Below are 110,145 nucleotides of genomic sequence, written 5' to 3' on the forward strand. Positions count from 1 at the left end.
GCACATTGCAGGATCTAGCACCACTGTATTGAAGTCTGCTGTACTGAAGTCTGCTAGTGTAGAATACTGCTGCTCATCTTTTGACAGGGGTTGGAAAATAGGAACATTCATGCAGGGGACTCGCAAGGACTTGTGGGGGGCACATCTAATTTACCCCTCCCACAATGTTTCCTCTTCCCTGAATGGTCCCATATCCTGTCTCCTTCTCCTGCTTCCTTCTCCCCATCCCATCTACCACCCAACCTACCTTTATCTGCCCACCCCTGTCTTCAGGTTTCCATCCTTCCCTCCCTCTGGCAGCCTCCACACACGAAAAATATGGCCCATTTGCCCGGTGCCATCTGCTGTGCTTGGCCTAGTTGTGTGGAGAGGAACTTACAAGGACTTGTGGAGGGCACCTCATTTCTTCTTCTTCTTCTTCTTCTTCTTCTTCTTCTTCTTCTTCTTCTTCTTCTTCTTCTTCTCCCCCCCCCTAGTAGGTACATGTCTACATCAGCAGACAGTACCCAACAGAGTAGCATATAGTCCTTGTCCCTACCAATGCATCCCTATGAGATACTTCTCACAATACTGCCTTATAATGAGTAGAAAACCCTCCTGAACAATTCAATTTTATATGGATTGTGGAAAGCCAGGAGAGTGGGAGCTTTCCCAACATCCTCAGGCTGGCTATTCCAAAAGGTGGGGACTTCCACTGAGAAAGCATGTATGCCACCTGAGCAACCCACATATCTTCACCTTTCCCTACTTCCTTCTCTCCTTCCCATCTACCAATCAACCTACCTTTTATCTAACCCGCATCCTCAGCCATATTTATTATTTATTTATTCACTTATAGTCCATCTTGCTCCACAGTAGGGCCCCACAATGGGCCCCCATCTTGCTCATCAACAAGGCTTACATAATTCTCCTCTCCACCATATCCATGTTAGGTCCAAGGTCAACCAGTGAGCTTTTATGGTAGAGTGGGGGTTTGGACCTGGCTCTCCCAGAATCTCATCTGAAATTCTAAGCATTACACCACACCGACTTTTGTAGGGTGGCTGTTCTTTTTTTTTTTTTTTTTTAGTTTTAAAAAATTTTTTATTGAAAGTGTAACAAGTAACAAGATCAACAGTAAATGCGTAGAAAAAAGGTGACATCATACGTAACAATGTTCAGATACAACAATACATAAACATCAAAACACTAACAGTTGGCAATAATCAAGTGTGCAAATATTATACATAATCAACAGGAGTCTAATACAGTGTTAAGCAAGCTAATTATAACAGCATCGGGAGAATCATGTACAGGCACATCCATTATGTCGCAGAGTAAATCCATAGTTCAAATTTCGGGGTTTCTAATCGCGTAGTGAGGTAGCTTAGAGATCAGCCATTCATTCTGAGATAAAAATTCCAGGAAAGGGTACCATTGTGCGTAAAATTGTGTAGGTTTGGAGGGGTTATGCAATGCTCGAATTCTGTCTGTTATCTTTTCCATCATAAGGTGGTCCCACACCACTCTATACCATATGTCAAGAGTGGGAGGGAATCGCGATTTCCACCTGAGTGCAATTGCGGTCTTTGCAGCTGCTAGGAGAGTTCTGACTAGGGATGTGCGTTTCGGCATTCAGAATGCCGAAAGAATGCCGAAACAAAAGTGTTTCAGCTTCTTTCGGGGAATGCCGAAACGTTTCAGGGAATGCCGAAACGTTTCGGGTAGCCGAAAGAAAAAAGCCGAAACGTTTCGGAATTCTTTCGGCTTTCTTTCGGCTTTTCAATGGGAAAATGCCTCCGTCTTCCCGGATGTCTGGGGGAGGCATTTTCCCACCGAATAAGCCCAACATTGGTGGGGACCTTCCTCTAACCCTTCGCTAACAACCACCCAAGTTTCAGACAGATTGGACTTTGGGGGGCCATGTTATGGCCCCCCAAAGCAGGTCCCCCCATCCTCCCATAAGAAAGCGAAGGAGCAGCATATTGTTAGCATGCTGCTACTCATCTTCTTCATTATTTCCTATGGGGAAAAAATGAAGAAGCAGGCTTCCTTTGCCAGGGGTGGCATTTTGCATGCAAAATGCCCCCTCACCCTCAGGGGCCCTTCTCCCACCCCTCCTCCCACCCCCCACCAAGGCTCAGCCTGCTCCCACTTGGGGGGGCCATTTCATGGCCTCCCCAAGTAGGTGCTCTAATCTCTACCACTGACAGCTGGGGGAGGCTTGTGTTGCCAGGGGTGGCATTTTGCATGCAAAATGCCCCCAAGCCCTCAGGGGCCCTTCTCCCACCCTTCCCCCCACCCCCCACCCAGGCTCAGACTGCTCCCACTTGGGGGGGCCATTTCATGGCCTCCCCAAGTAGGTGCTCTTTTCTCTACCACTGACAGCTGGGGAAGGCTTGTGTTGCCAGGGGTGGCATTTTGCATGCAAAATGCCCCCCAGCCCTCTGGGGCCCTTCTCCCACCCTTCCTCCTACCCCCCACCAAGGCTCAGACTGCTCCCACTTGGGGGGGCATTTCATGGCCTCCCCAAGTAGGTCCTCTCAGCCCCTAAAGTCCACCCCTTACAGCCCCACACAAACCCAATTCCCCCCCAGCTGCCACACACAGACCCAAATCCCCACATTAGCCCCTCACAGACCCAAATCCACCCCCACCTGCCCCACACCCATAACCCCAGGAACAGGCTGGCAAAGGCCAGCCCTCTCCCTTTGTTCCCTATGCTGGGAACTTCTAAACTCTCTTTCCCTGGGCAATTCTGCACAGCCCAGGGGTGCCACAATGGTGGGCACACTTCTGAGTGCCAGCTGGTCCCTGTGAAAGAGCACCTGAACCACAGACACCCTCCCTCATATTCCCCCACCACCTACAGAGATGGCTGGCCAGCCAGCCCCATTGTTCCCTATGATGGGAACCAACTACACAACAAAGAATAAAACAAGAACAACACAAAATAAAGTTTTAAATTTTTTTTTCTCCCTTCCAAAGTACAAGTAGGCAAAGCATTATGACACATTGCACCAGCAGTCCCCCACACAGAAAAATAACACAACTCACTTAACATCAGAGAATCACAAAGCATGATTCCTGTCAAAAACACTTTATTTCTTGAACAGCTTTAGGTTACACAGCAGGGGGGAACACCAAAGGGCATGGCAGCACTATCTTACACAAAAATAACACAACTCACTTAACATCAGAGAATCACAAAGCACAATTCCTGTCAAAAACACTTTATTTCTTGAACAGCTTTAGGTTACACAGCAGGGGGGAACACCAAAGGGCATGGCAGCACTATCTTACACAAAAATAACACAACTCACTTAACATCAGAGAATCACAAAAACACAATTCCTGGCAAAAACACTTTATTTCTTGAACAGCTTTAGGTTACACAGTAGGAGGGCACAACAGGGCATGATAGCAATGTACTACAAAAAATAATACAACCCACTTCACCGTTTTTGACAGCAATTGTGTTTGTGTGATTCTCTGATGTGAAGTGAGTTGTGTTATTTTTGTGTAGTACACTGCTTTCCTGCTCTGTGGTGCCTTCCTACTGTGTAACCTAAAGCAGTTACAGAAATAAAGTGCTTTTGACAGCAATTTTTTGGGTGATTCTTTAATGTGAAGTGAGTTGTGTTATTTTTGTGTAAGATACTGCTTCCATGACCTTTGGTGTTCCCCCCTGCTGTGTAGCCTAAAGCTGTTCAAGAAATAAAGTGTTTTTGACAGGAATTGTGCTTTTGTGATTCTCTGATGTTAAGTGAATTGTGTTATTTTTGTGTAAGATAGTGCTGCCATGCCCTTTGGTGTTCCCCCCTGCTGTGTAACCTAAAGCTGTTCAAGAAATAGTGTTTTTGACAGGAATCGTGTTTTGTGATTCTCTGATGTTAAGTGAGTTTTCTTTTAATTTTTCTGTGTGGGGGACTGCTGGTGTAATGTGTCATAATGCTTTGCCTACTTGTACTTTGGAAGGGAGAAAATAATTTTTTAAAAACTTTATTTTGTGTTGTTCTTGTTTTATTCTTTGTTGTGCAGTTGGTTCCCATCATAGGGAACAATGGGGCTGGCAGGCCAGCCATCTCTGTAGGTGGTGGGGGAATTTGAGGGAGGGTGTCTGTGGTTCAGGTGCTCTTTCACAGGGACCAGCTGGCACTCAGAAGTGTGCCCACCATTGTGGCAACCCTGGGCTGTGCAGAATTGCCCAGGGAAAGAGAGTTTAGAAGTTCCCAGCATAGGGAACAAAGGGAGAGGGCTGGCCTTTGCCAGCCTGTTCCTGGGGTTATGGGTGTGGGGCAGGTGGGGGTGGATTTGGGTCTGTGAGGGGCTAATGTGGGGATTTGGGTCTGTGTGTGGCAGCTGGGGGGGAATTGGGTTTGTGTGGGGCTGTAAGGGGTGGACTTTAGGGGCTGATAGGACCTACTTGGGGAGGCCATGAAATGGCCCCCCCAAGTGGGAGCAGTCTGAGCCTTGGTGGGGGGTGGGAGGAAGGGTGGGAGAAGGGCCCCAGAGGGCTGGGGAGCATTTTGCATGCAAAATGCCACCCCTGGCAACACAAGCCTCCCCCAGCTGTCAGTGGTAGAGATGAGAGCAGAGCACCTACTTGGGGAGGCCATGAAATGCCCCCCCAAGTGGGAGCAGGCTGAGCCTTGGTGGGGGGTGGGAGGAGGGGTGGGAGAAGGGCCCCAGAGGGTTGGGGGGCATTTTGCATGCAAAATGCCACCCCTGGCAACACAAGCCTCCCCCAGCTGTCAGTGGTAGAGATTAGAGCACCTACTTGGGGAGGCCATGAAATGGCCCCCCCAAGTGGGAGCAGGCTGAGCCTTGGTGGGGGGTGGGAGGAGGGGTGGGAGAAGGGCCCCTGAGGGTAAGGGGGCATTTTGCATGCAAAATGCCACCCCTGGCAAAGGAAGCCTGCTTCTTCATTTTTTCCCCATAGGAAATAATGAAGAAGATGAGTAGCAGCATGCTAACAATATGCTGCTCCTTCGCTTTCTTATGGGAGGATGGGGGGACCTGCTTTGGGGGGCCATAACATGGCCCCCCAAAGTCCAATCTGTCTGAAACTTGGGTGGTTGTTAGAGAAGGGTTAGAGGAAGGTCCCCACCAAGTTTGGGCTTATTCGGTGGGAAAATGCCTCCTCCAGGCGTCCTGGAAGACGGAGGCATTTTCCCATAGAAAAAAGCCGAAAGAATGCCGAAATAATGCCGAAAGAATCCCGAAAGCCGAAAGCCGAAAGAGATTCTTGTTTCGGCTTTCGGCTTTAACGATAGAGAATCTTCTTTCGGCTTTCTACTTTCGGCTATAGCCGAAAATGTTTGGCTTGCACACCCCTAGTTCTGACCAATGCCTTCCGCAGATGAGGAATATCTAGATCTCCCCAAAGGTCCAAGAAAACAAGTCCCGGGCTTGGGGGTATCACATAAGTCGTGATACGGGAAATTTCCTGGAGAACCGCCTTCCAGAAAGCAGCAACACTTTTACACTCCCACCAGCAGTGCAGGAACGTACCCTGCTCCCCGCATTTTTTCCAGCAGAGTGGAGATCTGCTGGGATATATTTTTGCCAGCTTTTGGGGAGTGAGGTACCACCTGTGGATAATCTTATAGGTTTGGAGGCGCACATTGGTGACAGGGGAGTTAAGCAATGCAGATATCCAAACATGCTCTCTATCTTCTCGTGTGAGTTCTATCCCACAGTCCTGCTGCCATCTATTGAGCAGCGCTTCAGTGTTTAGTGGTTTGGTATCAAGCAGGACGAGGTATAGTCTTGACAGGAGACCTTTACGGTTAAATGAGTGGGAGTCCAGAAGTGCTTCAAATTTAGTTGTTGGTTTAGTCATTACGCTTTTTATATTCAATTCGTTCAGAAGATATCGCAGTTGCAGGTAGAAAAACCAGGGGACTTCCCTGCCTAGGTTGTTGTTCAAGTCTACTGTGCTTATAATACCATCCTTGGTGGCTATGTCCAACAACCTCAAGTCCCTCAGGTCATCCCAGGAGCGCAGTGCGGTTATATTATGCTGGCGAGGCATGCCCTTATACGATGTGAGCACTGAAAAGCGGGATATGGCCGGAAGAAGGGATCGCTTATGTCTGTCCCAAAGCTTTAGCAGTGCAGCAAGGAACATATTTTGATATATGGAGGAAGGACGCAAACTTGGGGTAGACCAGAAAGTTTCTCGCAATGTTTTTGGCTGGGAAAAGGTGCCCACTATGTTTATCCAATCAGAGTGTCCAGAGGGGAGTAATATCTGGAGGATGTCTGACAATCTGGCTGCATCAGAATAGAGCCCTATATTTGGGTAGTTAAAGCCCCCTGCTGTTTTAGGGGCGCACAAAACTTTGAAGGCAATCCTAGGGCGCTTATTCTGCCACAAGAATCGGTTTAATGTCGCCTGCCATTGGCTCAGAATTTTGCTAGGGATTTCAATCGGAATTGTTCTATACAAAAATGTCAATTTTGGGAGGACGAAGGATTTTATCAAATGGTATCTTTCATACCATGCCAGGTTTTGCTTGTTCCATGTGAGCAGGAGGTGTTTAATTTCTTTCATCTTTTGGACGTGGTTTACCTGGAGTAGCTGGGCTGGGTTGGGAGGGATATTTATGCCCAGATATCGGAGGTGTGATTTGGCCCACTGGTATTCAAATTGCCGTTTTATGTCGCTACACGTCTCCTCTGGGAGATTCACTGATAGGATGGTGGATTTGGCTTGGTTTATCCTCAACCCCGATATACACCCAAAGTGAGCAAGAACAATTGCCAGAGCCTTTAGGGAAACAAGTGGGCACGTAAGAAACAGCAAGATGTCATCAGCGAATAAGCATATTTTGTAAGTACGTTTGTCTATTTCAATGCCTCGAATCCTTTCATTGGTTCTTATCTCCTCTGCTAAGGGCTCTATCGCGAGGGCGAAAAGGATAGGGGAAAGGGGACATCCTTGGCGCGTGCCTCGGTGTAGAGTGAAGGGATCGGACGCTAAGTCATTAAGTTTGATTCTTGCCTTGGGGCCTGCGTATATCGCTTTAATTGTTTGTAGGAAGTTGGGGCCGAATTTCATGTGGGAAAGGAGCATCTGCAGGTACGGGACCTCCAGGGTGTCGAAAGCTTTTTCGACATCCAAGGAGAGGAATGTGGTTTGTAATTTGTTGTGTCTACTGAATGTCAAAATGTTCAATGCCTTATAAATGTTGTCGGAGATGTCCCTATTGGGGATAAAGCCTATCTGATCTGTACAAATATAATTTCCAATGAAAGAATTGAAGCGTCGTGCATATATTGAGGTAAAGATTTTATAATCGACATTCAGCAAAGAAATCGGTCTATACGAACCGGGGTTAGAGGGGTCTTTGCCTTCCTTGGGGATCATGGTGATGACTGCCTCGGCCCAGGTTCCAGGTAAGGTCCCCAATTTATGTACCTCATTACAGGCCAATAACAGGGGCGGGGTTAACACCAAAGCAAATTTTTTATAGAATTCGGACGGATAGCCATCCGGCCCAGATGCCTTATTGCTCTTTAATTTCTTAATGGATTCCAGCAGTTCTGTGGCGGTGATTGGGGTATCCATTAATTGGCTGTGTTCCGCTGCCAGTTTTTTAATGTTCTTATGGGTTGATAGATAGTTCCTAATTGACACTTTATCTGGCCTGGATGAAGTATATAAATTTGTGTAAAATTTTGTAAATACATTCAATATTTCGGGAGATTTAGTGAACATTTGTCCTTTGTCGTTTTTTATGAGGCTGACGTGCCTATTTATTCTCTTCTCCTTGACCTTCCAGGACAGATAACGTAGGGTCCTAGGAGAGTGGTTCCAATACTTTTGTTTTAAATATAAGATGTTCTTTTGAATTTGGGACGTTTCAAGTGACTCCAGAGCTTTGCGCTCATGGAGCAGCTGTTTATAGGTTTTTTTGCTGCCTCTATCCTTGTGTAAGCGTTCCAATTGGTGGATTTTATCCATTATGAGTTGCTTTTGGAGTTTTTTCTTCTTATTTAGAGAGGCAGAGAGAGCGATCAGTTGTCCCCTTAGTACCGCCTTAAGAGCGTCCCACACCGTTTGGGAAGATGTCGTGCCTGTTTGGTTATCTTTGAGATATTGGGCGATATCTCGTTCAATTTGTAGGACATTGTTCTCAATGACATTGTTCTCAAGTATGAGGTTTTTCTGAAACGTCCAATGCCTCTCCCTTTCGTAGGGCCTATCTAGGGACAATTTGCACGTTACCCAAGCATGATCCGAATAGCTTATGTCCCCTATGCTGGAGAGTAGCACTCTGTCTCTCAGATCTGGGGACACCAGGATATAGTCGATCCTGGTGTATACGTCATGGCGTGGGGAGTAGTATGTGTAATCTTTGGCCAGTTTGTTCATCTCCCTCCATATGTCCACTAAGTGGAACCGAGTAAATAGCATGAGCATCTGTGTGTCACGATTAGGGTTCTTAGGTCTTCTTGGCGCTCGAGGTGCATTGTTGAGGGGAAATGAGGATTTATCTAGGTCATAGTGTGCTACATAATTGAAGTCCCCTCCCACAATTACTGATCCCTCCTGGAATGCTTCCAATTTTCGGAGAATTTCTTCCGTGAACTCCAGTTGCTGCGTGTTGGGCGCATAGACAGATGCCAGTGTAAGCAACTGTCCATTGAAGTGCCCCTTTATAAATAAGAACCTGCCTCTAGGGTCCTGTAGGGTGGCTTTGTGTTCAAATTGGACCCTGTTTGCTAGTAAGATTGCCACCCCGCGGGATTTGGAGGAGCCTTTTGCGTGGAATTGCAATTTTATCCATGGGGCCTTAAGCTCCGCCTCATAGGATGCATGGAGGTGTGTTTCTTGGATCAGGGCTACATCTACATTCAGTTTCGCCAGGCTGGTCAGAACTCTCCTTCTCTTCACCAGGTTGTTTAAAACCCTCACATTTTGCGAGACAATATGGACATGTGGTTGTGAGGCCATTATAGAATGGGTAAAAGTAGAGTACCAGAATTGGCCTTTGAAGTGGAATGTAATAGTATTGCAGAGCCAAAAGTGCAAGTATAGAAACCGCTAGCAGGCGTGTAAAGGCTCTTGCTTCAGTAGTTTATAATAGATATGAATGAGATGGCTGAAATGATCTAAGCACCAAAGGAAGGGTCAGTACGCAAGTGCAATAAGATTCAGGTAAATAAATCACTGTCTGATGTTAATTAATTAAGCAATCAAATTTCATCACTTTGAAGGCAATCATGCAACAAATTCATTAGAAAGGAAAGAGAAATCGTATCACAAAACACAAATGCAATGAAATGTATAGCAAGCGTAAGTTAATCTACTATGTTGGTAATTTTCAATAAATAATTAATCGACTTTCGCCCTTACCCTTTCAAAGTATGGTGAGAAGCAAGCAGACTGTCAGTGGGTAAAACTGATAGTTGTGATAAGCTTGTAGTCTGCTATGCTACCTCCCCTCTCCGATTATGGATGGATCAAACAGCAATTAATTCCAGGTATATAATAAGCCAATCAAGTAAGTACTAATTAATTAAGATTTCTTATTATTACCGTATGTAGGAGTAGACCAAATTAATAGATGTACCTCTTAACCCTAAATCACTAAGTTGCTTGTAGTCTGCTATGTTACCTTCTCTCTCTGATTATGGATGGATCAAACTGCAATTAATTCCAAGTGTACAATTTGCTAATCAATCAAGAACCAATTAATTAAGATGTCTGTTTGTTACCTTATGGAGGAGTAGATTGAATTGATGGATGCACCTCTTAGCACTAAATCACTAATTTGCCTAACTACCTTAACAAAGTTATATACAATAAGCACGCAGCACTTTAATATTGTTTTTGGTAAAAGCTTGAAAGTGTAAATATATTCAATTAACTCACTACTTATACTCCTTTAAACCAACTGTCCCCAGATTTGTAATAAGTGATTAATTAATTCCTGCCCTTACCTCTGCAAAATGCAGTAAGGAGCAAGCAGATAGTCAATGGGTAAAACTGCAAGTTGTAATTGTCGTATAGATTGCTTCGTTACCTCCCCCCCCCCTTACTAACGTCGGATCAAGCTGCAATGAGTTCCGAGTATATGATATGCCAATCAAGAAGGTATTAATTAATTAAGATTTCTCTTTATTACTTTATGTAGAAGTGGATCAAATCAAGGGGCGCACCTCTTAATATTAAATCACTAACTTGCCTTAACTACCGTAACTAAACTATATACAACGAGCACTCAGCGTCTTGTTACTTATTTTCCAGGAAAAACTCGAAGAGTGTATTTATATAATTATCACAAGATCTAATATTTCTCTAAAGCAACCGTCTCCAATAGAGAAATAGAAACTAAGGTGCTACACAGTCCTCAGCAGCCTCGCGAGAAATCTCTGCAACGAGGTTGCTGTAAATAAACAGAACGGAGGACTGTTTGTGTAAGGGGCTAATAAAGAAGCAATCCCTTCAATCCCACCCCAACCACCCCTACCCGCGAGTAAATTAAGTAAGATTGGGACGTTCCAACACAACATATTCTGGTCATAAGTCCTACCAATCAGAGCTTCAAGTGTCCCGGACCGGTATTTTATTATTTTTCTGAGGAGACATGGGCAGTGGTCGTTTTCTTTTCTGAGAGCTGGCCTCCGTCTCCATGGCGACCTCTATGCCTAGCTCACATAGAAACCGGAGGCCTTCCTCGGGAGCAGAGATCAGGTGTTGTATACCCTTCAACGAGACTCTCAATGCAGAATACCGGGTCCAGCTGTATTCTATTTGGGCATTTCTGAGTTCCTCAGTTATCTGCCGGAGTTGTTGTCGTCGCTCCAAAATCTCGGCCGGTAGGTCTGTATAGACGCTGATTCGCGCTCCATTGTAGGAGAGGAATTTTCGCGCCCTCGCCACCTCAAGCGTTTTTTTCCTCAGCCTCCAGTCGGCAAAGACGGCCACCACATCTCTAGGTCCCCGCCTCTTATCTGGATTTCTGGGGCCCACTCGATAAGCCTTGAATATAGTCAATGCATGGGTTTCCTCCAGCTTTAGCTCCGTCATCAGCCAGCCCGCCAAAAAAACAGCAAGGTCTGCATCCACGGCCACATTTTCCTCTATCCCCCTAAACTTCAAATTAGCACCCCGCAGCTGAATCTCCATGTCCAAGATCTTATAGTGGACACGATCTTGTTCTGATTGTAGGGAGTGGACGTCCTCCCTTAAAGCCGCAGTCTGGGTAAGAGCCTGATCCGACTTAGCGACCACAGAGTCCATCACTATCTTAAGATCAGTTAATTGTTGTGATAGTGGTTCCATTAAATGGGAGATTTTGTTAGAAAAGCTCGATTCAAGGTCTAGCAGTAGGGCTTTCAGTGCTGGGTCATAGGAAACCGTCTGAGTTTTTCGCGCCTCAGCATTTACCATCGCGGCCGCCATGTTTGCACTCGTTCCCTCTATCTCCCCCTCCGTGCCTTCTGCTTGTGAAGCTGGGAAATAGCTCTGCAAATTTTTCACCGCCTTAGAGTTGGGCTTCTTTGAAGTAAGATCTTGCTTACCCTTCATACTAAGTTGTGTAGAACGTTTTTGATGTGCTTATCGGGGTTTAGGGGTGGAATTGAACCGGAGCTCTGGCTTTAGGCGTCCATTCCTCTCGGTGCCGACGCCACGCCCCCCCGGGTGGCTGTTCTTAAACAATAGCAAGCAGGCAATCCTGGGTAAGTCATGCAAGTCACTTTAATGGTTGCTGCCAGTCCTGGCCCTCATAAGTCCTCCCTTAAAGGATAAAACAGCCCTGGAAAGGGCCCTGTCCTCTCTCCCTGCCTTTACTGACAGACACCAAGGATTGAAAGCTAGTGATACTGTTGTGGTTGCTTAGTAACTCCCATGATGTCCACAGCAGAGGTCTGCAATATCTGGATTTAAATATCCACAGATTTGGTCATGTCAGAATTAGCTATGTTAATGTTAACTGCACTGGCTGCCAGTGAGCTTCTGGATCCAATACAAGGTACTGGCTTAGGCCTATAAAGCCCTTCACAATCTAGAACCCACACATTTAAGGAACCATATCTTCCTGGATCAACCCTTGTGCCAATTGTGGTTGACAGGTTGGGCCCCGCTCCAAGGGGCATCCCTGCAAGTAGGAACACCCCCTATGTTATGGAACACTCTGCCAGAAGTCATGTGGTGCTTTTCTCTCCCTGCAAAACTTTTCTTTCTTTTTAATGTTTCAGATTTTTCTTTTTCCAGATTGTAAGTACAGAACTAATTACTCAGGAGGATTGAACTTCCATGAGTCACAGCTCACTTCTTCAGATACAGGCATCTGATTTTTGTTAGTTTTATAGGTGCTACTGGACTCTTGCTCTTTTCTACTGCAACAGACAGACTAACACAGCTACCCATCTTGATCTACTCAGGATTGATTAACGTTGTGATGAACGAATGACAATTATTTTAGGTTAATTAATCATGATGGGAAAAGTTTGAATTTTGTGAATGAAGAGTATTGTAAGAAAAGAAATGTAGACTCTGTTCCGTATCTGTCTGTGTTTTCATGGCTGTAACAGACAAAACTGAATAGCAATACAATTGAAGTTTTGCTTGCTTGTCTCAGACTAGCAGTGTGTGTGCATTTCTCACTCACCCCGCTCCCCAATTCCCAGTCATTCATTATGTCTACCTTCGGGCAAAGCTCTTATCTTTTGGCTTCAGTTTCTGCTGCTGAAAATGGGAGTATTCTTAGTCTTATTAAGCCTATTGCAAGAAATTGTACTTATGATTGAGATTTATCAATTGTAGAAAACCATAGTTTGTAATATTGAAAAATAAAGTGGTGTAGTGTAGTGTAGTGGTTAGAGTGTAAGACTAGATTCAGGATAAAAGGTAAAGGTGCAAGCACTGAGTCATTACTGACCCATGGGGGGACATCGCATCACGACCTTTTCTTGGCAGACTTTTTGTTATGGGGTGGTTTGCAATTGCCTTCCCCAGTCATCTACACTTTACCCCCAGGAAACTGGGTACTTGTTTTAGCAACCTCAGAAGGATGGAAAGCTGAGTCAACCTTGAGCCGGCTACCTGAACCCAGCTTCCACCAGGATTGAACTCAGGTCATGAGCAGAGCTTGGGCTGCAGTACTGCAGCTTACCACTCTGCACCACTGGGCTCTTCAGGTTCAGGTTAAATTGGTTAAAATCCCTAGTTGGTGATGCGGTACAGAGGCTTTGGGCCAGTACCAATCTCTCAGCCTACCCTACCTCACAGGATAGCTGTGAATATAAAATTGAGGGGGGACTAATTATAGCACCATGAGTTCCTTGGAGAAGGGGCAAAATTTATAATAATGGAATGGAATGATTATTTGGAACATGCATGACAATTGATCTGACCAATTCCTGCAACATGTACTACTTGTAGTCTTCAGAAATTGTCTACAAAAGAAAAGATTTTGTATCCTCAAAGGGTACATTTGCAGATTTTCTTGCAAAATATTGTTTTAATTTTAGTATGACCACCTTTGATTTATACTGAGGACAGCATTAACATACACTCTATACTGGGTGCAGACCCCCCCACCCCCAATTTGGTGGCCCTCTGTATAGTCTTAATTGCCCTGTTGGTTGAAGATCACATAAAAGGATAGATTAAGTGATTGTGTTACATTACCAGAATCTGCATTTGAGGCCTAAAGTCCTTGTAAGTTAACATCCTTTCAGTGTTGTACCCTGCAGGATGCAAGGCTAACCCATTTTCAGTATGGCAAAGCATTAGTCTATAACCTTGCTTTCCCATTAAGAAGGCTCACCATCTTAAGGATGTTATATAATACTAGTGGGACAAACTAAACTGGAACCCAGTGTGTATAATTAATAACACAATATCCCCAGTACGGAGGAGATATTTTTAAGAGTTCTTAATTAAGTAGTGGTCTAACTTGGATGAGAATGTGGATTTAAGTAGGGAAGGCTTTAATTACAATCTGGTTGAAAACTGGATTGTTCAACTGAAAGAACTGGAAGAGCTTCTGAGCTGTCAAGAAAGTTTCAAAGATTAAAAAAAATCTGGAGTGGATTTATTAGCCTATCAGATGTCATTCCTCTGCATGTGAACTATTTTGATGTGCCATTCCTTTTCCAGAGACGCAAAGATGCATAAAATCAGAACAGGTACTCATTGTAAAGGCCCTGCCAGACAATTCCCATTAGATGAAACAATATCAGATTTCCTAATTTGACAAAGATAGGGATGGAGAAATTCATTAGCACATGCTTCATGCAGATTTCATGATTAACCACAGTTTAAACTATAGTTTATTTATGGTACAAATAACAATTAGTGCAACAGACAACTAAAACTAACCACAATTTGCTCAAAAAGAGCCAACTGCAGTAGGAACATTGTAGCACCACGAAAATGAAATTATCACTGCCTGCATCCAGGTGACATCAGAAATCGTCCGAAGAAACCACCAGTGTTCCGTGAGTGAGCGATATTTTTAAGACATAGGGAAATGGCCATAGTTTTCTTTTCCTCCATTTTATTCTCACAACAACAACTTTGTGAGGTAGATCAGGATGAGAGAGAGTGCAAGTGGCCCAAGGTCACCCAGTGAACTTCCATGGCAGAGTGGGAAAATGCACTCTGCTATACCACACTGGCTCTCAGAATTACTACCAACCTGGATTGACAAACTATGAAGTAGCTGATTAAGAACCCAAGTTTGTGACCCTTCTCCTCCTCAAGATAAGTGGGTAGCCAACATTTAGATAGGGTTTAATTGCAGCCATTATATTGTCATGGAGCTATACTAATATTTGAATTAAACTGTTGCTGAACTTTAAGAAATAAAACTACTCCCTCATATTAGTGCTTTATTTCCCCTCTGCAATGGTGAAATAAGGAACACAAAGGTCCATGTTTTGAATAAGCTTCATAATGCTAGTTCCCTCCTTAAAACATTTTTCTGCATTTTACCAGAGATGATTTGATTTGTAAATACCATTCCTCTCACTAGTACTATGGGGAAAACTTGAACTAGATGATATACACTGCAAATAATTTGTTAAAGACAAATAAGAAAGACTATTGGGATTTTTGCTAATAGTTTCTAGAATGCTTATTTCCCTTGATATTTTTAATAATGCATGTGAATCATATATATTCAGCATGCTGTTCAACCTAAACAGACAAGAATCCCTAGAGATACCTAAAAAGATTGGGAAGTAGGGGGAGGGGGTCCAAGATGTAAATTTGTTTTGATAAGTTGATGAGAACAAAAGAAGTCTAACAGTTCAGCACTATGGCTGTTTACTCCCTTCACATCAGTGGGGCTTACTCACAAGGGGAACCTGCAGCATAATACTGTTTTTGTCAAGTATTCTCAACAAGGTAAATATTCTGCAGATGACTCTGCTGCTGAATTGACCCATCACAACCCCCCTGGTTGGTCATAGGAATAAATCTAGGAAGTTGGGCTTACTGTAAGCAGTCGGCCCGGTCTCCGCCATCTTTAATAGCCATTTTAACATGGCTACCTGTGATATTAAAGATCACAAGGCCCCTGGATCTAAAATGGCAGTTTGAATTGCTACCAGAGAAAAAGTCCAGCTAATAGTTGCTGAGTCGTACCTGGGAGACCCAGGCATAAATGGAATGCTGCATAGGAATGTGGAGTGATCAGTGGTGATTGGATTTGCAGTCTTCCCAGCTCCTAAAGGAATCCAGCACAACAAAGGTCTCGCAGAGTCACTCCCACTTAACACATTCCTTTCCCTCCTTCCATGATGAGATCTCCTGTCCTTGATTGAGGAGCTGATCAACTAGCATTCATAAGCATTTATAATTCATTCCTGGGAAGGTATATTTCCCAACTAAATTCATTAGCTCTGGTGGACTTTATTAACAAACTGCCCTTTTGTGCAGTGCCAGAACAAGTTTTGTATTTTTTTTTCACATGGCCCGGCAGCTACCCATCAAGGCAACCAAACCTTTTGTTAACCCCAGGAACTGACCATTGGAGTCTTTGTTCTAACAGCTAGGTGGGCCATCCCACCTGAGGGCACATTTTACTCTATAAGAGTAGTGCCCTGGCCCATTCAAATGGTGCATGCCTCCTGGCTGCTCCCTTAGGGTCGCTTCCCTAAGCCTCTCTCTCTCCAAGCATGTGCACTGGACCCTAAGCGCTGTTCCCTTGAGGTTACCCCAAGCCTCTTGATCTCTCTTGGTTGAGGATGCTGGACATTTGAAGCTACTCTCTTCTCCCGTGGACTGGACTACTCTTCAGGATAGGTAGATATACTTATTCCCCCCTCTCTCCCAATTTCTGGCTAGCTTTCTAGGACTCTGTGTGTGTGTGTGTGACCATTTCCCCCCGCATTTCTGTGTGTATGTGCATGCATTTTTTCCTTCTAATAAAAGATTGTTATTTGAACTTAAGCATCAGCCTTGTTTGCTATTTTGGGAAGGGACTTTGTAAAAATTAGTGGAAAAGATCCTGTAGTTACCGGCCTCTCGCATAGCTGTCTTCCTTGCTTACTAATCCCCCCCCACAAATTCTCTTACTCACAAGGAGACCAATTCAGGTAACATTATGTACTCTCCTCAACTGTCTTTCTTCTCCTGATGAACTGCTCAAACATTAACACTTCCCGGCTCATCAAATCATAGGTCGTTGTAATATCAAAACTGATGATACAACAAATTGAATCTTATTCTGTTATCTATAAACCAGGGCCCTTTTCGCACTTAGTTTAAACCACCATTTATGAACACTTGCCCCAATAGCAATGGCTTCAGCATGGCACGCCCCCGTTCCACACTGTCCAAGGCAGTTTCAATTTGGCATCTGGTTTTTCATTTTAGATGGACTTTGAAACCTCAGTGCAGTTTCGGCTTTTTAGGACTTTGCAATTCACGTCACACTTTTTAAAAACTTTTATCATGCTTAACATTGCAATGTTGGAACCCATCTCCCCTGTCTTTGCTGATTGGGCTGTTCCATGCCCATTGGAGAGGCAATTGTTCCTGTTTGGGATCCATGGAGGTCTAACGCAGCTCCACTTGCGGAGCTGACCGGACTGCCGTTTTAACCGGCCGGCGGGGTGAAAATAGCCCGCGGCCGACTGCTCTCAGGTGGGGAGCAGGCAAAGAACGCTCAAGACCCTAGGGTGAGCTAGATCTCGGACGAGGGGGGGCTCTACACAACGAGTCTCCCCCTGATCCTTGAGGTCCCACCTTGCGACGGGTCGGCTATAATCTCTGCGGCAGTTTTGGGGCCAATTCGGCTGGCATAAGACCTACATACCCAAGCATCGATTGGGGGAAGAAGCTGAGAGGAGAACTTAAAATCGAAACAGCGATTACAACCCGAGAAAAGTGAAGAGAAGGTAAAGATCATTATCTTCTGAGACGGGACAGATTGATAAAAACAGAGAGGAAAAAAAGTAGATTTTTAAACTGCAACAGACTAGTGAAAAGGAGGGGAAGACTCGGCAGGAATCGAATTTAAAAAGAGACTAAGTTTAAAGAAGTTATTAAAGAAATGGGACTATTGTTTTGAATACCTGTGGCTTTGGAGCTGTGAGAAAAAGACACCATCGCGAGATCTGCTGTGGGAAGACGGGAGACAGGAAGTGCGTAATAACAATAGAGTGGCTGGAGAGAAGCGGCCCTTGCTGGAGGGCAGGAAGTAGGGAATCGCCATTTTTGAAAGGGGAAGGGTCGTGGCTTCAGCGGAAGAGGAAGTAGGCCATCTTGGATTACAAAATCATAGAGAAACCATAGAGAAAAGACGCCCGACATTTTGGACTCTTTAAAATTTAATTTTTATAAGAAGACCGGGACATTTAAAATAGAAAAACGTTAAATTTTACGCCACGGAGTTAAGGAAGAGAGCGGATTCGTGGGAGCGAGCTAAAGCAAGCCCCACGATGTCAAAAAAAGAGTGGCAATCGGCAATAGAAAACCTGGATAAAAACCTGGACAAAAAACTTTTAGATATGATTAAAGAACTTAAGGACACGAAATTGGAGCTGATAAAAGAGGTTAAAGAGGTTACACAGACAGTAAAATCGGAGCTGTCAGAAGTGAAAAAAGGTATGGAAACAATACGAAGTGAATTACAAGGAACGCAGCAGAGAGTTAAAACAGTAGAAGACGCGATGGAGAATTTAGCAGACATGCAACAAACAGAGATGAGATTGGTGAAGGGGAGAATGTCAGTTGCAGAAACTAAACATATGGAGAAGCAGCTACGTTTTCGTGGCTTGCCAGAAGTGGAAGGAAAGTCAGCGCAAGAACAGATGACTGAGGTGTTGGCTGAGTACCTGGGGAAGGAGGAGGAGGAAGTTGTGGCTATCCTAGATGTGGCATACTGTGTGAATTCGAGAATAGCAACCCAGAGGAAACTACCAAGAGATGTGATTGTGCAGTTTACAACACGAAATATGAAAGAGAGGATTGTGACAAAACAGTTTCAAGATCCATTGGAGATTGATGGCAAGACGATTATTATAATGAAGGAACTGCCCAGATCAGTGTTACTGGACCGGAAAAAATATAAAGTGCTAATTCAGATTTTGAAGGACATGAAAATCAGGTACAGATGGGAGTTACCGGAAGGAGTGTCCTTTGAGTTTGGAGGGGCCAAAAAACGCATCAGATCTGAGCGAGAGATGGAGCGATTTATTAAGGACAATGAAAAAGACTTACCAACAAGATCATGAGTATGGAGTGTAAAGTATTATCTTGGAATGTAAATGGACTAAACTCACCGAATAAGAGGAAAAATACTTTTCACTGGCTACTAAAACAAAAATGTGACATTGTTTGTTTGCAAGAGACCCATATCAGAAAGCAGGATGTAAAATATTTAAAATCTGGAAAATTGGGCAAAGAATATGTAGCGGCCTCCAACAAGAAAAAAAGAGGAGTGGTGTTGTACATAAAAGAGGAGCTACAGCCAAAATTTGTTATGAGAGATGTGGAAGCTAGATTTGTAGCAGTGGAATGTATTTGGAATTTAAAGAGAGTGTTGGTAGTCGGACTTTATGCACCTAACGGTGCAAAAGAAAGCTTCTTTGAGGATTTAAGGAAGCATTTAGACGATCTTGCATACGACCAGATAATTCTTGCTGGAGACTTCAATGGAGTGACAGACTTGGAACTAGACAAAAAGACTACAACGGCACAAAAGAAAAGAGGACTATTACCAAAGCTTTTTTTTGAGTTGATTCAACAAGAGACTCTTGAAGATGTATGGAGGAGAGAATATCCTAAAAGCAGACAGTTTACTTTTTATTCTGCAAGGCATTCTACATTATCAAGAATTGATATGATCTGGGCCTCAAAAGACTTAGCATTATGGACTAAGGAGGTAGAAATAATGCCTATGGTAGGCTCAGATCACAACCCAATTATGTGGAAATTTGGAAAAAAGAGAAAAAGGAAAGCATGGAGAATAAATGAGGACTTGTTACAGGAAAGAGAGAATATGGAAATACTGAGAAGAGAGACAAAGTTTTTTATACAATACAACGTGAATAAAGAAGTACCAACCAATAAAGTTTGGGATGCTTACAAGGCGGTTGTAAGGGGCATACTAATGGACTTAAATGGTAGAGCAAGAAAGAAGAAAGAGGAGAAAAGACAAGAGATTGAGGAGAAAATAAAAGCCAAAGAAATACAGCTAAAAAAGAGACCAGGGAAAAAGAAGGTATACCAGGAAATTAAAATACTTCAAGAACAGCTAACAGCAATGAGCAATAAAGAATTGGAGTGGAATCTCAAAAGACTGAATCAAAAAGCGTTTGAGGGTGCTAATAAACCTGGGAAGTACCTGGCATGGCAATTGAAGAAGAAAAGGGAAAAGAAGATAATAAATAAAATTTGCGAAGATAACAAAACGTATTTGGAGCAGGCTACCATTAGTAGAGCCTTTTATAAATTTTACGCTAAGCTGTATAATAAAAAAGAAGTAAACAAAGAATCAATAGCGTCATATTTGGAGAAAACCAAACTTCCAGAAATCTCGGAAGCTTGGAGAAATAAGTTGAATAGTGAAGTAACTGACGAGGAAATAAGTAAGGCAATACAATCTGCAAATCTAGGAAAGGCGCCAGGGCCAGATGGACTTACGGCTAAATTCTATAAGACAATGGCTAATGAACTGGCACCATTCCTAAAAGAGGTGATGAATGGGGTTTTAAGGGATCAAAGGATTCCAGAAACTTGGAGTGAAGCGAATATATCATTGATCCCAAAAGAGGGCCAAGACCTGACTAATGTGAAAAATTATAGACCTATATCGCTACTCAACAATGACTATAAAATTTTTGCGAAGATATTGGCGGAGAGATTGAAGGGGTGGCTCTCGGAAGTCATAGAGGAGGAACAAGCAGGCTTTTTGCCAGACAGACAAATAAGAGACAACTTAAGGACAGTGATCAATGCTATTGAATATTATGACAAGCGTTGTGACAAAGAGGTTGGTTTCTTCTTTGTTGACGCTGAAAAAGCGTTTGACAATTTAAACTGGGACTTTATGTTTGCCACTATGGAAAAGCTACAATTGGGAGAAAGATTCATCAGAGCAATTAAGGAAATTTATAGAGACCAGACTGCAGCAATTGTGGTGAATGATGAATTGACCAAGAAATTGACGATAAGTAAAGGAACAAGACAAGGTTGCCCGTTATCTCCATTGTTGTTTATTTTAGTATTGGAGATTCTGATGATACAAATACGTCAAGATGATGAAATTCGTGGAATAAAAATAAAGGACTATTCATATAAGGTCAGAGCATTTGCGGATGACATAATGTTAATTGTAGAGGACCCATTGGAGAACATGCCAAGAGTGATAGATAAGATCAAGGAGTTTGGAGACTTGGCAGGTTTCTTCATTAACAAAAAGAAGTCAAAGATATTATGCAAAAATATGACTAAGCAGAAACAACAATTGTTAATGGAAACAACGGATTGTGAAGTAACAAGTAAAGTGAAATATTTGGGAGTCGAATTAACTGCAAAGAACATAGATCTATTCAAAAACAATTATGAAAAACTATGGACTCAGATAGAGAGAGACTTGATTAAATGGAATAGATTGAATTTGTCATGGTTGGGCAGGATTGCAGCAGTTAATATGAATGTGTTACCAAGAGTAATGTTTTTGCTACAGACAATACCAATCATCAGAGACTCCAAACAATTTGAAAAATGGCAGAGGAAAATATCAGATTTTGTTTGGGCAGGCAAGAAGCCTCGAGTGAAAGTGAAAGTTTTACAAGATGCAAAGGAAAGAGGCGGAATGCAACTGCCCAATCTGAGACTTTATCATGATGCAATCTGCCTAGTTTGGTTGAAAGAATGGATGACATTAAAGAACAAGAAACTATTAGCCCTAGAGGGATATAAAAAAATATTTGGATGGCACGCATATTTATGGCATGACAAAGTAAAGGTCAACTCGATGTTCCTGCATCACTTTGTTCGGAGAAGTCTATACACAATCTGGAAGAAGTACAGAATTTATCTACAAGAAGGAACCCCTTTGTGGGTGGTTCCATATGAGGTGATAGACCCGAGAGCTGTTGATAATGAACAACAATGTTTAACGTATAAAGAAATAACTAAAATTGAAGCATCCAAACTTAGAATAAAGACACAAGAGGAACTATCACCTAACTACGATTGGTTCCAGTATAGACAGATCAGAGACTTATATAATTCGGACTCTGTAAAGGGAGGTATACGAATAGAGAATTCGGAACTAGAGCAGACCCTTCTTAAAGAAGATAAGAAAAGAATATCCAAGGTATACCAAGTACTGTTGAAGTGGTATACCGAGGATGAGATAGTTAAAACACAAATGGTGAAATGGGCTATAAACTTTAATAAAGAAATAACAATGGAGGCATGGGAATACTTGTGGAAAACTACAATGAAGACAACGACATGTATTAATATCAAAGAGAACATTTATAAAATGATCTATCGTTGGTACATGACACCAAAGAAGATTGCGCTAGGGAATTTGAATACTTCTAATAAATGCTGGAAATGTAAGAAGCATGAGGGCTCCCTCTATCATATGTGGTGGTCGTGTGAGGTAGCCAGGCAGTACTGGGGGGAAATAATAAGAGAAATGAGTGAAATTTTACAATTTCAAATTAATAAGAACCCAGAACTCCTGCTACTGAACTTGGGAATGGAGGGAACTCCAGCCCAACACAGGACGTTGATATTTTATATGACAGCAGCAGCTAGACTTTTGTATGCGCAAAAATGGAAAGTACAAGAAGTGCCAACTATTGAAGATTGGACTTACAAATTGCTGTATATGGCTGAAATGGACAAGATGACAAGAAAATTGAGAGATCTGGACTCAGGGCAGTTCAACACAGACTGGGAGAAGCTGAAACAATACCTGGAGAAGAAATGGGAGGTGGGAGGAAAACTGTGGCAGTTTGAGAACTACTGAAGTATTGAAGTAGAGGGGGGAGACTTTACCGGGGGGAGAAGAGATAAATGTGAATTAATAAGCAGTCAGATTAATAGATTGACATATATATAGATATATATAGGTTAACAAACAGAACATAGAGAAAATAATTAATTATAAGGACTAAATATAAGGAGCGATTAACTAACAATATTTTCTTTTTTTTCTGACAAGTTTTGTACCAAACTGAATGTCTGAAGATATAGATGGGTCAAATTGATTGATTACGTGAGGAGAGATATATAGAACTATTATAAAAAGATAGAATGAGTAATATATATAGAGAATAAGTCAAATTGTTTGATATAAACGAATGTATGATCTATATGGTTTATGATATATAGAAATACCTGAAATTGAAAAATTGGGATAAATTGTTTATCTAAGATGGAAACAAAGGCTTACAGTTTGGGCATATAATGTTAAAAATAGTTAAGGATGTACTGCTTAGAATAATGGAGAATATATATTTGTTTTAGATAGAGGAAGCTAATAAAAGTAAGGGAAAGGGGACAAAGGGTTGGAAAGCTGTTGGAAGTCAACAAAAAGGGGGGGGGAAAGGGAGGGGGTTAGAGATGAAAAAATTGGGGAAAATTGAATGTAAATGTGGAAATAATGGATTCTAACCCAATAAAAATTTTTCAAAAAAAAAAAAAGCAATTGTTGGTGGAGTTTGGGGGAAAACGTGTACTTTTCCAGCTTGCCCCACTATCATTAATTTTTTTAAAGCCAAGCCAGGAAAGGGTTAAAATGCTGCTGCTTCATCCCCCCCTGGCAGCTTCCCTGCTGCTTTGCTTTGCAAATGGCTGAGCAAAACACTTGTGGGGTTTTTTTGACATTAGCAGAAGACACTGGAGGGAAAAGCAGTCATTTAACCATTCCCTGGCTTTTAAAGCCAGGAGGAAATGGCAGTAACATTACAACACAGCAACATTATAACTCATTCCTGGCTTTGAAAAAAAAGAGAGAGTGTGCGCATACCCTTGAGGGAGGAAGGAAAAAGCAGCCATTTAACCCTTTCCTGGCTTTTAAAGTCAGCAAGGAATAAGCAGCAATGTTAAGAATAGTTCCTGGCTTTGAAAAAAAATAAGAGAGTGCCTGCATACCTGGGAGGAAGGAAGCCAATGGAGAAGCAAACTTATGACCCTTACCTCCCTTTACTGCTAAAAATGGCTGAAAAGAAGTTCAGAGAGCTGAGGAGGGTGGGAGTGGTTAATTCCACACAGACCAATCAGCTCCTGGGGAAAAGGAGAGGGGGGAGAAGAGAAGCAGAAGGGGAGTATAGAGTTCACACTGACATTAATTGGCCAGACATGACTCTGCAGTGGCAGAGGAAATCATGGTATGTCTGCAGGAGGAAAAATTGGGGATTCCGTGAAAAAACATCGGTACTCCGTCCTATGACTGCCTTGCAAGTGTGAAACATCTAATCCACCATCCTATCTCACACTGTGGCCAACAAATTAAGCATAGAGGCCAAGACTTTCCCTTGATGTTGCCTCCTGGGAAAAGAAGTTTGTGCAAATAGATCACCCCTCAATTCCTCTTCCCCCCAGAAAGCCCCTAAAAGCCTCCATGGGGGGTAAGGAGATCTTCACGAAAAAATACATGTCATAGGGAAGTGAAAATCAAGACAAACCACTCCTGTTGCATCAGTAGAGCAAAACTTAAACACATGGATTGTCCACAATGATGTCCTGACCCTTAGGATATGTGAGGCTGCACAGGAATGAGGAAGTACGGAATATCCATTTGCAGAAGCTTCTTGGTAGGATCCAGCCCATAATTTGATGTTTTGTCTGATTTGAAGATCACAGCAAACTGCAATTTATTGTAAAACAGAAAATGTTCGCTATCTGAGCCATGTGCAAGGGGAAGAGGAAGGGGGAGAGAGGAATCTCTTGACCTAAGGACTTCAAAGGCTTGTTCCCATAATGACAACACATCCATCCAACGGAACTTATATGTTAACATCCATCTGTGGGAAACATACCTGGATTGCAAAGGGTAGTTAGAATAACCAAAATAGGATCCTAACTAAAAATTATCTGTTAAACAAAATCAACAAAGGAATTTGTGTCACATCAGCTGAATAGATCTTTTTTTCATGATGATTGTCAGAAACTAAGGTCCACTCAAACATGGGTATTAGTAGCTATTATATATATGGGGTGAGGGCTAGCATTATTCTCATATAACGATCAGGTCTTTTCTACACATCCACAAGACCAAGACAGACATTGGCTGTTAAGAGTGCTGAGGTGGTAGAATGGAGTGGACCATTTCAGACATTTCAGGTGGAGGGACCACATTTTGCATTCTTCTTCTATATAATAAAATGCTCTGCAAGCAGAAAGGTGACACTGTAGTGTTGCTAACTCCAGACTGGACAATTCCTGGAGACTTGGAGGTGGAGCCTGAGGAGGGCAATTTTTAGGGAGAAGAGGGACTCCAGCAAGGTATAAATACTGTAGAGACCATCCACAAGAGCATCCATTTTTTTCTGATCTCTGTGGAGATTAGTTGTAATTTTTGGGAAATCTCCAGGCCCCGCTGGAGGTTGCCAAGCATAGGGCATAAGCGGAGATAAAACTGTTGTCCCTTGTGTGCTACTTTTTACCTGCAGAATTTGAGGGGTTTTTTACACAAGGGAGTATTCAGAAATGCAAGACCCCAACCTGCAACCTGAAATGGTACAGGCTACTCTTCTACCTCAGGATTCTACCATGTAATTCTGCTGCATGAGTTAACTGGGCCACAGAGGATTAATCTGGGGACAGCAGGAAATCCTTTCTTAGGTCTCTTTTCCTAAACTTTTCCTCTTGTCAAATGGAAAACCTCAGTTAACTATTGATTGCACTACTGCCTCTATGTATGTAGTGTGAGACAAGTCCCTGACAGACTCACTATCTAATTTACAAATCGATGAAACCAAGGCAGTGTTTGTCTTTGTCAAATCCCTAACCATCCGTTCAGCAGCACTAAGCCTCAACAAACTCAGTAGAAGTCATTCTACTGATATGGTTGGTATTAAAGTGTCAAACTACTTAAATGCACTCCTTCAGATTTTGCTGGTTTGTGGATTTGATGTCTATCACAACTGTCCATTGTCAAATTGGGGTGCTGAATCTATTGTATTAATATTCATGTTAATAAAAATAGAAGCACATAAAAATCTGTTCTGTGCAGCATATTGGATGTGATATCATTGTTCAAACAGCCAAAATATATTATAGGTATGTAGTGTCCTAATTTCAAATTGAAGAGTGCAACAAAAAGAAAAAGGTGCACATGGATTCCACAGGATAGAAGGGCATATAACGCTCACTGTGAATGATCTGAGGGGGGAGTACTCTTTCTGTCCTCAGATTTGACCCCTAACAAAAAGGCATTTAAAGAATTTTAATTCCCCTCCCCCTTTCCTACACTACTTCTAAAGAGAGCTTCTAGAATTTTTTTTAAGCAAAGGGATATTTCTTTTGTCCCCTTAAACAGCAGAGGTGTCCATCTGTGTCACTCTGTAAGTGTTCAGAGAAGTAAGGTTTAATAGCATGGGAAGAAAAAAATGAAACCCCTGTATAGCTGGATTCCAGCATAAGAAAAACGATGCATTGAACTTTTAGTGCGGTAGGAAAAGGCTTTAATGCTAAAAATGGACAGCGTAATTTCAGACTATAGTGTGTTTGTGTTGGGGGGGGCTGTCCCCATTATTTAATGTTCCTCTGTGTTAAAAACTTCCTGCAAACAGAAAAACAATGCAACAGGCAAATGAGACTTTTCTCTCTGGTTTGTTTTTGTTTTCAGGTTGCTTCTCTGGCAGTCTGAAGTAGACTATTTACCTGAAAGGAAGTCCCCCCCCCACACCACATATGCTATCAAGAAATGGAAAGGGCATATTAAATTAAGTTAGAGTTATTTATAGTAGTAATGAAAACTTGTTGTATGACCTTTTTTTAAGGAGAAGACATCTTACAATCATAGTTGTCTTCCTTTTAGGTGATTAGGGGCAAGTTCATTCTGCTACTGAGACCCAGCCACTATCACCTCATTTACAGCCCATTCTGCTGTCTACACAAGCAACATAAGGAAGGAATAGCAAACTGAGGGAGTGGAATGGCCCATTTGAAGCTGAACAGTCACAGATCCACATTTTGGATGCTCCCATAGGATTAAAAAAACATCCCAACTTCCAACATTAAAAATCTGATCTCCCTTTTGCTGTCTGAGATGATTCAGTCCAGTGTAACTTCTAATGATTCTATTACTTCATTCTTCTTGAATTTTACACTACATTCAGCTAACAGTTATCATGGAGAGCCATTATATGATATAAACTAAGCACACTTGAAAATATCCTCCGATCTTGTCAGATCTAGCCTGATTTTGCCAGTTTTAGCTGCTAAGCAGGTTTGGCGCTGCTTATTACTTGGATGGGAAACCACCAAGGAAGCCTAGTGTTGTTACATAGGTGCAGGCAATGGTTAACCACCTCTGAATGTCTCTTGTCTTGAAAATTCTACAGGGTTACCATAAGTAGGTTGTGACTTGATGAAACGTTCCACACCAAATGTGTTTTTGCTTCAGATGTTTGCCTAGATTTTTAAAAAACTCATTTTAGAAAGACATTTCTTGTACTGTTGAAAGTATCCAAAGAGCTGCTGTAGCATAGTGGTTAAGCAGCTGGGCTGTGACTATGCTAGTTTGGCTCCCATTACTGCCATGAACTCTGCAGGTGGCCTTGAGTAAGCCACTCCTCTAAGTCCCATCTCCCCACCTGCATTGTGAGGATAATAACAACACTGACCTTGTTCACCATTCTGAGTGGGGCACTAATCTATCTAGAAGAGCGGTATATAAGCACACTGTGGTGGTGGTGGTGGTGGTGGTAATATTCATATTGCACAAATTACCAAAACGAATGCAGGGACCTTTGCATTTTGGGAGGCAGAGAATTGTGACATTTTAATGGTCCTTTCAATAAGGCAAGAACTTCCTTTGACAAGATGGTACATAGGAGGGGAATCACTAGAATTTATGCTCTTGTGTGGCAGAGTAATGCAGCCTGACAACCAAGAAAGAGTAAGAAGGGAACTGTTGTGTTTTCATGATAGAGCTGTAAATCATAAAAGAGCAACATGAATAGCAAAGGAGTAGATTGCATGAACAATCTGATCCCAAATATAATTCCTTAAAACAAAGTTGCATTGATTTCAGCAGCACTTACAGTCAAGGAAGTATGCTTATGATGGCACCTCAAGGCTGCATTTTGGGTCTAGTTAGTTTCTTTGAATCCCCTTCGCTTCTGTAGGTGTAGGGCTGCAGCCCAAAGCAGCTGCATAATTACACGGCATGACTCCAAATGAGATTATTGCCTAGCACATATCTAGCTGAGCAATACAATGGCAGAGAGGTGATGGACTGATTTTGGTGTGTCTTGCTAGTTAGCATATTCCTGTGGAACTACCCAGCTACCATTTCTTTACTTAGTTTTTTTTAGCAACCAAGTGTTGCTCTTGGTGAAAAAACAAATAGTGAACATAAGCACAACTGGACTCTCTTTGGGACCAGATTTCCCCCTCAGAATCCAAAAGCAGTATATAAATTTCCATAATGCATTTGTGCGGAAAAGCTCCTTGGCTTCAAAATCAAAATTCACACCAATGAATACAGTGCCTATTGCTGTCCTATATGCCTATAGAAAAAGTATTGTATCCTTACATCTGAAAAGAGATTCTTAGGGGATCTGGGGATGGAGTATTTGGAGGTGTTAAGTGAAATTTACACCCATGAGTGGGAGTCAATCACTGGGCTAATCCCTTCGAGTTCAAGTGACAGACAAAGGGACTGCTGGGATCCATGTGAGTGGTGTAGTTTGAACAAGGCATGTTGCCTAAAGTGCTAGAAATGTCTTTAATATTTTTGTTCCAAGCAGAAGGATAAGATATTGCTGCCCTGGATACACCTAAAAGGTCTTAAAGGTATGTGCCTGTGCCCTGGATCCTGAAAACAAGGGAAGTGTAATGTAATACCTTACATACGAATAGCCAAGTGGTGATCTGAGGATACTTAAATCTAGAGACTGGAGCCATGAACAGACAAGACAGATCTTCCTACACACCTACACACAGATTTTTGCAGAAAAATCTGAAGCCTAAAAAAATGCATTGGGGTTAAAAAAATCCCCCAAAATGATAAAAGGAGAGCCTGTAGCTTTAACCAGATGTCTTCAGTGGATGTTGATAGGCAACCAAGTTACAGGTCAGTATTCCAGGCTTGGTTCTGTCTGTAAAAGACAAGGAGAGGGGGCATGGCCCTCATTAGGACCAGGCTCAGAAACAACCACTGGATGACTTGATAACACATGACTTGCATGACTCACCAAGACCCGACTGCTTGCTACAGTTCAACAGCAGCCCCCCCCCCCACCCACCAAGCCAATGTGGTGTGGCATTTTGAGTTTCAGAGTAGGATCTGGGAGACTGAGGTCTGAATCACCACTATGCCTTGGAAGCTCACTGGGTGACTTTGAGCCAGTCACACGCTCTCAGTCTAACCTACTTCTCAGGCTTGTTGTGAGGATAATATGGAGGTAAGAATCACGATGTAAACTGCTTTCGGTTCACACTGTGGAGAAAGGCAGTAAATAAATGAAGTAAATATAGATGAAGATGGGGGACTGATAAAAGATGTTGTTTAATGGGTTTGAAGGAGAAAAGGACATAGAGAAAGGTGAGGCTGCCAGGAGGGAAAGAGGAAATTGTGTGAGGAAGGAGATACAGGGGAGAGTGAAGGCCCCCCCCCCACAAACAAATCCTTATAGGTTCCCCACCATGCAACTGAGCCTGGCTCAGGCCTCACCATGCAACTGGAGAGGCTGCCTGGGTGGAAGCTGGAAAGGTGAACGCAGGGACAGACAAAGGCAGGTGGGAAGGAGAGAAACAAGCAGAAAAGTGGGGGGAGGCTATGGGGGACAAGGAATGGAAAGAGGACATGGTGTAAGAGGAGAACATGAGATGTCCCCCACAAGTCCTTGTGAGTCCCTACTTGTAATACAGAATTCTGGTATCTCTCCTGACCATTATGCTCAAACTCTGTGAGCCATCAGATCAATAGAGTGTGCAGATCATACACCAATACTGCTGCATTGGGTGTATTGTGCCAGCATTGAGAACTGTCCTAAGATGAGGCCCACTGACAGCAACCAATGACCAATATGGCAGAACATGAAACCATTATGTATACTGAAGTGGCTAGAAAGGGAAGTGGAATGTGGACAGATAGCATCAAGGCAGTGGCCAAAAGGGACCAGCCTACTACCAGCTGCTCATCCTCATCCTGAAGCATAAAACCAGCACTAGATTAAGAGATCTCACAGCCTCATGTACTGAAACATCCACGACTTTCTAAGCTATCACTCCCTCTTCTGCTTCTGTGCCCAAAGATGCACTGTTTGAGATATACAGACACCAGAGCTGTGCCCCACAATGATATGGTCTTAAATCTGCTACACAGTAATAGTAATAACATTAGAATAACATTCAGTTTATATACTGCCCTTCAGGATGACTTAACACCCACTCAGAGCAGTTTACAAAGTATGTTATTATTATCCCCACAAGAAGAAACACCCTGTGAGGTGAGTGGGGCTGAGAGAGCTCCTAGAAGCTGTGACTGACCCAAGGTCACCCAGCTGGCTTCAAGAGGAGGAATGGGGAATCAAACCCAGCTCTCCAGATTAGAGTCCCACGCTCTTAACCACTACACCAAACAAGAGCTCATGATTGTACTGTTTCTTTGGGTGAACAAAGTACTGGTACGGACATGGCTTTTTCTTTTCTATTATTTGATAAAGCCACGTTCTGAATGGTGAGGGGTTTGATAGCATGGTTCCAGAATATCCAGAATTACGGCTCCCGTGATATAAACCCTTACATTTTGAGTTGCCACTATTATGTTGGTAAGATTTGTATGGGTACACTTTCTCAAAGGTTGTTTTGGTCATTCCAAATTATTTGCTCAACAAGGGCTATCTCTGAACAGTTTGATGAGTCTTAGAACAAGATTGAAGGCATATTTTGTGGGTAAGGGAGAAATGTTTTAATTTCTGCTAGTCTGTATATCACATTATTTTTGTCTAGTTAGATTGTATTTATTGGTATGTTATTTATATTACTGTTTCTGTTTATTTCTAATGTATATTTGTTAAGTATGAAAGACATTGAGATCTATAATTCAAGTAAAACCAATGCTAACACATTGTTATCACCATTTTATAAGTAAACAGGAAAATATGAAAATGTGCTGTTGTTGAACTCATACCCCAGTATGCGTGGTCTCACTTGTACAACATAATTAGCAACAATATTATTTATATATTTAACTTCATTTATACCCTGCCTTTCTCCCCAATGAGGAATTCTGTTACAAGAAGACTTAATACAATTGGGGTGAGTAAAAAGTGTGATTAACGCTATCTGTTTAGAAATATTTTCTTTTACTTTCTGGGAAGCAAGGAGAAAGATTTGAGCGGTATTGTTTTTATTAGCACTCCGAAACTCTTATCTAAATTAAAGCAAGCTCCAATTGTTTGTTCAGAGGTGAGGGAGATGTGCTAATGTTTATTGAATAGGGGTTGTGCCTGAGAGATCTAAATCTTTCTTAGCTCACACTGCCTCTCAAAGTGATGGTTCTAAGTAAACCCTGGGCAGTTGGTAGGGGTGTGTGAGTACATATTACATGAAAGAAGTCGAGCATTATCTTTTTTAAAGAGAGGCATAGTCTTGAGTTATATTTCACACTTAATATAGACATTTTGATATTTCCAATGCAACCACAGTAAAGTGGATCTCATCTTTCTTTCATTTGCAACCTTTTCCCTCATCTAAAGTAATTTTAATGAGACACAATGCTGAAAAGTCAAGGGGTTGAATCCAATGGATCTGATCACAGAAACGGATTTTCTCTGCCCTCCTCTTCTTTATGCAGACCCTGTGACCCCACCAAAGGTATTGTTAATTTGAGGGATCCTCATAGACTAAAAATCGTATGGCATGCCATGGGAGATTGCAGAGAAGCAATGGGAAATGGGGAGGAGCAGTGGCTGAATGGTAGCAGCGCTCTGCATGTAGAAAGGTCCTGAATTCAATCTCCAATTAGTAGGTGATGTGAAAAACCTCAGACTGATACCTTGGAGACCCAATGCTAGTATAAATAGACAATACTGACCTTGATAGACCAATAGTCCAACATCAGATAATTGGTCCATCAAGATATCTTCACATCTTCAAGCCTGCCCACCACCAGCAGAAGCTCTTGTGCCAGCTGTGCCATGTGGCTTTTTGTCCATGAGGTGCTTCCTCCACCACCACTGCCAATACTTCTCATGGGTCAAAGGGGGGAACTGGGAGAAAAGGAGAAGCTGTCTGGGCAAATGCTTAGTGCTCATGATTCATAGGATCCAACACAGTGTTTCTTGTTTTCTCTTAGTAGGATTTCTTATTGTCACAAAACTCCAACCTCCCTTCTTCTGAAATACCAAATCAACACACTTTGATTAAAATTCTGATTCACGCTTCAGTCACGAAACTGATTTGTTCATGTCAATGTTTCTTGATCTTCAGGACAGAAACAAGCAGCCATATCCTGTGCAAGTTTATGTAGAGGTACATTGCATTGAGTAAAATGGGATTTACTCCCAGAGAATTATGCATAGGATTGCAGTATAAATTCAAAATATCATAATCAGAGTGATGCATAATACGTACAATAGAAAGGCACTATTGAGACAATTACTAAAGGGAGACCAACTTTCAGATTCCAAGTGTGTGCTTGTGAGAGTCAACACTCATGTGGATTTCTGCAAAAGGAAAAGCAATGGAGAGGCAGCAGGCAGGAAAAGAATTCAGCAATTTTCCTCTAACCTGGGCCTTTTTTCTGGTGGTATGTGCTATTACACAGTACCAGCAGCTGTTCTGGCTAATGGGTTTGAGCCCCCAAGGAAGTAAATATCATGAGTACCGGGACCTCTTTTTTAAAAAAGAAAAAAACCCTCTGCCTCCAGCCATTACTCTGCTCATAAACCACCTCCCGCCCCTGAAAAAATAAGTTATTTGGCTTCCATTACATATAACATGCCCTGGCCTGGATAGCCCAGGTGAACCTGATCTCGTCAGATCTCAAAAGCTAAGCAGAGTCGGCCTTGGTTAGTAATTAGATGGAAGACCTCCTACGAAGACCAGGGTTGCAGAGGCAGGCAATGGCAAACCACCTCGGTCTCTTGCCATGAAAACCCCAGCAGGGGTTGCCATTAATCAGCTGTGACTTCAGGGCACTCTCCACCACCACACATATAACATACATTTCTGTGCTCAGAGATGCCATTGCCTTTAATTGTTGTCACTGGCTTATCTTGCCTAACCAGATTATGGTCCCATTGTCAGAAAGCGGCTACAATTGTTGAGAAAATGGTGTTTGTTGTACTTCTACTCTTTCTGGTTTCTGAGGACACATAATATACTTTTGCTATACATAAGAGCATTCCCAATTCTTGGGCAAACAGAATGCGTAAAGCGGATGATCTAGCAGCAGTCCCCTTGACAGCAGCATTTCAGCAGTCATGATGATCATGTGTATTGCTTTCTCCATGCTTGTCTTTTCACACATACATGCTAGTTCCTAAAATGCTTTTCCAGTTTGAATGATGCCATATGTGTATTGACTCTGAATATCAATCAGGGCTGCATCAGGCGCAATGTTATGCAATTTAATCTTGAATGCATCCAGAAACATGCAGCTTGACTGTGAAAATCTCCAAGAAACAGCTCATTAAATTGATTGATTTAATTTGTATTGATTTCAAGAAAAAAAAAGGACTTGAGTCCTTTTCAACTGGACCTGAGTTGAAAATGGCCAGGTATCAAGACTGTGGAGTCTTCTGTAATAAAAAGTTCTCAACATTACAGAGTCATCAGTGATAAAGAGGTGACAAACTAATTAGCTTGGATGTTTTCCTGCCAAACTCAATGAAGCAAAGCAAAATGCTGGTTGCAAACGTAAGATCTGTATTGCACACAGTGCCATTATATTCTTTGTGTTTCCAGCTAGTAGTTTCCTTTTCACTATATACAAATAAAAGACACATAATGCATCATGTTTCAGTAGTGATGAGGAACAATGTCCAAACCTTGTTAGTTCAGAAGCAAATATGAAGGAGTGGAATGTTTTCCAGCCAGATATTCCCATGTAAGAGTGCCATTAACACCATCCTGCCAAATCTCACCCTAAGCCATCTGGGAGAACACTCCTCATTTGGAATAACAAACTCAAATCTGTTCAGATCTAACTGTGTCCTTGTTACATCGCACAGTATTATGGACTACAAAAATACTCCTTGATTCAATTTGTGTTATAGCTACAGCTTTGTTCCCGTGATATTGAATGTCCTGAAATTTGATAAATCCCAAGCAAATTCTGTAAATATCTGAAATCTCATAGAAACACTGATGACCACTAAAAGTCACTTGAATGCAATTATCAGCTTTCAGTGGTAAATGACTAAAAAGAGGGAATATATGGACATTCCCAAAATGAACTTAAATGATCAGCACTGACATATATTCACCAAATATTGAACATTCACTGTAACATATGCATACTATATATACTTATATATAAATATACTTAAGCTACATTATGGCCTTCAGAGCTAGTTTTTGTGTTCCTTTTTTGTCATGTGCCGTTGTTTCAGTTAAAGAATTTAAAAAATGTAATGTTAAAATGACAATACAAGTTTTTAGTTCACTGCTTGGAAAACTGCTTGGTAGTCCAACAATGCAATTCTGTGCAGAGTTATTACAGTCTAAGTCCATTGGAACTACACTGTAACTTTCCATCACATATATAGGCAAGCAAACAGTCATTGTGACATTACATTTCATATATTCCCCTCTAACATTAATAGCTGAATGATAAAAGGAGCAGTGAAATAGTAGGAAGCTGGACTTGGGTCTAAGAGAGTTGTATTCAAATTGCACTGGAACACATGGATTCATTTTCTGGTCTTGAGTAAGCCACACTCGCTCTTTTCCTCATTGCCCCATATGTTCAATTTGAGTATGACACAGTAATCTTCCTCACAGGATTGTTGAAAGGGTAACATAATACAAATGGTAATTTAAAAGTTATTTCAATATTAAAATGAAGCAGAAGAGTCCCACTTCTCCTCAATTTCTCCGTCATCACTGAGACTGTGTAGGAGAAGCAAAGGGTGGGGATAGGATTTCTTTTGTTTTCCAGGATGGAGATCCCTTGTATGGGGGTAAGATGTAGAGGGTACTGTGCGGGGGAGAGGGGGGGCTGAGGTAAGAATGATGGGAAGACCTAATGCTGAATAAAGTTAATTGAAGACAAAAAGTCTGTACCTCTGTCCACCTCCAAAACACTCTTCAATATCCTCTATAACATTTTATAGGCTTTTTAAAAAAGCTATAAAATCATAACCTCACATTATTTTAGTACCGTATAGTGACTGAGAAACAAAATTCAAGGTGGTCTAGCCAGATGAACAGGTAGGCTTAATTCTCAAGCTGCACTAACCACTAGCAGGGCTGCCCCTCCTCATAGTATCCCCAAGTGAAGCCATTTTGTTTCTCTAGTATTATTGAATGGTTCCTATTTACTGTTATGGAGAAAAGTGAAGGGATATCAAGGACCAGGGCACTGGATTCTCCTCAGCAGGGGGGAAATCGAAAAAGTCAGACAAGGGGTAGGCTACGGTTCTACAAACACCCCAGGAAACAACATCCCGGACACCTGCAAAGGCCTTCTTCAATGTCCAGGAAAAGACCCAAGAAAATGGGACAGCACTGTCAGCTTGGGATGTAACTCTGCCTTCTCTCTCTGACTCAGACTCTGAACCCACCACTCCAGAACCACCTCTGTCTCCTGAGGCATCTCCTCAATTGCCTTCCTAAGTTCCAAAAAGCCAAGAAGCGTTCCAGTTCCATCAGGGCACTAGCTGCTGTAATCGAGTGCAGCAATTTCTCGAGGGGCATAAACACACTTTTCCCTGCAGGAGTACTAGGCCAAATCCACATTACTTCTTTTTTTCCGCGTTTTCCCCGCATTCTCCCCGCAATCTTGAGTGCCGGTCACATTACCTCATTAAACAGACGCATTTCATTCGCATTTCTCCCGAATATGTGGTCACAGTTTTTCAACGGGAGTTTCACGGTGGCCGTGAACAGTCCAATGCGCAATTTACGCGGTTTTTTTAAAAACCACCCCCCCTTCCTGTCTCTCCGGCCGTTCTGAGAGTTCCTATTGGCTGATTCAACTTGCAAGTGCTCCGTAGTCTGCAAAAGACTGTTTTTGACTTCATAGCATTGGATTTATTGATTATGCTGTTTCTGAATCAAATCTGGTAGTATGAAAAATCATTTTGGGGTGAATCCATCATCAGAACGGACTCGCAAAACTTCCTTTTTAACTGTTTTTTATTTTTTTATTTTATATTACTGTAATATCGAAATTACAGTGAATCAATCATTCAAAATAAAGAAAACAGTCGCTGCCGAGGGCCGCCCCAGCGGCGGGGCTGGAGGCGCTGGGAAGCCGGCGGGCTCATCGCTCGCCTCCTCTCCCGCCGGGGTCAAGAAGGTGCCCGGCAGACCGAGTCAAAGCCCGGGCGCAGCTGGAGGCTCCCAGCTCAGAGCGGAGAAGGGACTGGCCGAGGCATCCCCGGCTGAGCCAAACGGCAGGGCTTGCGGGGGCTGCCGGGACAGCAAAGGTGGCTTGGCCCGTGGGCTGGCACATCCGCGGAGGGGGGCTGAAGACGAACAGGGATTTTAAAAACTGCTGCCAAGAGAAGCGGCGGCGGCGGGCCGGGGATGCCGGCCGAGGAGACAGCCGCGTCCCTCCAAGCCTCTCTCTGCAGTGAGCCAGTGCTGCGCTGCCGGGGGGCGAGGATGCGCTGCGCTGCGAGGCGCCCTCTCCACTGTGGGCACTCCGGCTCAGGCGCTCGCCACGCAGAGGCCCAGCTCGCGGGGCGCCTGCCCCTGCGAGGTCGCCCATCAGCGCGGCGGTCCGCGGGAGGGGAGGGGGCGCAGCCTTCCCCCCTTGGGGTAAACGGCCCTCTGGCCACCAAGCCGGCTTTACCCCGCAGGTGCTGCCGCTCCAGTCTTGGAGAGGGGGGAAGGGGGAGCGGACGGCTGGGTGGCGTCTCGGCACGCTCCACTCGCACAGACATGCAACCCGCACCTTTCAAACCAGCCTTTCAAACTGCACCTTTCAAACCACCTTTCAAACCAGCCTCTTCATCCAAAGTGACTGACCGGCCTGAACCCGCCCAAAGCTTGGCTTTGTGAAACTTCAGTAAAATTCGAGCACTGAACTGTCCTGCATAGGAAATGCCCACGAAAGCTTCCCGCATGCTTCAAAATGTCCAAAAAAGAAACGGAAGAGCCATCAGTGCTGTCAGTGGGGGAAAGAGAGGCATCATTATCTTCAATGATGTTTCTTTATAACACAAGATCGAAATAACGGAAAAGTGAGCTCAAAAAAATTTTTAAAAAATGGGCGGGGAAAAAAGGTCCCGCCCAAAAAAGCAGTTTTCGAGCGGCCGTGTGACCGGAGGGACGCGCGAGAAAGGCGAATTGGAAGCAGGGATGTGAACGAAGAGAAAAAAATCACGGATTGGAGGCAAACGGAAAATATCCGATAAACATGCGGGTAATGGGTGAATGTGGATTCGACCCTAGTCTATTGCCAGTCTCTCCAGTATTTGTTGAAACAACATCTAAGCTTCTGGCTTCAATGAATTATTGTGGAATACCATTTTGCCAGTTAAGCATCAACACATTCTTAATACTCCAGGAGAATTATGCCCTCCCCCCACAACTGTATTTTCCCCACTTAATGGTATTTTGTTTTTACTATGTACTTGCTTTGTAAACTTTCTTACTGCTAATCAACAGCTCTAGTTCAAAGGCATCACAAACCATCCCCCAAACAGATGAAATATTCATAAGGACCCAATAAAAGAGGAAAATTGGAGCCAAATGAACCATAAACAACACATGTTCAATCTTATATTTACTTTGAGCCAGTTAGATGCTCATGTTTGAATGTCTCCCTGGCCCCCGGCCCCAACAAATTCTTTTTGGATTACATATTCTCTCTTTAAATTGTATACAATTATGTAGTTGGGGAAATTTTTGATAAATTTCCCTTGAATCTTTGGGGGGTACAGGTTGAAATTTAGATATTATATTAGGCTTATTGAAAATATTGCATTATGTACATTCTATAGTCTGCTTGATTCTCTTATCTTCAAGACACTTGTTATTTATGGTTTGTTTGATTCACTCATTTTTCAGGTACTTGTTATCTATATCACTTGGCTCACCAGTTATGGTGATGCAATCATGCATTGATCGTTGAGTTTTGGTTTCCCCCATTTATGTATTGTTTGTGTTTATTAATTAATTGATAATCAATAATTAACACCAGTTTAGTTAATGTTTAATTATTTATGTATCCTATGTGGAAAAACTAATAAAATAAAAAATTAAAAACAACAACATATGCTAGGTCTATGTAATAGGCACCCTGATGGAAATACTACATGCCTATGGAATCTGCTTCCAAATATGTGAGCTTTGGACTACTGCCTTACAGCACTAGCCCATAAGGTTATCTTTAGAGGCTGAAGAAGTAGCAAAAGCAGCACCACTTATTTAACAAGTGGGGTAAAACTAGTTGCCCTAGCACAGGCACTTCCCATGAGGTTCAGGATTCAACATTCCTACAGGCATGTGAAGCCCCAACCACAATGAAAAGGTATGTAGGTAGGTTTATTGTTTGTGGCCAAAGGCTGTTACAATCCATACATAAAAAACACATAAAACAATCTAACATATAAACATACGTACAAATATTAAGAGATTAAAATGATCTAAACAGAAAATATCAGTTAGATAAAAGCACCGCTATCAGCGGAAACAGCTATAGTCCAAATTTTCTTGGCTGGAGAAAAGAGAGACTCTATAAGAAACAAATGCAGCAGTCTACAAAAACACCAGGCTAACAAAATACTCTACATCTTACAATAGCCCTGCAGAGATGATTAGCATATCAAGCACCAATCCATATGCAAAAGAACCTCCTCAGGATACAGCGAAGCATTAGCATTCTATTAGCATTCCACACCCTGGGAAACTCTTACAGGATGACGCAACCCAAACCCACCTTCCTGAGTAGATATAAATTACCTGCTAACATCTTCTCCACAGTTTGACACTGAGAGATCTCTGTCTTTCGGTGCTACACCTCTGAAGATGCCAGTCACAGCTGCTGGCGAAACGTCAGGAACTACAATGCCAAGACCACAGCAATACAGCCGGGAAAATCCACAACAACCAAATGCAGCAGTATCAGACGGGAGAAAAAACAACTTCTCAGAGTCTGAAGAGGAGTTTAAACTGATTAAAAAACTCTGCTAGGAATTTATTCCTTGGCTCTGCATAGAGTGGGCAGGTAAATCCTCTACAACATAGGCACCACAAATACAGTAGCGGAGGGCTTGTGGTGTTTTGGTATAGCGACCAGCTAACAGCGCTGTGGGCATAGTTTGAAACTGTATTGAGGTAAATGCTGTTCTAAGGTTGTAAGTAAGGATGTTGATCAAATGGGGGGATCAAATGTGATGCTTCTTGAACAGTTTAAACCATTGGGAGAATTTAGAATTAGAGATTGCCTGCCTATCAATTATGGCGTCACAGTGGAACACCCAGTCCTGAATGTTAAAGCCAACAACCGGGATGCCCTGGGAATTGTCACAGATGGAGTAATATTGAAGGATGTTATTATAGCTGGCTAGTTGTACAGCCTCATTTTCCAGCATAATTTCATAGCATAACCTGTATAATGGATTGGTATTATTGTTACGCTGCTTCCTCCAGAAACTGAGCAGGGTTAGATGTACACAGGCTTTGACTGAGGGCAGACCAAGCTCTGCTCACATAAAAGCTGCAGGTAAAGCTAAATTCTCCTTAAGAAATGGATTTGAATAGATTCCAAAGATGTAATAAAACAATCTTTCCAACCCAGACCTCTATGCCATAAAGGAGTTGAGGGATGTCCTTGCTCAGATATATTTTCAGTGTCGGGTATTGAAAAACCTCCTTTTGTATGATAAAATTTCAGAATGGCGCCTACGTATCTAAGAACTGAAGATTTGGTTATTGCCAAATGCGCCCTCCAAGATTGAGTTTTGCTAAAGGTAATCCCCAGGTATCTAAAAGTGCTACACTGTTCTATGGTGGTTCCATCTATGGTCCACCTGCACCTATGAGGTCTTTACAATGAAAAGGTTTTCTGTATCTGCCCAGTTTTGATCAGGCATCTGATGAAGAGAACTTGATTCTCGAAAGCTTATGCTATAATAAAATTGGTTAGTCTTAAAGGTGCTACTGGACTCTTTTTGATTTTGCTACTACAGACTAACACACCTAACTCCTCAGGATGTATGAGTTTTGTTTCTGTCTGAACATTTGAATCAGGGCAGTGTCATTTCAGAGAAAGTTCCTGGTTTGCACATTTTAAAAGCCCAGTGATAGGAAAGGACTGAGTAAACTTGGGGAAAACTTTTATTACCTCTGTTTGCCAGTTACGAGGTTCCCCGTCTCTCCTTGTCTGAATAATAAATCAAGGCTTCAAACTTGGTGATTTTAGAAGTAGAAAAGGTTTATTATGAGAAGTTCTCAAATAAGCCTGATGTACACACTATTACTGCAGGGTGCATGCCAATAAACAGGCTGCACCTACATTTATACCATCACACAGGCATGATGCAAGTAAACAATTGCTTACAGTACAGAGGATTATTACAAGAATATATAAACAATCAAGTGAAAGTCTCATGATGTTCGGAACATGATAAATTAATAGGTTGAGATTGTTTCCTTTCAGGTTGTATTATGTAAACTATCAGAAAGACTCCGTGGTTATCTCTATACTGCTGAGGAAGAACATACCCAAGGCCGAGAACAGGGCAGGAGGAAACATATGTAGCCTTTATTGTTCTCAGAGTGCAAACTGACTGTACACAGCAAGGCCTTCATATTATTACAACCAAAATACAGGATGGAATGGGGGTGATAAGCACACAGGGAGGAGAGTTTTATTTGTAAGTTCTTTAGTCAATTTAGACCACATATAGAAAACAATAGAGCACCCCCCAAAATTCTCTAACACAAAGCAACCAGTTCCACTTCACTTTTCATAGCACAGCTGTGTGGACTCTATGCTTTCCCCCTAGCAGTGGGGTCATGTAGGAATATGGCTTTGGTCCTCAACAGGTAGACATCGGAGGATAGAATATTTGTGCACATTGGCAGTACAGCTGTTTACTACACAGTGTTGAAGTTCCTAGCACTCCATTCAGAACTACATATTTAAGACTTCTATTTTGTACTGTTTTACATTTTATGCATATTTTCTCCCAAAGCTGTGTTTCGTTACAAAAACACATATATGTGCATGATATATGGCCCTAAGCTCAAGGCACACACAGCTTGTCAGAGTTCAGATGCAAGAGATCCTTGGAAGTCAATATGGACTGACCATTGCATTTAAACCTGGGGGACCTGGGTTCAAATCCTAACTTAGCTATGAAGCTCACTGGGTGTCCTTGAACACATCGTTCTCTTGCAGCAAAATCTACTTCACAAAGTTCTGAAACTAAAATAAACTAGTGAAATATATGTACTGCAGTGCTGCAGAGACACTAAATAATACTTTGTTCCCTGACAAGCCCTATGGAAGTTAAAATAATTTTTGTGTCATAGAATAAAAACTTGGTATATTTTAAAAAAAATTATTTGTTGTCAGGGCTTGCCGCTGCTGCCGCTGGGCGTGGCATTGGGCGGTCTGCTCCTGACGTCATAGGGGGGCCAGGGATGCTGCAGGACCCTGCTCTGTGAAAGGAGGGGCGGTATACCTCACCCAGACTCCCTCTCAGTCCACTCGCTGGCCTGCTCAACCTGGCCTGCTTGCCCCCTGTGTCCTTCTTCATCCCCTCCTTCCAGAACTCTCCTCCAAACCTCCACTCTTGCATTGCACCACTCTCACTCCACATTATCACTCCTTACTCACATCCACCACCACAGGGCTCTTCCCAGCCAGCTTTTATAGGGCTTCCTTCTACTGCCCCACCCCTCTTCCAGCCCAGTCTTGGGCTGCACCAAGCAGTTGCAGCTGGGGTAGCTGATCTGGCCCCACTGACCAGCACCAGCTGTGCCTTGTTCCCTGGCTGCCCAGCCTCCCTGCCTTGGCTGATTGCTGAAGGCCTGTCCAGCTGCAGTCCCCTGGCTAGCAGCTCGGCCTCCCTGGCTGAGCTGATGGCTGAAGGTGGGTCCAGCTGCGGCTCCTTGGCTGGTTGCCCAGGGCTTCCTGCAGAGTGCCTCCAATAGCCCCACCTGGAGTGGCTTGGCTTCTGGCAACTCCTGGGCCAGGCTACTATTTTCTAGCTGGGGCGTGGCTTTGGGCTGTTGGGGCTGCTGCTGCTTCTCCTCCTTAGGTAAGGTCTTTGGGTGGGTGACTGCTGGGCCCCCAATCCCTCTGCCCTTGCCCCCTTCTGCCTTGCTTAGTCCCCTTTCCTTCCCCAGGGGAGTGGGACTCGCTGGCTTCTCTCTGTCTCCCCCTGACTCCTGAGGCCCTGGGCCTTTGCCTCTTGCCCCTGGCGCCGGCAGGTTCTGGCTCCATTTGCCCGTGGGAGGGGATGACCTGCTGTCCCCAGGCTGCCCCCTCTGCTTGCCAGTCAGACCGGTTGACCTACTGCCTGCTGGGTGACCGGTTGACCTGCTGGCTGCTGGCTGCCCCCTCTGTTTGCCCGTCAGCCCGGTTGACCTGCTGTTCCCTCTTGTCAAGTCTGGGGGCTGGGGCTCAGACCCCGGACATTTGTTTAGAAAATGTATATGCCATGTTTATTTCAATTGGTATTTTTTCACATTGTATGTTTGAAAATGGTATGAATACTGAATTTGGAAGTGAAGGTGGCATGGGATAGTCTATTCTTGTCAGATCTTGGAAGCTAAGCAGGGTCAGTACTTGGATAGGGAGATACCAAGGAAAACTCAGCAGAGAAAGGCAATGGCAAACCTCCTCTGATTCTCACTTGCCTTGAAAGCTCCTTGCTCGGGTTGCCATATGTTGGTTGCAATTTGACAACATGAATGTACCTAAATACTTAATTTAAGGAAAGCCTTTCTTTTAGAAGAGAGATAATGATTTATTTTTAATAGGCAAAAAAGAGAATATGACTGATTTCATAAATGAAAGGTTGATTCCACATGGAGTTCTTGCTCCACCTTGCCTCACATACTGTAGTGGTTCTTTTGGGAGCTTCCATATGAAATCATTGTCTGGTTATCCCCTGTCCACCTGGCTCTACTACAACTTTTGCCAATCTTATATATAGTCTTATATGGGACAAATGTAGGAGCAGTTTTCTGAATCTCCTTGCCCACATCCAGTCCATTGCCATTGCCATTTTCCTTCTGAAAATGCCTTAAGTAGTAGTAGTAGTAGTAGATTTATATACCGCCCTTCAGGACAACTTAATGCCCAAGCAGAGCGGTTTACAAAGTATGTCATTATTATCCTCACAACAAAACACCCTGTGAGGTGCGTGGGGCTGAGAGAGCTAGAAGCTATGACTGACCTAAGGTCACCCAGCTGGCTTCAAGTGGAGGAGTGGGGAATCAAACCCCGTTCTCCAGATTAGAGTCCCATTGCTCTTAACCACTACACCAAACTGACTTTCAGTAATGTCAGAATAAGGAGTACCTGGGTGCCAGAAAACAAGCAATATGTGATTTTTAGGGTTGCTGCATACATTACTTTTTCTCTATTCTGAAAGCAACATGCAACCTGTGTTTGATGGTATATTCTGTTATGTGCAGATGTATGTACTCATACATGCATGCAAAATCTAGTAGGAAAGAGATTAGAGTTCCTTGAAAATGCAGAAAGACAAGTGATTGAACATAACATAACATAATACTGCTATAGATCTTTTAAAATAAATGCATAAATGCATAAAAATATGTATATACACAAAATGTTGTAATAAAGGACAATCTGTAGAAAGTAATGAACAGTCACACAGATTCAGTTCTGCTGTTACAAAGTCCTTTTATTCAGTTCTTCCTCTTCAAAAAAGCTCTATTAATTTTAATAGAACAAACCTTATGAATGTAATTCCAACCCAGTAATAAGCAGATTTCACACACACACCCTTTCAATGTAACCCTACATACCTGGCGTTAAATCTCACTGAATTTAGTGGGACTTGCTTCAGAGTAAACATTTATAGGACTGTGCTGCAGAGCTACAGTCCCGTGCAAACCTACAGGGAACCCTGTTAACTGAAGTGCGACTTCCTTCCAAGCAAAAATGCAGGGGCTTGTTGCACTGCATCATATGCACCTCCTCTGCAGTCTATGGGCCAAATGTTAAAAACTTCCTTGCAGACATTTTCCAGCATAAGAAGCCTCTCTCTGTCTCAGCCTTCCGCCCCCCCCCCTTCTGAAGAGCAGCCCTTCAAAAACACGGCGCACAAACTCCAGAGAGTCCCTGGCGCTTTCTCACGGGGGCTATGGGCCGGCCGAGAGGGCCAAGCGTGGACTAATGGCCAGAGCCATGTGTCTGCTCAAGTGTGATTAACGCCGCCTCGCCAAACCGCTCCCTGGGCCATTTGGGGCTTGCACGCGCCCACGCTCCTTGTTTACCCTTTCACGCGCAGCCTTTTTGTTTACCTCTCCAGCAAATGAGATAAGGTGGCCAGCAGACTGCTCCGCAAGGGGATATAAAAACCCCGCTTCGGGCGAGAGCCGGTCCACAAGCCAGTCCGGGACAAATCGGCACAGGGCAGAGAGAGGCTACGGGCAAGGCGCAGCAGCGGCACCTGGACCGGCTGAACGCTGTAAAGGAAGGAGCATGGAGAGTTCGCAGTTCTGCCACTGTAGCTCTCCTTCAGCCGAAGCGCTGAGCTGCCGGATCTGCTGTAAAAGTCAACAAGGGTACCCGCGCTTTCGTCCAGGGCATCCCCCCCACGCGGGGCCCGGGGAACCTGCGCCTGAAATCTTACCCTTGGGGGTTGCTTTTCTCTGTTCCGTAGATCGCGCGGGAAACCGGAGGGAAGTCATCCAGCTTAGCTAACTGTATATTGTTTGATCCTGTAGGTTGGAAGGATTCTGGAGACCTTGGATCGCCACCCCCAAAGATACCGAAAGGCAGTTCGGACAAAACCACATTGCGGTGAGTGTGTCTATTCTGACAATAATCAGCGACGACAGCCCCCTCCCCCAAGTTGTACGAGCTGAACAGCTCCTTCGTCCCAAACGTCCAGGGCAGATGCCCCTCGCATGCATGCCGGAGGGAAGCGATGAAGCTCCATGAAACGGTGATCGGTTTACAAACTAAAACCAGCAAAGCAACCGCCTCCGAACCTCTATAGATGATATGGCAGTGCCAGAGGTGCCACCATTCAAATTTTACTGAAGCATCTGGTGGGAACCAATGGTTGCCTTTTTTTTTTAAGCTGGCAGTGTAAATGACGGTTTCACAAATGTTATCTAAATCTGAACGTACCTAATTGATTTCTGTACAGTGTGTATGCATTTAATTTGAATGTAAAGTTTATGTTGGCTAAAATGAACAAAAAGGTTGATTTGCACTCAGAACTTTACAGTGTTTAATTACTTGGCATTGTGGCTTGTGAAAATGCCTTAACCTGAACTGTTCGTTGTATTATTTCACCACTGTTGAGTAAATAACATTTTCTACTCAAACTTCTAGCTGTGCAGCCTTCCTGAAATTTCAAGGGAATCAGCAAAACTTACACAGTATACACACCCAGTCAGGTAAGACATAAGCATAAATATTCTTTTTAAAGTTCTCAGCAAGATTATCTTTTTGTGTGTGTGGTGGTGCTCCTATATCAGCTGCCCTATTAATTAACTGGCAGAAATTCAACAGGTCGATGCTTCTAGAGTGAAAGAAGGACTGCTTCACTTGCTTAATTTCTGCATGTTGAGCAGCCATTAACGGTACAGACGGCCATCCAGAAAACAATGTCCGCTATAGAGATTATACTTCTACATAGAACAGCTTCAAGGTGAAAATATTTCAAATCATACAAAGCTCATTTTTGGGCTTTATATATTGAGACAAAAGTCCATCTGCCAAAGCGAAAAGAAAGTGTAATGATTATACAACACAATTATACAGTATTTTTTCCTGTTGCTCACAGCCCCAGACCTCAAGCAGTCTTGGAGACTGAAAATGTATTTATTTCCTTTATATCCTGCCTTCTCTCCAATGGAGACTCAAAGCAGTTTACATCAATATCCTCTCCTCAGTTTTATCCTCACAACAACCCTAAGAGGTTGGTTAAGCATACAGTGTCTCTCTCTCACAAGATCACCCACTGAGCTTCCACTGCAGAGTGGGGATTCACACCTGGCTCTCCCAGATCCTAGTCCAACTCTGAAATCTTTATACCACATTGCCTCATTTCCATTTCCCAAGATGTGTGAGTCTCTCCCCCATGCTTTCAACAAGCTGTTTTTAATGCCTTCATGTTGTTTAATTATTTGGGGCATATCTTTCTTACCATATCCCAAGGACTTGGGGGTTCATTACCATATAGCTCTATCTCCCTCAAATCTGCTTCTCCTTGCTTGCACTAGGTGAAACAGGTTTTCACCTAGATAGTTTAAGATAGTTTCTTAAACTATCTGGTACAGGTTTACCTGTTTCACCTGGTGGGTGAATCAGGTGCATAGTGGCATAGTGTAGTACATGGCCCATTTCCTGCCAAACAGGACTCCTGTGAGATATATTATACTGAACTTCAGTGGCTGAGTCAGATCCATGTCCTGCCTTTCCTTGTGGCTCAAGATGTCTTACACATCAGTTAAAACCTTACAATTTAAAACCAATAGAACCTTATAGAATAGAATCTTAAGTATTTTGTATGCTCTTTCACCTCATCTAAGGACTCCATGAACTATCAGATACAAATCAATGAAGTGGGTGTGGAGAGCTTCACATCATATTGTAATTTCAGCTCTGAAATGACTTCTTGCAGTTCCAATTTGTGTATTAAGGTGCACGCAGGAAATGCTGCTGAGATGCTATTAGTATAAAACAAAAGGAAGCTCCCTTAGCAACAACCTGAGTAATCAAAGTGGAAACCCACAACTAAGGGATACAGTCAGTCAGGTTCGGAAATTCTAGTGTATTAAAGTGGCGCAGTGCAATGAATAAATAACAATACGGTTATAAGCATATCAAATCACAACAGTGTGCAATAAACAGCTCAAAATCGGCCAATACAGAAATATCCAATGGTGCAACCAAGTTCATGCGCATGGCCAACTAGAAGAGGTGTGGCGGACTGCTGCTGAAGTTTGTAACAGTGGCAATAGTGAAATTCTTATACATTTGCAGTCCTCAGAGATGTTTGGTGAGGAGGTCTGTTGGCCCCGATGCAGTCTGGAAACAAGCGTTATTGATGACTGGTTCCTTGTCGGGTCTCGGTCCTGCAGAGTGTTCCATCTCTTTGTTCCACCTGTTGAAAGAAAATGAGAAGAGTACATCTATCTAAGAACTTACCTTGAACAGGAACGAGGGGTCCTCACGGCTTCTCTGGTTTGCTGTTTACATTTCATTTCTGCTTTGAACTTTGATATGAACTTGATTGCACCATTGGATATTTCTGAATTGGCCGATGTTGAGCTGTTTATTGCACATTGTTTATGTGATTTGATATGCTTATAACAGTATTGTTATTTATTCATTGCACTGCGCCACTTTAATACACTAGAATTTCAGAACCTGACTGACTGTATCCCTTAGTTGTGGGTTTCCGAGATGCTATTAGTGGCAGAGTTTTCCAACTGCCTTGTGTGCATAAATCATACTGGCTCTTGTGTGGGATTTATGATAGCTCATATGCATCAAGACTCATGCCTTAATTTCCCATTTAATGCTATTAGGGTATATTTGGTATATGTGCAATTAGCAGCAACTGTTCAATAACAATTGTACGTGAGTAGTTACAAATCTTGCAGGATAGTGTTTATTTCAGTATGTAGGAAACTTTCATCATGGCAGCTGGGAAAGCAGTGGCCCAGGTAGTCAGTCCTCCATTGTACAATCAGGGTGACAGGTTCTATCCCTTAGTGTACAGTGCACTTACGTCTGTCTTCCAATATTCTCTGAAATATGTATGCAAAAGTATTACTGTTACCAGAACTGAACTCTTCAAAAGTATTTTGTGTTAGAAACGTCACTTAATATTTTATTGTGTGGAAACCTTAGATGCGAAATGCCTCTGATTATGTTTGGATATGTGTGGTCAAATGTCTCATTAAATTTCCATTTTGTGTTGTAATTTTGTAGCTGTAGCTAATGGAAAATAAGAATGGAGCTACATATTATGAAGTAAACATGCTGAGTTTGTCTCATAACGCTAATGTGGGAGCAGGGGTGCGTTTGTGGGAAGAATCATTGGCCTGCATACTGATTCCCAGCCGCATTTTCAGTTCCATTCTTCCCTAGTCATAAATAGTGGGGCAAATAATGCCCAGGGAGGGTGCATTTGTAGGGAGAATTAGACAGAAAGTGAAGTTTAAAAAGCAGCTTCTGAAGAGAAAGTTGCAATTATTTGGGAAAGCTGAAATAGCCCTCATATGCTCATTGCAGGATGGGGTTCATAGAACTAACAGTGCTGTCCTAAGCAGAATTGCACTCTTCTAAATCCATTGGAGTAAATGGTCTTAGAAGGGTCTAACTCTCTTTGGGATTGCATTGTAAAGTTTCAGTGACTAGAAGTATTTGATCACATGAAGCTGCCTTCATCAGGATCTGCTGGATGGTTCCATCAGGATCAGTATTGTCCACTCTGACTAGCAGCAGCTCTCCAGGGGCTTAGACGGAGGTCTTTCACATGACCTGCAACCTGATCCCTTTAACTGGAGATGCTGGTGATTGAACCCAGGGCTTTCTGCATACCAAGAAGATGCTCTGCCATTGAGCCACAGCACCTTTTGTGTCTCCAATACTGGTGGTGGTGTTTGGATAATAACATCATGTTAAAAAGGTTTGTGGGTGTGGAAGAGAGATCTGAGCATCATTAGCATTTTACATATAACCTCAGTATATTTTGTAACAGACTCTGAGGCAGGTTGTGATAATAGAATTAGTTTTTATTCTCTTTTAAACAAACGTAATCTTTACCTGCCCTAAATCTTTGTATTTTCTTTGTACCAAAAGTAATAAAGATGTCTTTATTTGCCATGCGATTAAGACTGTACACAGTATGGCTTTCCCTTTAAATAGTAAAATTTTAAAAACCCACCATGTTATGTATTTATTTTAGATTATTCTGGCCCAAATCAAGGTGCTTTGACTATTTGTATCAAGAAGCTGAAGTGCTGCTGAGAAACTTTCCTGTCCAAGCCACAATTTCCTTTTATGAAGACTCAGAGAGTGAAGAAGATAATGAAGAGCTGGAATATGACTCTTAGGAGCAGAACTGTGCTATTCACTGTACTAAATGATTGTGGTTCTTTGTGTGGATTCATTAACTTAATATTAAGATCAACATGCTGTAAGAATATTTTAAGCTAATTTATATGTAAATTATTCTTTATTAAAAGTTTTTTTATTTTTATAATAGCAGTATTTGGGGTCTGGTTGTCTTACATGTCTACAAAAAAGTGCTTCTGAAACCAGTCTCTTCACCATATCATCTGCTCCATAAATTTAATGAAAATACCTTCTCTTGCAGAGGTAGCTACATGAATAACTGCTAATGTGGAGGAGGAGGATGGGGCGCTGGAACCCACAAACCTGGTACCAGCTCCTATAGCAGCCATTTTGTGATTGTGTCCACTATCTTTTCTCAAGGTTCCTCAATTGCCAACTTAATAAAATTGGGATACTTTTATTTAGAAAAGCATTTCAGCTGAAAAAGTGAAATCTACAGTATTCTTAAGCATCATACATGTAGCTTAATCTTATATATGTGCCCAATGTTACTGAGTTTAATTATGGGATTTACTCCCAAGCAAGTATAGGACAGCTATACAGGCTGTCCAGCAAGCCTGATCCGATCAAATCTTGGAAGCCAAGCAGGGTCGATCTTGGTTAGTAGGTGGATGAGAGAGCTCCAAGGAAGGCCAGGGTTGCTATACAGAGGCAAACAATGGCAAACCACGTCTGTTAGTCTCTTGCCTTGAAAACTGCAGCAGAGGTTGGCATAAGTCTGCTACGACTTGATGGCACTTTCCACCATCACCTTACTCCTAAGTAAATGTGGCTTGTTAAACTTAAGAACTTATTTTTAAAATTTATTATATTCCACCTTTCCGATTGGAACCTAAGGTGGCATACATAATTCTCTTCCATTTATCTCTACAACGTGGTGAGTTAGGCTAGGCTGAGAATGTGTGACTGGTCCAAGGTCACCCAGAAAGCTGCTCTGGCAATGTGGGGATTCAAAGCTCCTTGTCCCAGACCCTAATTCAACACTTTTAAACACTACAGCTCCGAGTTGTATTTTTTAAATTAAGTGGTATCTGCTCTTCCCACTCCTCTACGTGATCCATGTATTACTTTCCTATTATACAGGGAAGATATTCTTGGTGGCTGGTTCATAGCTATCAACCTCATCCCCGGTTATCAGATACCAAAACCTTTCCATTTTGGCTGGCTTTCAGTGCCCAAGGTTAAGCTGTTGTTACAGGCACTTTTAATTATATTAATGATGTGTGTGGTGCTCATTTACTTTATGATGCTCAAAGCAATTCACATAATCTTAACTAAAGAATCTTTACAACCCTTTAATATGAGCCAGCAGCATTGTGTTCATATGTGAACAAATAGGGAAATCAAAGAGATAATATCTCACTAATGCCTGAGGCCAGCTAGTGAGTTTATAGTTCAGCTCAGTGGCCTATGAACCTCCTTTGAATGCAGGTTCAATCTCCAGTTAAAAGTATTAGGCAACTGGTGACGTGAAAGGCCCTGCAGAGTTGTGTGCTGCTAGTCTACTATGTTATATTGAATTCCTATTTAAACTATGTCTTTGTGAATTTGTATCTATTTATCCTATGACATTGTTTATGGAAACGTTCCTGATATTGCCTGTACTAAATCTCACACTGTGTAATCCGCCTTAAGTCTCAGGGCCAAGCTGCAAGTGACGAATGACACTTGAACGGCAAGTGGATTGAGTGGAGGGCAAGTGAACAGGGAGAAATACACTTGCTGTTCAAGTGTCATTCGTCACTTGTAGCTTGGCCCTGAGTGAGAAAGGCAGACTATAAATGACAAAAAGTTATGAGGAGACAACAGTCATCTTTATAAGACCCTGGTCTGGCAGAGGATAAAGCAGCTTCTTGTAAATCATGCCTAGTTCTCTTAGTTTTCGTTTGAGACACTGTATTTCAACAAGGGTTTAATCAACTGTGTTATATTTGTTGCGTACTAAATTATAAAGATTCCTGGCTGAGCACCCCGAAACTCAGTCCTATTATTTATGTACCAATTTTTAACTCGTGTTGGCTTCTTCAAAGCAGATAATTTTTTCTGGAAAAAGGGTACACTACACAAGGTATCAATACACAAGCACCCGCCTTAGGAACAGAACTCCGAGAGGTGACGGAGGGACGCGGGGTTCCCGCCTCCCCGTTCCTCTCACGGTCTTGCTGGAGCGAGGCCCTCGCGCGTCGAACCCTTGCTTGGAAAGAAAGTCCCACGCGCCACAGAGCTGTATGCATGAAGGATCTCCGCGTGAATTTACGAAATGCGCATACGCTGAGGCCGCGCCCCGAAAGTCAGCGATCCAGAGAACCAAGCAGCACTAGGCTGCAAACGCAGAGGGAAAGCAGAGGAGCCCGGGCCGTCAATTCAAGCACCCAGTCACGTCCATCAACACAAGCACCGCCCCTTCTTCCCCTGGGCAAGAGTTTAACCACGCCCACCGTACGCGGCTCCCTTTTGCGCCTGCGCGGTAGGTCTGTTAGGTCCCCGTCGTTCAGTATTGGCTTAGGCGAAGCCCGGAAGTCGTTGCTAAAGAGTGCGGCGGCTGTTTGTGCGGGCGCCGGTCGGAAAAATGCTGAACGTCCCCGCTCAGTCTTTTCCTGCCCCCGATTCACAGCAGCGGGTGGCCGTGGCGGGGCGTAGCAAGGTACGGGGAAGCCTAATGGAGGGGCGGGCTGGCTGGCGCGGTGGGTCATTTGCGTAGCGGTAGAATCTGAATTCGGGGCGGGGGTGAGTTGAGAGGAAGTTCCTGTTTCTGGAACCAGTTTTGTGTCAGGTGGATGTTCAGCAGGTGGAGATCTGCCTGGAAATGCAGGGAAATGGAAGAAACTTCATCTGTTGAATGTCTGACCGTCATGTAGCTCTTAAAGGTATGAAACCCGTGACCGAATGACGTATGTAAATACTTAGGAGTGTGCGATAGCTATTCTGGAGTTTTGTCTGTATCGTATGTAAGGCTAATGAGTTTAATTCTTTTCCCCTCTGGATTTCTGAGAGTACTGCATAGCGATTGCTTAACTCGTTTTAAGTAGTAAGATTATAAAAAGGAGGAGGGAGATACCAGTAGCTAGCTTGGTTTTGAACCATAGTAGTGGTTAGCTTGATTAAAAGCAGGGTTTGGCTTGTTCATGGCCACTCAAATCCTGATTAGTCTCATCAAATACTTGTTTTACTGCCTTTATTCCTGTAGCTGCTGAGAGTAGTTCTGGAGAAATGGCCAGAATGTCCATGTATCTCATAATGCTGTATGTTAGATAAGGGAGATTTGACTCTCAAAGGGTCATACCCTGGAAATCTGGTTGTGCTTTGAGGTGCTACCAGACCTGAGTCTTGCTGTTCTATGGTTAATCTGTAAATAAGACAACGTGTAGTTGGTTGTTGTGGGTTTTCCGGGTTGTATTGCCGTGGTCTTGGCAAGACCACGGCAATACAACCCGGAAAACCCACAACAACCATCGTTCTCCGGCTGTGAAAGCCTTCGACAATACAACATGTGTAGTACCTGAGATCAGCCAGATTGACACAAAATATGATGCAAGCTTTTGAGGACACCAAAACTCTTTATCAGGCTTGGAGTCTATGAAAAATTAAAAGAAAGAAGTCTGCAATACAAATCTTTCCAGCCTGCAGGTCTATAGGCTATGAAGGTGCCAACAGACTGGGAGCTTAGCTTTATTGCTGTAGCTTAAAGTTGCCAAAAACAAAAGGCAAAAAGGTACTGCCTATCGGAGGGAAACAGCAATCTATAATTTATATATTTTTTTGTTTTAATTTATATATAGTGCAAAAGGTGCTCAGTAGTGCAAATTGTCACAGTTATACTTCAATTCAATAAATATTCTTAATTTCATAAATATTAGAAGCAATTAATAGAAGAGGTTACAGAATTAGAATCAATCGTACACCATTGGTAAAAAGTAGGTAATTATGCAGTCCTGAATAAATATTCACAACAAAATTCTTTTTCTTTTCAGTTGCTTAGAAAGTACTTCTGTTGTTGTGTGTTCACAAGAAGACTAACATATTCTTCCTTCTTGCCAAGATGTGCATGAAGTCATAAAAGCCTTAGTTCACAAAACTGGTTGCATTTTGAATTTTCCCAAAAAATGGGCGGAGCCTGATGGGCATGTGCCAGCATTATATTCCTGTTTCAGGATTAACACTTTTTCAAAGGCTTATTATAACCATGACAATTTCTAGAAAAAAATCATGCATATCTTAAATAACAGTATACCATTCAAAATCTTAAGTCACTATGTACCATAAAAGAATCTTATATCAATGTACTATTAAAGAATCTTATACAGCTTACTTACAACGAATATTATCACAAACAGTTTCCAAATGGTGTAGCGTTCGACGGAAATTTTCTGTACAAGACGTCTTACATCACCATATTTTATGCAATAGAATACTCTTTCAATAGAACACTCTAATTTTCATAAAGGTAGCATATCATAAGAAACATTTCATAGAAAACAAGAATAATCAATGCTGTTATTCAAGCCATTTGGCATTAATGAATTTGTTTTATAAATCCATTCTGTTTCCCTTTGTAATAATTTACGTTGGAGATCCATGCCTTCATGAGGCTTAACAACTGACAGGACTGAAAACTTAAAGGCACAACTACCTGTATTGTTCTCAACATAGTGGAAAACTAAGGGAGCATCTAAGATTTTATTTTTTATTCTAGACCTATGTTCTTGTTCTTCAAAGGTCTTAGTGTACTGCCAATATACAGTTTCAGGCATGGGCACTGTACCACATAAATCACAAAGGTGGTTCTACAGGTGGAGAACTGGACATCTTGGAAAGCAGTATTAGTGATGGGATTCAATATATCCGAAGACTTAACAGAAAACCTACAGACATTGCAATTACCACAGGCAAAATGCCCTTTCTGTTCTAACACTTTAGCATCAGCATCCTGATAATTGGAATGCACCAGAATGTCTTTCAAGTTTACAGTGCGTTGGTACACTATTGATGGCATCATATCACAGCCTGGAAGATCACAAATGATATGCCAATGTTTCTTTATAATTATTGCAATTTTAAAAGAAAGAGTGTAATCAATGGCCCACCTAATATTATTTTATTCTACTTTATTTTTTGGTTGTAGTAAAGTGCAACGTTGTATTTGTCTAGCTCTCTTGTCAGCATTTAGCACAACTTGCCTTGGGTAACCCCAATCCAGAAATGATCTCATCAGTTTCCTGCTGCCCTGAATGAAATCCCTATTATTAGTAGAATTTCTACTGATCACGAAATGGGAATATAATGCTGGCACACGCCCGTCAGCCTCTGCCCATTTTTTTTGAAAATTCAAAATGTAACCAGTTTTGTGAACTAAGGCTTTATTGACTTCATGCACATCTTGGCAAGAAGGAAGAATATGTTAGTCTTCTTGTGAATACCCAACAATAGAAGTACTTTCTAAGCAACTGAAAGGAAAAAGAATATTTTTGTGAATATTTATTCAGGACTGCATACTTACCTACTTTTTACCAATGGTGTATGATTGGTTGTTGGGGGTTTTCCGGGCTGTCTTGCCGTGGTCTTGGCATTGTAGTTCCTGACGTTTCGCCAGCAGCTGTGGCTGGCATCTTCAGAGGTGTAGCACCAAAAGACAGAGATCTCTCAGTGTCACAGTGTGGAAAAGATGTAGGTCATTTGTATCTACTCAGGAGGGGTGGGGTTGAGCTGAGTCATTCTGTAAGAGTTTCCCAGGGTGTGGAATGCTAATGGCGGGAGGCTTCACTGTATCCTGAGGCGGTTCTTTTGCATATGGATTGGTGCTTGATGTGCTAATCTTCTCTGCAGGGCTATTGTCGGGTGTGGAGTGTTTTGTTGGCCTGGTGTTTTTCAGAACTGGAGCCCATGCTCTGTTCATTCTTAAGGTTTCTTCTTTCCTGTTGAAGTTTTGCTTATGCTTGTGAATTTCAATGGCTTCCCTGTGCAGTCTGACAAAGTAGTTGGAAGTGTTGTCCAGTATTTTGGTGTCCTGGAATAAGATACTGTGCCCTGTTTGAGTTAGGCTATGTTCAGCCACTGCTGATTTTTCGGGCTGTCCAAGTCTGCAGTGTCTTTCATGTTCTTTTATTCTTGTCTGGATGCTACGCTTTGTGGTCCCGATGTAAACTTGTCCACAGCTGCAGGGTATACGGTATACTCCTGCAGAGGTGAGGGGATCTCTGCTGTCTTTTGCTGATCGTAGCATCTGTTGTATTTTTCGGGTGGGTCTGAATACTGCTTGAAGGTTATGCTTTTTCATAAGCTTTCCCATCTGATCAGTAATTCCTTTGATATATGGCAAAAACACTTTTCCTGTGGGAGACTGTTTTTCTTTGGTTGTTTGATTCATCCTGGGTTTGATTGCTCTTCGGATTTCATTTCTGGAGTAGCCATTTGCCTGAAGTGCATGGTTTAGATGATTAATTTCCTCATTGAGAAAGCGCGGCTCACATATCCGTCTTGCACGATCCACTAATGTTTTCATTATGCCTCTTTTCTGTCGGGGGTGGTGATTGGAGTTTTTGTGTAAGTACCGATCAGTGTGAGTTGGTTTCCTGTAGACCTTGTGACCTAACTGAAAGTTTGCTTTGCGGATGACCAAGGTATCCAGGAATGAGAGTTTTCCCTCACTTTCTTTCTCCATTGTGAATTGTATGTTCAGGTGGATGTTGTTGAGATGATTCAAAAACTCCATCAATTCTTCCTCCCCATGGCTCCAAATGATGAATGTATCATCCACAAACCGGAACCATACACTGGGTTTGTGGGGTGCTGATTCTAGAGCTGTTTTTTCAAAATGTTCCATGTAGAAGTTTGCTATAACTGGGCTGAGTGGGCTCCCCATGGCCACCCCATCCATCTGTTCATAGAATTCGTTGTCCCATTGGAAGTAACTGGTTGTCAAACAATGATGGAATAAGGCTGTTTCATCCTCTGGGAAAATCTGATTAATCAGTTCAATAGTGTCTTTTACTGGAACCTTGGTAAACAGGGATACAACATCAAAACTAACAAGTATGTCTTGTGGATTGAGTTTCAGAGAACTGATTTTGTTGATGAAATCTGCTGAATCTTTGATGTAAGACGAGGTTTTCCCGATGTGGTCCTGCAGGAGATCTGCCAGATGTCTAGCTAATTCATATGTCGGTGAACCAATGGCACTCACAATGGGTCGGAGTGGGACTGAATCTTTATGTATTTTGGGGAGTCCATATAGTCTAGGTGGCTGTGCTTCTGTCTTGCATAGTTTGCTGTGCGTGTCGGGATGTAGTGAGGAATTCTTGATCAGCGCATTTGTTAGCCTGGTGATTTTGCAAGTGGGATCTCGTTTTAGTTTTTTGTAGGTGGAGGGGTCCAGGAGATCCCACTTGCAAAATCACCAGGCTAACAAATGCGCTGATCAAGAATTCCTCACTACATCCCGACACGCACAGCAAACTATGCAAGACAGAAGCACAGCCACCTAGACTATATGGACTCCCCAAAATACATAAAGATTCAGTCCCACTCCGACCCATTGTGAGTGCCATTGGTTCACCGACATATGAATTAGCTAGACATCTGGCAGATCTCCTGCAGGACCACATCGGGAAAACCTCGTCTTACATCAAAGATTCAGCAGATTTCATCAACAAAATCAGTTCTCTGAAACTCAATCCACAAGACATACTTGTTAGTTTTGATGTTGTATCCCTGTTTACCAAGGTTCCAGTAAAAGACACTATTGAACTGATTAATCAGATTTTCCCAGAGGATGAAACAGCCTTATTCCATCATTGTTTGACAACCAGTTACTTCCAATGGGACAACGAATTCTATGAACAGATGGATGGGGTGGCCATGGGGAGCCCACTCAGCCCAGTTATAGCAAACTTCTACATGGAACATTTTGAAAAAACAGCTCTAGAATCAGCACCCCACAAACCCAGTGTATGGTTCCGGTTTGTGGATGATACATTCATCATTTGGAGCCATGGGGAGGAAGAATTGATGGAGTTTTTGAATCATCTCAACAACATCCACCTGAACATACAATTCACAATGGAGAAAGAAAGTGAGGGAAAACTCTCATTCCTGGATACCTTGGTCATCCGCAAAGCAAACTTTCAGTTAGGTCACAAGGTCTACAGGAAACCAACTCACACTGATCGGTACTTACACAAAAACTCCAATCACCACCCCCGACAGAAAAGAGGCATAATGAAAACATTAGTGGATCGTGCAAGACGGATATGTGAGCCGCGCTTTCTCAATGAGGAAATTAATCATCTAAACCATGCACTTCAGGCAAATGGCTACTCCAGAAATGAAATCCGAAGAGCAATCAAACCCAGGATGAATCAAACAACCAAAGAAAAACAGTCTCCCACAGGAAAAGTGTTTTTGCCATATATCAAAGGAATTACTGATCAGATGGGAAAGCTTATGAAAAAGCATAACCTTCAAGCAGTATTCAGACCCACCCGAAAAATACAACAGATGCTACGATCAGCAAAAGACAGCAGAGATCCCCTCACCTCTGCAGGAGTATACCGTATACCCTGCAGCTGTGGACAAGTTTACATCGGGACCACAAAGCGTAGCATCCAGACAAGAATAAAAGAACATGAAAGACACTGCAGACTTGGACAGCCCGAAAAATCAGCAGTGGCTGAACATAGCCTAACTCAAACAGGGCACAGTATCTTATTCCAGGACACCAAAATACTGGACAACACTTCCAACTACTTTGTCAGACTGCACAGGGAAGCCATTGAAATTCACAAGCATAAGCAAAACTTCAACAGGAAAGAAGAAACCTTAAGAATGAACAGAGCATGGGCTCCAGTTCTGAAAAACACCAGGCCAACAAAACACTCCACACCCGACAATAGCCCTGCAGAGAAGATTAGCACATCAAGCACCAATCCATATGCAAAAGAACCGCCTCAGGATACAGTGAAGCCTCCCGCCATTAGCATTCCACACCCTGGGAAACTCTTACAGAATGACTCAGCTCAACCCCACCCCTCCTGAGTAGATACAAATGACCTACATCTTTTCCACACTGTGACACTGAGAGATCTCTGTCTTTTGGTGCTACACCTCTGAAGATGCCAGCCACAGCTGCTGGCGAAACGTCAGGAACTACAATGCCAAGACCACAGCAAGACAGCCCGGAAAACCCCCAACAACCATCGTTCTCCGGCCGTGAAAGCCTTCGACAATACATCGGTGTATGATTGATTCTAATTCTGTAATAAATAGGAGAGGTTAATATTTGTAATATTATTGTAATATTTATGAAATTAAGAATATTGATTGAATTGAATCATAACTGTGACAATTTGTACTATTGAGCACCTTTTGCACTTTATATAAATTAAAACGAAAAATATATAAATTATAGATTGTTGTTTCCCACCGATAGGTAGTGCCTTTTTGCCTTTTGTTTTTGGTTTACTTCGGAGCAGTCCCTGTTTTTGGGTGTAGTTTAGAGTTGCAGCAATGTAAAGCTGATCTTGGTCAGTTCTTTGTTCTTTCACTAAAATGCAAAAAGCCATTCACGGTTTATTGATGGTTAAACAATTAACTTCCCATCATGGTTTCAAACCTTTGGTGTGCTGGACCTAACCAATCATAGTTAGTGGAGTTAGTGTTAAAATAAGCAGAGTAAGTAAGTGTAGTACAAGATCATTGTTTGTCTGAACTCTGCTGCTATGTGTGTTATGTGCTGTTAAACTGATATAGATTTATGGTAATCCTATGAATTAATGACCTCCAAGTCCTAAATTTAACATTGTGGATGGATCTGGCTGTAGTTCTTCGGGGGTGGAAAAAGAGAAATTACACATACTTAGAGGCGCTCATTGCAATCGCTACCTCAAAATCTATGTACAATTGAACATATAACACCAGTGACTATAGAGTAGGGGGAAAGGATCTAAAAACATGCAAAAGACAGAAAAGCAAAGTTTATGATCATCCAGTTGAACTGCTGCTATTCTAAAACTACTAACCTAGAATTCTAGGCTAGTCCACATGTGGGATTTTCTTTGTGTTGTCTTGGTTGTAACAGTGGAGAACTTCTGACCTCCTGTAAGCCATGTGACAATACTGCTAGTATGTCTGCTGATTTCTTCTGAACCATGTGGTAGATAGTGAGTTGTTTCACCATCACAGATGATGGTCTTTACATGACGGAAGTTTTCATGCAATGTTTAACTTCTCTTTTGTGGGCAGTGATTCCAGAACTTTACTAGGGCAGAAAATAAGCAAAGTTTCTGTAGAATCTCTGAAGTTCTTTTGGCTTGGTCTCTGCAATCATCCACACCTGAACTTGCCCAGTTCTAGCAGTTCAATCCATGTAACAGAAGCATGCAGCCTTTTAACATAATCCAAATGATAAGAATACCTGAAATAATGAAATGAGGCTTACTCTATACCACATTGGGGAGGTATTATGGGCACATATAACAGAAGAATGTCTGGGAATATGAGGGAAACAATGTGCCTAATACTTCCTGACTCTGCACTTTTGTCATCTATATAAAGTAACATTCATGCACTCTTTCACCAGTAGTTACCAGAGTTCCTAGTCTAGGGACAGCTAGTGCATTTTCCAAGTAAAGAAGCTATGAGTGTTTTGGTTTGGAAGTCACTGATAGGTATGGAAGGAGGCTATGATATGCTTAAAGTTCATTATCTTTATAGTGTATGGGTTTTTTTAATCTGGTCTTCACTAACATTCATTTTAGTTTAAAATCAGATGCAAGTAAAGATCCACCCTAAATTGTTCACACTCTTCACGGCAGTTATGTAATGTGTGAACAGGTTGATGTCTGGTATGGGCAACTGCTCTAGTAAAGCACTTGAGGCTCATTCATTGGATAAGTGGACCAAAAGACCTTTTGAGGTTGTAGTCTGTGATGCTTGTTGTATGTATCACTTACTTGTACTGCATTGTCTTCTGCCTCTTGTAATCCATGTTCTGCAGTATTGTACACTATGCTTTAGACATGTTTTTGGATGATTTGTGCTGTTGGATTGAAGTTCTGTATATATTTTTTAACTTACTTTGAGCCTCAGTGAAAAAGGCAGACTATAAATAAAGTGCTAAATAGATTAATACGGAGACAAACTATATTTATCACTGGAAGCTTAAATAGACCAGCTGAGCTGACACAACCTTTGGGTGAATCCTGTCTTTTGGCAGTGGAGGGCACTGATGGTCACCAGTTTCCTAAGAGTAATAGCTGTGCAGGTTGGAAACTGCAGTGAGGAGTGGGAAGGGGGAAGGGGGCAAAATGGCCTCTTCGTGGGCAGAGGTCTGTAAAAAAAAAAGAAGAAGCAGGAAGGAGAGAGTGATTATGTGCCCTTCCCTTTCTCCACTGCATTTATCTGACTCACATGGCAATTACTCCAGGAAAGTCATGGCTCCAAGAAGAAGCTTTCCTGGGTTTATAAATGGCTGCTGGGATTGGGGGAAGTGAGCCAAGAAGATCAGCGATCCTTGTGCTGGATCCAGTCTTATATGTGCTATGTAATGTTTGTTGTTTCACATGTTACTACTTGAGTCACCAGTAATAATTATCAGATTGAGAAAAGTGTGGATATCCTTGATGTGCATACCAAACTGAGTACCTTGAACATCCTACTATTAATAGCTGAATTATTTAAAAATATTGTTTGAAACAACTCTAGATCAAACCATTCTTAATTAATAGAGTTATACAGAGTTATACTAAATTGTTTCACTTTTAATATTCTTGTATGTATTTACAGAAAATCATTTTAAAGGAAGAAGTATGTTTTTTTCTTTACTCTTAAAATAGTCCTATACCTTAAGGACTGCCTTCTCCCATATGAACCTACCTGTCCACTTTGGTCATCTTTGGAGATATATATATATATATATATATATATATATATATATATATATATATATATATATATATATATATATATATATATATGTTTTAATTTTTGTTGTTCTCTGCCTTAGGGATCCTGTTTGGGTGAAAAGGCAACATATAAAAGTTTTTAATTAAATAAAACACCATAGCATGTTGGACTTACTCAGCCTGGGCTCAATACAATCATGTGCATAATAAACAGAATTCAAAATCAAAACATTCACAAGATAATTTTTTACAGTAGCTAAAATACCTTAAGAGCTATATCAAGGTCTTCAGAACTCAATCAGTAAAGTATGTATAAATAGGACAATGTTTACAAAAAATTCATTATGAGTGACTGATCTAATATGGCCATTTAAGTATGGCTTTGGTAAGGGCTATTTTTCTTTTAAAGGTAAGATGGTAAAGTGGTAAATTAATAATTGCACTTTTTGGAAAGTGAAGAGTGGCTGTGAGCTACCTTGCATATTAGTTAAAGGTGGGTGTACTGAAGAAGGGTGCTAATAAATATATGGTAATATATAATAAATTTCTGGTGCTTGTTTATTCCTCCCTTCTAATAATTAAAATAATTCGTAAGATTAGATTGAAAAGGGGGTATTTTGCAAGCTAAATCTCCCAATCCATGCTTTGTTCTCTTACCTTCTATAGTTTAACTGTTTTATACTTCTGCTTTTGACTTACAGGTTTGTTTCAAAACAAAACTGAGAATTTTTGCTGTAATCAGTGAGGACGCTGTGTTCAGTCTAGTTTACTTCTATGCTTTTGTTATTAATATACACTGCTTCTTCTGCCTCCCTTTGTGCCTTTTTCAAGGTACCTTTAAAACCAGGCCGAAGCCTTATGGACTGGATTCGGTTAACTAAGAGTGGGAAAGATCTTGCTGGTCTAAAAGGACGATTATTAGAAGTAACGGAAGAAGTGCTAGCCAAACATAATAAGAAGGATGACTGCTGGATATGCATAAGAGGTAGGTTGGTTGTTTTTCTATTTTGGTGATACTCTGGTACACTGATTTATTTTAATAACTGAATTGAAACATGTAACAAGTGTGATGGGGCCCTAGCACTGCCTTGCTATAATAAGTTTACCTGTGAAGTGCCTTTAGTTGTGATACATTGTGTGTAAGTAGATCACAGGGGACTTAGAAAAGAGTTCATTATAAAAATGGTGGATTAGTCTATTGGTATAAACCGGGGTCCCCAACTGTTTTGAACCCATGAGACGCCTTTGAAATTCCAACACTGGAATTGTAGGCAACCACAAAACGGCTGTCACAGAAGACTTCATCTCCCCCTCCCACACACACACACAGAGAAGTCCAAGTGCAGAAGACAAGGGGAGTACACTGGGAGCAGGAAAGAGAGAGAATACAATCAACACTGTGATGGCAGCTGCTGCAAAATCATTATTTTAATCTGCTCAGCCAATCAGGACCCTGCTGGGCAGAGCCCCACCTAGCTCCATCTACTGTCTAAAAATACTTGCCAGGTGCCAGGGAAGGTCTTGGCGGGCAGCTTTGTACCCATGGGTGCCATGGTGGGGATTTCTGACTAGAAATGTAAATTTTCAGAAGTTTTAAAGCCATGGGGGAAATCTTGGGGTTTTTCAATATTGATGGTGGGGGGAAAGGATTTTGAAGTGGATTGAAATATATACAGTATTTACTTTACTATAAAACTAAAACTTCTTTTAACTGATATAACAACATTAAAATATGTCAGTCATGACTTGGTTAGCTTATAAAATTGTACTATTTAGCATATTTGTACCAAAAAAATTGGAAAAAAGTTTTCTTCCAAATTCTTCTGGTCCCGCCCCCCCCCCCCCCCAGGCCTTCATATTTGATCCCTCATATAAACAGTAGGGTTGGTGTCCTAAGGAAAAGTAATTGACTAAAGGCGTAAGACCTGGCAAGTAGGCACCCTCTTCCAGGTACACAATCACCAGTAATTAAGATCCCTTATAGTGTAGCTTACATGTTCTTTAAATACTGGCTCAAACTTGTAGAAAGTAAGGACTTAATCACAATTTTTTAGCATTATTTATTAAATTTATATTTACGTTTAGGGCTTAGGAAAGATATTCACAGTTAATAGGAATTACATTTGGTATGTTTGGAAATGTCTTGTGCACACACATCCCTTTCAAAGAGGATGTAGTGTTCCCCCCCCGCCCCCCGAAAGCAGATCAAGTTTTGGACTATCCAGTAAAGATGTAGGATGGTGAGTGGAAGGTCTCTTTACCTAATCACAGTTCTAGAGACCTCATGGCTTCTAGGGGAGAAACAACACCCCATCAGTAGAGAACTTAGGCTATCTCAGTTGCCTCCTCTCCCAAGAACATCCTAGTAAAATTGAGCCATGCTTTGGTGGTTTATTAGCTTCCAGTTACAAACTTTGGAAGTTGGCTGTTTAGTTCTCTGTTTTGTTATTGACAAAACAAATCTGGTCCATTTGGGGGTTCTGTTTTGCTTCAGTTCCTTTTTTTAGATAGTCTTGAAATTGGGGTGTAAAATTAATCTGTGCCAAAAAAGAGACAGAATTTCTCTCTCAATTAAAATGAAAATACGCATTTATTTGAAAATCTGATGAATCCAAACCATTGTGATTCTTGATGCCACCCTTTTTCTTTTGGAGTCACTTCGTGATTAGTTCTTACGTGTAGTGGGCTATGTCAGTACCAAATGATGAAACAGGCTGTACTAGTGCTTGGTGGCAGGCAGTGCACCAGTGTCGGACATGTTAAACCACAAGAGCAGTAATCGGAGAGTAAGGTATTTCAAGGATTTTCTAAACTATGCACTAATTTATTCATTTATTAGGTTGTGACTTGGGGTGTTTAGATCTCTTGTAATAGCGCACTAACTTAAGATCATTATATGCTCAATTTGCTGTACCATAGTGCTTAAAAAAGCAATAAAGATAAGAGGGATAGGCTACATGAAGGTGTTGCTTTAGGTATTTATATAAAGCGCCTTCTTCCATTGCTTTCACTTCAACTAAACAGCAATATCATTCATACTTACTGTGTTACACCATACTTTTTATTCTACATTGTTTTTATATAGGATATTTGAGTTTACTGTGTCCCACTATTTCATTTGTGTAAAAAGAACATCTTTGCTGTAACAGGCCAAAATCTGTTTGTTCTGTTTCCAATTGTTGACCAACCATATCTTGCAAAATTGATTGCAAGGTCAGGGGAAATCGACTTTCTCAGCTTTATTTGTTTTTGGCAGCTGATATTTGTAGGTATAATACTTTGGTACGTGGGGGTTTCATTTTGCTATCATCGCAAATAGCTTTTGTTAGATCTATTGAAACTGCATAATTATTTTCTATCTGATGCTTTTAGGTTTCCTTTGCAGAATTTCTTTACATATATGAATTTTTTAACTAGCTTCTTTCCTTCCATGTATAACAGGCCTTGGTCATTCTGACAATTTGAGTCTAGCTTACATAGTGTTTTGTTTTATTACTGAACTTGGTAGTAGCCAGTGTAGAGCTTAGTAATTTCTCAACAACACCTTGTTACAGTTTCTTGTTGGTGCATGACTAGGGAGTCACTTCTCTAAATCATCACCACTGAGTCTTCTGAAGTTTGAAAAGTGATATGTTCAATTATTGTGTGTAGACTATATATCTATATTGGGGTGTGTGTGTGTGTGTGTGTGTTATAAGGGTTCACAAATGTTATGGGGTGAAATTCTCAGAATTCTATAAAGTGGCAGCAAGATCCAAACTAGTAGATTTGTTTATTTATTTAATTGCACATAGTGTATTTCATTTTGGTCTGCATGTTTTTTAGAGAAAAGTATTTTGAAAAGTTGTGATCAAATATTGAGCTGGCTTACCATGCTTCTTTTTGTGCTTGCATGGTGAAAGGACCATGTGGAAGCAAAGTGTTTCCTTCTCTTGCTTCTCAGTAATGCTGGAAAAGGTGAAAGTGATGCAGGTTTATGTTTGCCTACAAAACACCCTGCAGAGATGATGAACTGAAAAGTGCATATGTGAAACTTGGCTGAACATCTCCATATGCAGTGCTCAGAGTTTTACACTAGATGGCATTCATAGCACACGTAGGATGCAAAAGTTTTTTCATGTACAGCCATGCCTTGTACCAAGAGGTACAGTGTGTTTTAGATAAATATGGTATATTTTTTGGGCTGTACAGTATAGCATTTTAGGACGCTGTTGAATAGTGAATGTTCTGTTAAAGCAGCAGTTTTCAAACTTCAGCAATATGAGGATCCCCATTTTTGATTAAGATTTTTTGCAAGCCTTTACACCCTCTTCTCCTTTGCCAGAGTATACCACATACTGAGCAGCTTCAGTTCAAACTATGCTGTATGTGTCCTGTGGAGTCTTCTGTGACCGCAAAACCATATGGTGAGCCCCTTATCAGTTTAAAAGCAAGTTAACCAAGAATTTCCTACAAGTTAAGGATTCAGAGAGTAGCTGATTGTAGAGGGTCACAACTCAAGGGCTTTGACCCAGTTGCTAATCTCTCACCTGTTGATTGTAGGGGGTTTGGCATAGGAGACAGCAAGAATCTTCCTTATTGGCTTATAACTTCTAAATTGAGGACAGGTGAAGAGGGATGTGAACTGAATTGGCATTTGAGTTTGTTGCAGGTCTTGGTCTCTGTAAGTAGTCCATTGAGAATAGCCATTTTATATTAAGACAGCTTTCTGTAAGTAGTGACAAACCTACTAATCAAGGGCTGTGAGAAAATTATCCAGAGCAGTTTCAAGAGGTTTCCAGGCCTATACCTTAAAAAAGCGTTTAAAAGCTAAAAACAGTGATATTCACCAAGAATAACTTTAGCTGTTAGTATGTTACTATGGTGAGAAAAGCTCCAGATAGAGATAGAGATGTATATAGATGCGACTCAGTATTGGGTTGGGATTCCATGTTGCTGCAAAATAAGTGAGCTGGGTTTCCCCTTTCCCCAGCAGCCCCATGCACCCCCCCCAAGACAATTTTGAGGGTCAGGAAATGTTCCAGAGTAACAGTATGCCATACATGAGGGACAGGGGCTAAAGTAAGAGGGGGAAATTTCCTGAAATTACCCTCTTTAGGCATGAGTGTGTTTTTTCAGCATTCATGGAGCTTGCTCTTTTAATGCAAGGGTGAAGGGGTAACTTCGGCCGATTCCTGCTTATTGTCACAGCCCTCATACCTCATGGGATATTGCTCAGAATGGCCCTCTGACCTTTAGCCCTCTGACAGCCCTCTGACAGAATGGCCCTCTGACCCTCTGGAAGGCTTGGAAGAGAGGCTGCTGAGGAAAAGCATGGAAGGTCTGCAACTCAAAATTACTCAGGGATTGGAAGCTTGGATCAAACGATTGTATCGTGTATCACAAACCACTTGCAGGATTGTCGAAAATTATTTTGTTGACCAGACCCAAAAAGAATATTCAGATGAGCTATCCATTCTGTTGTATGACTGCTTCTAATTTAGCGATATACACAGCCTGTCATTCCTTTTCAATAGATCCGTATCTTCAATCTGTATCACATATAACCTGTTTCATTTATAACTTCTCTCTGTGTTTTGTGTTTGTATTACTAAATGATTCAGTTTATACATTTTTGGAAGAAAATCTGAATATTAATTAGAGTCTGTTTTAAAGTTACAGAGCTTTTAAAATACTTTTCAGGTCTCGTATATAATGTCACACCATATATGGAGTATCATCCTGGTGGTGAGGATGAGTTAATGAAAGCAGCAGGGACGGATGGCACAGACCTCTTTGATCAGGTAAAAATTTCAAGTGGTCCTAGTTTCATGCAAACTTCCAAAAATGGTGCACTACATTAGACAGGGGGTCTCCAAAATGGTGCTCACCAAATGTCTTCAGAAAGTGGATGAAGTCAGGTGGGGCTTTTGCTTAGCAAGACATTTAATTAGCCGCTGGAGATCCGATTGGTTGTGCATTTCTTGTAAAAGTTGCTTCGGCAGCAGCTGCCACCACAGAACAAGAATCTTCCCTGTGCTGCTGAAGGTAAGCTGTGTATATGCAAGAACATATTTTCAAATAGTATTTTCATTTAAAAAGGCATCTTGTTAAACTTCTGCCTGAAATATTGGAACAGTTACCACTAGATTATAAATAACCTCACTCCCTGACATTTTATGGCTGGCTCCACCTCTTATTGTAGCCGCTTACTGGTTGCATCCACCAATTTTGTCAGTATTCCAAAGGTTCAAAAAAGGCGGAGGACCCCTGACATAAGATATTTTATTTTCTGTTAAAAAAATTGCTCTTCTATCATATCCTTTTTAGAATTGCAAGTTACCTATTTTACAGGGGAAAAACCCAGTTTCAATAATAAAATTCAAGTTAGACCTGATAAGAGTTACAGAAATTCTATTAAATATTCTTTTTTTTTTAAAAAAAGTTTTTTATTGGATTAGAAATATTTTAATGTCCATTACAATCAATTTCCTTTAAAAAAATTCCAATTCTAACCCCCTCCCTTTCCCCCCCTTTTGTTGACTTCCAACAGTTTTCCAACCCCTTATCTATTTTCCCCTACTCATTTCAAACTTATTTTACCTATTAAACATATACTTTCACTCTCTTCTAAGCTTACCTATTATATCACAATGCTGTCTCATTTCCCTTTCCATTTAACTTAACAACTAGATAATACATTTCTGGCATATATTCTTCAATAATCATTTTGGTAACCTGTACTCTATCTTACTCATTCTGATCTCCTCTATATTGAACAAACAATTTATTCCTCATTATACATAACTTTAAGTACATTGTAAACATTGCATACCTTCAATATAGGTCAATCAATTTAACCCATACTCCATATATTACTCTTTGTTTTATACTTTAAGCATAAGTCAATCAATTTGACCCATATTCTGTATATTACTATATATTTTCCCCTACTTTCTTGTATTCATTCATTTTGATTATACAGTTTCTCCATTATACCATTATCTGCCAGCAATGAGATTAATCAGTTTCTATCCCTGATAGTCAAATAAAATAATTGCTTAGATATTTTTCAACTCTCCCCCCCGGTATAGTCACTTCTCTCTTCTTTTGTTATATTTCAGTAATTTTCAAACTGCCACAGTTCTCCTCCCACCTCCCATTTTTTCCACCAAGTATTGTTTCAGCTTCTCCCAGTCCGTGTTAAACTGTCCTGGATCAAGGTCTCTCAATCTTCTTGTCATTTTGTCCATCTCCGCCATGTACAGCAGTTTATAAATCCAGTCCTCGATGGTTGGCATTAAATATTCTTGTGGCTATATTGAATTAACTTCTGTTGCTAATTGTGGACATGATGTCAAATTCAGAGGAGTCCTTAAACAAATGCTCTTCTGACTCTTAGGTTATGATCAGTTATTTATGGTATTTGGGAATGTTCACCTCAAAGACTACATCTTGCAAACTGATGCATCTGTTTAAAAAGAGAGGTGGCAAGGGCTGATGATGTTTCCCTTATCAGTTTCATAGCTTATTTAGAGCTGTAGCTTGCAATATTCAGTCATCTTCTAAGGGTTTACAGTGTAATGTGGCTCAAGACCCAACTCTTCATTTGTTCATCTATTTAGGAGCTCCATGGGATGTTTTCTTGATGAGCTGAATTTTACAATAAAATTTGTTAGTCTTTGGGGTGTCACAAAACTTTTTATGGTTGCAGCAAACTAGCGTGGCTACCCATCTGGAGTTTTTTTTTCCTCCACTGTACCTCAGTAGTTGCCTGGAAATGCTAAAAAGTGTTTTCTTCCATGCAGGTTCATCGTTGGGTCAATTATGAATCTATGCTGAAAGAATGTCTGGTTGGAAGAATGGCACTTAAACCTATTGCAGCTATGAAAGGTATACATAATAGCTAATACTGAGAGGTTAAAATAGATGTTTTATCAGTTGAAGCGGAGGAGTTGCCCTCTGAAGGCAGTATAATCAAGTTTACGTCTGCAAGAACAGCACTCTTTTAAAATGTACCTCTCTGTGTGTGCGTATATGAGTGTATATACCAATAGGTGTCTTTGTGTTTGTGTAATGTGTAACCTATAAAAAACAAGACAGCAGTAATTCTAGGGCTCTATCATAAATACATTGTATACAGTTATACTGACATTCTATGAAACCTGGATTTGCTAACACACCTCTTTTGCACTTTATATTTTAGGTGTGTAAGTAAGATGTTGGAAGTGTACACCTAAGCAACTCAAAATGTATTGGATCATTGAATCCTTAATTGGTGGTGGTGCGGGGGTAGACCCCTCTGATAATATCCAGGGCTCATTTTGAGGGGGAATGTGCCGGAACACAGTTCCGGAATGTCTGAAAAGAGATCACGTAGGTGGTGGCCCCGCCCATGTGATTTCCTTTCCTCCCTGGGCCGCTGCAGCCTGCCTCCCTCCAGCTGGGACACTGCAGCCTGCGCGGCTTGTCCTCTCAGCCTGCAGGCTGGTTGAGGTGGTGCATGGACCGTGGCGGCCTCTGGAGCTGGCGCTGCGGCCAGCCGGCGCCTCTGTGTCCTGCATGGCCCATCCTTCTGGCCTGCTGGCTGGTTGAGGTGGTGCGCGGCCCGCGGCGGCCTCTGGAACCGGCGCCACAGCCAGCTGGTGCTGCTGTGGCCTGCGCGGCCTGTCCTCCCTGCTGGCCAGTTGTGGCGGCCTGCGGCGGCCTCCAGAGCTAGGCCTGCGCCTCTTTCCTCCGGGCCTGCAAGCGGTGGTGAGTACCCCCCCCCCCGGTATCTGTGTTTGCTGGCTTTGTTCTCTGAGCTCTAATCTGTCTAGAAAAGCTCTAACACACTGTGTTATGTCCCCCCTCCCCAGATGTACAATGTGCAACATTAATTTAAAAAATCTGTGTTTTGCTGGCTTTGTTCTCTGTGGTGAGCTCTAATCTGTCTAGAAAGCTCTATAGAAACACTGTTCTTGTTACTGTTATGCCTGAGTTGGGAAATACCTGGAGATTTGGGGGGGGGGAGCCTGAGGGGTGGGTGTTGCCTTCTGACACACTTCTGGTGATGGCAGGGGGTGTGGCATATGCAAATCAGTTATGCTAATGACACACTTCTGGTGATCTCAAGGGGCGGGGCATATGCGAATGAGTTGTGCTAATGACTTCCTGCAGCTCTTTTTCTACGAAATGACCCCTGATAACATCTGTAAAATAGCTATGTAGCTCACTGCTTGTTAATCAGCAGTGTTTCTAAACTTTTCAATACTCAGGTATGCTCCCCAAAATTCTCTCTACATCACAGAAGTTACAGTTACTTGAAGCCAGGATCAGTTTCTGAAGCTCTTTCTGGAATGATGCTGTGAGCAGGAAATGAAAGCTGGTTTTGGTGGGAAGCTAAGTAGAGTGTTTGACCAGATCCGCATGATAGAACAATTAATGTTCCGCTGTTGAAGAAAGCAATTTATCTCCCTAACCGTTATAGTGAACCAGCAGAGAAATTGGCTAACTGGCAAAGATTTTTTTATAATCTGAGGCAGATTAATATATTCAGGTTTTAAGCAAGGTTATGGGAAATTAGAGTGAGGGACAATCTTCATTTTTAGAAGTTTCTGAGAGGTGAAGGAACAAAATAACCCAGATTCCCTTTTTGTAAGAGTGGTTTGTGACTTGTTTCCCTAAACCCCACTCTTGCATCTAATCCTTTCTACCCCAACCACTGTAAGATTTATGGTGCAATCCTATGGAGAGTTACTCCAGTCTAAGGCCATTGACTTCACTGTCAGTTGTCAGAATTCAGGTATTTTATACTGATGGGATAATTACTAACATTCTGGACTCATTAGAAGATCCAGGTAATGATGGTGGTGGATGTGGGCCTCAAATGTCATCGATTAACTTCTGTTCACTGGCTGATACTGAGGACGGAGGATTCTCCTTCGTAATGTGTCAGAGAGTGATCCTGCAGAGTATATTTCAGCTCAGCCTAAAGAACAAGGAAAAGCAAAGCAAGTGTAAAGAGATCTGAGGCCATCTAGGCTCTGCATGACTAAGGTGTCTGCAAAATCCTTTGATTCCTCTGGCATCTGATGAAAAATTAATAGCCTTAAAAAAGAAATGCTAGATTCAGTGTTTTCAATGAATTATCTCTGTTTACATTTGTGAATATTTTTGTGTTTCGTGAAGAATTTGCTGTTCAGATATTAACGTTTACAGTTTACTGCCATTGTTTATTTATACGTTAGCACAACCTAATATTGTGTTTGGTAGCCTTTTACCATTTTATAGGATTCTTTGCCCTCCCTGTCTTTGGATAATTATCTGTCTCACATGTTTGCCTTGTTAGTTCCCAATCATAATTGACCAGTCAGTCTGCAACTCTCACCTGCTCCAGATATGGGATGCACCAAGGTGTGGGCTTGCAGAGTTTTTGAGCCCATTATTGGATGTTTAACAGCCAATAACCATCTCAGATTTTGATTGTATTATTGAAAAGTTGCAGTTGAGTAAAGTTATGGGCACCTAGGTGCTTTTGTGTTGTACTTTGAATGTATGTATACTTTTGTTTCATCAAATTCACAATGAAGCCTATGATGTAATCATAGTGTGACCTTAAAGAAGTATGTTCAGTGTGACCTTAAAGAAGGGTAATGCACTGTCCTCTTATAATGAAACAATTCTCCTTAAATCAGGATGTTAACGCCTTGTCTCTTAACCAGTTTCCCGATCATTATTCTGGCATGTTCTTGATCCTCTTTATTCCTGTATGTATACCTATATCAAGCAGTTTTGATCCCAAGGCATCATATGGCTGACAGTTTCCAAAGATGTCTTGACTTATCCTAGAGCCCTTGCAATCCAGTAATAATCTTGATTTTGGATGTAGAAAGTGGCAGGGGGTGGGGTAGGAGAGAGAACTAGATTTTTAGAAAATAATTTAATTTTAGTAATGGTGCCTGCACAGTATAGTGGTTAGTGTTGGGCTAGGATCTGGCAGATCCAGGTTTGAATCCCTGCAATAGAGATAGCACTGGGAATTAGATTGCATTTAATAATAATGCCACATTTGTCCTTTGGTACATTCACTGAGGCCAAATAAAGTCTTTTTTATTGTCACTCAATTTGATAACTTGTATGGGAAAATTGTAATACAGTCCATTGGAAGAGACCCTGAAATTGTAGTTTATCTGTCCTACGGATGATACTGCTTATGCATACAGAAAATACTTTCAGGGAATTCCATAGATAGAGACTGGCAGGACTCCAGGTTGATTTGAAAGGGCAACACAAAGGTTTCATAAGTGGAAATATTTAACCATGCAGATGATGGTTGTGAGATTACATGTGGGCAGCAGGACACATAATCCTGTTTTTCTGCCTTTTTCTTTGTTACTTGAAAAAGTTCTAACCTTAAATTGTCTTTGTAAAAATATTAAAGTCATGCATATTAGTGAAGGTGTGTGCCTTTTTGTCATTTACATTGTATTGTTTTCTTGATTGTCCTGGTAGATGTCATCCAGTAAGGATGTCATCCACAAAGGGCACACTTGTGTTTTTACAGATGATTGATCATGTTACCTTTGTAAATCAGTATTCTTCTCTGTATTAATACTGAAGCAAGGGAATGCCTTGTGCTTGTGGTCGGGTACTGCTTGGTTTTGTTCTGTGGTGGTTCCCTACTGGCCGAACCCAGTGTCTGGCTGCTGTGAATTACATTAGTTCTATTGGGCTAAGTTGCAACAGTGTTGCTTGCTTCAGTTTGTTTTGGGTGGAATGGATGTGATTCTCTGATGTAGTGTTGGTCCCCCTTCCTTCACTTTGGTTCTGAGGGGATTCCATTCCTGTGCTTCAGTTTGGTTCTATTGGGCTTTCTCTGGAATGAGCTCAGCTTGCATTTGGAAGTGTTCCTTGGCCGTGGCGGCCTTGCCCCAGTGTATTTCTGCAGTGGGAGTCAGTTTTGACTTTGGTTGAAAAATGACCCCTCCAGCCCACCGGATATCTCCCAGAGCAAGAATGTCTGAAGTTTACCGATATTTTTGAAAAATTGATAAAAATTTGGAGTACCTGATTTTTTATTTGGAATACCTGGGTTTTACTGAATCAGCTCAAATTTGGTATTTTAATCCAAATTCCAAACCTAACTGCACACCCCTAGTGGCTAGAGTGTTGGACTGGAATCTGGGAGAAGTAGGTTCAGGTCCCTACTCTGCCATGGAAGCGTGTTCAGTGACCTCGAGGAAGTCACACACACTCAGCTTAATCTACCTCATGGGTTGTTGTGGGGGTAAAATGGTGGAGAGGACAATTATGTAAGCCACCTTGGTTCCCCATTGGGGAGATGTCAGTGTCCCTGTCTCAGTGTGAAAAGTATTTCAGTGGCTCTGTTCTAGGCTTCTTTTAATCAATCTGTCCATGTAATAGAGAAAACCCAAGATAATGGATTTTACTCTTGCTCTGGGGCTAATGTGTTGCATAATCGAATGTTATTCTGTGTGAATATAACCAAGAAGCATAATCCTTTGGTGGAGGGCAGTAGGGGCCAAATAGCTATCTTTCAGCAAAACAGTTTTAAAATTATCTCTGTTATGTGATTAAAATAGCATTCAAGAACCAAGCATCCTGGACCTGTTTCAGATTGTGTACATGACGCATACAGTTATCGTTGGCTAATCTCATACAGCTCTCTTCCCATTCTCTTTTCTCCTGTGTCTATTGCTTGCTTGAGGGCAGTTTCATGTGCTTTTTTAGCTTTGTGATTTTCTGCTGTCTGGCAGACTGAGAGCTTGGTTTTTCTCAGTAAGTCCTGATACATACACCACAGTTTCAAAGTCCAGGGTTCAATGTGGAAATGGACTCTATTTGGTATGCTTTCAGAAGAATGAATGTAAAAGTTATTTTTATGTAATTGGTATGGATCAATATTCTGTGTGGATTATCCCCTTCAAATAATATTAAGTCTAGAAGGGTGTGACAGTGCAATCCTTTGCAAATTCATTATTTTCTAAATCTTTTGATTTTTATGGGCTTTGACTAGAGTAATTCTGCATAGGATTGCTCTTTTAATCTGTTACGGTAAAAACAGTACACTATTTGATCCTACGAAGCACTTGTTTGGCGGATATTCTGCAAGTAAGGTCCAAATTAAGGGCACGCCACTCTAGTTCTGCCTTCTATGCTTTTAGCCTGCTCAGCCAGGCTGCTGTTAGAGCACAGGAGAAGCAGAGTGAAGTGTCTGCTTGACATTAATTCCTGTGGCCCTCTGACATTTGGACCTTGCTCTGTTTGTGCTAGATGGAGCAGGTTGGCCAGCATGGTCTATCTGGTTGTCCTTCATGAAAGATGATCTACATCTGCAGCATCACAAAATGATCCTCCTGTGGTTACTCTAGTTAAGTGATTTTTAATCTTCACTACTGCCTACCAAGTATGCAATTTATCATTGTCTCCTCCCACCCCCATGCCACAAATTAAAACAGGAGATAATTAGGGCACTTCCAACCAATGTGACTTTATATTTATGATACGTCCATATGATACATGGATCTCAGGCATATATTCAACAAGACTTCTATACCTAATGGCCATTGGCCATTTCTTAATGATAGGTTCGATTCTGATTTTGCCTGCAGAGAGGAATTTATTTATTTATACCCCACCTGTTTCCCCAAAGGGGACCCAAAATGTCTCGCATCATTCTTCTCCCTTTTATTCTCACAACAACCCTGTGAGGCAGGTTAGGCTGAGAGGGTGTGACTGACCCACGATAACCCAATGAGCTTCCATGGCAAAGTAGGGATTTGAACCTGGGCCTCTGAGATTCTGTTCTGATATGCTAACTAGACATGGGCATGAACCCAAAAAAAAGAACCATGTGATTTGTAGTTTGCCGCATTCCACAAACCAGAAACTGCAAACTTCCACGACCTTTTCCCAGGTCACGAATCGGTTTGTGGTTTGTGGAATTTCAAACGCCTGGCGCCGGCTGCTGAAACTGGTGTTGGGCGTTTGAAACAGACAGCCCCCTTCTCCTGCTTCTCACAGAACCTTCTTCCCTTCAAACTCCCCCCCCCCCTTCCTTCAGCCAGCTGGAAAGGGGGAGGGTTTGAAGGGAAGAAGGTTCCCCGCGTTGCTTGCAAACGGCATGGGGAATGTTCTTCCCTTCAAACTCTCCCCCCATTCCTCCAGCCAGCTGGAAACGGGGAGAGAGGCAGCTGGAAAGGGGGAGCTGACAGCTCCTGTTCTCCTGCTGCCCTGGGTGGAAGGAGAATGGAGACTGTCAGTTTGACAGACCTCACATCGGGTTCAGTGGCAGGAGAACGGGGCTGTCAGCTTCACTCACCCCGCACTGGCTTCAGCCCATTGGCTGAACCCAGCACGGGGTCTGTGAAACTGACAGCCCCGTTCTCCCGGCGACCGAGTGGCTGGAGAACAGGGTTGTCAGTTTCACACATGATCAGTGGCACCAGCCTGTCTGGCTTTACATACCGTTTACAACTTGCACAAACCAGGTAAAAAAAGTCGTGGAGTTTGTGGAAAATGTGGTCCCACAAACCACAAACTGGCCTGGTTTGTGTGGGTTTTTTTGCTTCATATTGTGATTCATGCCCACTTCTAATGCTAACCACTGCACCACACTGGCTCTCTCCGGGATTTTTATTCTCATTGGTCAGGAAGCGCATAAAAACAATTCCCCTCCCCTGCTGTCAGAAGCCATGGCAAGAGGGGAGGAGGAGCTGCATAAAACTTCAAATACCCCTCAGATTCCCCACCACCAAATTCTGAATGCCCCCCCCCCCCATGATCTGTAAGTCACTGGGGGGTATATTATGGCTCCTGTTGACATAGCTCGAGTTTAAAATTTAAATTTCTTATGCATGGAGTAGTCATACAAATTGTACAAATTGATGTACAAATTGATACAGTTGTTTTGGAATGTTAATTGCATAAGAGGAGGGGGGATATAGACATAGTCAGCAGAACCAATTTGGATGGTATTTGCTACTTCAATTATATTTATACTTGCTTTGATTATTTTATTTGGTCTGCTTATCCATCCACTGGCCATCCAATCTGAGACATCAGATCTACATGTAATAACTTTTCTGAATATATCCCCTTCTGGGATTGCTAGTTCAGCAGTGCTGAACTGGTACTGTGAACAGGTATTGTATGAAAGCTGCTTCTTGACGTGGCTGCAATTACAGAGAAAGTTGTACACCTTGGCTCACCATGCCAATTGGGCAGTTATTCGCCGTATCGCCACATATACCACAAAACAAAGAAAAACCACTCCCGTCTCTATGCCTAAATGATGCATTGTGTTAAAAGTATCACATCTTTTGTTTCCACCAACCCTTTGGCTCACATAGCAATTTTCATATTCTCTAAAATATTGTGTAGCACTTGCATCATGAGGGAACTGGCATTTTACAGAGCATGATGCTTATGCGCTGTTTATGCACATATTGCATATAAGTCAATTGCATGTCAGGTATCTTAATAAGGAAAACCCTGTTGTTAAATACAGTATTCCTAAGCATGTTTAATACAATCTCTTTTTTTGTTCATTTAAATAAACAGAGACAACAGTTGTATGGGTTGGGTCTAGTAAGTCATTTACTGCTAAGGATTTTTCCCACCTCTTCCTTCCCCCAGCAACTTCTGAGACATCCAAAAAAGCTGATATTGAAGGTCACAGAACCCATTTAGGGTTCCATGTAAGGAGGAGGGGAAGCCAGGCAAAATCATACAAGTGTCACTGGCAGAAGAGGAGGATGGGGACAATTTCCAACCCTCCTCACTGTGGGTTTTTCCGTTTGGGTTCGTGATTAGATTGTTCAGAGGGTGTGGGTTTGCTGAGAAAAGAGGGCAGGCAAGAGAGATGTGTTTCTACAAACGCTTATGTGTTTCGCTGTATCCAACCCTTAATTAATTTATCTTTAAGATGCCTAATAACCATACTTGTGTTGTTCCTCAGTTTAGGAGCTTTATGTCTTTAGTACTGAACCTCTTCATTGTTAATACTTCATATCTTTTGCTCGTTTGACCATTATTTCCTTTTCTACAATAAAGAGATTTTTTTGCCCTCCATGTTTATATATTGTATTGTAACTAAAGAAGTTTTCTGCTATCATGATAAATGTGCTTTTCTTGCATGCTTGCAGAGACTTGCCACACTATAGCTGAAGAAAAGGAAGTGTTAAATGGTAAGTTAACAAATTAACAGCACCCAGAGTTGTTTGTTTTTTATAAGACAGTATACAGTCATGTGATTCAGCACTGGAAAAGGATTAGGAGTAGAAGTATGCATCAAAAAAAAATCTGGAAAATCCAGATCTGAGTTTCAGGGATTCCCCCCAAAATATGGAATTCCTAAAATTCAGGAAAGTATAGAGAACCCACAAATTTATTCGGCCACTGTTCCCTATAATGAAAACAGTCTTGGGGCAGCATTTTTCAACCAAACTCCATTGAAACCTACTCTGGACTGTCCTCCACAGAAAACCTACTCTAGACTGTCCTCTAAAGATCCCCCCCCCCTAAGTTTCAGGAAGATTAGATCTTGGATCTAGGATTCTGTTGGCCCCTGAAGAAGGTGCCCCCAGCCACTCTCCATTGTTTCCTATGGGGGAAACATTTCCAAACAGGCTCTCGGGCAGAAACGCACAGGAGCAAGACTGCCAGTGACCAAATGCACACTCCCAAATGCAACCTCGACCCAGAAAAAAGCCCAACAGAACCAAACTGAAATCCCCCCTAAACAAACTGCCCAACCAATCTCCGTTGTTTCCTCTGGGGAAAACATTTCCGAGCAAGCACTCAGGCACACACACATGGGGCAAGGATGATAGTGGCCAAAGGTACACTCCCAAATGCAAGAGGAATCCTAACATAACCAAACTGAAGGAAGGGAATGGATGGAATCCCCCCCCCCCCCAGAACCAAATTGAATCAAGGGGACCAACATCAAACCAGAGAATCATGTCAAAACAGAGAATTGCACCCAAACCAAAACAAGGGACACTGTTGCAGCTTATCCCAGCTGAACCAGTGTCACTCACAGAAGCCAGGCAGACTAGAAGAGCCCCTGCATAGATTGCCCACTCGCTCCCCCTCGCTCCTGTCTCAGCCTCACTCCCTCCTCCCCTCTTGAAAAAAGCAGGAGAAGCTCAGGATGGAACCAGCCAGAAGGCACAGCTGCCTTCTAAGGAATTGACTTCAGAAATATGAGGAATTGACTTGCTTTCCAGTATAGCTTACTGATAGCCATCTGAGAATTTCACAAAAGAAGCAAACTTGAATCTCATTTCTCTTTTCCCCTCCATACTCCCATTTAGCCTTTTTCATTCATTCATATATTTTCTTAATTTTATTTTCCTGTCTCTCCTTTCATTGACTCACACAATGACATTATGATACTTGCAATTTTATTTTCAGTCCTTTTCTTTAAATTGCCTGACATCGAATCTGACATTTTAAGTTCCACAGCAGATAGCTGACATTTTCAGTGAGTGTTCCATTTTGACCCCATCTTTACTGCAAAGTTTTAGACCCTATCAGCAAAAAGGTGACAGTTGGCTTTTCAAACCATTTCTATTTATTTGCTGATGTTCTAACTTCTTAACCTCTTTGCTTTAAACTGGAATTTAATTTTGAGAGAAGAATCATGTATATTGCCCTCCTTAGAAAAAGGCTTGGCTAAAAAAACCTGTGTGTTGTATGTGTATGTGTGAGAGAAAGAAAGTGTGAAAGTAATTTGAAGACATTTTAAAAATATTTAGTGGTAAAAATGTGTCACATGTAATCTCTGTTGGCAATGTGATATGTTAGAACTCCTAGAACAATAATAAATACAAGAGAAGAACGATGAACTAAAATTATTGTTGGTAGATCAAACATAGTGTCCATTTTAGACCACATGCTTTTGAAGATGCAAGGGGACATCATAAAAGGGGGTGTAATTTCCATTCTTCCTCCTACTTTCCTCCTATCCATTTGTACAGAACATTTCTATGCTGCTTTCTGGGGAGAAACCTGGCTGAGGAAGCTTACAAAATAAAACATCAAAAATAAAACATTAAAAGCTGTTGCCAGGATTATAAATCTAGCCTGAGCATAAAACATAAATCTAGGGCTCATTTCGAGGGGGAACACACAGGAACGCAGTTCCAGCAGTTCCCCAAAGAGGTCACATGTCAGGTGGATCCGCCCACTTGACTCTCAGCCATTTTGGGCCCTTTTCGGCCTGGATTGGGGCCGAAACGGCCCGGATTGGGCCTCAAACGGGTGGTGGATCACTCTCCCACTTATCAGCGGCCCGATCCTGACCATTTTGGGCCCCTTTTCAGCTATTTTCAGCCCCTTTTTGACATTTTGGGCCCAATTTCGGCCCTGAATGGCCCGTATTGGGTCTAAAACAGCCAGAATTGGTGATGTCAGTGGTGTGTGGCATATGCAAATCAGTTATACTAATGACACACTTCCGGTGATGACAAGAGGCGTGGCATATGCTAATGAGTTATGCTAATGAGTTCCTCCAGCTCTTTTTCTACTAAATGACCCCCGCATAAATTATTTTAAACTCAGTTTAAAATAAATAGCAATTTTAAGGTTAAAAGCATAGTATAAAATGGTATTTAAGATCAACCCCTTAATTAAAAGTCTGGGTAAACAAACATTTTGACCTGATGGCTAAAAGCGTCTCAAGGGGAAGGGCATTCCATAGATGAAATGCCATTATCAAAAAAGCCCCGTCTCTGATGGCCATCTGCCTCACTTCTAAGACAGGGCACAGAGAGCAGGGCTTCATAGAAAGATGCAACCCAGCAGAGTGGACAGTATGGGAAGAAGCAGTTACCCTCAAGCCATTTAGAGTTTTTAGGAAAGAGCTCACACTTCGAATTGTGCATGGAATCAAGTGGGCAGCCAGTGCAGCTCTTTCAACACTTGAATTATATGATCCTTGTATCCTACCTCCGATAGTAGCCTGGATTCTACATTTTGGACCAGCTGAAGTTTCTTGACCCTTGTCAAAAGAAGTCCCATGTAGAACACATTGCAAGTGATCCAACCTGGATGTTATTGGACCATGCACCACCAGGGCCGGATCACACTTTTTAAGGAACAGCCATTACTGGCTTACCAGCCTATGGTGTTTCTGGATGTTGCTGAAAGGGGAATTGAGTGGGCTGCAACCAGAGAGGGGAGTGGGAAAATCCTAGTAAGAAGTTCATGGATCTTTGGATACATGACATTGTATTAGTAATTCTCTATAAATAAGCTAGATATTGGATTTTATTCTATAAAAACACAAATCGAGCTTGCCCATGGAATGGATTTTTGATACTACCCCCTTCCCACTGCAGTTCCTAGCACTACTCCCTTAACACCACTCCTAATGGCTGAAACCTCAAGAACAACGTGGAATGCAGTATGGGAGGCATCAACTGTAAGAGGGAATTGGCCCAAATCTTCCCTCGTTTATTAGATGTCTCATAGAGATGTTGGTAGCAGATTTAAGTAGAATTGGACAATTTGGCTTCAAGAGCACCACAATCAGTTTTCAGTTGTTTTCTGGGTTGAGGATGACAATTGAAAAGGATTATCATTTGGATATAAAAATATGTTGTACAGTGATGGAATAAGGAGAGTGAAGGGTAACATCAACATCATTGTATAATACAGCCTTCTGTGTTCTGTTTTTTCCCCCTTCTGTATCTTGCAACCTAGGTTGACAATTCATTTCCAGTTCAGAATTTGTTAGATGACGCTTAGATTCCATTTATTAGATGGAATCTTAATGCCAGCATTTTAATACGTCATTCAAAATTCTGAATAGATTGTCATATAGACAAAAATTGATATTTAGATGGAAGAATCTTGATGTATTGTCTAATGGTATGAAGAGCATGGCATTTCATTTTGATATCTGTGTTTTGGTCCTCATGTTATAACTGTTGCTTTGCTAGCAGAATAAGTTGCTTTATAATGGTGCAGGGCAGGGTCTAAGCCATTTTCTGTTGCATTCCTCTGGCACTGTGTGCTTCTGCCCATTCCAAGACTAGCGTTTTTCAGTGAGCTGAAACTGCCTAGTCCCAGAGGAGCATACTCTGCAGGACTGCCTTCACTATAGTCAAAGAACTGTTCAAGCAGAAGAATGGCCTAGAAACCAAGGCAAAGTGTTTCCTTTGAGCAGGGAGCCTCAAAATAATGTTTCTCTTGCTTTATAGTCATGACAACCATTGCAGCGATTTCTCATTGCAGTGGTAGACTAGATCGAGCATATTTACTTGATCTTGTAAATATATTTTCATGTAAGTCGTGCCATGATTTCAGTGGAAGTGGCTTCCAAGGACTGCACCAGTTTTGCAAATGGGCTTGCATGACAGAGTTGCAAACTACAGGAGTATCATGTAGGTAGTACTCCTGTGCACCCCTGCCTGGTTTGTGTGTGTGTGTTTGGATATGTGAGATCTGTGCATGCTATACTTCTAAAATATATTTGATTTAAAAAACTGCATCACTGCAACATATTTGTTGTAGAGAGGCAGAGTCATTGTCCAGGCTAATAAGTCTGGGATCCCAAGCTTTATGCTGTGCCATAAATATATATGACCAAAACAACATTGCTTTGTTTGAATGAACCATTTTATATTACCTGAAATAAGATTGATAGTTACTAGCCAAGAATTCTGTTTGACTAGTCACACTTGGTGAGTCATAAGTTATCTGCCTTGAATTTGGATGTGCTTCCTATGGAGGGAATCTAGAGATGCTCTAGACTCCATTATTGTTAAGGCGCAGAGACATAAAAATATGAGTTAAATATTCAAATAGGTTAGAATCAAGCCTGTAAGATTGTCATGTTCTGCCATGGGCACGGCAGTGCCTGGCATCTGAGCTGCTGAGGGGATAGTCCCAGAGGCATCCAGGTTCAGCGTAGGCTCCCATCTAGTGGAAGGAGCACCCTCTCAGCCACTTCTGGGCCTACTTCACCACTTGCCTCCACTCCCTCCTCTGCTCCTTGCTATGTACCTCCTTCTTCCTTCTCTCTCACTAACCATCCACTCCTACTGAGCCTGCTTATATCGGGCTTCCTGCTCTGCTCTCCATCCTTTCTCTCCTGGGCTAGTTGCTCCTGATCTGGGCCAGCTGGGGAGGCTTCCAGGTGTCTCTCCCCAGCTCCAGCCTCTCCCTTTCCCCCTGTTCCCTACTTGGAGGATGGGGCTGGCAGAGCCTTTCCAGGCAAGGTAGCCTGGCAGCTGCTTCTCCATGGGGTGTCCATGTGGCTAGACAGATCCCTGGGGCAGGTGGCATTTCTGTGGGCCTGACGCCTGGCTTGTCATCCCCACCCAGTGTGTGCATGGGCAGGGGGAATCTCCTGCCTGTCTACTTGGCTGTTCAGGTGTGTGCTTTGCCCTTTGGTGCCTTGCACCCGGGGAGGGGTCTGGGGCTTGTCTGTGGCTGCTCCCAAGTCTACTGGAGTTTGCTGGCTGCCTTTTTGCCTATCTGTGGCTCCCCCGGGCACTGGCATCCTGCCACTGTCTGCCTGCTGGGGCTGCGTCGTATCTCCTCCGTATGCTGGCATCCAGCCGCCCTCTACCTGCTGTGGTGGCTGTATGCCTTTCGCTGGCTCTGGATGCCGTGGCTGCGGTAATTCCAAGCTCATCCTTGGACAAAGACACTTCGAGTGCAATCCTATGCTTAGTTAATCTAGTCTTAGTCTACTGATATCTGTTGCTTGTGGGTCCACTTACACTGTAATCAAGTAATACAATCCAGTGGCTTGAATCCCAGCTAATGTTTCCATAGGCATGAGGACGTTTTGTTCACAGAGAGTGATTTTTCCACCTTCACCTTCCTGCTGGAATCCGAAATGCAGTGGAAAACCTGTGTTTCATGAGAGGAAATCTTTGCACCCACGGAAATATTAGTTGGGGTCAAGCCTAATGTGCAGCAGAATAAGGAGCAGTGGATGCCATGAGCTTATATTTTACATATCCAGCATCAGGATAACAGCACGAACCCAATGTTATATGCTTTTTAAACATGCCTCTTTTCTTTTAGCGTTTTGAATGTTAACTTCCACACTTTCATTTTTGTAGGCATGTTTTCTAAACCTAAAGGCTTGGATAACAGTTCCAAAGAGCTAATTCCCAGGTAGTACTATATTTGTGCTTCTCTGTTTGTTTTCTGTCTGTGTAGGTCTCTTTATGTGTATAGGGACTTTATACATGTCGTTTGAGCATGTAATCTAGTTATTGATTTAAGATTTTTAATAACATATTCTTTCCATGGACAATGTGATGGAATGGAAACAGTTTTCCCTTTAGTACTGCTTTGTGATCCCCAAATACTTTACCAATAGAATTTTCTCTTTGTTTTGGGGCTTCCCTGTTTGTTCCATGCCTAAGTTCAAAATCACAGTTCCTGTGCTGGCACCCACTGCACTATGATGGCAAGATGAGGCTCCGTGGGTCAGTCATAGAACCTGTGCATGCAGAACGCATCTCCAGCTGAAAGGATCGGGCAGGAGGTGAAGTGAAAAACCTCCTCCTGAGACCCTGGAGAACTGCTGCCGGTCAGTGTAGGCCTTGATAGAGCAATGTGGACGCCAGTGTGTTTCACGTGTTCATGTGAGAACTGTCACAAAGTATTTGAGTGAAGCGACCCATTGTTAAAGCCTGTTAGCTGTCTGAGGCCATGGACACAATTCTTTGAGACTTATTGCCTGCTTGTATGACCCTTGTCCTTCCTGTCTGTGTAAATCTGCCCGGCTGGATCCAAGAGATAGTAAATAACTCCCTGAGAGAGGGGGCTAGTTGCCCCTGCTGTGAAGTGGACAGAGGTGCATCCACTCCTTAAAAATCCTACAGCTGGATCCAGATGAGTTGAATAACTACTCTCCAGTCTCTAATGTACCATTCTTGATCAAGGTGATTGAACAAGTGGTGATTGAACAAGTGGTGGCTGGGCAATGTCAGGGATTCCTGAATGAAGTGGCTTGTTTGGATCCCTTCCAATCTAATTTCAGGGCTAGTTATGGGACTAGAACAGCCTTTGTCACTCTGGTGGAGGTCATGCAACAGGAGATGGATAGGGAGAGTGAGACCTGAACCTCTCAGCAGCTTTTGATGCCATCAATTATGGTATCCTTCTGGATTACCTTTTGGTAATGAATTGAATTGACCCACTAGGGGCTCCATCCTTTCCAGCATCATTGAACCTGCCTTTCCCCCAAGTCCTCTGGCTACCGTGGAGATCATATGGGAGAGGCAGAGGTTTGTTGATGACTTTGCACTGTGCTCCAAAGACACTTGAAACCAGTAAAGTAAAAGATTAGAACTGGCAGCTTCCAGGTTTGGGAGAAGAACAGGTTCTCTCATTTCTAATTTTGTACCGGACTTTGGTTCCCACAAAGCACAGTGTAAAATGAAAGGGGTGGGGAAACTTGTCTCTGTGGTGAGTGGATTTTGGGTTTATTCTAAGTGTTTTAACCTTATACAAATGGCCACCATATGTTAGCAATTGCTGGTCATGCCTGCTTGTGTAATTAAATGATCTAATTTAGGCAAGTTTATTCAGAATATACACAATTCCATATGGAAGCAGGTTTTAAATGTATAATTATTTTCAAAAGATTTATAGTTTTCTCAATACGTTTCAGTTATGATTGGTTCCAGACAGATGGTACAGTCACTGTTGTCATATACACAAAACAAAAGGTAAATATATTTCATAGAAAAGTATTGGGAAATTATAAGTTTTGTTTTTTCTGTGAATCCTTCATTTTTTACAACTCCTTTGAAATGGTTCATATTTCCCCCCTTCTGTAAGGAAATGAGCTCTGAGTCAGTGATAGCTGATCTTCAAGAAGGTAGACTGCGAGGAGAGATCATTGTGAATGACTACTCATATCTTCTGCATATTGGTAAGTGTTTTACTGGTTAATTCTTTGAAAGCAGAGGATTAAAAACCATACAAATGATATCTAGCGTCATTAAAATTGTACTGCTCTTCCCACTGCCTTCAACGATACACTGTTGGTGCCCAAGCTTCGGTGTCCACTGTATGTTAACATGAAGGTCTGCTTGTGGCTCAGTGGTAGAGCCTCTGCTTTGCCTGCAGAAGATCCCAGGAGCAATTCTTGGCATCTCCAGGTAAAAGGATCAGGTAGTAGGTGATATGCAAAACCTCTACCTAAGACCCTGGAGAGCTTCTGCCAGTCTAACTGAACAGTACTGACTTTGGTGGACCAAGGGTTTGATTAAGTATAAGGTAGCTACATGTATTCATTTGTTCAATGCACAACAATAATGTTTTTAAGGCCAGGATCACATGATATAAAATGTGCACATGGAGGGAAACCGTATGTGCAGTAGGGAGTTTTCCTATGAACTGTTTTGCATTTCTGGAGAGAGATGACACTGGTCTTTTTAAAAAGCTGCTTCTCTCTCCAGGAACAGGATATTTTGTAGTGCAGGATTTTGGGGCACCATTGAAGGACAGCAAATTGTCAGATAATTTTAAATTAAATACATATTTTGACTCAAGGAAAGGGGCATGCCACTTATTTGCTGCCTCGGACACAAAAATGGGTAATTTTGGGGAACAATGAAATGGTCTAGTTTCACATTCATATTGTATCTTTAGTTGGCTTCAACTTTGTTCAACTTTGTGGCATAAGTAATTGTGTGAGTTTTTCATTGCACAGAACCTGTTCACTTTGTTTACACTATAGTTGAAATCAGAGCTTTTTTTCTGGGAAAAGAGGTGGTAGAACTCAGTGGGTTGCCCTTGGAGAAAATGGTCACATGCCTGGTGGCTCCGCCCCCTGATCTCCAGACAGAGAGGAGTTTAAATTGCACGGAGAGCAATCTAAATTCCACTCTGTCTGGAGATCAGGGGACAGGGCCACCAGCCATGTGACCATTTTCAAGAGGTTCTGGAACTCTGTTCCACCACATTCCAGCTGGAAAAAAGCCCTGGTTATAATGCAAAAATAGCATTCAGAAAAAGCTTCCTCTTCTCATTATCACCTAACGTTAAATGAGGTTGCTTAATAATTATAAAAGGAGACAGATATTCTCTTTATTTAACTATGATATGTATTTCTATCCTAGAGCTGAGTTATGCAGTTCATGAGGACATTATAGGTAAGTAAAATGCTTGTCTTTTTAGTCAAAATATACTTCCTTTTACTCAGCTTGGTTCGTACATATGAGTCATAACTTTGTGTCAGTTACATGTATTCTCCCGAGAGAGCTTTGACTCTAGAAAGCGTACACTCTGAAAATCTTGTTAATCTCTAAGGTGCCACTGGTGTTCTGCTGCAGACCAATACAGCTGCGTACCTGAAACTATGAATACTCCTGTACTGTTTCAAAACTCTTTTAAAATATAAAGAAACTTACTTTTTTGTAGTATTTCTTGTTCTGCAGTATACTAATCACTACTTGCAAAATTCTCCCCTCCCCCTATTAAATTTGCTTCATTTGATCTGACTTTGAGAATGTCTCAATTTATTTTAGAAAATTTGCCACTTCTTTTCCCAAGCAATTAATATGTCCAAGTCTTAACATTTATATGCTGATGTAGCACTTGATATATCGAGACAACCATCTTAACATGTTGCACCTGATCTACAACATATTTACATATGATTGTATGCGATTTCTTTTGTACAAACAGGAGGAAGAATTCAGTTAAGCTGTGGAATGAAAAATTTGTTATTAAAATGGTGTACGTGTGTGCATCTTCGAATTTAAAGTCTAATTTAGAACCAGTTTGGTCCTGGATCTTCTGGTGTATCTAGCCACTTTATTCATTCTAATTGTTCATATTCACTGAAGTTCTCTAAAATTGTATCCAGATGCCTTCTTGTTTTATAATTCTTTCAAGCTGTTTCTGTTATAACAAGTAAAACACTCTCCAAGGTTCCAAAGTGCTTCTGCTCATGTAGAGTGTTGTGCTTAGTGGAAACGTTTTACTTTTATATTTTTTGAACAGTAAACTCTCACACCATAAAAACACTTCTTGAAAGTCCCTTCATTTCAAAAGCAGTTTGTCATTCCACACGAGAATCCGTTGTTCAAGAGAAACCCATCGAGATCCCCTTGAGCCTATAAAACTAGTTTCACAGTTCTTTGGTTTGTTTCCTTGTAATCTGCTATCCTTGGAATATATATTTTAATCTTGGTTGTGTACCATTTAAATTGGCTTGTTTAGCATTGTCCAAACCTACTACTATTAAATTAAAGGGGGGAAACCTAGAGAAAATGAGCAGAGCCTCTTCTGTATTTTAACTTTCTAAAGATCTCCTGTTGGATACTGAACATGTCTTGCCTTGAAAACTCTATAGGGTGACTATGAGTCATCTGCAACCTAACAGCACTTTCCACCACCACCACAAATAGATAATTATCTCTTAATTTCAATTGACACAATCCACTGGCTGCTTTGCTGCCCAGTTTCAGTTTATTTCCCTGAAATCTTCAGGGGGCTCCCCTCTTCACTGTACTGATCTCCGTTGAGGTTGCCCGGGTGTGCTTCTGGATTGCAGATGCTGTAATGATTGGGGACAGGAGTAAGTTACTATTGTGCTTATATTAAGTGTAGAACAACAGTGTATATGTTTATAGTACAGGTCTCGGAAAAAGTGGGAAAGGTGGAGTTGCTCTTGAAGAAGAAAGAGACTCTCTCTTGGAAAGGACTTGGGCAACCACTGCAGAGTCATAATACTTTTGACAAATGTGCTGACAGAGGTAAATTAACTTTGATATCCTTACCTAAGGCTAGTTCACCCCTCCCTCCCCTGGTTCTGCTTTAAGGGAATCAAATTGCTGTTCACTCCGTCCAACTGTGTTTTAATAGAAGCAGTTGTGCGTTAACTATGTATGGCTTGCTGGTTCTGTGTTTCCATGGTAGCAACAGAATGTTTACCTGTATATTTCTTATATATTCCCCTTCATTCCCAACGGGTTGCAAAATTTTATGCTGAAAGCTTCTCAAACCTTTTAAAGTCTTATATAATGGATTTGAAAATCAAAACTATAAAGTGAACAGGAACCTTCACCATCAATAATAAAATAATAAAAAATTAGATCCTGTGAGCCACAAATGCAAGGCACTGGCGAAAAATGTATCTTTCCTTCCTAACATCCCTGAAAAGCTGATGCTAGGAGTTGTGGCATTCTGCGGGCAAATTCCATGTGGTGCTGCAGTGAGGAGGCAGAATTGTCTCTCTTCCTCCAGCACTGATGGAAGGGTGGTGGTGTTACCCCTCAGTTGTGCCTCTGTACTCTAGCCCCCCCCCACACACACACTGTGCCACATGGCATTTCGTGTATGTATGAGATTCCCCCAATCCTCAACTTTTCAAGGGTCTGAGAGGGCTGCTGGGAAGGATCAGCAGATGTTTGTGATTCATAATGTCCATTGTGGTAGCAGTAATGTTTTTGCTCTAATAATAAAATGATTTTAAGATCACCAGTGGTACAGAAATGTGCTAGTGCTTAGCAAGTGATGAAATGGGAATGGATATTTTACACAACTTCAAACAAAACTGTTTAGGAATATGAATATTTGTGTAGGATTGTTCAAATGAAATACTCTCTGTATTTTTAAGGCTTATTCTACAGAAAATGTAAATTGATATCAAAGTCCAGCGTCAGTCATGACACAAGACTCTTGTGTCTAATGTTACCACCCGGAACTCATCTCCAGGTTCCAGTTGGGTGCCACCTTTACCTCAAACAAACCATTACAGGTAATATATTGAAAATGTGTACTATTTCCCGTGATCCAATTCATTTTCTAATATGAAAACACACCATAATAATTTCTTAAATGAAAAATAGATTTGTATAATTGCAGTCATATTTTAATGTAGCAACAACAACAACAACATTTGATTTATATACCGCCCTTCAGGACGACTTAACACCCACTCAGAGCAGTTTATAAACTATGTCATTATTATCCCCACAACAAAACACCCTGTGAGATGGGTGGGGCTGAGAGAGCTAGAAGCTGTGACTGACCCAAGGTCACCCAGCTGGCTTCAAGTGGAGGAGTGAGGAATCAAACCCAGTTCTCCAGATTAGAGTCCCACGCTGTTAACCACTACACCAAACTGGCTCTCAGTATGGTATGTATGTTATTTGTAGCCTTCCTTTCTCTGTGTGAATTACACATTGTGAGTAAATACAGTCAATTTCAAAGACATTCCAATAAACAATGTAATAGGGTATATAAATGCAAATTTGTAATGATTTAAAACCAGCAGGAATCCAATACAGGGTTGAAGAAATGCTATAACAGTGCATAAGCAGTTCTAAGACTGACATATTAAACGACAGAGAAACTACCCAGTAGGACCATACTTACAGCAATAGAACTGTGCATTGTAGTAGAGTCTATAGTCCCTGTCCTTTTAACTGTTGCATCTTTTCGAGACCACCTCCTTGCAGTATAGCTCTCCTATCTGAGTAAAAGGTCCTCTTGAATAATTCAGTTCTGCATAGTTTGTGGAAAGCCAGGAGAGTGGGCGCTTTCCTGATCTCTTCAGGTAGGCCATTCCATAAGGTGGGGGCACCACAAAGAATGTATGCCTACAGGCAGCTGTGGATTTTGCCTATATGCAAGGTGGCATGTGGTAACATTACATGGTCACAGGTAGTGTTCAGATGTTTCCACTTATGAAAAGGATACATATGGCAGAGCTAAAATTCTTTTTTTTAAGATTTCAATTAGAGCAGCTTTAAGTATTAAAAATGCAATACTTGGTGGTCCATGTGAAGGACCTCCAGTGTTCAACTGGCAGTCTTTAGATACAGATCCAGTCAGCTAGAAATAAAGAAGCTTTTTATCATAGCAAGTCCATTGCACTGCTGTATGTTTACTGTAACTCATAGGAACATTAATTCAGTTTTCATTTGGACTGCTGAAGATATACAAAATTGCTCGCGGAGATTACCAGGAAGAAGTGGACAGCAACACTCTAGCCCTTGTCAAAAATAAATTGAAAGATTAATAATAAAGATTTTGGATCAAATGAGGTAGGTAAAATGGTTAACTGGGTAAAGGAAACACTTCAGAAATACTTCCACATCTATTTTTCATTTAAAAAGATATTTTGGCAATTTAGCTGTCCTCTTGCTAATTGTGAAATACTGTTAATGGAGAAAAAAACTCCAAAGGTTTTGGTTCTAGGTTATACAATATTCTATTAGAATAGATAAAAATTGCTATAAAGCTACCTATAAAAGGAAGTGGGAAATAGACTGGGATTATTCTGCAGCTAAGGGAAGCTAGTAACTCCATTTTCACAAAAGAATGTGTGTCTTTGGTTTCTTTTAATCTGAGAGTTCTGTTTTGAAATGAGATTTAATCATTACCCAGATATAATATGGTGGATTATGTGGTCAGGTGATCTTTTTCTTATGATGTAAATATCCTAAAGTTCTGGGGAGTTATTTGCTTTCTAGAAACAACAGATTTGTGCTACCAGATGGATCCATGAGCTATACTAATGGGTTTTTAAAGGAGCTGCGTTATAAAGTGTTTATTGGAAACCTCCAAGTAGCAGCTAAGATATTAGTGGTAATGTTTTAGAGGATTTCTAGTTGGATTTGGGGGGGGCGGTTTAAAATGGTCTTTGAGTCTTTGGAAAAAGTGGTGCTTAAAGGCTGGGATACAAAATGTGCCTTGTGCTATATACTCTAATGTTATTTTCTTCTCTGAATTTCAAAAGTCTTTTTGAAAGTGTGAAATGGAAAGAGATGCCCTCAAAAACCTTGGTACATTTGCGGAACACTAAACTCAATTCCTTGGGCCATAGCCATTGCTATGAAATTTGAATTAGGATCCTGTGAATAAAGTAATTTTTAGTGTTACAACTAGTATTGTGTTCCTGTGAAATCTGTGTGCATAGACTAGGTATATAATGATTTTGGGCAGTTTAATTAAACTTTTAGGGCATAGAATATATAAAACGACAGCCAAAATTAATAATGTAGTGTGTTTTTAACAAGTACCAGAATAAATGCAATACTGTTGAAACGAAGTTCAGGCGCTTCTTATTTTTGGATAAGGAGAGAAGTGGAAGAGAGTTTAATCAGGAGCAAGACACAGTAGAGGCATTCCTGGAAATAATATGCTTTGCAAGAATTTTTATCTATAATTTTTTTCTTTGTTGAACCTTTTATTCATCACATACAAGGTCATATATGAGAGATTTGAGGGAAAAGGCTTTTGGTTCCGTGCAGAATGAAAGTTATTAGTTGTACTTCCAATAATGTTGGATATTGTTAATATCCTAGTTCTTGACATTGATTTTCCCCCTTTTAAAACCTACAATAAATCAGGTTTTAACGTAGAGTTTTCTTCTGCTTCCTTAGGCACAGAGATAGTGAAACCATACACACCTGTGACATCTTCCTTGGTATCAAAATTCAAAGACCTTACTGACAATGATAAGAGGCATATATTTTTCATGATCAAAATTTACCCCAGTGGACTATTTACACCAGCGCTTGACTGCATATGCATGGGTAAGTTTTTTGAGGGGGGGCGGTGTTTACTATCAGCCATATCCTAAGACTGTATTTGATGCTGTGGTTCTTTTTGAACATTTGAAGCTTTTTCAAAATCAGCATTTTTGATTAGTGTTGGTGTTATATGTTTGTTATTTTTTATTGAACTATATAATTTTTAATGCTGTATTAATGTTCAGATGTTTTAATGTTTTTATGTTTGCTAATTTGGGGACCATATTTGAGTGGAAAGGCAGAGTAAACGTTTTTAAGTAAAACAAATAAAATGAAAGATGTTACAATTAGGGGGTGTGCGCTTCGGGTTTCTGATTCGGTAAATTACCCAAATCGGACCTGATTCATAAAGATTAGGAATGAATTTAAAGGGCTGAATTTAAAGGGCCCCGCCGCTGCTTGCAAGCAGCGGCAGGGCCCTTTAAACATCATCCCACCCCCAGCCCCCCACCCCCCACCTACTTTGTCAGTGGCACCGGTGGCTCTGGCTCCTCTGCCACCGTACCACCACCTGAGCTTGCGCGGCGGTGGGGAAGGCCAGAGCCGCTGCTGCTGCCTCCAGCCCTTCCTGCCCCTCAAATGGCCGCCACGGTGCCGCGGCCAATTGAGGGGCAGGAAGGGCTGGAGGTGGTGGCTGCAGTGGTGGTGGCTCCAACTTTCCCCACCGCCTTGCAGGCTCAGGCAGCGGCATGGCGGCAGAGGAGCCGAACTGGCTGGCTTCAGGCCATCGCAGCCTTGTGCTGCCGCAGCCCAGTTGTCAAAGACCCTCCTGCCAGGTAAGTGGGTGGGGAGTGGAGGGGTTTCCCCAGGGGGGTGGCGGGGTTGCCGGTGGGGGGTGGAGGGGTTGCCCCAAGGGTGGGTGGGAGGTGGGGGGGAGTTCCCCCCCTCACTTCAGTATGCTCTGAATATTTACAGAGCATAACGAAGCGAGTAAAATACCGGTAGCGAGTAAACATTTCCGGATGTTTTCCCCCGCTTCTAGTAAACCTGAAGCAGGAAACCCAAAGTGACCTGGCCCTGCACACCCCTAGTTACAATGTAGTTTTGGAAATCTAGCTACAAATCGCTTACAAAGATTCTTTGTGGTTTTTAAAAATGTTTTTATAAAGCTGATCTACATTACTTGCAAATCCATAAAATGTAAATTCCAGAATTATTGGATTTTATTTTTGGTGATGGGATTTTAGGAGCAATGTTTTTTTCTTTCCCCCAAATGTATTGCCCTATCTGGTTTTTCTTTTATAGGGGACTACATTTCTGTGAGTAATCCTGAAGGTAACTTCAAAAAACCTAAAGCTGAAGATGTAGAAGACCTATTTTTACTAGCAGCAGGCACAGGATTGACACCAATGGTTAAACTGCTAAACTATAGTTTGACAAGTAGCAGTAGTCTCAGGTATCTGTCTCTTCATACGACTAAGAACTCCAAGCCAACTTTATGCCATAGTCTTAAAAAGTCTTACTTAGAAGTAAGGTCATATGTATTCAGTTTTATTTGCTCCTAATTATTTGCTCCTAATTAAAAAGGCACTTTAATCTCCACTGATGGAAGAAAATGGTTGCCACAGCATTCAGGTCATGCTGCACTGCACTCTTCCACCCCACCCACATGGCTGTTAGATAACATGGGTTGGAAATGATTATTGGAAGGAGAGGAACATGAGGAAGATCTGTGATCCTTGCCTATGTGGATTGCAGGATCCAGCCCAGAGTGAATGGTAAAAAGACTACAGTTATCCAGCAGTCATTTTCCTCAAGTTGAAGGACTTTTCAGCCAACAGAGGGGGAACTGTTTTCATTGTTTTCCACAGCAGACCCCTACATTGCTCTCAGCACTGTCCATGGGGGTACAGTACCCTGGAGACAATATTTTAGGTGATGTGGCAGATTGCAGGGGGGTGGTGTATGGGAAGTACTGTTTTTCTTGCAGAATTCTGCTCGTGGTTGTGGGATACGTCCTTAACTTTTAATGCATGCCAACAATGAAGTAAAGATACTAATACAGTGTGAGTATGGAGTCTGGTATTATTAGTGTAGGCTTTATTAATATGGAGCTCAAGGCTATGTATGTTGTGCACATGACGTTATATTTGGATAATCTCTTGGTTGTGCTGTTAGGGTTTTTTAAATCCCTGTCCCTAACAAAATTGGGGTATTATTGTGCCATATTACAGTCAGTGCCACTGATACATCCTCACAATATTATGTTTGTGACTTTGTTGATAATAACTGTTGGTGTGACACTTGGGTTTAAAGTCACATGAGATGAAGATTCCTGAAATTCTTTGATTATTTACAGATTTACATCCCTTTAAATGAAAAACACATTTTGGGGGATAAATCATATACTCATGAAATTGCATATATTTTATCAATTATGCTGCTGTTGCGCAATATGTTTTTGTTACGGGGACATTCAGTTTCAGTATTGGACTGACTGTATGAATAGCCACACTTTTCTAGAATAGACCCACTGAGATTGCATCTATTGCTTAACTCTAGTCCTCAGACCTTTTTCTGGAGTGCTAATATTGCTAATATCTTTTCTGGAGTGCTAATTTTGCAGAGATAACTTGCCATTAAATAATATTGTCAAGCTTTTTTTCAGAATTAAAATGATTAAAAGTGTAATTAAGAAGTTCTTATTGTTAGCTATGTGCTTGGCAGTATTCCTTGCCAGTATTCCTATGGAAGGCATCTCTTGAATGTAATTTTGAAGCAATGTTATACTTATTTTTCAAGGAAAATCAGTTTTCCTATAGTGGTTCACAAAACGTTGTCATTCTGTTTGCATATGCTCACAGTGTAGTTATTGTATTTGAAAAATAACAAGTAAAGCTAGAAAAAGCTCTTTGTCACCTGTCGCATCCAGAATGATTTCCAATGGAGCATTTTCGTATTTGACAACTGAGGTCCCACAACAGAATGTTATGGAATGTTTCAGCTTGTCCAGCGATAGCTGTGGAGATGGACTTGCAGCTATCCTCAGGGGTTACAGTGCTGGGTGGAATGGTGGGGGGCTAGATGCTCCCACCCTCTAAACCTGCAAGGCAGCTGCAAAGGATAGATCTGAAGGGGGGTGGTGGAGAGGGAAAGTTCTACCCCCAGATGCCCCCCTTCCTTCATTTCTGCCCTCTCCAACCCTCACATTGGATGGAACCTGCCAGCTCTCTTTCTCACCCATGAGTTGGGTGGCTGAAGAGCTTGAAGCTGAAAAACAACACAGCTTGTGTTCATATCCAAGACTCCCCTGATCAGTTGCCTGGCTAGTACCAGCAAAAGGAAGGCTTAGAGCAAAAGGTGGACAGGATGTGGGCATCCCCTGCCCTCACCCGCAGATTCTGTCTGGGCTTGGAAAAGAATACGCACCTGCCACACTTTTGTGCTTTCAGCCCAGATCCCCAGTCATCTGGCCAGATCCCAAGTTATCTGGCCAGTGCTTTCAGCCCAGATCCTGAGTCATCTGGCCTGGAAGGTGCTTGACAAAAGCATGCCTTGTCCTACGATTGGAGCCAGTTTGGTGTAGTGGTTAAGAGCAGTGGGACTCTAATATGGAGAACCAGGTTTGATTCCCCACTCCTCCACTTGAAATCGGCTGAGTGACCTTGGGTCAGTCACAGCTCTCTGAGCTCTCTCAGCCCCACCCAATTCACAGGGTGATTATTGTGGGGATAATAATAACATATTTTGAAAACTGCTTTGAAAACTGGGTGTTAAGTTGTCCTAAAGGGCAGTATATAAATCTAATGTTGTTGTTGTTATTATTTCTCCCCTCCCATCTCTGCATCTTTTTCTTCTCTCACTACCCATTTCTCTCTCTTCAACCATGCTGCTACTGGCTTGCCTCTTTCTCACTCCAGGCTCCTTGTCCTCCCCCCAGGTGTTATCACCAAATCTGCCAGCATTGTTTATTTAGGTTGCTAGTCTATCTTCAAAATGGAGGCTGTGCCACAAGATCTCACTTTTTTAAACTTAAAATTTTGTTCTTTAAAAATCCCACTCACCATTTTTTGTACTTTTTGGATTTTTCTGCACACCTGGAAATCTCTCCCCCCCCCCCTCCGAGTTTATCAATCAATATCTGCACGTGGCTACACTGTGTGTGTTTTTTTGATCCACACTCTGGGACTATGTTCAGAATAAGATAAATCTTGGATTCTTTTCTGGCCCTATTTAACCTATTATGTGATTCTTGCTAATACTGCAGTGTCACTAGACCATGAGGAATAAGAAGAGAAATCACACTATGTTAGAAGTCTCTCTAATAAAGCATAAAAATATTGTATGTGTACTGAAGTAATAACTGATCCCATTAATCTTAAAACAGTATACTCTTACCATTGATTATGGCAGTCTGGCAATTACTTTTAATTATGTTGCATTTGATAAGTAGTTCTTGTTCTGAACACATCTCTGTAGCAAAAATCTTTAAAAATACTAGGCAGATATTCCTCTACTAGGAGCAAAATAGTGTTTTGCAGAGACTGCTCAATCTACGTTGTAGAGATAGGTGTGGATAACAATGAACTTTAGAATTTGTCGAAAGTAAACCAAAGGCTAAGATGTTTCTGGATCAAATATTTCTTAGCTTTGAATGTTGTTGTCTAGTACAGAGTGCAGTCTAAGGAAGTTTAAAGATGTCTATAGTACAGCATCATAGTCATAAGAACTGAATTATTTGTGAGGGCTTTTTTACATAGATAGGAGAGCTGTATTGTAAGGAAACAGTTCAAAGAGACATTTGGTAAAGGGATAAGGACTATAGATGATACTAAATATTGTCTGTTGCTGCAAGTATGTTACTGCTTGGTGGTTTATGTGCTGTTTGATATGTCATGTTTAGTTGCTTAAGCTTTGTCTCAGCTCTATCGGATTTCTGGTTGTTTTTAAATTTCTACACATTTTGAATTTGCATACCTTATTGTATTGTTTATTGAATGTCCCAGCTGTTGATTGTGTTGACTTACACTGTGTAATCTTCTTTAAGTCTCTATGAAAAAGGCAGACTAGAAACAATGTAAACAAATAAGTAAATTAACATTGTGTACTTTATATAGCCTACAGTTTGGTGAAACTGTTTTATCTTAGACTGCCTCAAACTCTTGATTTATTGATTGATTGTAAACTACAGCCTATACCTGGCTTGTTAACTGTGATTTGTACTAACTGTGGTATGTTGATATATCTGAAATCCCAGTTTGTCTAGTAGCACCATCCCTCTCAGACTCCTACATGTAGGGAGGGCTGTGCAGAGCAACAGACAAATCTAGCCACTGCATTCAGCTATCCACAGTGCTCACTCAAGACACACTGTCCTTTTATCCCTCTGTCTTTTCCCCCACTTGCTAATGACGATTAACCAAGTGGGCAGAAGTGCTTCAGGCTCCCTAAAGTGAAATTTTAAAGACAGCAAAACAAAAGGTCTCACAATCACTTGTTTTTATTGAGTAGGGTCCAGCTCAAGGACCGTGGATTATACTCGGTTTTTCCCTCCTGCAGCAGCCATTTCCAACTCTGGGAAAGATGATTTCATTGTTCCCATTTAAAATGTTCTTTTTGTTTTAACATGAAAGATTCTTGGTAGGGGTAGTAGGATGGAGTGAGAAGTGTGAGTGGGGTAAGGGGTACTATGGCAGAATAGATGAGAACTGAGGAGAATATGGGTCTTAAGATACTGTATTGCTCAAGATGTTCTGCTTGTGCAGTACTAAAAGGTTATGATTAAATATTTAAATGCTGACACTATAATATATTTTTTTAAGGACAGCAAAGCTGATGTTTTTCAACAAGACTGAAGATGACATACTTTGGAGAAATCAGTTGGAACAGTTAGCCCTTAATGATACAAGGTAATGTAGACGCTTAAGAAACAAGACGTTCTTCTTGATTGGCAAAGATTAGGACATCAGCTGAGACAGCCTTGCTCAGCACCAGCACAAGGGTATCTAATCCACCACTAAGCTTCACCTAGATAGGCAGAGGGTACAAAAAGGTTTTTGAGGGAGAGCAGTGACTTCTTAATCTCCTCCAATTTTAACCAAAACAAGAGCTACTGTAAGATGTGTGTTGCTTGTGCAAGAAATCCATCACAGACTTTTTGCACCAAAGTTCAAGGCATATTGAGCTGTAACTCAGCCAATTTATATTAAAAGTTTTTATGACATTTGGTCCTGTCTGGCTAGATTCTCAATGTCAAATTTTAGACTAGTGGGATAAATGCTTGTATTTTATGACGAATAGACGTTTCGGGCATTAAAATCCTGTTTAACCAATATGAGTTAACTAGTGCTGGTTCCATAATATTACATGCATTTATTCCCTCTAAAAACGTCTCTCCAAGGTACCACCTTAGAACAAACAAGTAGTGGACAGTACTGGGGAGCTTCAACCAAAGCTTATCCTACACAGAACAAGAAAATGGTGCATGATGTGGTGGTAGGGAATAAGCTGTATAAAAGATTTAATACATGTTATCTTGTGATTCTGTAGCACAATCCCTTATTTCTTATCCAGTATTCACAATCCCAGGTCAAGCTTTGTTTGGCACTGCAGTGATGAAAACTACATGGACAGACTTGCTGTTGTTCAGTGTTCCTTTTCTATGCATGTTTCCAACTTTTTCATGTTACATTTATGTAGGAGACTATTCCCTCCCCTTCTTTTTTAATCTTCCTGCTACGTTATGAATTAGAAATAGAGTGATGCTTTCAGATGTTGAAGCTTGTGTTATAATTATCTATTTTGTTAAAGTGCTTGATTAGTGTAAGAACACAGCTTTATTTTTCTGTTGTGAACTGTGTAAAAAGTAGAGATTTTGTAATTTATATGCTACATTAATAGTGTAGTGGAAGAAAAAATCCTGCTATGTAATTGTAATGGGAAAACACAAGGATAAATTCCTTTCCCAGTGATTTTGACAGGAAATACAGAAATTGTTCTTGTGCTTGTTTTCTGATCAATTCCCTGAGCGTGTTAGTGAGCTGCTTGTAAATTTTGCTTTCTTTCTAAAACTAGTGATAATGCTCATAAGGCAAATACATGCTGCCTGCCCTGCCTCCCCTTGCCCAGCCTAGCGCTGAATCTGTGTGCGGGGAGAGGAAGGCTCGGTGGCACTTCTTTACAAAGGGGCCAGGGAGCGAGAAGGCAGGGCAGGCCTGCTGGGCTTCAGTGGACATGAGGACCCAGAGGTGTCCAGTCCCGCCACCATTCCAACTTTTTTCAGTTTGGAAAGTTCCCTGAATACATCACTGTCAGCATTCACAGGACCCTGTGCAGGGTCTGGACAGAATCTGTGATTTTATTTAGATGATTTCACAATGCACACACACACCCTCTCTTTTCAGGATAGTTATGTGCTGATGAGTCACTCTGCATTATTCCTGAGGAATGCTTCGACCCCACTTTTCAAAAGAAAGAAATATAAGGCAGTTCATAATACAAAATTTGTTCACTGTGTGGTGGCACGTGGCAGCCTGAGGAGCAATCTCCGCGCCCCCCCCCCCAGCACACTGGGGCAAGGTGGTGATACCACACCTCCTGGTGAGCTGGCTTGCCAGCAAGCCTGCATAACTAGGGCTGTTGTGCTGCATGCCTGTTGGGGGTGGGGGCTCACAGCTCTGTGTTGAAAATCAATTAAAAACATTGTCAGAAAAAGCAGTCAGTTATAGCTTGGCTCTAAGTTTCAAATAGAATTATTAACATTTTTAGGATCATTTCTTCCTTTCCAAAGTCCTTCTGCTTAAAATCTCTGATATTCTAGGACTCCTTGGGAATCACTGACCTAAACGTCATTGTATTGGGATAATTTGAAACATAGCTGCAGTGGCTGGAACATTGCTGAGGAAAACCAAAGACTAGTCACACTGTCAGTTCTTCTGCATTGAAAGAAGAGAGGGCCTGCTTCAGTTTTCTGTCAAAGGAGGATTGAGCTGTGTTGAAAAGCCCAGTTTGCGCAGTTATCCCAAGAAAAGGATGGAAATGGTTATGAGCCCAGAATATGGCTGGAGTCCACATGTTCCAGCAAACTTGCTAAATATGAACAGTCTGAGCCAGGTCAGTGCCTGGATGAAACACTTCTGAGGAACGTTGTGTCTGCTGCCTTTGGTTCCATAATGAAGAAAAGGCAGAGTATAAACAAACATATTGGGTCATGTGGTACTTTAATACGTAGGGGTGAAAAGAGTGCTGAAGGAGTACTTTTTCTTCTCCACATAAAGATAATTGATTCTGTTCCCAAGACTTCTTTGTATAATGAGTATCTGAGTGTACAAGGCTAGGGGCTTCTCCGAACCGAATTGATTGTTCTGCTGTTCATAACCTCAGTTACGTGAAATATAGCTAGTTTGAGCTGAACCTGTGACTAGTCCATGCACCATCAGGAATAGGCCTTGAAAGGCCTATAACACATGATATTGAAATATTTACACAAGTGTTATAGATATGTAATGCATAAAAATTAGTATGAGAATTCTAGCTAAAGTTTCTTCAATGGATCTTGAATGATGTGATATCTGTGCAAAGCTGACAAACGTGCCTGTCAAGTATCCCTATTGTACTTCTTTTTTTTCAGATTTAATGTTCAGTTTGTTCTCTCTGAGCCAAATGCAGGCTGGACAGGGAAGCAAGGGAAAATTTCTTTACCTCTTGTCTCTCAGTTTGTGAAAAGAAGTAAAGATGATTCTAAGATGCTTGTTTATATTTGTGGTCCATTACCTTTCATGGAACAAGGAATACAGTAAGTAGAAGGGGATATATTGATGTACCAGCTACACATTTACACACTTTATTTTGACATTGAAAACAGTTTTAATAACATACATTTGAGACACTGCATTTGAGATACTTTACAAAGTCATCGGCTTGTAGTATCACATTTGAGCAGTTCATGAAGAATGGTTGTTGGGGGTTTTCCGGGCTGTATTGCCGTGGTCTTGGCATGAAGAAGTTTGTTTGTGAGAGGGAGAAGAAGCTGAATGAGGTGTAGGGATAACAGGCTATGAATATTGTTTGACAACAGATTTACAGGGCAACTGAAAAGGCAAAAGACTCAGACAACATCTATAAGTAGTCTGTGTTATACCAGGGAATAGAATTAAAAAGTTTAGGTGAAGGTATATGTGAATTTGGGATTGCTCCCCCTGACCATTGCTTAAGGGTATGCTTCTGGTCACACCCTTTTGAGTCTGTGGACATTTACATTATGCTGATATGATTGGCACTTGCAGTGTCAATTCCTGACACTAGAAGTTATTTGGCAACAATCGTATCACTGATTGACCCAGAGAAAGTTTTAGGCAGTGATTTGAATATCTTGTTCTGGATTTCTGCTGGGTTGAATCCAACAAAGTATCAACAGCAGGTGCTTCCTGGCAAATCCTTCCCACCTCTCTCTTCCCACAGGAACTCTTAAAAACCAAAAGGCTGATGCTGGAGGTTGTAGGGCCCATGAGAATAAAAAGCCATGTGGCCCGGAGTGGGTATAATGCAGAAGGGGAGTCAGGTGAAATCACTCCCTCCTTGCCCTTGCCCCACTGGGAGGTCTTGTGCCAAAAGAAGCTCTGCTGGAGGAAGGGAGATGAGCCCAATTTCCCCGGTCCCCCCTTCCTCTCTGGATCACATGGCGGTTACCATAACCTCCAGCATCCACATTTCACAGCCTTAAGAGTCACTGCTGGGGAAGGGGTGAGGACAGGTGAGCCTGCATGCACAAGCTTCCTTGCACTTGTGTTTCGTTGAATTTAACCCAGTGGTTTTGAATTCTTTTTGCTTCATTTTAAATTTTGAGAACTTGGTGATTCCTCCTTCCTCCCAATGCTTTAATTGTTTACTACTTTTTGGAGTAAAAATCTTGTTATTAAATAAAGTAAGATCTTCATAGTTAATATTGGTGATTTTTAAATTTGGGGCTCATTATAAATTTTTTGTAATAAAAAAGGATTATAGCACCAATATATCATTTCCATTTTTACAAAAAGAATGTATTGTAAATACCACACTCCTTTATTCTGCTGCTCTGGCTACGTATACTTACTAGTATATCACTGGTTATTTTGAATTTCAGGATTTTGCAAGACCTCGGAACCTCCTCTAAAGAGATACATTGTTTTAGAGCCTAAAAAGCCAACAAGAGGACCTCAGTTTACATATTTCACTTTCTTCATATTTATATATTTTTATTTGTTTGAATCCTTGGGGAGGAAATGTAATGCATGAACCTCTTATTTCTTTTCAATGTGATTACTTGAACTCTGTCATATTGGGGGAACTACTTTATATTCTGCTTGTTTGAAATTATATTTATTTTTGCTACTGTGTAAAACTTAACAAGACTAGACTAGGGGAAAATAAATAAGTGTAACTATGGTGTGTCCTGAGCAATAGGGACACTGTCCTTGTCACGTAGCAGCTCTTTGCACTGATTACGTTTAGCTATATAGGTGCCAGAGACTCTTTATCAGAATCTCATTATTGCAAAATGTCTTGTTAGCAATAGAGTGTGAATTTTATACATTGCACTGTTAACTCAGGAAAACTGTTTGGTTCCAGTACAGTCTTACTGATATCAAAAAGCTGTAGTATTCTACATTAGTGTTTTGTCTCTGTAGATGATACTCAGAATATCCATTTTGTATGATAAATTACTTTTTGTATAAGAGAAATAAAAACAAGAGAACATTGCATTAAAGTCAAATATATTTTTATTATTCCTTAAGCAGAATCTTTGTTTCTTTCTCTTAGTATCATTTGCTGTCCTGGGAGATTCAAATTCCAATCCACAATCTACCACGGAAACTTGCTGAGTGACCTTTGGCTAGCCATTGTTTCTCAGCCTACTGTATCTCACAGAATGAGTGTGAGTAAAATATTGGACTGGATTCAGAGTTTCTTTTCTGTTAATGATGGAGACTTTCAGCGATGCCTTGTGTTAGCAGGAGAATGTTTATTGACAAACAGCTGTTCATGATGGAGGAAAGAAGATGACTCCACCATTAGTAGAATGGAACCTGGATCCAACCAATACAATCTCATTTTATACAGAGGTACTCCAGCCACCCCATTGATTTCAGTGGATTTAGACCAGAATAACTCTGCATATGATTGCATTTAAACTTTTCAAGTTAGAATAACCTGATACCCTGTATTGCTAAAGGGTGGTCCAATCCTGCAGAGGTGGGTCTTAGAGAAAATGGAAGCCTTCTAAAATGAAGTTCAAAATTACAGTTTACCTTGGAGATCTAAATCTGGAAAACCTTTATAATTAATAGTGCTTGGCTGGGTTTGCCCACTCATGCGATCCAACTTCTTTTTATGTAAGTCTGCCATTGAATGATTCATCTTCACCCTGCCCCTTTCCAGGAGGAATAATGTTCTTCATATAACTGAATGTTAGCTCTGTGAAGGTGAGGTCTAAGAAATGTTAGTAAGTGGCTTTAGGGGGTGAGAAGGAGCCTCACCCCCTATACAGAAAAAATTATGAGCAAACTCTTTCTATTTGTTCAGCCTTGTCATTGAGGGAAGTAACTGTACCGGTTAATTTTCAGTACTGAGAAAAGTTGGGATGGGAGTGCTGTTTCCAGGGTCCAGGGGCCTGTTGTGGTATGACTTCTCATGTGAATACTTTCTAAATATTTCTAATTTAACCCAGCCATTCACAATAGCATCCTCTCTCTTGAATGTGGGTGTGTGTGTGGTCTTTTCCACACCACTTTTTCATCAGTTTTGCCCCATACAGAGTCAGTTTCTCTCCAGAGTTTGCATGCATAATCAAAATACTCCGATCCATTCTCAAAACTGCTTCCCAGACGTTTTGCATTCTGCAGGTGAAAGGTTGCATCAGCTTCAGAGTCAATTCCGCCCCCTCCCGGGCTTTGTACAATTTTTCTCCCTGCACACATACCCCGATGTTCCCCTCCCCCTTACAAAATCAAACCAGGGCTTTTTTGAAGTGCAGAATGCTTTGGTGTGAGGCCTGCCCCAGCCCTGCCTTTCGCCTGCCCCTTTATCCTCCTGCATCCTGATTGGTTGAACAGCAACCAATCCAGTTTTTTCTTTTTAATATTTTTTTAAACAACTACCTTGTAACATTGCAATATTAGTGTATTTTTAAAAAAAAAAACTCTGCAAGTTTCCTGAGCCTATCAGCTGCAGTTTACCTAAGATAAATTTTAATAATGGACTAAAAAGTGTGTTGTTGTGCACACGTTAACCTTGGTAGTAATAAGTAAATCCCTTTTTTATTTTTTTACAAAACAACAATGTTGCAAGGTTGCTGAATTGAAAACAAAAAATCCTTGGTGCTTGATATGCTAATCTTCTCTGCAGGGCTATTGTGGGATGTGGATTTTTTGTTGGCCTGGTGTTTTGCAGGGCTGGAAGCCATGCTCTATTCATTCTTAAAGTCTCTTCTTTCCTATTGAAATTGTGTTTATGCTTATGAATTTCAATGGCTTCCCTGTGCAATCTGACAAAGTAGTTGGAAGTGTTGTCAAGTATTTTAGTGTCCTGGAATAGGATACTGTGTCCTGTTTGAGTTAGGCTATGTTCAGCCACTGCTGATTTTTCAGGATGGCCAAGTCTGCAGTGTCTTTCATGTTCTTTTATTCTTGTCTGGATGCTACGCTTTGTGGTCCCGATGTAAACTTGTCCACAGCTGCAGGGTATACGGTAGGAAAGAAGAGACTTTAAGAATGAATAGAGCATGGCTTCCAGCCCTGCAAAACAGCAGGCCAGCGAAATACTCCACATCCCACAATAGCTCTGCAGAGAAGATTAGCATATCAAGCACCAATCCATATGCAAAAGAACCTCCTCAGGATACAGTGACACCTCCCTCCATTAGCATTCCATACCCTGGGAAACTCCTACAGGATGACTCAGCCCAAACCCACTTTCCTGAGTTGATATAAATTACCTGCCAACATCTTCTCCACACTGTAACACTGATCTCTGTCTTTTGGTGCTACACCTCTGAAGATGCCAGCCACAGCTGCTGGCGAAACGTCAGGAACTACAATGCCAAGACCACGGCTATACAGCCCTGAAAATCCACAACAACCATCGTTCTCCGGCCGTGAAAGCCTTCGACAGTAACCCTGGTCTCCGCCGTGTTTAATACAGCCTGTGATATAAAAATCACAGAGCCCCTGAATTAATGCAGCTTGATCTGTATTAGGGAAATTCCAGCAAGCTGGGCAAAGCATTGCTGAGTCCCACCTGGGAAACTGAGTCATGAATGGAATGTTCATGCAAATGCTGAGGACTGGGCGTGACTGACTGACTGCGGGCGTGCAGCCATGACAAGAAAGGTTCCCTCTGAGTCACCCTATGTAGCACATTTTGATATCCCCTCCTTCCATGATTGAATCCTATCCTAAGATTGAGAGCCATCAATCTGCTCTGATAAGTTTCTAATTTATCTCTGGGAACAATCTAAATTCACAATCTAAATTCATCAACTTAGCTCCGGGAAGCTCATTAGCAAACTGCTTCTTTGTGAAACACCAGGAGAAAATAAGCATTTCTGTTATCACACCCCAATAGCATTAATCAAAGGTAATCAAACCTTTGTCATTCCCAAGAGATGACCTTTAAGGTCTTTGTCCCAACGGCTGAGGGGGTTTCCCAGGCTCAGGACACGTTTTGCCCTATAAAAACCAGGGCTCTTGCCCCATTCAAACTCTGCACGCTTTCCTGGATCTGAGCACTGTACCCGTAGGGTCACTTTCCCGAAGACTCTCCTAGTTGAGAATGCGGGCCATTTGAAACCCTCTTCCTCTGTGGACTATTCTGTTCTACTCCCCAGATAGGTAATTATCGCCCTGAAATCCTTCAAACTTATTCCACTTTCACCCTTGCTTTTCCTAGGCATCTTGTATGTTTATATTTCTTGCATGTATGTGAGTTTCCCCCTCTCAATAAAATTACTACTTAATTAAGAACGTCATTCTCATCAGTTTCCTTGGAGAGAGGACCCCATAAAAATTGGTGGTGGTCTCACTTGTTACCGCTCTCGTATAGCCTATTTCTTGCTGCTAATTCTCCCTCTTACTCGCAAGGAGTCCCATCCAGGTAACAATATAGCAAAAGTTGGATTCTGTAACCTGTGAAAATTATGTGTATTATTGTTACGCATAATAAAATGCTTTTAAAATGAAAGTATAAGACATTGAAACCCCAAGCTGTTTAAGCCCTGGAAACTCTACTCTGATTTCTAAGATTTCACTGGGCATTGTCCACACATGTTTGCGGTATGTTTGTCCTCAAGGATGTTGAGTTCTGTGCTTTATACCAATGTATGAGTTTGTGTTATGTGATTTAGAAATTGTAGAATGCACGTCTCCTACCTCCAGGCCTCTCCTTTCCAAGACAAAGCTCAAAAGTGGTATCCCTTAGTATAACAGTTGTTCATCTTCGTTCTTCTGTGCCTCCACACATGGGGACTGCGCAGGCGCAGGCCAGCCGCCGGAGAATTTTCTAGAGCTTCCATGGCTCCGAAGGGGCCGTTTGTCGCGCGCCTCAGCGACCGTTTTCCCGCCCAAACGGTCACGTGATCCTCCAGCGACCAACGGCCCCTTCCCTCAGTTCTCTTCTTGCCGCCGCTTGGAGAGAACGTGAGCTTCGTTGCTCTGTGCTTTTGTGCTTCGTGCTTTATTCTGACTGATTGCTTGGCTTTTGACTTCGGACTTCGTGACCTCGACTATTCTTCGGATCTCGTTTGGACTTTGTTGTGGACTCGGTAATTTGACTCGGACTGTTTTTGACCTTCCTTTCGCGTGCCCCTGAAGATGGCCTCAAAGGCTCTCTTCAAGCATTGCCTCCAATGCCACACTAAAATGGCCAAGACCGATGGCCATGAACTGTGCCTGTTCTGTTTGGGGGAGACCCATAATGTAACGGCCTGTAAGATTTGCCAGGGCTTCACCAGCAAGGCCCGACAGGAGCGCAAGGCCCGTCTAAACTCCTCCCTGTGGCAGAAGGTCATGTCCGTAGGCGCCCCGTTGCCCTCCTCCAAGGCCGGCCCGAGCCCCTCTGCCGAACGGCATTCCAGAGCTGGCTCAGTGGCCTCCGCGAGGTCGGGGTCGAAACCGCGTCCCCCGAGTGCCTCGGCGTCGAGAGCGGCCTCTCCAGCGCAGGGACCGGTGCGGCCGCCCCGTAGCGCATCTTCCACCAGGTCGGATCCGAGACCGACATCGGAACCGAGGATCCGTCTACCGAGTCCCCGATCGGAACCGACGACCGGGTCGATTCCGGTAAAACCTAAGAGGTCGAGGCCGAGGTCCCCTTCGAAGGCGAGGAGCGCGTCGGTTCCGAGGTCTTCTTCGGAACCGGCGAAGAAGAAGAAGAAGACCAAACATCATCGGTCGCCGCATCCCGCTCCCCAGGAGGAGGTCATCGTGCTTCCTCACACGCCTTCCCCTCATCTGGATTCCCCCGAACCAGAGGAACTCGCCGTGCCGGTGCCGGATCCGATGGCCTTCGAGACGGTGCCCGCGGAATTCTCGTCGGGGCCGGAGCCGAGCCCGCGCCGTCGGATCCGACCATCGCCTGCTCTTCGGTCGCCGAGGCTGGAACCGAGCCCGTCTCCTCGTCGGAGCCGTCCTTCCCCTGCCCGTCCATCTTCACCAGCTGCCGGTCGTGAGCGACGTCGGTCTGGGGACAGTGTCCGATCGGCCCGGTCCACTGCGTCCCGACATCGACAGGCCTCCTACCTCCCCTCGCCATACCATTGCCAGTGGGAAGGGGCACCTGCGGGTTTCTCCATGTCGGAACCGAGGCCTTCGACATCGAGGTCGACGTGGGCTCCCCCTCCGCACCAGGTTCCGGAATCCCAGCTCGGTTCCGATGAGGAGGATGTGGAGAGCTTTGGCGGCTACCAGTCGGAGTCCTGGTCCGAACCATCGCCAGCTGAGGAGCTGGTACCATCTGCGGACTCGCCATTCGAGGACCTCCGCATCTACGCCGACCAGATGGCAAGGATGGCCAAGGCTCTCGAGATGGACATCTCCTCGGCAGTTCCCCAGACCAAGGACAAGCTCCTCAAACGCATTTACGGGGACAACCCGGCGTACGTTGGCTTCCCCATGCTCGAGGGTCTTGAGGAAATCGTGGAGAAGGTATGGCAGGTGCCCTGCGATCAACCTCCAACATCCAAGAGGATTGAGCAGCTCTACAAGATCAAGCAGGGTACCTGGCCGGCGCTGGTGAAACACCCTCCACCTTCCTCCTTGGTCACAGAGGAGTTCAACCCCAGGCGATCGGGTCACTCCTCGGTACCTGCCGATAAGGAGGGCAAGAAACTGGATGCCATGGGCAGGCGCCAGTACATTGTTTCTTCCCTGGGTCTGAGGATTGCCAACTATCAGACCATCATGGCAGGGTACCAGCTGTACCTCTGGGAGAAGTTGGCATCCTATACACGAGACCTCCCTCCTGAGCAGAAGGCTGTGGTGTCCCTGCTGCAGACAGAGGCTGTGAGGCTGTCTAAGCAGCAGATGAACGCTGGGAGCCACGCTGCTGACACTGCTGCTAGAGGGATGGCTTCGGCGGTGGTCCTCAGGCGCCACTCCTGGTTGCGGTCTACGGCCCTGTCCCAAGAGGTGCGTTCCAGAGTGGAGAGCATGCCATTTGAGGGGGACTCGCTCTTTTCCAAAGCGACCGACGAGACCCTGAAGAAAAAGAAGGAGGACCGGCAGACGGCGCGGTCTTTGGGTCTGGCTCCAGCGGACAAGCCCTCCTCCAGGTCACGGTACGCTCCCCGATCTGGCCCTTACCATTACCAGGGCAGATACCATCAACAGCGGCCGGGCTACCAGCAGTATCCTGCCTACCAACAGCGGCCCTACCCTCCCGCACAACAGCAGAGGAGGCGTCGGCCCTTCAAGCCTCGTCCGGCACAACAACCGGCCCAGCAGAAGGATCAGCAGGGCACCGGGAGGCAGTACTGACGGGTCACGCCAGCCGTATCCCCGAACTTTTCGGACAGACTTAGTCCACTCCTCTCTGAGTGGGAGTCAATAACATCTGACTCATGGGTCTTAACTATTGTTGAACTGGGATACGGGCTGGAGTTCGTTGAGCTGCCTAGATGCAGTTCACCCCTGACAGCTGTCAATAACACTATGGCCGAGCTGGATGCGGAGATCGTGTCGCTCTTGGCCAAGGGTGCTGTGGAAGAATTGCCTTATGAGGACTCTGTAAAGGGATTCTTCTCTAGGTTCTTCCTGGTCCCTAAGAAGGATGGGGGCTTACGTCCCATCTTAGATCTGAGGGGCCTTAATGCCTTCCTCAAGGTGACCAAATTCAAAATGGTAACGTTGGCGGCTGTGATCGCCTTGCTGAAACAGGGGGATTGGTTTGCGGTTCTTGACTTAAAAGACGCATACTTTCACGTGGGCATACGGAAGGAGCACAGGAAGTACCTGAGCTTTGTTTACCGGCAACGGGTTTTCCGGTATAAGGTGCTCCCCTTTGGCCTGTCCACTGCCCCACGAGTGTTCACTAAATGTGTGGCCCCTGTGGTTTCCTTCCTACGGGAAGAAGGCTGTACCATCTTTCCGTACCTCGATGACTGGCTCATCGTGGCTGAATCGGAGTCTAGGCTGGTGCAGGACATTGGCTTGGTACTTAGCACTTGCCAACGCCTGGGGCTCCTGGTGAACTTGGAGAAATCCAAACTGGTGCCCAACTGCAAAGTGTCCTACATTGGTGCACTGTTAGACTCTGTGGAGGGTAAGGCCCTGCTCCCCTTGAAGAGGGCTCGGTCCCTAAGGGGTCTAGTGTCCATGTTTAAAAGGAACCGATTCCAGTCTGTGCGCACTATCCAGTGCCTACTAGGGCATATGGCAGCGGCCACCTCTGTGGTGCCTTTCGCTAGGCTGCGTATGCGCCCTCTACAGAACTGGTTTGTGCGGAGGTATGATGCTCTACTGCACCCTCCGTCCCTCAAATTCTCTATCCCGAGGGTCATCCTCTCCTCCTTGGACTGGTGGCTGTCTGATGACAACTTGTTTAGAGGGACCCCTTTCGGGTATCAACACCATGACATCACGGTTACCACTGATGCCTCTCTGTTGGGATGGGGGGCTTACTGTGGTGATGTGTCGGTGCAAGATGTCTGGTCTGACAGGGAAAAGACCCTCCATATCAATGTGCTTGAACTAAGGGCCATTCGTTTCGCACTTGTGTCTCTTACAGCACTGCTGAGAAATCGTCAGGTCTTGGTGCAGACGGACAACACGACTGCCATGTACTACGTGAATCAGCAGGGGGGCACAGTGTCCATGGCCCTGTGCCGGGAAGCCACACTCACTTGGCAGTGGGCTATCAAGAACGGCGTGTCGCTCCGTGCTATACACGTGGCTGGGTCGGACAATGCCCGGGCAGATGCCCTCAGCAGGGTCCCTTTACTGGAACACGAGTGGGAACTGAACGTAGAGTGCGTTGGGCCGATCTTCCAGATGTGGGGTCATCCAGTGATAGATGTGTTCGCCACTGCGGCGACCACCAAGGCCCACACGTTCTGTTCCAGGGCAGGGAGCGACCCCCTCTCTATTGGGGATGCCTTCCAGTTTACGTGGACGCAGGGCTTGCACTACATGTTTCCTCCGTTCCCCTTGATTCCCAGGGTCCTGTGCAAGATAGAGGAGGACGGGACGG

General features: G+C 42.3%; 2 protein-coding genes across 2 annotated transcripts; both read left to right on the forward strand.

The window, feature by feature from the left end:
• Positions 1 to 44,462: 44,462 nt before the first annotated feature.
• RIPPLY2 (ripply transcriptional repressor 2) lies at positions 44,463 to 49,060 on the forward strand. The gene is made up of 4 exons (XM_054971386.1): positions 44,463 to 44,545; positions 44,708 to 44,783; positions 45,324 to 45,388; positions 48,913 to 49,060. The coding sequence occupies exons 1-4, from the start codon at positions 44,463 to 44,465 to the stop codon at positions 49,058 to 49,060; spliced, it is 372 nt and encodes a 123-aa protein (XP_054827361.1).
• Positions 49,061 to 51,607: 2,547 nt separating this feature from the next.
• LOC129342890 (cytochrome b5 reductase 4) lies at positions 51,608 to 102,202 on the forward strand. Its single transcript, XM_054998851.1, has 16 exons — positions 51,608 to 51,726; positions 61,811 to 61,964; positions 66,662 to 66,762; positions 68,767 to 68,851; positions 77,107 to 77,148; positions 83,047 to 83,101; positions 84,609 to 84,666; positions 84,779 to 84,872; positions 86,065 to 86,097; positions 87,583 to 87,705; positions 88,569 to 88,709; positions 91,342 to 91,494; positions 92,737 to 92,887; positions 97,254 to 97,340; positions 100,061 to 100,225; positions 101,552 to 102,202. Exons 1-16 carry the CDS (start codon positions 51,652 to 51,654, stop codon positions 101,604 to 101,606), a joined length of 1,572 nt encoding a protein of 523 aa, XP_054854826.1. The 5' UTR covers positions 51,608 to 51,651; the 3' UTR covers positions 101,607 to 102,202.
• Positions 102,203 to 110,145: the final 7,943 nt, after the last annotated feature.

The sequence above is a fragment of the Eublepharis macularius genome, chromosome 1, assembly GCF_028583425.1.
Source record: "Eublepharis macularius isolate TG4126 chromosome 1, MPM_Emac_v1.0, whole genome shotgun sequence".
NCBI classification, from domain to species: Eukaryota; Metazoa; Chordata; class Lepidosauria; order Squamata; family Eublepharidae; genus Eublepharis; species Eublepharis macularius.

Coding starts and splice junctions, on each gene's coding strand:
- RIPPLY2 (XM_054971386.1), top strand. CDS start 44,463: ATGGAGAGTTCGCAGTTCTGCCACTGTAGCTCTCCTTCAGCCGAAGCG. Junction 44,784..45,323: donor TCGGACAAAACCACATTGCG/GTGAGTGTGTCT, acceptor TCAAACTTCTAG/CTGTGCAGCCTTCCTGAAAT. Junction 45,389..48,912: donor CAGTATACACACCCAGTCAG/GTAAGACATAAG, acceptor TATTTATTTTAG/ATTATTCTGGCCCAAATCAA.
- LOC129342890 (XM_054998851.1), top strand. CDS start 51,652: ATGCTGAACGTCCCCGCTCAGTCTTTTCCTGCCCCCGATTCACAGCAG. Junction 61,965..66,661: donor CTGCTGGATATGCATAAGAG/GTAGGTTGGTTG, acceptor AATACTTTTCAG/GTCTCGTATATAATGTCACA. Junction 97,341..100,060: donor TTAGCCCTTAATGATACAAG/GTAATGTAGACG, acceptor CTTTTTTTTCAG/ATTTAATGTTCAGTTTGTTC.